Genomic DNA, 139427 nt, shown 5'->3' with positions numbered 1-139427 from the left:
GTGTGAGTCAAACAGCGTTTCAAAGGGGCGCGAGCCGGTCTGGAGGCTCTGAAGAGCCGGAGCTGCAGTCAGTCACCCTGGGGGGCTCCTCCACTGCCGCCCTCCGCACGCGCAGCCCGGTGGGCCTCCTGGCACCCGGCAGGCCGAGGGGAAGATCTGGCCGGAGCCCTCGCGGGTTTCCCCGTGAGCGGCGAGCACGCCCTGCACGCGATTCCGGGCCTTCCCCTCCACGGGCACTGGCCCGGGGCCTCTGCCTCCTCCTTAGGGACAGCAGGCCCGGGAGGGGCCAGGCACCAAGGGTCCCCCGCCCGGCCCTGCCCGGCGAGGTGCTGCGGAGACCCCGCAGCTCCGCCATGGGCCTGTTCGCTCTCTCTTCCCAGTTACTGATGATTTAGACGCTTGTTATGCAAACGACGTCTGGAGACCCATTCTGGAACCGCTTACTTGCCGCTTTTCAGGGTTTCTTCATCTTTAAAAATAAACCGGATCTTCCTCGTTATGCCTGACAGCTGGGGGGCGGGGCAGTGGGCAGGAACGGAGAAGATCCCTGAGACCCCTCCCCCCCATTCATCCTGGCTCACGACGTCCTCACCAGCCCCCTAGAGCCCACACGGGGGCCCCCCCGCCAGCCCAGCCAGCACTGCCCCTTCCCGGCATCCAGGGGCCGCCCCCCAGCCCTGGGGGCTCTGCGTCCTGTCTTCTGACCTGCCAGTTCGGCCCCGCTCAGTCTCCACCCGCACATCCCTCCGGCAGATGGTTCTCAGAGGGGAGTCGGGTCCGAAGCTGGACAGTGCTCCAGGGGCAGGGCACGTGCTGGCCATGCAGGAGGCCAGGTTCTAGTTCCCACACTACATGGTTCTGTGGCCACTGCCAGAGTGACCCAGCCATGCCCAGCACGAAGCCAGGAGCGGCCCCATGCACTAGGAGGAGCCGTCTTGAGCACTGAGCCAGGAGCCATCCTGAGGCAGAGCTGGGCCTGGGCACAGCCGGGTGTGGTCCCTTCCCAAACAAGCAGAGAAAGAAAGGCAGCAGAGGGGGCCAGGGAGGCGCACAGGGGCTGAGGTACCTGCCCGCCGTGCATCCAACCTGGGAGCACAGAGCCAGGAGTCAGCCCGAAGCACCTGAGGGGGTCCTTAAGTGCTGACAGATCTGGGGAGACCCAAGGGCCTGGGGGTCACCTGGCTTTCCCTTCCTGGGTCGATCTGCAGCTTGAAACAAAAGCCAACACCCGCTTCTGGGGCATGTGGCTGGGGTTCACCCAGCAGGGTGGGCAGGGCCCCCCCCTCTGTGCTGCGACCCCCCCCACTGGCCGCCGAGACCCTCCAGCCGGCTGCAGTCTCCACAGAGCAGATTCCAGCTGGACAAGGGTGACCGGGCCAGTCAGGGTCGCCGTCCCGTGCTGAACCCCCCCCCCACCCTCAGAAAGCAAAGAGGGGGAGCCCCCATCTCCTGCCACCCCTGCCCACCGCCCTCCCCCCCCTCCCCGTCACGGGACCTCTGCTCTCATCTTGCCCCCAAGGCCACCCTGCCTCGGGCCCTTTGCTCTTGCTGGGCCTTTCCCCAAGAACGTTCCAGATGTCGGCATCTTCCACCCAGCTCCGGCCTTTCCTCCCGCGCGAGGTCATTACTGCCCCGCCCCCCCGTCACTTTCCCCTGCCAGGCTCCCCGGGCTGGGGGACCCCCTGGACGTTGGTCAGAACGGTGGGCAGAGGGGAGAGAGTGAATCCTGGCTCTGCCCCTTGCCGGTGCTGTGACCGTCCTGCTGTCCCGGCCCACAAGGCCACTGCGGAGCCTGAGCTCAGACGGGCCAGCACGGCCGACGTCCAGTCAGGCGTCACCAGACCCCTCTGTCTTCTGGGCCCGATGACACTGAGGACAGCTCAGGCCGTGACCCGCAGGGATGAGGCAGGGCGTGCTCTGTGTGCCCTGGCGGTGGCCCGAAAACATCGCCACAGGCGAGGGACACTCGTGTCAGAGACGCGTGTGCTGCAGGGCCCAGGAGGGACACGCTGGCCGGCCCAGCCCTGCCGGTCTCACTCCCCGGGAAACCTCTGTGCCACGCGGGGAGGCCTGAAGCCGCCTCCATGCAGCTGTGCCACCGCCCCAACCCAGTGGAATGTTCCAGAAGGTGGCTGTGCCCCCGCCCCAACCCAGTGGAATGTTCCGGAAGGCGGCTGTACACAGCGTGCAGATACCCGGAGGCGGCTTTCCCAAGACTCTGACCCCACCAGGTTCTCCCCTGGCCCCAGGAATGTGCACTCGCCACCAAGACGACGGCAGCTTGACCCACGGGGCCCCAGAAATATGGGGGACCGGGGGGCGGGGGAAGGTGCCTTTTAGGCTCTCGGTCAGGTGCGAACTGCAAAAAAAGCAGGGTCCTGGAGCGGGGCCCGAGGGCAGAGAGGTTCCAGCCCAGCCACACTGGACAGGACATCTCTGGCCCAACACAAAAGAACCCAAACACGGTTCCGTCTGGGTCCGACGACGCGGAAGTTCTGGGAAGAGACAGCAGTGACAGGCACACGGCACCGGGCGTCAGGGTGTGTGGGTCATCGCTCAGGAAAGCGTGAGAAACTCAGCAGAGCTGGAACAACAACGGGACCCTGGAGGGGCAGCCGCGGCCACTGGGAGGCCGGGTCCAGCTCTGAGCACAGCAGTGGGCAGCGAGCAGGTCAGAGTGGCCTCTGAGCACGGAGCCTAGAGTGAGCCCTGAGCACAGAGCCGGGAGTGAGCCCTGAGCACCACTGGGTGTGCCCTCCCCCCAAGAAAAAGAGAAAAAGAAATAAAGAAAGATCATCAGCAAATGAATGATGCACACATGAGAAATTTCAGGCCCGGGCAAGCTAGGAGGAGAAGCAGGCGGTGCAAGGGAGGCCCCTCTGGGACTGGCCACCGGAAGACGGGACACACGTGACCGGGCCCTAATGAGGCAGGTGACACCTTGTCCACATGAGGCTCTGCTCCAGGTGCAGCCGAGGGGACAATGGACCGGGAAGAAAGATGGCTGGTGTCCACGTGAGACACGAGATACGCCCGTTACCAGACATCGGGGCCACACGTGTCCAGACGGAGGGACCAGTGACACCCACCAGGGCAATAGAAATCAGACTGACAGGGGGAGGAGCTCATGGAGCGAGGGGGATGCTACCACACCAGGAAGAGGGTCCGTGGTGAAACCTGGTACCGTGGAAGCGTCTCTGACTTCCTCCCTCTCCAAGAATGGGGCACAGCCGAGCAGGCTGCCGCCCCCGGACAGCAGGGCGGGAGGGAGGGCCCAGAGCCGTGGCAAAAGGTGCAAGACCAGCCACGGGCATGTAGCTCAACAGCCTCAGATGAGAGGAAGAAAGTTCTAGAAAGTGACATTAGTGAAATGCATTTCACAAAACAACAAGAATGAGAACTTCTGGGTTGGCGGTGGAGAACACTGCCAAAAGGACAATTCTCACCCCGAAAAGAACAACGATGACGAGTCAGAGGAAATGTGCAGTCACAACTTTTCCTTCAGCTCCTCACGGGGCTCAGGGTGCAGGCGATGATACACAGACAGACGAGGGACCGGGGGCAGGGAGGCCGGCCAGCCAGCGCCGCTTTGTCCAGACTGTTCGGAAAAGCAGGGATTCGCCTGTTTCCTGAGAAGTGGCCACGTTAGCCCAATCACAGCTCCGAGCAACTCTGGCCACACCAGGCAGACTGAACTCAAGACAGAAACAAAAAGCCAAGGCCCCAACGAACACTAGCCTGCCGTGCTCAGATTTATGCAGGCAGGAAGGCAGGCCCATGGGAAAGGCCCCTCCCAAGGCACTGTAGCACTGTGGCACTGTCGTCCCGTTGCTCATCGATTTACGAGCAGGCATCAGTCACGTCTCCATTGTGAGACTTGCCGTTACTGTTTTTGACATATCGAATACGCCACGGGGAGCTTGCCAGGCTCTGCCATGCGGGCGGGATACTCTCGGTAGCTTGCCGGATGGCAGTAAATTTTCTGGGAAGCAACTGTCCTGAACTCACGGAGACCTGGTGCCAGTCTGTAACAGAGCCTGAGGAGGCCGGACCCCCTGTGACAGAAGCTCCAACAGGAACTAAAAGGCCGGGAAAGGAATTTCAAAGAAGACCATCACCACTCCCAACCCTACCCCCTTGGCAACCTCCTTAGCAACGGACTTTGACCTAGGTAGAAGCCCCATGCGGGGCAGGTTGGAGAAACCCTATAAAGGCCACCTTGAACAAAGGAAGCGCCCACATGCTGCCCGAGCCCGTGTGTGGCTTGTGCCCATGTGACCGAGCACACGTGTCGCCCGCATCTCCCCTCGAGATGTGGACTTTCATGCTTTCCTGTGTAGGGCTGGGGTGTGTGTAGGGGCTCTCTCCGCCCTTGGAGAAACCCGGGTTCTCTCTTGAGCACATTACTCTCCACTCTCTCCCACTTTCTCTCCCTCCTTCCCTTCAAAACCTAAAAAAAATACCTGTGTGATTTTCACTGCCCATCTACTCCTGAAATCCTTTTCTGCGAGGCGAGACTAGAACCCAGTAACCCTGGGTCCTGGGTGGCAGAGGCCAATGGGGAGAAAGTGACCGTCTTCTCCCCACTTCACATGAGCCACGTGAGGACCACCAACAGCAAACCCACCGGCAGACGATGAGAATCCGATACTGAAAGCAGAGTGGGGGCCAGTTGGCTGGATCGGGGTGCCCCTTTACAGGTGCGGCTGGGGCCCATGACAGGCCCAGTGCCTGACGGTGACCCCGGACAGCCCAGGTGCACACAGGCATCGCCTGAGGGCCCATTCCCCAGAACCCATTCCTTCGTTACAAGAATTCCAGATTTCTCACCAAAGCGTGCGGTCCACAAGACTGTGGAGCAACTGTAGAGGGTCAAAACTTTCATGGGCCAGGGGGACAGTTCCAAGCATAAGCCTGGCAGGCAGAGGCCCCACGCTGGATCCCCAGTTCAGCGGGGCGCCACTCCAGGTGCTCCCAGGCGCTGCCCAGGTGGCCCTCAGCAGTGCCGGGCTGAGTTCTGAACCCAGAGCCAAGTCAAGGGTCGCCACGAGTAGCCCCAGGAGCCCCAGCACTTCTGGGGAGTCCTGATGTCCATTTTTCTGAAAAACACCCTCCAACCCAGAATTTTATACCCAGAGAATGTTACACCACGGAACACTGATAAAGCTGGGGAATGCTCCAAGGAGACCCAACCATCCTAGACGTGACCCACCGGACAGATGGCCAAGACACCTAGAATCCAAGGACAGAGACTTCCCAGACTTTGGTAATGCACAGGAGGAACAGGAGGAACATGAGAGGTGACAGAAAATGTGAACATGACCGGGGAGGTGACAACCGAGATTCACCAAGTGCGTCTCCCCCACCCCCCCAGGATATGTTGCTCCCCTGCTCCCCCCACCACCCGGGAATGCATAGGGGAGGTCTCAGTGCAGGCAGATGGATGCTGTGCTGTGCAGAGGAGCCCCAGGCGCCGGGAGACAGACGTGCAGCCGGTCTGGGGGACAGCCTGGCTGGGTCCCGAGCCAGAGGGCGCAGAGGGTGCAGTGGACCCAAGGGTGCAAAGCCACACCCCCAGCACCGCGCGCAGCCAAGGCCCCGGCAGAACGCTGATGAGTTTTATTGGGTTTTTATTCAGGGTGCTAAAGCTCAAACCCAGGAGCTCCCACGCTGCGGTGTGTCTGAGCACTGAGCTACACGGCCAGGTGTCCGGAGAGGCTCGGCTATCACACACGGCAAGGCCTGTCCCGGTGCTGACCCGGCCAGCTGCAGGCCCTTGGTCGAGGCGTCTGCACCTGGCTGGCGTACAGGGACACAGTGACCACTCCCGGGTCTGCTGTGGGCCTGGCCTGGCTGTCGCCCCTGCAGGGGGCTGCGTCAGGAGATGCTCCACCCCGCACCCCTGAGGTTCACATCTGGAGGGTCTGTTTCTGGCCCAGGGGTTTACTGGGGCCACACCCGCCAGAGCTCAGGGCTCACTCCCCGCTTGCGCAGATGCGCGAGGAGTAGGTCCGAAGGCGAGAAACTCCCCCGGGAGCCGCGCCCCCACGTGCTCAAACCTCGGCCAGTGGAAGAAACGGAACCGCAAAGGAGGCCCAGGGCTCCCAGGAGGAGAAAGGGGTCACCTGACCCCGCCTGGCCAAACCGCACAGCCTGCGCCACAGGCCCCTGTGATTGGCTCAGAGCTGGGCCCGGGCCCAATCAGGTGCCAGGGGTGGAGCCTGACAGTTGCGCCTGGCGTAGAAGCCGTGTTTCCGTTGGAGGCCTGGGGCGGGGGCGGGGCGCGTGTCCAGCCGGCCCGTTTGTGCGCGGAAACGGACAGCTCTCCCAGGACGGGCAGCAGGAAGGCCTGGAGCGTCCACGCCAGTAGGTCAGCAGGGGCAGTCCCGAGCCCCGCAGCCCCCGGGACAGCCCTGCCGCCGCTCAGCTCCAGTCTGGGGGCGTGCCCGCAGAGGGCTCTCTCCGTTGACCTGCCCCCGGGGTTTGTGCCCCGGGCATTCACATGCTCCTGCCAGCACTCACGGGAGCCCCGGAACTGGCATTCAGGGGGCGCTCCAGACGGAGGGTCACTACACGACCAAATCCCACCGCCCAAGCCTTGCCAGGTGGTGGCCGGTGTGGCCAGTTTAGAGCACAGGACAGGGGCTCCGGGAGAGGAAGGGAGCCGGGCCCCAGGAGGGAGAGTGGCCCCAGACAAGTCCCTGTTGGGCTGTGGGGTCCCCTGGGCTCATCTGGGGCGTGGTGTTTGGGCAGCAGCCCCTGGCCCAGCCTTCTATAGTGGGGTGGGGGTGGGTCCCACACTTGGTCACATGGTAAGCACCGTGTGACACTTATGAGCCTCATAAAGCAAATCACATTTCACTCTGCCTGGACAGTTAGTGCCACACTGGCGTGGCCACTCAGGCAGTCTCCCAGCCCTGGGGTTCGCCCAGAGCGGCCTCGAGAAGGCCCAGGGTACTCCCTGCTCTGAGCCAGGATGGACCCTTACTCCCCCCAGCCAGACCAGTGGTCACTGCTGGAAGGAACACGCAGGGTAGCCCACTGGGAGAGCGCCTGCAGGTCGTCTTGGGAGTGCCTGTGACTTCCTCCCTGTGACCCTCCCGTGTTCCCCTCCTGTGAGAGGCGGCAGCCGGCAGGTCACACCAAGGATACCTGTGGAGCTCCGGGGACAGGGGCCCTCCGTCTTCTCCCCGTAGAAGAGACTCGAGTCTCCAGGGTGCACAGAGAGGATGAGGCTGAGTTCTGGCCCAGACCCCAGATGGCGAAACAGGAGCAAGCCAGGGCCGCCACCAGGGCCCCAGGCTCCTTAGCGGTGTTCCTGGAAGGGGGGACAGGGAAGGGGCTACACCTAGTGGCTGCGTCCACTCCAGCCATCGTGCTGCATTGCGAGCACTCGTACCAGAGGCAAGGGGGGGGTCCTTCTTCACTGCCCATCTCTTTTCAGGAAGAAGCCCAGCCTCCATTTCTCCTTGGCCATGGGACCGTAGGTCATGGTCCACATCCTGATTGGTCACCAGCTCTGGACCTCCAGGGGTCGTCGGGACCAACACAGACATAGAGCATGTTGAGGACATGATGAGTGAGGGGCCAGGGGAGGGCGCCGGAGGCCTCTTGGCACTGTCCAGGAGAGACAGCTCAGTAACCATACTGGACCCCCAGGCCCGACCAGTGAAGGAAGCGCATGTTGCGGCGATTCCGAGCCCAGGTGAGACGGGCAGCAGCCCAGGAGCTGGGCAGAGCAGCATGGGAGGAAGGAGATGGTGCCCTGGGCAGCGTGAGCCCGGAGCCTCTGTCTCCAGGGGGCCGGTTTACCCAGAAGCACCTGGCGGGGACACGGGATCGGGGAGGCTTCGCTATCACCCCGTGGGGGGGGTGCTACCAGAGCGGACCGATGGGGTCCTGCGAGCAGCCATGGGAGCTCTGCGCCAGCCACAGGCCTGGCTAGCACCCTGGCTAGTGGGGGCGCCTGCACGGGCGTGACCAGCTCCTCTGCCCTGCAGGCCGGCCAGGCCGCTCCTCCCTCGGTGCTCCAGCGGCTGCTTCTCCCCCGACGCTGCCATCAGGCCAGTCAAGCTCACGGAACTGCAGGCCCGGTGGCTGCGCCTGCCACGAGAAGGGGAAGGCGGGAAGGAGGGCGTGCCTCCCTGCCCGCCGGAAGAGCCTTGGCACGAACAGTTTCTAACCCCCGGGGAGAGATGAGTCACGGGGAGCCAGCCTGCACGCAGAGGCGCAGAGGCGGTGACAGCAGTGGCCACCGCTTGGCACCCAGCACGTCCCTGCCCACCCCAGCCACTGCCCAGTGCTGCTAGTTCCTGAGATATTTCCGTCGGAGAGCTGGCATCAGCCACCGTACCAGGGGGAAGGGGTGCGGGGGGGGGGGAATCCCCTGAGATCCTGGCTTAGGGGTGTGTCTCCTGAGCGCCTTCACTGTGATGCCAGAGCCTGGGAAGACTCAGCCTGCGCACCCCCAGATTTGGGGGCAGGACCCCATGGGCCGAGCCCGGTGCAGAGACGGCAGTGCCAGGCCAGGCCTCACTCTCCACTATTACTGGTCACCTCCCACGAGCAGCTTCCTTCTGTCCTTGACAAGCCTCGGCTGGGCTCTCTCAGCCCGACGCCCAGTCCGAAGGGCACCAGGGCAGCACCCAAAGTCCCTGCGGGGCCCTGATCCTGCTATTGATGTGGGGTAGGACGGAGGCCCCCAGGCCCTGCTGGGGGTTCGGGGGTGGGGGTGGACAGTCTCTAGACTGGGCAGGGGAAACGAGGACTTCGCCCTGACCCCAGGGCTCCGCAGAGCTAGCAGGAAACTCAGCCACAAGCCTGGACCCCGCGTGCCTCGTGACTGAAGGCCACGGCATGTCCTCCTGTCTGTCCTCCTGTCTGTCCTGGCTGCAGCCGTCTCTCTACAGGAGTCGGGTTCCTCCCCCAGCCACCCCCACCTGGGCCTTTTTCCCGGCACCCACGGATGCCGCCAGCAGACCCATTAGACCCCTGAGTCCACGCAGACCCTCGGCCGAGCGCCCAGGCCAGGCGGGTCCCAGTGGCCAGGCGCAGGCCGTCTCGCATTCTGGTCCCTCAAGATTTCTGGTGCGTCCGGTGGGCGGCCCCTGGCTGTGCTCAGCCAAAGGCCTTGAAGATGAATTGAACCCAAATTCTGCTCCCAGGAGCACCTGCCTAGCTCCAGGCCTGCGTCCAGGGCCACTGTGGGGTCAGCGTGGACCTGGCCTTGGCCTCTGTTTCTGACACTTTACCCTCTGTCAATGACCCGGAACAAGCCGGTATTGTCTTAACCGCGTGGACTTGCGAGTTTCTGGAGCCCACAGCTCCCCACTTCATGAGTTTCACAGCCCCCCTGATCCCGGTTGGGGAGTCCTGGGGTGCTCCCAGGCTGCTGAAGGGCGGGGCCTTCCGGTGGGGCCCCTCGACGCTCCAGACCCACTGCAGGCCCCCGCCAGGGCTGGGCACATGGGGCGGAGCCACATTTCCTGGGGGTTCCCCAGACCCCGCCCTCCTCACACCCTGGGCTCCTGAGGCCACCAGGGCCGTCCCCAGCCGCGGGCACCGTCCCACACACCAGGTGTGCAGAGCTGCCTTCCCGGGCGGCCTCGGGTGGGAGATTCGAAGTGGTGACCTTTCTGGTTTAACTTAATGTCGAGCCCTGGCCAGGTCCTGCCTCTCCCTGGCCAGCATCTGCTGCTGGCTGCGGGGAACGGTGTTCAGTTCTCTTGGGGGGAGGGGGTGCGGACACACACATCCCCTTCAAGGGAGGCTGAGCCCACTTCCTTGCCAAAGGTGGGCACGTGACCTTGCTGGCCAGTCATCGCTGGTACTCGGGAGCTGTGACGGTGGGTCCAGCGAGCGGCGACACGGGGGGGGGGTGCGGGGTGTTGGAGCTCAGAGGGCTGAAGTGCAGACCCCCAAGTTTAACCCACAGCATCGTCATTCACCTCCCCTCCCTAGCAGTACTGGGGTGGCCCTGGTGGTCTCCAAGGCTGGGCCCAAGACCCCTGAGCCTTGCTCAGGAGACCAAAAAAGCAAATAAATTTTAAAAAGCAGTGTTAAAAGTAGAAATATTTATTCTAGGCTTGGTACTGTTCCAGAGGGTGGAAGGGTGGATCAGAAGAAAATGGTTAATAGAGGGGCTGGAGCGATAGCATAGCAGGTAGGGCATTTGTCTTGCACGCGGCCAATCCGGGTTCTATTCCCAGCATCCCATATGGTCTCCCGAGCACCGCCAGGAGTAATTCCTAAGTTCAGAGCCAGGAGTAACCCCTGAGTATCACTGGGAGTGACCCAAAAAGCAAAAAAAAGAAACTGGGTAATAGAAGATACCAAAGCACATGATTATCTGTGATTGGTCACACAGTGGGTGATCAATGGACAGAGGAGTTCATGGACAGATGACGGGGTGGACAAAAAGCCGAGTGGGTCAGTAAGGAATGGAGAGGTGAGTGGACGAGGGGACATAAGTACACAGGGACCGTTTGCCTCCAGGACCACTGTACCTGGACAGAAAACAAACCCTAATGATTCGAGATCACCACAGATCCACAAGTCCCAAGGAAAACCCCCAAAATATTTGAGAACAGTTCCCAGTCTGAGAGAGGCAGCTACAGCCGCGCTGAGGACAGGGGAGTAGGAGATGCGGGGACGGACTCCCCTCCCCGAGAAAGGCTTCTGGAACCCTTGGAAGCAGCCACAGTCAGCTGACCACTGCCCAGCGTGCAGCTGTCTAAACTTCCTGCCCGAGACCATTTTCTTTCACCCATGAAATGGCATCTAGCCGTGTAGCACCCAAAACCACTCTTCCTGACACGTCCGAGTTTCTGATCTTCGAAAACCTCCTGGGGCTGGAGCAATAGCACAGTGGGGAGGGCGTTTGCCTTGCACGCGGCCAACCGGGGTTCAAATCCCAGCATCCCATATGGTCCCGAGCACCGCCAGGAGTAACTCCTGAGTGCAGAGCCAGGAGTGGCCCCTGTGCATCGCCGGGTGTGACCCAAAAAGCAAAAAAAAAAAAAAAAAAGAAAGAAAGAAACCTCCTGCAGCACGATCAGCAACCCCCCATCCAGCCAGGAGACCCCCCACCCCCCAGTTGGTTGAAGCCTGTCTTCAGCGGGAAACGCTCTGAGGCTCCAGCCGGTGACCGAACGCCCGGCCTGTTCCTCTGAGCCCGCTGTCCCCGGTCACTGCAGAAACAGCTGCCCGCTCAGCCACACGGGATTCGGCCTCCACCAGGCACAGCCGCCTCCTCCCTCCCCCGGAGGCCAGCCAGGGCGTCAGACGGGCGAGAGGCGTCCAGGGGAAATGGCCCAGGGCTGGGATGCGCGCCCTCAGGCAACACCCTGCGTTAGAGCCCCCCGTACCACAGGGTCCCCCAGACATGGCCAGGGGTAACCCCTGAGCACCCGGCTGGGAGAAGTCCGCAGCATCATTGGGTGTGCCCCCCCGCCAGCCCGAAATCAAACCTCCACCACGGGAGTGGAGACGCCGCTTTCTGGCCACTTTCCTAGAGCCTGGTGATGAGTAACCGGAAGCGGAAATCTCAAGGCTCAGGCAGCACCCACACAGTCTAGTTTGGGGGCCCCAGGGTGACTGACAAGTCGGGCACCTGCAGAGAGGTCAGAGCGAGGTCACGGACACCAGCCTAGATCCCGTGCAGGGCAGGGGCTGGCAGGGCTCCGAGTTTGTGAGATGCAGGAGGAGAGCAGAGAGCCCTGGGCTAGGCGGGGGGGTGGGGGGGCAGTGGAGGAGGGTCCCACTCTGGGGCCGTGAATCCCGCTGCACCTGTCCTGTATGTGGCCTCTGCCCCCGTCAGACCCCTCACTCCCCTGCATCTCACTCTTGGCACAGATTCCCCCTGCCCGCACCTCTGCAGCATCCTGCCAGCCTGCCCAGCCCCGGCACCTGCCCTTGGAGGTGGCGACATGCCATGGTCACCGCAAGGCTGCCACGCACTGTTCACCAGGGCCCGCCCGGTCAGGCCACGCACTGTCCACCAGGGCCCAGCATGGTCAGGCCACGCACTGTCCACCAGGGCCCCCCCTGGTCAGGCCACACGCTGTCCACCAGGGCCCTGCATGGTCAGGCCACGCACTGTCCACCGGGGCCCCGCCCGGTCGGGCCATGCACTGTCCACCAGGGCCCTGCCCGGTCAGGCCACGCACTGTCCACTGGGGCCCCGCCTGGTCAGGGTCACAAGTGTACACACAAGCCCTTATACCTAATACACACATGTGCAACACACACCCTTATGCCTAACACAGACATACACATGTAATACACACATTTGTACCTAATACACACACACAGGTAAACACTACCTAATATACACAGAGACATAACACACACACCCATACTAACCCACAGGCATACCCTGTCTCTCTCTCTCTCTCTCTCTCTCTCTCTCTCTCTCTCTCTCTCTCTCTCTCTCTCTCTCTCTCTCTCTCACACACACACACACACACACACACACACTCACACACGCCCCTGTACCCAACACTCTAACACTCTCGGTCCTCTTGTTTGCTGGTGAACATGTTCTTCAGGACCGTGTGCCTCAGTGCTCGCCCGCTCGCCTGCCTTGGGGCCTCACCCCGTGCCCGGCTGGCCGATGCCTCCACAGCGCTTGGCTCTGGATGGACGAGCCAGGTCATGGCTCACTCCCAGCCTGGCCACCTCCTCAGCTGGGGAGATCATCCCCCCAGAGGTGATTTCAGGGGCCTTCTCTGAAAGCAAGGGCCAGAACTCGTGCCACCTGGGGTGGGGACTCTGAAATGGGGAAACCGAGGCTTGGAAGGGGCCGGGAACTGCCCAAGGCAGCAATGGCACTAGAGACCAGGGCTCGTGCCACCCATGCCCGTCATCTGCCCGCTCGCAGGCACCCGACGGGCTTCCTGAGGAGGGCCATCGCGGGCACCTGGAGGCCGGGCTGCGTGCTGGCCGTCTGGCCCATCTTAGGGCCGAGTTCCGGGATGTTTTTCTCCAGGGCCAACCGGCTGCCGCGGGCACTGTCCCCACAAGGTGCCCTTCAGGGGAAGTAACGGGCAACGAACTTGCAGCATAATCCACTCAGGCCGCTCTGACAGCCCCGCAGGGCCTGACCGAGGTGATCAGCAGCCTTGCTACGCTAATGGGAGAGCTTTATCGCCGCTCCCCGTCCTCCCCCGTGGCCCGGCGGGAGCCATCTCAGCAGGAGCACGGGGTGGGGGCGGGAGGCTGGGCAACGCTCAGGCCCCGGCCCGGGGGTGAACCGTGCCCAGATGAAGGGGCTGCTTCTGAAATGGGCATCGAGGCTCCGTCCCCACCTGCCCGGGTCCCCGCCTTCCCCTCCCCTCCCTCCTTGTCTTCTGCTCTGCACAGCAGCCTGAGATGTCCAGGAACGAGAAACTCTTTTGTCTGTCTGGGACCCTCTTTGCACTCAGGGGTAGTTCTGGAAACCCCCCCTCACACCTTTCCCTACACCGTCTCTCATTTACCCCCGCTTTCCAAAATGGCCATTTTAGATCAATGAAACCGACATGTATACAGAAGAAATTCTGCAGCTCAGTGTCCAACCCCAGCCACACATTCGGCTCATTAGAAAGACCTTCGCTCTCTGTCCTCAAGCTCCTGCCCCCTGTGTTCCGCTTCTGTATCTGAGAGGAAGATACATAGAAGCAACCTGACCTTCTGCTCCACTAGAATCTTTGTGTAAGGGCCGCCGAGCACATCCTTCCGCTTATTCATTGTATTACTTTGTAAAAGTTTTTTGGGTTAACCTGAAAATGTGGTGACTTTCTCAGCCGTGCATCCGCCCAAGAGTGTCTCTGATGAGAGGGCTGGCTGGCTTTGCCTGGGCCCGGCAGGGCCTGTCCACCTGCCCCGCTGGCCTGCCCTTGTCGCGTCCCCAGACTGCCCGGCTCAAACACGACAGCCACAGCCCACTGGCCGGGGCTCCCGCAGACCCCCTGCGCCCTGCTCACACACCGCCGGTCCAGAACTGGGAATGCGTGCCACGTGACAGACGCTCCAAGGGACCAGGGTGTCCACGGGGCAAGGCGGTGTGGCAGCGGCGGGCTCAGAGGGATGGGGGCGGGGCAGGCGCTCGCCTGAAACCTGCCCGTCCCGGCGCTGACACATAATGGCTCAAGCTGGTCCAAGCTTCTACCTCAACCTGGTTTCGACATGTGTATGTCTGTGTGTGTGTGTCTGTGTTTGTGTGTGTGTATGTATGTGTGTGTGTGTCTCTGTGTGTGCCTAGTCTGCTGTGTTCTGCTGGGGACGCTGGTTTCGACCTGTGTGTGTGTGTGTGTGTGTGTGAGTGTGTGTGTGTGCGCCCAGTCTGCTGTGTTCCACTGGGGACACTGGTTTCGAGGTGAGGTGTGTGTGTGTGTGTGTGTGTGTGTGTGTGTGTGTGCCCAGTCCTGTCTCCACCACACCATCCCCCGCAGACCCTCCACCCTGGGGAATCGGCCCTGTGCAATGCCGCCTGCAGGGGGTCCCTTCCCCTGCAGGGTGGGATCAGGGCCTGATGGCACGGGGCACCCCCGCCCCCCCATGGGCCCAGCTCCCGCCCGCCTTCCCCAGCTGCTCGTGAGTGTCCCTGTGGGTCAGCCTCCAGGCCTGGCCACCCCGTCTGCTGGGGTTCCTACCATCCCCCTCCCCCCATCCCGGAGGGCCTCGCAGTGGCCAGAACCCAACCTTCCCCACCCGCTCCTCTCCCCGGCACCGGGCTCTGCCCGACGCTGAGGCTGTTGGCCGTGGGTTGGGTGCCACCATCTGGGGGACCGCGGGGGCCCGTCCCCACTGGGCCAGCACCGTGCCCGGCTCTGCGCGGGAGCCATAAATACCCCGAGGCCGGCGCTGGGGAGAGCTTTTCTTAGCCCGGGAGCTGTGATCAGGAAGGCACAGGCGAAATCTGTATAAATACGATCATTACCAGCCACGGAGAGACGGCAAAAAGGGCGCTTACAGCTGCCGAAAATACCGCACACCTGGAAAGGAGTCGCCCGGGGGTGGGAGAAACAGGGAAATTGGGCTCATTCACGCTGGAAAGACTTTGCCGACTTGGCAGTTACTCTGATAAAAAGAACCAGGAGCGTGGGCTGGAGGCTCCCGGCTGGGGGCTCACGCGGGGCGCCCACATCCAGCCCTGCGGAAACAGCTCCCGCTGGCGGCCGGAGAGACGGCGGCTCCCCGGGGTCCCCCGAGGCTGCGGCGCGGAGGGGCCGGTCCCCCACGCTCGGGACCCGGAGTGAGATCCACCCCCGGCCCCAGCCCTGGCCTGGCCGTGGAGACAGGGCACGCGGGAGGAACCCGAGCCCGCGGCAGATGCACGTTTCAGCTAGACTCAAGTCATGACCCCCCGAGCAGGAACAGAAGAAGAGCCCCCCTGACGCAGCAGCTCGGGGTGGGTCCCGAGTGCTCCCCGAACCCCACCAAGGCCATGCGCGTGCTCGTCCCTAAACCTAAGGACGCGGGGCCAGAGATCCCATACAGCAGGGAAGGGGCCTGCACGCGGCTGACCTGGGTTCGATCCCCGGCACCACCTGTGGTCCCGGGAGCACCACCAGGAGTGATTCCTGAGCACAGAGCCCTATCTGCCCATTCCTCCCTCTCCCTGCCCCTCTGTCCACCCACCCACCCATCCGTCCGCCCACCCCTTCACTCCTCTGACCATAGCTTCCCCCGTCCCCTCCCCGCACGCCCACCCCCCCCCACTGAGGTCCCCATCCCCCAGCCACCCTCCAGCCACCCAGAGATGCACAGACGGAGCCTCAGGACAGCCCGGGGGACCCACGCCCCTCCAGGCGCCCCCAGTGCCAGGAGACAGACAGCCCGCCCGGGGTCCCGACACACGGGCACCACGGCCAGCACCGAGCGCAGTGAGGGTGTCCACAGATGCTGGTGGCCGAGCTCAGCTTGACTGGTCCAAACTGTCTTTGGGAGCCTACTGCGGCCCTAGAGGCCGAACCCGAGACGCTTGCGCCCACCGACTCACCCACCAGACAGCCCCTCCCCAGGGCAGAGCTTCAGGAGGGCAGTGCTGCTCAGTGGTTTGCCCAAGGAGGAAGGCCGAGGGGGGCCACGTGCTTTCGCCCACCCTCCGCTCCCTCTCCTTTTCCTGCACCTCGGGCTCAAACCGCTCAGGGTCCAGACTCGCCTCTCGGGGCACTGGCAGGGCTAGAACCCACGTCCCCCGTCTCAAAGGCAGGTCCCGACCCCGGGGATCTGCTCCGCTTCCTACCCCAGGCCTGTATCAGGCTGTTTACTCGGTTCTTCCTGGAGGTGGGCTGAGCACCCCCTCTGCTCCCGGGGTGACCGACGTCCCAGCCTCTCGGGACAGCAGCCTCACCATGGGTGTGGCCCGAGAAGAGCAAAACACACGGTCAGCCATTGTTTCCAGAACTTTCCTTTACTAACTGTTGTTCGTGTTTGTTTGGGGGCCACGCCCAGCAGCGCTCAGGGCTTACTCCTGCCTCTGAACTCGGGAGGCTCTCCTGGGGGGCTCGGGGATCCAGATGGGGTGCCGGGGATTGAACCTGAGTCTGCCCCATGCAAGGCAAGCACCCACCCGCTGTGCCCCCTCTCCAACCCCACCCTGTCCCCCCGGTACTAACCGGGATCCTCCCAGCATTGAAGCCCTATGAGGCTGGCGGGTGATTCTGATCTTCCTTTCTCATAGGCGGGACCAACACCAAGTTGCCAAATTCATAGTCAAACCTCCATGTCCTCTGAACAAAGGCCAGACCCATGCAGCTGGCCCGTCCCCGGGACCAGGCCCGTCTCCTGAACACAGGGTCCTCTCCTGAGGCCTGGGACTCTGCAGCTCAGACAAGGGAGCCGACAGAGGACAAAGGAACCGAAAGCAGGGAGAGAGACGGCCCAGCGGCCGTGCCTGGATCCAGCCATGCCTGCAGGCCATCTGCAGTTTCATTCTCGGGCTGCTTTCCCGCATTGGAATTGGAACAGGTCCCTCAAGTGCCTCTGAGTTCAGATTCTGCAGAGACAGAGAAGCTGGATTGATTCCCCGTGTAGATGTCACATGCTGGCTTCTGTCCGACCGACCCCTGTTCTCTCCCAGCTCTGAGAATCCCACCTGCCGGGGGTTCTCGGCCACCCACAGACTCTCTGACCCCAAACTGCCAAGTGACGATCCCTGGAGCCCACCAACATCCTATTCCGAATCTCCCTGCCTGCCATGGCCTGCCTGGCCTCCTGCCTCAGTTTCCCCTGCAGCCCAACTTCTGAGATGCCCTGGGGTCAGTCACCCTGTCCCCTCTGCTGACACCCTGGTCTGGAGCTGCCCAAGACCTCGTCTCCTGCCTCTGCCTCACTGGCCTGGACAGGACGCACCCTGTGGGCCCTGCACCCACCCTCGGGAGCCTCTGCACAGTTGGGGACACCCCTACGTCGGCCGCAGCCCTGTGGTCGCGCTCTGCTCACCCTCTAGGGGGAAGTCTGTCCCTGGGCGTGGAAAGGCGGGTGCCAGCCCCGCTGCTCAGGCCGCTCAGGCCCGGCCTCCTGGAGGGGCAGAGGTGGGCGAGTCCCGTCTGCCCGCCGCCTCGAACCCCGACGGGCCCGGCTCACACCTCAGGGCCCACTCGGCACCTCTGTGCAGTCTGGGTGCTGGAAGTTGCCATGGGAGAAAGAAGGACACGTGCTGGGTGCCCTCGGGAGTGGCCTCAGCGCCCCCCGCTCAGACAGGCCCCCAGCCGCCCACCTCGGTGTCCACTGCCCCACAGCTCGGACAGGTCCCCACAGCCCCCCAGCCGCCCACCTCCTCGGAGCCCAGGCTGTGCCTTCCAGTGAGGTGTGTGTGTGTGTGTGTGTGTGTGTGTGTGTGTGTGTGTGTGTGTATGCCCTCCATGAGGCCCAATGGACAGTCACACCCACCTGTACTGACCTTTTCTGTCCCATCAGTATAGATGGGGCAGAGTAGATGGGGCAGTATGGACAGGGCAGTGTACACGGGCAGTGTAGATGGACAGTGTAAGCATGTCAGTGTAGATGGGGAAGTGTGGACGGGTCAGCATGAATGGGCCAGTGTAGATGGGGCAACGTGGACGGGTCAGTGTGGATGGGTCAGCCTGGACGGGTCAGTGTGGACGGGTCAGCATGGACGGGTCAGTGTGGACGGGTCAGCATGGACGGGTCAGTGTGGATGGACCAGTGTAGATGGGTCAGCGTGGACAGGTCAGTGTAGATGGGTCAGAGTGGATGGACCAGTGTAGATGGGGCAGTGTCGACAGGTCAGTGTGGATGGGTCAGCCTGGACGGGTCAGCGTGGATGGGTCAGCGTGGACGGGTCAGTGTGGACGGGTCAGTGTGGACAGGTCAGTGTGGACGGGTCAGCGTGGACGGCTGGTGCAGATGACCAATGCTGACCCAGCCAGGACGCAGGCTGGCGACAGTGAAGCCCAGGGATGGTCCGAACAATCAGCCCCCAGAGTGCCAGGCGGGACACAGACAAGCAAGACGAGGGCCCAGCCCAAGGCTCTGGAGGTGACCACGACCGCCCACCCCAGGCAGGAGGCCCCGGACGGAGTGGGCCCAGGGGCTGCGGGCCGCACAGCGCACTGGCCTGCCCGTCCGCGCGGCCCCGCAGCCTCCACGCCTTCCTGCTCGTCCCTGTCCTGGGAGATGGGCCTCCCGGAAGCCACGGCCGGCAGGGCCCTGGGGTCGCCGCCGGGCCCACCTGCCCAGGGGCTTCGATATCCCCCCGGACTCCCCAAGGACAGAAGCCACCAGCGTCTCTGGGACAAAGGGAGCCTCTGGGACGGCCTTGGAGGTGGCCCGGCTGCCTTGGAGACACCTGCCCGAGGGCCGGTCACGCCCTTCCGCTGCGCCCCCCCAGCCCAGGGACCACTGCAGGCCCAGGGGAGGGGCCGGGCCCTGATCCCTGGGCCCCGAACCAAGCCGTCCCCACTCCCTCCACGGCCCCACTCCGCCCCGCGGGCCCTTGGAAGGGGCAGGAGCTGTGGGATGCCCCCCTGCCCCCCCCCCCGGTAGAGGATGCGGGAGCCACTTCACTCGCCCCTGCAGCAGGGGTGCAGCCGACGCTCCCGGCCTCAGGGACGCACCACCCGGGCCTCTGCTCGTCCCTCACAGCGGCACGTGCAAGTGCCCGGGAACGGGGTCTGCCGGCTGTGTGTGTGTGGGGGGGGGGGGGTGTACCTAGCCACCATCGGCGTGTCCTCTCCGCAGGAACTCGGAAACAGGCTGAGCCACAGGCCCCAGCCCCCGCTGGCCCGGGAGCGGTGCTCCAGGCACAGGCGACCCTCTGGACAGGCTGCCGCCGCCCCAAGGCCGCCCGGCCACCGCAGCCATCGACCATCGTCACTGTCCTCATTACAGCAGCCACGCGCGGCTCAGCAGCCCCTCAGGCTAGAAACAACCTCCGCAGACACTCAGCTCTGCCCTGCACGGAGAAGCGAGAACTCACAGACCGAAAGCCCTGCAAGTGGACCTACATTTGGAACAGAGAGCTAAAGCCTAACCCAGCCTGGGTAGTCAGGGAGGGCTGCTTGGAGGTGGCGGCCTCTCAGCCGAGTCCAGACAAATCGAGCATTTTCCAGGTGGAGCCAAAGGCAAGGGCTCCCCGGGTGCAAGTGGTCTCCGGGTAAATGTCCAGTGTGGCGGCGGCTCAGGGGGACTGGCCAGCGAGGTCGACACCAGGCAGGTGCCAGAGGGTCCTCCGGGCTGACCTGCCGCAGGGTCCAGACTGGGGCCCTGGGCTCCCCACCCACAGAGGGGGGGTTCTGAGAAGGTCACTCAGCCAGAGCGGCAGCACGAGAGGTCATCTTCCTGGGGGGTGGACTCCGGCCGCCAGGGATGCCGGCACTGACCCCTGCTCACTCGCACTCCCCAGCCCAATCTGAGTCTTGAGGGACAGGGGCGCCCCAGGACCACCACCTGAGTGGGCAGGGCCAGGCTCCCCCTCACTGGGCTTTGGGCGAGGCACGGACCCCTGCTGCTTGCTGAGGGGGTGGGGGGGTCCATGGTGGTGAGTCCCCCCCAGCCCCCAGTCCCAGAACGTCATGGCCGCAGAGGCCACTAGGTGGCGCCCCACCTACCTGCCAGGGTGGGGGTGGGGGTGGGGGACCAGGGCGCCCCTTTGGCAGGGCCGCACACCGGGGCGATGGGGCAGGGGCCACGTTGCGGGGACCGAGCTCAGGCAGCGCCCGGGACCCCTCCTGGCTCTGGCCCTGGCACAGCCACCTCCACCAGGAGTCAGGCAGAAGCCGGGGTGCAGGCTGGCCAGGGGCTCGGGGAGGGGCTGGGCCCACTCGCGGGGTCTCTGCTGGGAGGGGTCTTCCCCTGCAGGACCCCACCAGGGCCAGGGCAAGAGGCCCAGCGGCTTTCTCTAATTGGAACCATCGCCCCCCACCCCCCGGCCCGCTGTGGATCTCTGTAATTAAGTCCTGCGGTCAGCAAGCTTGTCCGGACATTAAAAGCTAATCTACTCTCTGCGCCTCCTGCCACTTACGGCCCATTTGTGGGCGTTTATGGCCCAAAAGCATAAGCCCCCATTCCTGTCAACAGCGGGCGCTCACTGGGCAATTCCACGGCTCACGGCGGCCACCCTGGGGGCCCCGGAGCTGTGGGAGGCTCCCATCAGGCCGAGGGACCCGCCCCAGCGCCTTCCCGCTGCTCAGACCCGTCCGGGGCCTGGGAAGTTCCGGCCCCCCATATCCACACACAGCACCAGCAGCCCAGAGCCCCGAAGTGACCTCCCAGGGGTCAGATGTCAGAGTCATGCATGCACTCACACAAACGCACACACTCAAACACACACCCCACTGCACACAAACACTTTCACACACATCCCACTGCACATAAATGCTCTCCCGCACACACCCCACTGCACACAAATGCTTTCACACATCCCACTGCACACAAATGCACTTTCTCATGCATACACACATAGACATACCCCACTGCACACAAAACGCCTCTCTCTCTCTCTCTCTCTCTCTCACACACACACACACACACACACACACAATCCACTGCGCACAAACACTTTCTCTCTCACTCTCTCTCTCTCACACAGACACACACACACATTCCACTGCGCACAAACACACTCTCACACATCCACTGAGTTGCCCCGTCTCACACCTTGCCCGTGTGCCACATTTCACACAGAAAGCTTCTCCCGCACAACAGGCCACCGCCCCAGGACAATCAGATCACGGCAGGGAGCCCATGTTTATCCGGGACGGAGTCGCCTGGACACCCGGGGCCTTCTGGCTCGTCCACACGGTGCTCCGCAGACCAAAGGGCTCCCGCCACTCCACTTTACCACCCCCCGAGACACAGGCCCCGGCCACGCAGCCCGGACACGCCAGTAAATCCTCCACGCTCCCCGGCCCCTGCCAGCCCGTCAGTCCGGCCACCCACCCACCCGTCCACCTCTCCGCCCACCACCCAACCGTCCACTCGTCTGTTCACCTGTCCAGCTACCTGTCTGTCCGTGCGACTACCCCGGCAGCGGCTCCGTCCCCACCACTGAGCACTTCCTGGCGACAGGCCGGGAGCGGTGAGCCCTGCAGGAGGGGCGCCTCCCCCTCCCCCCCCCGCCCCTCGTTCCCCACCCCCACCCCACCTCAGCCAGGAGAGGGGCGCCCTCCGCCTGCACACGCACCCCACAGTTGGGGGCGCCATCTCTGGGGACCCTTGTCCCGGGCCCTGGGACGTCTGCTCCACTTGAGCGGCCCACCTTCCTTCCCCGCCCCGCCGGGGCCCGGCTCGCTTCTCGGCTGCTCGTGAGACTGCGCTGGTCGTCCTCGTTTTATAAAACAGACTTTCAATCGCCCTTTTCATCTCATCCTGATTTTATTATTATTATTTTTTAATCTCCCAACGGTCGCGCCCTGCACCAGACTCCCCCTGAAGCTGCTTCAGAGCATGGAGCAGTTCCGAGGAAGGCGCCACGTTCCTCGACTCCGGATTTTATTTTTCTGAGACGGGACCTCCCTACCTCCGCCATCCCCCCCGCCACCACCCGCCACCCGCCCCAACAGCCTCTCACAAAGACTTGCAGAGAGAGGATTTGGAAAACAGCTTGACGTTGAATCAGATGGAATCGCTGAAGTGTGACCATTTTGAACCTATAAAAACAGCAATTTCATGGTCCGACCCAGCCCTGAACACCCAGTTAAATACTTATTTATACCCCCGTTGCTGTGGCCGCTTGGAGTCATGAGCAGAATCGGCTCCGTCTGCTCCTGATGAAGTGGGGTCCCGAGCCCCCGTCCCTGCCCCCCCCACGGGTACGTGACCCCATGCGGCAGGTTTGCTGGGCCCCTTCAGCTCACACAGGCTCAGCAGCTCTGGGGGCCGGGCTCCTCCGTGGGGGCTACTCTTCTGGGTGACAGTCACAACCCACAGGCCACCTCCTCCAGGCGGCCACCCAGGATCCTCCCCAAACTGGGCTGGCCTCTGCCTCGTGACCACCCATCACCACCCCTGCTCCCGGAGATTTCGGGGCTGGACCATGGAACCATCTCACCTGCCAGACAACGGGTGTCGGAGGCCCCTCCCGCCCTGCAACCCAGACCCCAAGGTGGGGCCTCATGGTTTGGTGCCGTGTGGTACTGTTTGGATCGAGCAGGGCCACTGGCGGGGGAGCCCATTGCACTGTCACTGCAGCCCCCCCCCCCCCGAGTGCCGATGGCGGCGACGCTGCACCACCACCACCACCACCCACTATCCGAGCCTGGTCCCCGGCCCACGTGCCAAAGCAGGAAGTCCCCAAAGGACCCGGGTCCCCACAGGGGTCACAGAGGGTCCCGGATGCCGCAGGAGCAGTGGGACTCCAGCAAGCTCGTGCCGGGCCCCGGACTCGCTCCCGGCACGCGTCCCTCCCCAGTACCTCCACCGGGACCCGGCCACCCCAGAGCTCCGGCCGGGCCCAGCACTGCGGGGTGTGGCCCCTCGACAATGACAGAAAGGATGTACGACTTCCCACGACTCAGTAGCAAAACAGCAAAAAGAAGGTTTTGTTTTCAAGCGAGCAAAGACCTGCACAGACAGTCTCGCAGGGAGCGCCAGGACGAGCCGCGCCACCCACTCACTCGCGAAACGAGACCCTCAGGGCAGCGCCAGGACGCGCCACAGCCGAGCAGGGCCACGCCGCCCGCAGGCTGGGGTCCCAGGGGAGCAGCCGCGCAGTCCGCACCCGGCACTCACACCCCCAAAGACGAGGTACCCTGGCGGGCAGGGAGCGCGGGGCCTTCATGCCCACGGCTGCCCAGCCCGTCTGTGGCCGAGGGCTGCTCCGGGCCACTGCCCCCTCACAACGTGGCGAGCCCAGGAGGAAAGCCGGCGTGAGCAAGTGCAGGAGAGAGCCGAGTGGGCATCGTGGCAGGGCCCCCCCACAGGGCAGGATGTGGCCGCCGGCAGTGTTCTGGGAGGTCTCTCTGCGGCCTGCCGGGAGCCACCCGCCGGCACCCCAGCGGGAGCCCCTGTGGGTGCCACAGCTCACTCCACACCCATGGTTAGGGCTGTGCTGTCAGCCTGCCGACGTCTGCTCCACCAGAACAGAGCCGCTCACCGCACACACACACACACACACACACACACACACACGTGCTGAGATCAATATGCAGAGCTTGAGCAAATGAATGAACCACTGTGTAGATCACATACAGGATCAATACACACATCGTGAATAAATGAATACACTAAGGACATCTTTTTCACCCACAAAACACAGCTCTGAAATTCTGGTTTCTAGAAACACTTGGGAAGCTGGCAAAGTCTGGGTGGGTGGGTGGGTGGGTGGGTGAGTGGACAAAGGAGCAGGGGCGGGGCTCTGACACTGATTTACATCAGGGGCGGGGCTATGACATTGATGGACAGCAGGGGCGAGGCTCTGCATTGATTGACAACAGGGGCGGGGCTCTGACACGGACTGACAGCAGGGGCGGGGCTCTGCATTGACTGACAGAGGGGGCGGGGCTCTGGCATTGACTGACAGCGGGGGCGGGGCTCTGACACTAACTGACAGCAGGGGCGGAGCTCTGGTTGACTGATAGCCGGGGCGGGGCCTGACGTTGACTGACAGCGGGGGCGGGGCCCTGATACTGAGTACTAGTGGAGGCAAACTGGTCAGCTGGGCAGGACCTTGGAGTGAAGGTCCCTGGAGGAAGTTCACACCTCCCCTGGCTGCCTGCGGGGCAAGGCCAGCAGAGGGGCAGACCTGTGTGCTCCGCCCCTCCTAGGAGTGCTCCCCTGCGGCGGCCTGGAGCACTCCTGCCCCCCCCCACCGCGCCCAGCCCAGGGGTCCTGAGGAGCTCCTCCAGCCCTCTCTGCACCAGGCCCCACCAGGCTCTGCGCGCCCGCCTCCAGCCCCCGGAAGATGCTCGTGGGTGACCTGGGGCTTTCCCCCAGGGTGTGGGTCCTGCTGCAGGCCGCCCACCCGGTGCCCTGAGGTCACGTGGGCCCGAGCCTGGGCAGGACGGTGGGGACGGGGACGGGGACCGGGAGGGATCCTTCCCCTGCGACGGCTCCCTAGTCCCCTCGTCTCGCTCAGTCCAGCTCCCCTGAAACACGCCCCGGGCACTGACGCCAGCCTGCAGTGGGGCACGCCTCGCCCCGACACAGAGCCCCCCGTGAGCCAGCGGCGACTACCTGGCCCTTGCCAGCCCCCGTGGATTGCCCCACGGGAAAACCAGGATGTCCTGCTCCACGTCCCGGCCCTCTCCCACGGTCCAGCTGACTACCCAGGACTGAGACTGCGCAGAGCTGCGTGGCCACACCGCAGGCCACGCGGGCACCCTACCCTGGGCCCCCCTGAGCCCCCGGGACCCACCTGCCCCCACTGCCGCCCCCCCCACCAACCCTGCCCCCAGCCCCACGGAGGGCAGAGCCAGGGACCCGCCTCGTCTTTACCATCACTCCTGGGCCGCGGCCCCACAGCTGTGCCCGTTTATATTCCCCCCGCGCCGCGCCGGGCTGCAGCTCCTCCCAGCCCCGGCACCAGCCTCGCTCGCGGTGGGCGTGAAGTGGCGCTTCACTGGGCCTGATTTGCATCTCCCTGATGATGAACATGTCAAGCGCTATCTGCTCACGCGCCTGGCCAGCCCTTCCTCCCGCTCTCACCCTCCCTCCCGCCCTCCCTCCCCCCCTCCCCCCCTCCCGCCCTCTCCTCACGGAGCCAGGCAGGTGCTCTCTCCGCTGAGCCACCTCCCCGGGCCCCTTCTAGAGTCGCAAGAGTCCTTCCTCTGTGCCAGCTCCGTCCTTCCCCGCGGTGGGTGGTTCTCTGCTTCCCTTCATGGTGCTCTCTGAAGCGCAGCCACCTCTTCTGGGGGGGACTCCCTTCAATAATTGATCTCTTTGCTGCCACAGCTGCTCTGCCTGGATGTGGCCGAGAAGCCCCTGGGAGGACCCCTGGCCCCGTCCAAGGTCACAGAGCCCGGCCCCTCCACAGCTCCAGGAGTGGAACCCTGGTCGCCCGGAGCCTTCAGGCTCTGATCCGTTTGGAGAGTCTGTCCCGGCCCCAGGAGTGCAGACAGAGCTTTGGAGGCTCACACCTGGGGCGGGGGGCTGGGGCTGGGGGTGGAGCCCCTCAACTGCGCGAGAGTGGCAGCTTCAGACTGTCCCTGGCCTCTCCCTAATAAACACGAATCGACGGGAAGGATTTATCGGGGGCTCCTGGGGTGTCGGCCCCTCTCACGGAGCCAAGTTCCCAGCCATAAAAGATCTTATTAAAGCTCATCCAATGCGATTCATCCACACATTTAGTAATTACGGGGCTGGAACACGGCAGGGCCGCCCCGGGGGCCCGCGCAGACGGGCAGCGGCAGGGGCATAACCTGAGCCAACTCCCCTACACCGCACCAGAGCGGCCGGCCCCGGGGTCACCCCCACCTGGCACAGACCCAGCCCCCAGGGTCACCCCCACCCGGCACAGACCCTTGCATGCCTACGCGCCCGTGCCCGTGCCCGCCCCAGCAAGACTAACCCCGTCAACTCTGACCTCAGCACCCCAGAGAGGCTCTCCCCGCCAAACCCTGCAGCCCCTCCCCCCGCCCATCCTAACCCGAGCTGCTGAGGTTGGTCTGCCCGCTGAGAATTCCAGAGTCCCCCCTCGCCCCCCCCACCCTGGGTGCGGTTGGAACCTGCACAAAACTAGCTGGTACTCTGGAACTGCCCCTTAAAGACCCCCATGATGGGGCTGGAGCGATAGCACAGCGGGTAGGGCGTCTGCCTTGCACGCGGCTGACCCGGCCATCCCACAGGGTCCCCTGAGCACTGCAGGAGTAATTCCTGAGTGGACAGCCAGGAGTAACCCCTGTGCGTCGCCGGGTGTGACCCAAAAAGCAAAAAAAAAAGCCCCCCATAACCCTGACCCTGGAGAGACGAGGTCCGGTGTGTGGGATTCTGGGGGTGCCAGGGGAGGGCGGGGCCTGGCTGACCTGGTGGTCCCTGAAGGCTGGACCCATTTCTGGTTTTTTTTGCAGGGGGAGGGTCTCATTTCTTACTCCTGTTCGTTGTTTCAAGTCGGGGGTCGAGGCTGGGTAGACCCTCATTGCCCACTGAGCGTGGAACGAACGGCGCCGGGCGCGTGAGAACTGGGGCCGGGGAAGACTGAGGGGCTCCAGCTGGGGGTCCTGAGCGCCAGGACCCCTGAAGCCCACCTGCCCCCACAGCACCGCTGGCTGTATCCCTGCGGGACCCCGAGCACCTCTGGGGCGGCCCTGGAGGGTCCCAGGCCCACAGGCCCGAGCAGACCCACATCCTCTGTCCTGGCAGTGACCACAGGGGACAGCGGGACCTCCCCGGGCTCCCCTGAGCACTGCGTGGGGACCCCTCCCCCAAACAAAGCCGTCTGCTGTAAGAAGGGGCTGTTCTCAGGACGAGCGGTCTCTGGCGGGTGGGGGGGGGGGACATCGCCTTGGCCCAGACGGCGCCAGGCCCCGCTCCTGAGCAGATGGCGGGAACACCTGGGAGGCTGGCGGGGAAAGGGAAGCAGGAAAAGGACACAGACGCGCCGACAGGAGCCGTGGGCTCAGGCACAGCCGGCGGGTGGGGAGGGGCAGGGGTGGGGAGAGGGAGGAGAGGAAGGAGAGGAGGAAGAGCAGGGAGAGGAGGGAGGGGTGGGAAGGGGGAGGGTTTGCAGGGGTGGGGAGGGAGGGGGAGGGAGAGGATGGAGGAGGAGAGGATGGGGAGGGGCGGAAGGGGTGGGGAGGGTGGGAGGGGAAGAGGGAAGGGAGGGTTTTGGAGGGGTGGGGAGAAGAGGGGGCCCCCCCACCTGTCACTCCTTTGCCTTCCTTTGAAGGTGCCACCCAGACTCCCAGGTCAACCCCAATGTCTCCACGGAAACCCCTCCCGACAGACCCCGACCACGGTCCTGCCCGCACCTCTCCACCCAGGGCCTCCCCCGGGGCTGCCCCCCTCCCTAGAACTGGGACCTGGCGCCTGCCCCCCCCCACGCACCGGGAAGCAGGGTCCCCGAGGAGGGACCCTGCCCTCCCAGAGACAGTCCCATCTGTGGTCCACTATTCACGGGCCCATCATTCTTCAACACTTTGCACCCAGAGGGGGCTCCCAGCCACGCGACCTCCCGAGGGGCCCCAGGGACTTGCTTTCGGGGGCCCAGGCTGGGCAGCCCACGGGGCTCTAAGTCCTACCCAGCCCGGAGGGGCCGGAGGGGACCGACTCTGACCGCTGCCTCATGAATATTCATCACCGCCTCGGCACTGCCCGGGCAGGGCCTGGGGGAGGCCGGGGAGGCCGTGACAAATGGACTCATTAAGATGTTAAATAATTCAGCCAGGAGCTGACCTGCCAAAGACAGATGCGGGCGTCCAGCGCAGCCCCTGCTGCCCCGGGACTGGCCACTCTGCCCGCCCTGGCCAGGGCACGGCCGCCCAGCGGGGCCCCCTCTGCCCAAGGCCGGGAACGGCTTCATTTCCATAACGCTGACGCTGGAGAGTGGCCGGACGTGGCCACGTGAATGCGAGTGGGGACGAGCAAGGGGGCGGGGGCCGGTCCTCCCGGAGACAACTGCCGCATCGCATGTCCCCAAGGTCAGCGTGGGAAGGGGGGGCAGAAGCCCCTGGGGTACCAGGCGGGCGCGCCCCACCCCTGCCCTGCCCCTAATGTCCTTCAGCCCAACACTCCCCAGACCCTGGCACCCCGGAACACACCTGCCCCTTCTGCTCTTGGCTCCTGGGGTCCGTCCCTGTGTGCCGGGTCCCCTGTTACCGCAGTCAACCTCCTGCTGACCTCGGGAGAGCCACTCTCCTCCCTCCCTCCGTGCCCAGCCCCTGGGGCGCCCCACAACCCGCCCGGGGCCCCCCAGCTATCCTCAGAGAGCCTGAGAGACTCAGAGGCAGAGCTGACCCCGGAGACAAAAACCCACACAGCTGGAGGACCCGCTCAGGGCCCGCACCTGCCCCTGTGAACCCCGAGACAGCCGCCCTGGCCGAGACAGCCACACTGGGCTGACACAGCCGCCCTGGGCCCCAGTACACCTGCCCTGGGCCCCGACACAGCCACACTGGGTTCAACACAATCACAAGGGGCCCTGACACAGCAGCCCTGGGCCCGACACAGCCGCCCTGGACCCGACACCGCCACTCTGCTCTCTGCAGTGGCATCAGACTCTTATGCCTGCATGCAGCCCCCACACCAGCCCTGGGGGTCCTGAGCCCCCGTCTGTGACCGTGGGTGCAGGTCCCGAGAGCCCGCAGCTGGCTGCCAGCCGGAAGCGTCCATCTCCTGAGCAGGCACGAGCCGGCGCTGCTCACGGCTCGGCGCGTTCCCTAGAAAGCAACACCTGCAAAGTCCCCGGGGCCCGACCCCTCAGAGAGCTGCAGCTCCCACCAGCGGGGGTCCCCGAACTGGAGCCCCCACACCCCACCTGGGGCGTGGGACTAGCCCGGGGAGGGGGCAGCAGGCGGGCGAACGCGTCGGGCAGATCCTAGGGCAGCTCCTGATTCTATTAATAGCCGCCGCCACAGCGGGCCCGGCAGGCGGCCGATTCCCGCCACGGCGGAGCTGCCGGAGCCGGAGCCGGAGGGAGCGAGCAGCGGCCGAGCCCAGGGCCTGTGGCCACGCTGCTGCCCACGGCGCCCCTCCCCGGGGAGGCTCCGGACAGACGGGAAAGAGCCTGTGAAGGCCCCACTTTCAGCCCCTGGCCAAGGAGGGTCTCCACGGGGGTCCCCACTCAGAAAAGGTCCCCCCACTTCTGGCCAGCCCCTCTAGGCCCCCCGGAAGGAAGTGAACCTGCAGAGGGGGCCTGAAAGAGGTCAGAGGTCAGAGAGGCACAGCAGAGCCCTCTGGGGGCATGGGAGGAATCTTCTAGGCTGTTGCCTGGAGGCCCCTCTGTGTAAGCCCCCCGGCAGGCATCCCCCTCCCCAGGGTCCCCGGGGCCTGGGCGGCCCCTGAGCCCACACTGCGGACTCCCAGGGCGGGGTGACAGGCCCCAGAACGTGCTCGGACCCCGCCCCCCTGGAGCCAGTTAACACCCAGAGTGGGAGCCAGCCCCCACGGCCGGCTGGAACCGCCCTCCAGGGACTGGGAAGCTCAGTTCGGGGAGCTGAGCCAGGGGAGGGTCCTGAGTCACGGGGGCCCGGCCCGGGGGGACCCGGGTGCATCCCTGACGGTCTGAGTCCTCCTGGGACCTCCAACGGGAGGGGGTGGGGGAGGCTGCAAAGAAGGTGCCGGTGACACTGTTGTGTCTGGGTGACGCCGGTCGTGCTCGGAGGAGGCGCTGTCTGTGCAGGCGGACCCCACTGCAGATGTGCACCGCCCCTCCTGTCTGGAGGGCAGGGCCCCAAGTGGACGCTGAGGAGCTCGGAGGGGCCAGGCTGGCCGGAGCTCAGCCTCGGAGCCCCTCGGAGGGGCGGGGGCACGGGCCGCCCGGGCCCCAGGGATCCTTCCCGGGACCCCGCTCTGGGAGCTGAGTGGCAGGCGCAGCCTGATCTCCTGCCCCATCTGGCTTTCTCCAAGGATCACAAACAAGTTCTAGAACCTTCTCTCAAAGGGAGAAAGGCGCTGCCTCACTGCACAGCTGGCCTTTTCCAGGGCGGCCCTGCGGTGCCAAGAGGGTCGGCAGCTGGGGGGCAGCAGGACCAGGGGGTCGGGGACCCCCAGGCACCCCGAGTGGTCGACAGGAGGGGGCAAGTACCCCCCAGAAGGGTGACCCCAGCCCCCCAACCTCTCTCGCCACCAGCCTCCCATCCCCCCAGAGCCGGGGTCCGCGTGCCTGCTGCCGGGAGCCGGTGCCGTCTGGGGGAAGCCGGCACAGCGGCGACAGGAAGAGGAAAAGCTTATTAATTCTCGGGCCCCGTTCCAGGCCTTCCACCTGTCCCCCGCAGCCTCCTCTGGATGGTCAGGCCCAAGGCAGGGGGAGGCAGGGGGCAGCGCGCCCCAGAAACTCACCGCCCAGAGCTGCCCACGCAGGCGGCGTGACCGCAGATCACAGGGCACTGATGAGCCCGGGAGGGAGCAAGGTCAGCGCGGGGCGACCTTGAGCGGCGCGTCCACCTCTCTGCCCCGTGGCCTCGGCCTGCAAAGCCCAGGGCAGGCGGCCAGCTGCCGGGGCTGAGGAACAGAGGCCGGGCAGGGCGAGGCAGGAGGCGGCTGGGCTGGGTGATGAGCCAATGGCCGGGGGTCTGCGGACCACCACGCTCACATCCTCCCACTGCGCCCCGCCAGAGGAGGGCAAGGACAGTGGCCACGCTGCTGCCGGGCCCTGGGGGGCAGTGGGCGCGCAGAGCACACGGCTCAGACAAGCAAGGCCCGGGGGGTGGGGCACGCCGTGGGGTCCGCAGGGCCTGGGTCCCGGGTACCCTCAGAGAGACCAGTACTGAACAACGCTCTGGCGCGTCCACTCTCGAGCCCAGACGGTGTGAGGGTGTCAGTCTCCTCCCGGCCCGCGGCTGCCCTGCAGACGCACTGGGCTGAGCCCGGTCTCCACAGCACTGAGGACCATGAGCGGTCACGTGTGTACACACACCCATGACATACATACACCCGCACCATCACACACATGTGCACCTTCTTGTATACTCATATGCCCGGTCTCACATACATGCACATGCGCCGTCTCTCACATACACACACATGCACAGTCTCACCTACGCAACACATGTCTGTCGCATGCACACATATGTGCTGTCTGTATACACGGTGTACTCACTCTCACATACATGCACGTGCACTCCCACATGCACACACATGTGCACTGTTTCACACACACGTGTGCACTGACTCTCTCATATACACATGTATACTTTCTCACATACACACGTGTGCAGTCTCTCACATATACATGTGGACACTGTTCCTCACACACATGTGTACTATCCGACACGTGTGCACTGCCTCACACACATGCAATCTCTCACATACACACGTGTGCAGTCTCCTCTCTCACGCACACCTGCCTGTCGTGTTCGGCCGAGGTGATGCTCAGGGCAGGGACAGCCACTCCACAGAAGGTCGGGCAGTGGGGGTCACTTCCTGGCCCAGCACACGGGCCCCGGGGAGAGGCCCCCTGAGCCCTGGCTCTGGGTGGGCAGCTGCCCAGAGCCCTGGCCCTCCAAACACCGTCACCTCCCTGAGGACAGTCGCCCCGAAAGCCTCACCGCCCAGCAGCGGAGCCACGCTGCGTGTCCAGGCCCCCTGGAGAGTGACCACATGGTGCAGCCACCAGGACCCTCGTCTCCTCTGCTCCTGGGCCAGAGACGCCGGGGTCAGGGCCCACTGGCGGCGGGAGCCCCGGTGCCGATGTGGATCCACAGCCCCCCCCCCACTGCTGACCACCTCCCCCCAGCAGAGCTCCCTGCCCTGAGGGGCCGAGCAGGGAGCTGCCAGGGGCTACTCAGCACGCGCCGAGCTGGGCCCGTTCCCCGCGCTGGAACATACGGGCAGTGTGAAGACAAACGTTCCTCCTAAATAGGATGCAACACGCAGACATCCACTTGGCAGGCGCCGAGCGCCAGAAACACTTCCAGTCACGCGTTCCACAAATATTTATTAAGTCCCCAACATGTGTTAGACGGGGAGAGGCAGGAAAATAAAACATGGTCCCTGCCACCGGGAGCCTCCGGGGGCGCAGGGACTCAGAGACACAGCCACGCACGCGGGCCGCGGGGCTCCAGCCAGGGAGACGGGAGGACGGGGAGGCCACCTCTGCCGGGTGGAGGCACACGGGAGGCGGGTTTTGGAGGATGCAGAGGAGCTCTCTGTGGGAAAGGGCGTCCCACTCAGAGGGGACGGCCCGGGCAGAGGAACAGAGGCAGCAGAGAGCGTGGGCAGCCGGGAAGGTCTGAGCCAGGATGTGGTTCGAGTGGCAGAGCACAAGCCCAGCACGCATGGGGCGTGGGGTCCCTTCGGGCGTGCCCCAGAGAGAACGGCTGAGAAGCCGGGCCCGGCCTGCTGACCTGGCGTGCGGGCCGTGAGCGGTCATGCGTGCACACACACCCGTGACATACATACACCCGCACCATCACACACATGTGCACCTTCTTGTATACTCATATGCCCGGTCTCACATACATGCACATGCGCCGTCTCTCACATACACACACATGCACTGTCTCACCTACGCAACACATGTCTGTCGAATGCACACATATGTGCTGTCTGTATACACGGTGTACTCACTCTCACATACATGCACGTGCACTCCCACATGCACACACATTCGGCTGCTGGAAGAGCCCTTGGATTTATCAATTCATGTTGGTTTTTTTAAACCAGTTTATTTGGGGCGCCACACTGGGCGGCGCTCAGGGCTGACTCCTGGCTCTGTGCTCAGGCATCACTCCTGGCGGTGCTCAGGGACCACCCAGGATGCCAGGGATCCAGCCCGGGTCCCCCATGCGCGAGGCAAGCACCCTCCCCCGACTGGACGATTGCTCCAGCCCCAAAGCCCTGGATTCTAACCAGACAGCAGAGACGAAGGACAGAGTCCGCAGCTGCGTCAGGGCTCCGTGGCCCCAAGCGCCCACTCAGGGCCTGTGTGGACCCCAGGAGAGCCCCGGGCTGGGTCCCACCCCACTCACCCGTGAGACGCAGACAGAGACCCACCTCAGAGCACTGTGCACTGGGCGGCCCCTGCTCAGCTCCAGGGAGGGTCTCAGCGGGGAAGCCAGCACAGGGGAGACCCCAGACCCCTGCTGTGGAGAAGGGCTGGCACAGGAAGCGAGCAGGGTGCGAGGTCCGTGCAGGAGGGGGGCGCACAGGAAGTGAGCGGGGTGCGAGGTCCGTGCAGGAGGGGGGCACACAGGAAGTGAGCGGGGTGCGAGGTCCATGCAGGAGGGGGGCGCACAGGAAGTGAGCGGGGTGCAGGGTCCGAGCAGGGGGGGACACACTCTCTCCGGCTGAGGGGGGGCTCTGGGAAGGTGCTGAGCAGACTGAGCCCAGGAAGCAGCAGTCTTGGGGGGCACTGGGGGGTGGGGCCAAGGGAGCACCCCAGGCCGGCTGGAGGATGTGTGAGGTGTGACCCGGGAAGGGCCGGTCCTGAGCACTGCGGGGAGAGGCCTCTCGGGCGGCGCCCCAGGCGGCTTGGAGGTGGCATTTCCCAGTCACAGGCGGGAGCCGTCCAGAGGGCGCGAGCATCAGGTGAGGCCCAGCCTCAGTTTCCCCACCAGGAGCCGGAGCCGGCAGTCCATCCCCGCCCCTTCCTCTCCACCCCCCTCACCTTCCTGCCGCGTCAACGGCGGGAGCTGATTTATGCACGCACGGCCCCCGGCGCCCGGCGCGCTAATGAATGAGCTGAGAAGTCAGTCTTCTTGCTCCCGGCCCTGCGTCCCAGACCTGTCACCAGGAACAGGGTGACGTGTGGATGGCATTTGCTAAGCAGCTCGGAACGGCGCTTTCTTCACCAGGCTCGCAGGAACACGGCGTTGTCAGAACTCGCCGGAAGCTCCGAGTGCGCCCGAAGCCCCACTGAGGCAGCGGGAGAGCAGGGAGCAAAGGCGGGCAGGGCCGCCGAGGGCTGGGGGGAGGGGCGCATGGCTGTGCAGCCCCCCCACGCCCCTCTGCACCTCGCCCTGGTACGTGCAAGACTGCGACTGTCCCGGACGGGGTCCAGGTGTGGTCGGGCCACGGGCCTGCGAGGCTCTGAGACGGCAACACCGCGCCCCGAGGTCTCGCCAAAGCCCTCGGCACCCTGCAAACACAGCCAAGCCCTGTGGCTGGCCAGTGAGGGGCCCCGCGTCCACCCAGAGGCGCCTTCCGGACCCTGCGCTCCCTCCACACGCCTCCCACCGCTCTGCTCTAAGGAAGCGTGCCCTGCTCACCCCAGGGCCGCCGTCCATGCAATTCCCTCTGCCAGGAACACTGATCCCTCCACTCGCACCTGACAGGCTCCTCCCCGTGCCCTTTCCTGGGGAAAGCTGCCGCCCAACAGGCCTCCTGTGGCCCAGCTGCCCCACACGGTCAATAGGAATAAACTCCCCAGTCCATGGGGCGAGGGGGCGTGGGGGCAGGCGGGTGCGAGGCTGAGGTCATAGACTCTCCACCACCAAGGCCCGTCTCGGGAAACAGGATCCTGATGCAGTTGCCACCAAACGCCTTTATTTTATTTTATTTTATTTTATTTTATTTTTGCTTTCTGGGTCACACCCGGAAATGCACAGGGGTCATTCCTGGCTCTGCACTCAGGAATTACCCCTGGCGGTGCTCAGGGGACCATATGGGATGCTGGGATTCGAACCCGGGTTGGCCGCGTGCAAGGCAAACGCCCTCCCCCCTGTGCTATCACTCCAGCCCCAGACAACAAACGCCTTTAAATATAAACGATCTTGACTAATGACAGCCGAGGACGCAGGATGATACTGTTGCCACGACAGATGCGGGATGATACTGTTGGGACTCAGGATGATACTGTTGCCATCAGGCCTGGCCTGACCCGGGCCAGCTGTGCTCCCACAGGGCAGGGCGGAGCTGTGCCCTCCTCGACCCCCACGCCTCACCTCCAGGACGCAGGTGTCCCGAAAGCAGCCCCAGAGGCTGCATCCCGACCCCTGCCCTGGGGCCGGGCCCCCTGAGTCCCCCAGGCCAGCACGGGCGTCCTCCGACTGGCTGAGACCCAAAGCCCCAGTGAATGTCCCCCTGTCCCTGAGCAGCCAGCAGGGGCTTCCCCTGAGGGCACGGGAACCGGCCAGGAACTCGTGTTCCCTGTTCCTGTATTCATTCATTCATTCATTCACTCACTCATTCACTCATTCAGCCTCTGCTCCTGCTGGAGCCCACCAGTAGCCAGTGGCAGGGCCCCAGGGCGGCTCGGCCTGTATCAGCTCTGGGAGGTGACCCCGGCCGGTCACCCCCACACTCTCCATGGCTGCGAAGAGAAAGAGCCAGTGTCCCCCCTGCACCTCCGCTCCAGCCCCCTCGGCTCCACCCCCACACCTTCCCCCTGCCCCCCTGCCCAGGGGCCTCCCCGGCTGCTTAGCCGGCGCCTCCTGCCACATCGGGGACACGGGCACACTCGGGTCTTGCTCTCATGGCAAGACCCTGGGGAGCAGGAGTGGATGGGGGCCTGGCCGCAGGGGCAGCTGGACCCCCTCCCCGCCCACAGAGGGGCCGGCAGAGAACCCCCAAGTGGGGGCACCCTCACATCTGAGCTTGTCCACCCAGCCTTGGGCCTCAGTTTCCCCTCTCCCTGAAGGGACAGAAGAGTCTGGCACAGGCCCAAGAAAATGGCCTCGGGGCAAACCCAAGACAGGGTTCAGCGGCCAGTGCGTGGGCAGTGGACAATCACAAGAGGCGCTTCTCTGACACTAGAGCGGGTGCGGTCGTGGCCGAGGTCAAGAGCCCAGGAAGGCACCCGGCCGGGGCGAGAGACGGGCCACGGGGAGGCGGCTCTCGGGCGGGAGCGGGGCTGGGCTCTGGAGATTAGGGCGGATTTCCCCGGGAGCAGGTCTAAGGCGGTAGGAGGCTGCAGGACACGTGTCCATGTCCAGGCCAGCAGCCGCCCAGGGCCTGGCGGGCAGGAGCACGTCCCCAAGGCAGGGCACCCGCAGCTGGTGTGGGGCAGGGCAGTGGGGGACCCCAGCCTTGGTGAGGGAGGGGCGAATGGTGCAGCTGATAAGGGGCGTCTGGGGTCCCTGGGTGGGGTCGGGGGTGCTGAGTCCTTGTAGCCCAGGGCACGTGGTTGGGGGGGTGAGACGGGGGGGGGCAGATCCCAGGTCCTGGCCGGGGGGAGCGGGGGTGGGGTGGGGGTGGGGAGCGGCTCCCATGCAGGGCTGGGGGACCAGGCATTTACACACGGGCCAAGACCGCCCCTCAGAGCCCGGGCACACGGCTGTGAAGTCGCCGTTCCCAGGGCAGTGCGGGGCAGGGGTCGGCGCTCAGAGCCGCCTCGCCCGAAGGGTGGGCCTGTGTCCGGAACAGTCCGTGCAGGGCCACTGGGCCGTGCTACCTGCACGCCGCCTAGAACCTCCCCAGGGACCAAGTACGGGGGCTATGGCAGAGCCCCTCCACGCCGCCACCCCGCCAGGGTTCCAGGGAACACGCTTTGAGAAGCATGACACGGCCAGGCCTGTCCCCTCCGGGCCCCAGAGCGTGGGCAGGTCCTGTCGCCTGCTCCGGGGGGCATCGCCGCCACCCCAGGCAGGAGAAGCAGCTGCCCCGTGGTGGGGCGACGGGGACACGTGTCCGGCTGGTGCAGCCGCGAGCCCGCCCGGCCCTGCGGGGCATGGAGCTGCCCGCTCAGACTCTGGGCCCAGGTGGTGCCGTCTGGAGGGAAAAGGGAGCTCGTGGACGGGCCCCAGGGTCGCGTGCCCACCTGCCCATGTGGGGGGTTCCTGTGTGGATGACCAAAGGGACTGGCCTGGCCCCCCACCACAGTGCCCAGGCATCCAGGGAGAGTGTCAGGGAGGGGGGAGTCCACGGGAGCTGCGGGCCCAGAGCACCCCCAGCCCCAGGCCCTGCCATCCAGCTCCCCGGGGGCTTCCCGAGGACCCAGGCAGCTCCTGGGCCTCCCAGAGGAGGAAGCCAGCTCGTGGCTACCAGGGAGAGAGGCCCAGCCCCGGCCACAGTGCTCGCAAGGGGGGCCCAGGGGCAGGCCCTCGGCCTCTCAGTGCTCCAGGGAAACGGGCAGGCGGAGAGGCAGGGGTGTGGCGAGCAGAGCCTGAGCACCTGCCGAGACAGATACCACCCGTGTCGCCTCTGGGACTTTGATGCGGTCCCGAAGACTCAGGCACCTCCCGCCTCGCCCCTGTACCAGGCACGAGGAGGCCCTGGAGACTGCTGAGTCCGAGTGACGCGAACCCCAGACCCAAGCCCCGGGGTCCGAGTGAGTCCCAGTCCCCGGGTCCGAGTGAGTCCCAGTCCCTGGGTCCGAGTGGGTCCCAGTCCCCGGGTCCAAGTGAGTCCCAGTGCCTGGTCTGAGTGAGTCCCAGTCCCCGGGTCCGAGTGAGTCCCAGCCCCGGGGTCCAAGTGAGTCCCAGTCCCCGGGTCTGGTGCCAGCCCAACAAACTGGACATCTCCCCCACTCGGGACACCGCTGGGCCCAAGGTCACCATAAGGAAGGGCGGGAACAAGGCCCCGTCCCTCGGGACAGACGCCCTCCCTCTGGCCTGGCACGGCTGGGCCCAGGGCACATTCCCGGGTGCCAGCATCCTGCCTGTGTGTTCCGACCCTGCGCCTCGCGCCCCCCAGGGTCTCACCGGGCCGTGGGGGCCGTGAGCGTGGGAGAGCCCCGTGCTAGCCACGGGCCAGGCTCTGGGGAGGCCGGGCCCCTGCGTCCCCACGTCCTCCCTCCTGTCCTCCTGCTGCAGCCACACAGCGGGGAGACAGGGCACCCCCGGATCACCCTTGGGGGCCGGGCTGGCCAGATCTGGGAGAAACCCCCCACCCCCCCACCCCCATCAGGCCCGCGGTGGCCGGGGCGGCAGGAGCAGGCCGGCGGGCCCCCCCTCCCCTCCCAACTCTCCCGCGCTTGATTACCGACGGAAAATATCAGCGCTCCTTAATTCTTCCCCGGCGTTTACAAGTAATAAGAAATGTATCCTATTATTCCGGGCCCCGCGCGCCGCCCCCAGGAAAGCTAATAAATCTCTGTGCCGGCCGCTGGCCGCGGTGCCCGAGAACGGACAGGCGTATTCGCCGGGGTGCCCGGGGGCGGCCCGGGGAGGGGCTCCGAGAGAGGCCCCCAGGAGGGGGTGTGGGAGCAGTGGGGGGGGGGCGGAGGAGGTGGGAGTGTGTCCCAGCTGGCTGAGGCGGAGAGAACCCTCTGGAAGCGTCTCTGCTCATGGGTGGAATCGGGGCACTGCACCCCAGAACTCCCCCATCACAACCCCCGGACGGGACAGTCCTCTCTGCCGCCTTCTCCGGGGCCCTGCTGAGCCCGGCTGCTCGTGGGGGCGGGGAGGTCCCCGAGGGGGCTCTGGAGGGGAGGGGGGACCTGGCCAGCCATGCCTCCTTTGTGATCCAGAGCCCCACTGTAACAGGGGACCCCACGTACTATAGCCGAGGGATCCCACTGTAACCGGAGACCAGGCACTGTAATCAGGAACCACATATTATAACATATTATAACCAGACCCCACTGTAACCGGGGACCCCAACGTACTAGGGGACCAGAGGGCGTGGCCACAAAGAGACGGGACAGGTGCTGTGAAGACGCCCAGCCCAGCCCACGTGTCTGTGAAATGCCTGTGGTGGGGGCCGGGGCAGCGGGACAAGCAGGCTCCCGCCCCTCACGGTGGAAAGAGCTAACGCCTGTACCTCTGGCCCCGCAGGGACCCCAGGTGCCAGCACCCCCCTGGCCCCTGCAGCCCAACCACCATTGCTGCAGGACCCGGGGGGCCCCGGCTGTCTCCCAAGGCCGGAGCCTGCAGTTCTGGGATGCACCCTGGGAGACAGCCGGGGGCAGCGAGGGGGGCATCCTGTGCCCCCAGCCCGCCTGACGCTTCCCAGAAAAGCCGCCAATGAAGGCAGTGGCCCTATCGGGTGGACACTGGGCCACTCTGCCACTGGACACTCTGCCACCAGGACAGAGCGGGGGCAGCTTTTCCAGGACCAGCTCAGCACCGTGTCCAGCTGCTGTGGGAGACACTGGACTCTGTGGGGTGGGCGGACGGGCAGCCGGGGCCAGCGGACGGTCAGCCAGAACCAGTGGACAGGAGCCGGGCCAGCGGACGGTCAGGTCCCACTGAGGCCGTGGGAAACTCCCAGGCCAGCAGGGGGAGGGCTGGGGAGTGTGGCAGGTGATCAAGCAGGTGGGCAGGGCCGGCAAAGGGGCTGAGCGGGCAGGTGGGCGGGGCAGGCACCAGGGCCCGGTGGGCGTGCAGGTGACCAGGTGACCCCCTATGCCTACACTGGCTGTGCTGTCACCATTGCTACCCCGTGTCCACGGCTCGGCCCTCCCCTCCCCTATCCCCTAGCAAGTCCAGCTACTGGCCGGCCACCCACCCACCCCCGGGCCCCCCTCGCCCATTGCCTGCCCCAAGCGGGTCCAACAGCCCAGCCCTGGGCTCCATGCCCGTCTGCTCGAGAATGCCCACGCGCCCGCGCCCGAGCCCTGCTGAGCCCGGGGGTCCCGAGGCCACAGCCCCGCCCCACGGCCCCTCCCGCAAGGCCTAGCACCGGGCGTCTCCCGGCTCCCCTCCACCACGCACCCCACAACAGGGAGCCCCCAGGGCCCCCGAGCTGGCAGGCCCCGAGTGGACACTCCCGCTTTCCTAACTGGTGACCACGCGCGTGGCCGCACGGTGGCCACCAAGGACACGGCCCCCCACTCCCCACAAGGGAAACCCATGACTGAAACCACCTCCACGGGGTGGAGGGGGGAGGCTGCTGATGGAGGCTGGAGGGACAGGCGGACCCCGGGCGGGCTGGGCGCTGGGCCCGCGGCGGAGGCGCGAGCCAGCAAGGTTTCTGCGCCGTCATTAACGACGTTATTTACATGCCAATATTGAGGCCTGCCGGCAATTAGGAAGCTCTGCTTTCAAAATATGACTAATGAGCGAGGCGCGGGCGGGGCCATGCGGCATGTCCCGGCGGGGCGGCAGGGCCCGGCCCGGACCCCCAGAGCCTCCCTCTGGGGGACGCTGGTGGACGCTGCTCCCTGGCATTTCCTGCCCCCGGGAACCGGCCAGAAGGTGGGGGGCCACCACCTGCGGGAGCCGGGAGCCCATGAAGCCCATGGCGGGCCCGGCCGAAAGCCTACAGGCCCATCCCAGCACCCCGTGGCTCCTCCGGGAGGGGACAGAGCGGCGTGGGGGGAAGTGGGGTCGCCCGTCCGCCCCCAGCTCAGGCCCCTCCAGCCGGCCTGGACTGAGCAGAGGCTGAGGAGGCGGCCAGCTGGACGCTGACCCTGACCCCAGGTGTCGGGGAGGCGTGAGGCAGAAACCACGGGGCGGGGGGCGGGGTCCTACGGCGGGGCAGAGGTGAGGGCCAGCCCTGACAGTCACCAAGCCCGGCTCCCCCAGGCCCAGCGCAGAGGCCTCTATAGGGCCCACCGGCCACTCCTGCACCCTCTGCCCCACCCCCCGTGACCTCCCACTGCGGTCCTGGCTGACCCCTGGGGCGCTGGAGCAAAGGGGGGTGGGGGCAGCTGCCTGGACACCGGGTGACCCAGAGCCTCCAGGGCGAGGGTCGGGCACCGGTCCCTGGCAGAGCCACTGGGCCCAGACTCTGGGCACGTGTCTGAACAGTGCTCATGACCTTGGGCTGCGAGGCAGGCTGCCCCCCCCCCTTCTGGGGAAGCCCAGGACTGTGGTGTCGGCAAAGACAGGGATGATGGTGGGAGGGCCCAGGGCCCCGCTCGGCACCAGGCCTATGCAGCTGTGACTTATGGATGGGGAAACTGAGTCAGGGGATTCTCTCCACCCTCTGGTCCCCCGAGGTGCTGCAGCTCCTCAGGCCACAGCAGAAGGATGCCTGGGGCCCAGCCCTCAGCATGGCTGCGTCCCTGTGGCATCAGAGCCTTCGGGAAGGCTTCCTGGAGGAGGTGTCATCACCAGGCGCCTCAAAGAGCACTTCAGGGAGGTCGCGGGAGCAGACCCCGGTTGGAGACCGGCGGAGCGACAGGCTGGTGCAGCTCCAGGGGAAACGGCCCCACCCGTGCCGGGCAGCCCCCCGAGGGCAGCTGCTCTGCGGGGCGCCCGCCGCAGCCCGTGCTCTCGGGGTGGGTCCGCTCACAGTGGACGGGGCCGCGGGGGTGCCAGTGCCGCGGGCGTGGGCCGGGGCGGTGGCCGCCCAGAGAGGGCAGCACGGTCAGGGGTCAGCTCAGGCCGGGGAGTTCCCATGCCCGGCTGGGAGCTGCTGGGGGACCCCCCGGGGACAGGCTGCAGGGTCACCCCGGGCCGGGGACATCCAGGTCACCCCGGGCCGGGGACATCCGGGTCACCCCGGGCCGGGGACATCCTGCCCGGGGCAGGAAGGGGTGACAGGGCTCTGGGCTGCCCGGGGCAGACACTGAGGGCCCCGGGAGCAGGGACAGGCCCCGGGGGCCTCTGCCTCGGGGCCAGGGAGAGGCAGCGGGGCCGCAGTCACCCTGCGCCGGGGGCCGGCGGGACACTCAGCAGCGCGGTCACAGTCACGGCCGCGCCCCTCGGAAGCCGAGTTAATAACTGCAGCGGGAGAGGGACATTTGTCACTGTCACTGGAGCACAGGGCCGTGGGGACCGACGGCGAGAGGCCACCAGCTCTGGGCCGCTGTGGGGAGCGGGGGGTGGGGAGGTGGGGGTGGCGGGGTGGGGAGAAGGCTCCGCCCCAGCTGGGGGGCAGGGGCCGGGAGGGGAGAAGGCCTGGGCACGGGAGCCCGCAAGGAGCCCTGTGCTTTCACCTCCGCCTCAGTTTCCCCCCCAGGAAGCATCAAACTGGTGGGGCCGAGAGACCCACGATGTGAGACCCCCCCCCAAAGCTTCCACGTGTCCCCGAGGAGTGAGGAGAAGCCGCGTGGCGGAGCACGGCCAGGCTGGGCTGGGTCAGAGGCCACAGTGCCTGGGACCCCCCAGCCCTGTCACCCCTCAGGCGGGGAGGAGGGGAAGGGAGGGAGCGGGGTCTGGGGAGAAGGTTCTGGAGGCCAGGCGGTGCCTGAGAGAGACCCAGGGCCACGGGAAAGCCTGTCTGGAAGGCGCAGGCCGAGGCGTGCTGGTCGCAGGGTCGCCTGGACAGAGGCTCCCTGACCCCGGCCAGGGCCACCCGCAGGCGGCCGCCAGGGCCCAGTCGGGACTGACCCAAGCTCTGGGCACCTGCGTGTGACCACGTGGCAGTGGCGAGTGGCAGTGCAGCTTCAAGGGAGCGTGTACCAGGGCCTGGCTTTCCTCTGCCCCTCGCCCCTCCTCCTGCCAGCCGAGGAAGTAGGCCTGATGGCAGGTGCTCAGGCAGCCACTTTGGGTTATGGGGACAAGGCCTAGGTCCCTGAACTGGGCTGACCCCAGGCTCTGACAAGAGAGAATGAAGCCACACGCTGCCGTCCATACCGGAGCCCTGGCCTTTGGCTGTCCAGGGGAATGAGGAAAGAGGGCAGGGTCGGCCCTTTGCTGACCCCAGCCACAGCTGTACGGAGGGAGGCCAGGCGTGCCGGCCACTGTCGGGGCACCTGAGCCCCTCACACGGCTCTGCAGGGGGGACTCGCCCTCCCAGCTCCCCCCAGACCCACACCCCGCTCTGCCCCTGCAGCTGTGCCACCCAGGGGGCCGGGGAGAGACAGCCCGATCCCCGCCCGGCCCGCAAGCACCTTGGCCCCGGGCTCCAGCATCCCGAAGCCCCTTCCTGACGCAGCTCTAGGACAGACACCAGCAGAGACTCAGGGACAGAAACTGTCCCAAAGCCGGGCAGCCCCACCCACAGGGCCCGCTTGCGCGTACACACACACACACACACACACACACACACACACACACACACACGGGCTCCCCTCCTATAGGACACACCCCCAAGGGGTGGGGCGGGGCAGGCGCCCTCAGGGCTACCCCACCCTCACAGGGGAGACACCAGGTCACACCTGCTCCCAGGGGCCGCCCCTCTGAGCCCCCTCAAAACCCCCTCACCGACACACACAGACACACCTGCTCACTCACACATACATATGCTCACACACACAACTCACAAACATATAAACTCACTCACATGTACACGCATACACACAGCTCACCAACCCAGACACGCTCACTCACACTCACATATACACATTACTCACATATACACACTCAACTCACACACCAGACCCACTCGCTCACACACTCACACTCACAGGCACACTCACACAGATTCTCATGCACATGCCGAGAGACACACAAACTCACACATGCTGACACACACTAACACGCACACCCACACTCAGACTCATAAATTCACACACATTCACACGCGTACACTCACATACACAGTCACACATCTGCACGTTCCCACACGCACCCTCTCCCTCACGCACACGCACAGACTCACACCCCCGCTCAGAGCCGGCCGCAGACACGCAGGGGGAGCCCAGCAGGGCTGATGCGGAGAGAGCGGCCGGAGGGAAGCCGGGCCCACAGGAGAGAGCAGACCGGGGCCCGGCGCCCCCAGACCCGGGCCTCTCCCCAGACGCCGTGTCTCCTGGCCGGGGTCTCCTCCGTGAGGAGGCCCAGAGCGCGGTTCTGCCTGGTCCCCGCCAGGTCCCCGCCTGGGCTGCAGCAGAGCCCGACTCTGAGCCTGTGTCCTCCCCGGGACGAGGGTGGCGCCGAGACCAGGCACACCTGGGGGCGCCGAGCTGCTGCCTCGGCTCCTGCAGCCACGCGAGGGCGCGGCCACCACCTGGCCCACCACAGCCAAGGCAGCCGCCCTCACGCGCAGGGCCGGGCGCCGCAGAGGGACCCCAAGCCCTCGCCGAGACCCTCTCCCCACCACCCCCAGCGTGTCTGTGCTGTAACTGCTCAGCCTGCAGGCCCAAGCCTTGGGGGCTGCGGCATGCTAGAAGGCTGATCTGGGGGGATCGGTGATGGCGTGGGATCTGGGGGGACCGCCCTGTGCTGGGAAAGGCACCCGAGGCGCACACCTGGCCTGAGTTGGCGGGTGGGCAACAGAGGGGGTGGGGCGGGAGGGGGCGGGGCACCAGCCTGATGGGGCGGCTGGCGGCTGCAGGCTCCGGGGACACAAGGGGGCTTTTCCCGAGGGTCCCCGTGGGTGGGGCAGGGCCATGGGGGCATGCTGTGCCCTGAGGGGAGGCCCCGAGGCGGGACCCCGGTGTGCCGCAGTGAACCAGGCTGTGGCCGCCAGCGCGGGCTGAGGGGGAGGAAGGCCGGGCCCCGCGCAGCGCCCACACCAGCCGCCCCCCCCCCCGCCCCTGCTGTCCAGAGCCCTCCGGAGCCCCCAGCACGTGCAAGGCCGGGGGCCGTGGGCGCCCCCCCAGGCAGGGGTGGTGCGGCTGGTCCTGCCGCCGCCGTGGGCTGTCCAGGCTGCAGCCCGCAGGCAGGCCCGAGCCGGCCCCTCTCCCGCCCGGCTTGTTGTGGCTGCTTCGCCATATGGCAGCAGTTAAAAATACAGCTCCGAGTGCGGGGGCCGAGGCGCACGCGGGGCCAGCCTCCCCGGGCGACGGCGCCGCTCCACGCCCACCCCAGGGCCCGGCTGGGCCCCGGCTGCTCCAGAAGGGGGGCCCGGCACACTCAGGACAGGGCACCCCGGGGCAGGAGGGCAGGCCCGGCGGGCGGAAGGCACCGATGCCCCGGGGCCCGCGCGGTGAGCAGCCCCACACGGGGACACTCAGCCCAGCCCGGGCCAGTCCCCTGCCACTGAGCGAGGCCCCTGGGGCCCTGGGCCAGCTCACCGCTGCCCGAATCCCGTCAGATGACATCAGTGGTGGAGGGGACAGAAGAGCCGGCCTGCAGAGCCCCGCCGGCCCCGCAGAGTCCCGGAGGCCAAGGGGGTGCTCCGGGGACACCGGTCAGCACAGGCCACCGGCTCCCTCCACATGGAGCCGAGCAGGAGGCGGGTCCCTTCCGGCCACCACAGAGCCAGCTCCCGAGGCCCGGCTGGGGGCGAGTCTGTGCCCAGTGGCCAGCACACGCTGGGCGGCTCCCTCCCGCCCAGGTCCTCCCGGCCTCACCCTCTCTGGCGGTGAGCAGGATGCCGGGATGTTTATTCTGATCGGAAAGAAAGAAGCGGGAAGGAAGATGCCTTGGGCACGTGTCCAGGGGCCAGAGTGGTCAGTGGCAGGAGCCACTGGGCTGAGTCCCTGGCACTGCACGCTCCTCCTAGCACCACTGGAAGCAAACCCAGAGCACTGAGCTGGGAGTACCCCAGACCACTGCCAGGTGTGACCCGAAAACTAGAAAAGAAAATATCTAACATGAGGGGGCTGGAGCGATAGCACAGCGGGGAGGGCGTTTGCCTTGCACACGGCTGACGTGGGTTCAATCCCCAGCATCCCATAGGTTCCCTGAGCACCGGCCAGGAGTGACTCCTGAGGGCAGAGCCAGGAGTCACTCCTGAGCATCGTCAGGGGTGGCCCAAAATAAAAAAAAAGTAAAGAGAAAGAAAATATCTAACACAAAAATAAAACAAATAAACAAAAAAGATCTAAGACACTGACAAGACCTCGTAAGCAACCCTAGACCGTTGGTAGTTACGTTGTATGTAAGTAGATCAAACACTCCCACCAAGGGGCGCAAACTGGGCTGAGGGGCCAGATCGCGGGGCTGGAACACACCCAGGTTCCACCCCCAGTGCTCGCCTGAACGCCTGTCACCGTGTGTGGCCCCCAAACAAAAACAGCACAGACTGACAGAATTTAAAAAACAAAACAAGATCCAATTCTACTCCATCTGCAGGAAACTCACTTTAGATTCAAAGATACAAGAACTTGAAAACTGCAAGAAAGGGGCGAGGCTGCCCGGAGAAGAGTAAGCGAAGGAGCGAGTGCCCGGCCCACCCCAGGGGCGGCTTCCGGACAGGAAGCGCCAGAGGTGGATACGTCAGCCGGACACGTCGGCGGGACACAGGGGTCGCACACAGACAGGAGCCTGGGCCCAGCAAGGCCCAGGTGGGACCCCTGGCACCTCTGCCCAGCACCGCGGGGAGTGATCCCAAACCCAAACCCAACACGGTCCGTCCACGGAGATGACGCCGCCCAACAGACACGCAGCCAAGGTCAGGAGCCCCCCCCCGGGCGGGTCCCACGGAACAGTCTGGCAGCCAGGCGGTGATGGAGAGGCCAGAGCACTGGGCAGGGGCGGCCGGCATGGGCGGCAGGGCAGCCCTCACGAGGACACAGTCCAGGGCTCCAGGATGCGCTGGCCACTCTGAAGTGCAGCCGCGGCCAGCATGTCCTTGGACGCCCTGGGCAAGGGACAATGGCCGGAAGCACCACTGTGAGGAGACAGTGTCCCTCACATCCTGAACTCGTCTCTTCACTCCTGCAGTGGGGAGACCCAGGGCACAGGGGTCCACGGGGGCCTCTGCCCAGCTTCCGGCACAGCAGGCAGGGTCCAGCTGGCCGGAAGTGGAGCTGACACAGCTTGGGTGACTAGAGAGAGCAGTGTGCAACAGGCTAGGGCAGATGGGTGGAACATTCTAGATGCCTCTGTTGTTCTTCTTTGGTTTGGGGTTCATACTCCTGAGTGCTTGGGGTCCCTCCCAGTGGTGCTGGGGCACCCGGCACAGCAAGAGAAGCTGCCTGAAGCTGCCTCCCGCACGCAGAGCCTGTGCTCTGCCCATTGGGCCACCTCCCTGGCCCCCGGTTCCTTTGTGAAGAACCATCCCTTTGGTTCTACAATATCATGTCTCCAATACAGAGAAGCAGCAGTAACGGGGGCAGAGAAAGGGATCGTGGTGATACCGTGCACAGGCCTGGCTTCAGAGTGAGTGACATTTGCAGACAGTGGACAGAGCGGAGAGAAGTGTCCACCCCCAGAGTCAGCCAGGGCATGAGCTCACGGGCGAGCAGCAGCTGTGCCGGCAGGAAGTCCTGATTCCATTCACAGCACCGAGATCCCTGAACACCGCCCCGAGGGACCCAGGGCACCCCAGCTGTGGCCCTAAACCCGTCAGCTGGTCCTAAACGCTGCGACTTTCCCTGACATCCTTGACATCAACTCCCCCTGCAATAGAAGCGAGGGGGGCCCAGCCGGCGGGGAGAGGGGGGCTCCACGGAGCAGCCACATGCTCCAGCCCACTCTGCAGGCGAGAGCACGGAGACCCCCGGGAGGAGGAACTGGGGGGAGGACGGGGGGAGAGGCCGCAGCACACCCACGGCCCCCACAGACCCCACCCAGCTGTCTAGGGACACACCTCGGACGGCACTCTGCAGGGACCCCTGACCCTCCCCACCAAGGCCTGGCGGGGGGCTCCCTGGAGTGAGCCCCGCCCCTCCAGGCTTCCAGAATCACATCAAAGGGGGCAAAAGGGGTCACCCGCTGCCGCCCCCGAAGCCTGGTGGGATCCGCACGGGGCCCCCAGCCCTGAGCTACTGTCCGGAAACTTCCCGGGACGCCTGGCACGGCTGCTCCCTCTTGACCCGGCGCAGCGGGGCCGCACTCTCTGGGACCCCCCACGCACAGCCGGCAGGAAATTCAGGCCCTCGTGGGGGCCAAGGGCGGGGACAGAAGTGAGGCCCAGATGCCACCCCCACCCCCTGCAACAACCAAGTGTCCCGGTGTGACCGATGACTGTGGGTAGAAGCCTGGGGCTGCCCCAAGAGCTTTCCGAGCGCGAGCAAATGCCCGTGTTCCAGCAGGGAGGCGGGGGGCTGGGGGGCTCCCTCCCCCCACTCGGACACACTGCTCCGAGGGCCCCGACAGCAAGCCCTCCCTCCGCCCAGCAGTGGCCGGGAGCACGGGATGAGGGTCAGACCAGATTTCCAGTCAGGAAGCTGGAAGCTGCCCCCAGACGCCCTGAACCATCACACACGCATTCTGATGCATGTGTGTGTGTGTGCGTGCGTGTGTGTGCACGTGTGTGTCACAAGGCACATGCACAGGGCCTGGAGCTGCACAGGCACTGCAAGCGGCTGTCTGGGGGCAAACCCCTCTCCCCTCCCAGAGTGGGCTTTTCATTCTGTAAAGTGGGAGACCCCGGGAGATCAGAGAGACCCCGCGAGAACTCCCTACACCTGCCATCCCACATCCCTAGAGACAGGATGGCCGGGTGGCAGCTAGAGGGGTGCTAACCACCACCACGGTCCCATCCTGTGGGGCCTGAGAGCACAGGCTGGCCTCAGCTGACTCCTTCAGACCGGCCCCGAAGCACCCGACCCCTGCCTTCAGACTCTCCTCCTCCCCTGTATCTTACTCAAGCGCAGCTGAAAATGTCACCTCCTCCAGGAAGCCTCCAAAGATGTACCCGAGGGAGGCCATCTGCTTCCTGCTCTGGTGCCACTCCCTGTGGGGTCCCACTTTCTGTCCCGGCAGGCGGGTCCTGCCCTCTCTTCCCTGGGAGGAGGGCGGGGAGGAGGGAGCGGAGTGAGTGGCCGGAAGAGTCAGTGAATCAAGGCCGGGAAACCAGCGCGCTCCATAAAGGCCAGCTCCTCCTCGCGGCTCCAGCCCCCACGGGCTGCCAAGGGCTGAACAAAGCAAATATTGCAAAACCTCCCTTGCCGCGCCTGGGGGGTGTTCCGCCCGTGCACTTCTCTCAACTTTCCTATTTGAAATTTTTTCTAAATGAAACGCTGGGGAAAAACAACCCTCCGAAGCGTTTTCAATACCAGAGCTAGTCCTCCCGCCAAGGGACGCCCAAATGGTTGGCTTCCTCCAATGCCAGGCGGGCCGGCAACGCCTACCTCTGCCCCTCCTGAACCCGGCACACGCGGCGAGCTCACACATGCGCGCACACACAGGCATCACATACACACACATGCACACGCGTGCACACACAAACGCACATGCACACACGCATACACATGCACACGCGCGCGCGCGCACACACACACACACACACACACACACACACACACACACACACAGAGCTCGGCCTTCCCCGGGCTAAGGCCCGCCCGGAATCTCGCACACACCCGGCTCTGCTGCCGGATGCCGGTCAGGGGCGGCCCGGGCAGGGCCGTGGGGGCTGCGGAAACACCCAGAAGCTCAAGGCTGCAGCTCTGATTAAACAGCCGCGCTCAGCGTTCGTCCCACGCGGACTGGCCCGGCAGGCTTGGGACTCGGGGTCTCCTTGTTCTCGCGGGGTGTCCATGTTCTCGCGGGGTCTCCTTGTTCACACAGGGTCTCCATGTTCTCGCGGGGTCTCCATGATCTCCCGGGGTCTCCATGTTCTCGCGGGGTCTCCACGATCTCCTGGGGTCTCCATGTTCTCGCGGGGCCTGCGTGTTCTCGCGAGTCTCTATCTTCTCGCGGGCTGGAGCCCAGACCGCGGGTGGAGCAGCTTCTGCGACCGCCTGGCCCGCGTCCACACCAGTTGTTGCTGCCCACGGAATTCCGGGCCTCGACGCGGCGCTGCAGCCTCCCGGCCTGCCCTTGCCGGCCTGTCCCTCCCGCCCGCTTGCCCACCCAGACCCTGCCGAGTCCTGGCCCGGCCCAGAGCGGCCCCCCAGGCTGAAAGCCCCCAGCCCGCACTCTGGGCCCCTCTCCTCGCTCTGCCGCTGCCCGTTTGCCTCCCGGTGGCCAGAGGCGTCCGCGATGGCGAGGGCGCCGGGCTGGTGGGGCCAGGAGAGCCGCAGACGCCCCTCTGCTCGCGCTCCCTGGGCGGTGACGCCTGCCCCGCGCCGCCCGCCCACCCACGCCCCTTATCTCGGCCGCAGGAACAGGACGGCCTTTCCCCGACGGCCGGAAGCCGCCCCCGGAGCACGGAGGCCTGAGCACCCCCCGACGCTGTCGGCGCGACAAGGGGGAGCCTGGTGTCTCGGGCAGGGCTGGGGGCACCGGGAGGGCCGTGCTCGCACCGCCCCCGCGCTGCGCCCTCGCCCCTTCCTGCTGCATCCCCGTCACGGAAGCGCTCCCGGAGTGAGTCACCGGCTCGCCAGGGACATGTCCACGCGAGCGGCGCCGCCTCGAGTTGGAGGGACGGGGAAGGCCCCTGCCCCCACCGGCTCTCCGAGCCCTGCGACTGACTGACCGACGGTGCCGTCTGCGGGCAGCCTGGCGGGCCCGGGTCCGAGGCTCCCGGGGGCGGCTCCTGCCTGGCCGGGGTGGGCCCAAGCTCGGGACCCCGTGGGTCAGCGCACGGCCGAGGCGCCCAGCTCTGGAGGCTCCCGGTCACGTGGGGCCCCGGGGTCATCTGAGGACAGCAGGGGGGGAGGGGCCTGGACACCGTCGCCCTGTTCCAGTTCTGCCCCAGCCCAGGCCGACCCGGCGGCAGACGGCAGAGACCCGTGCTGGGTGGGCACGAGGACTGCCCGGGGGGCGCAGGGCGGGGCTCCCCTTCAGTTCAGCTGCCTCCGAGACAAAGCGCAGGGGTCTCCTCACTCCCCAGCCTTCCCCCGCTCAACCAACGCCCACCTGACCCCTCTGGGGGCCCCGGCATCCCCGGAAGAGCGGGTTCTAGAGACACCAGGACTCGCCGGCGAGCCGTGGGATGTGAATTCTGATGTCAGAATTGAGAAAGAAGCAATTAAGTAGCCCGTCGTCACCAGAAGCAGCACCAGCCCCAACGCTGGGACTTGGGATGCTGCTACGCTGCGTTTCACAGGGCCGGGGCCCACCAGGCTGCAGGGGGGCACCCGAGGCCCTGGCCCGCCTGTCCTGGCTGCTCGCGTGGCTCAGCCCCGGCGGGGGGCAAATTCACCCACCTCCTGCCCCTGCTCACTGCCCCAGAGCAATGAGTCAGTCCGGCCAGAGAGACAGTGCAACGGGGCAGGGCGCTGGCCGTGCACACTGCCACCCTGGGTGGGATCCCAGGTACCGCATAGGGTCCCCCGAGCACTGCCCACGAGTGACCCTTGAGCACAGAGCCAGGGATAAGCCCTGAGCACTGCCAGATGAGATGACCCCCACCAAAAGGCGGGAGGGGGGATGAGAATGTGACTGGGAAGGAGAGAAGCCGGCATGCCTTAGGCGCCGACTGTATACTAGCTTCCTCCTCGGTGTGGCTCTCCCACAACCCTGGGCCAAGTGCAAAGGCCAAAAGCAAAGATCCTGAGGCAGAGAGGCCGGGCCACGCGCTCAGTGGCCGGCACAGCGCTGCTGACCCGCTCTCCCCTCGCTGCTTCCTCTGCTGCCCCCGCACCGCCAGCAGCCGCTGTGCCCACGGGGGCACTCGGTAAAAGTTGGCCGCGCTCAAGGTTATCAGCGAGCGGGGCTGGGCAAGGCGGGCCCTGCAGTCCTGGCCGAAGGAGGAGCGCCCCTCTCCTGCTGAGCCCCCGGGACCCCGCCCCGACACTGGGGTGCACGTCCCAGCTCCAGAGGCGCTCCCCTAGAACTTGGGCTGCACTGCGCTGGCACCACAGTCTCCAAAGGCCTCAGCCGCACCCCACGGAGCCAGTCAGTCCGGGCAGCGCGCTGGCCCTCCCCCAGGCGCCCCGGGGAGCCGCCACAGAGATTCCCCCGCGGGCAGGACAGCTCCGGCCTCTCTCGAGCTGTCCCCACGATGCTCATCAGGGGTGACTTTGAAGGCTAGACAGGAGCCCAACCCCCAGGGCGGTGGGGAGGTGCTAGCCACGGTGCCACAGTTCCCCTCGAAATAGGCGCAGAGCCCTGAGCGGCTGACATCCCACCGGGGCAGCCCCCCTTCTTCTTCCAGTCCTTGCCCTGGGGAAGGAGCACCAGGCACCCCACACCCACTCCTGGGTGAAGCACGAAGCGTCCGGGGACGCGGGTGAGCAGGAGAGGGGGGCACCGCAGGAGCTGGGGTACTGCCCCCACCCCCGCCTCCGGGAGCCTCCAGGGGTCCCCCTTCCCCTGCCTCGGGAGCCGGGAAACAGCGCAGAGCTCCGGCAGGATACAGGGACCGAGCCACCGCCACCACCTCACCCCCAGACACACACCTGGGAGCAGGGGCCTAGATTTGGGGGGGGGGGTCATGAGCCCCACCCCCTCACCGGAATTTGAAGCCCCTTCATTCCTCCCCCAGCATTTGGGGGGCGGGGGCAGCGTTCCCGGAGCTGCGGACACAGCCGCTCCCCCCGTCACAGTTATTCATGTTCGGCCCCAGCCCGCACCACGAAGTGACAGCTCGCACAACTTCACCCGGCGTCACCCGCACCCCGGGCGGAGCGCGGCTCGCGGGCGGCGGGCTGGGCGGCCGGGCGCGGGGCAGCGGGGCGGCCCCCTCGTAATCCCCGTCCGGAATAACCCCGCGTAATCCGCGGGCGCTCGCCCCGTCTCTCCCCGCGCGGCGCGGCACCCGCCGCGCCCCCTCCCCGCCTGCCCCGGGCGCGCGGTCGCGGCCCCGCGCCCCCACCCCCTCGTCCCCGGAGCGCGCCCCTCGGCGAGGCCGGTCCCCGAGCCCCCCGGGCCGGGCCGCGGGCGCCCACGTCGTGCCCGCCGCGCGCGGCAGCGCCCCCCCCCGCCGCCTCCCCCGGGGCGCGCGCCGGGGGTCCCGGCCGGCCGGCCGCCGCTTACTTGTCGGGGCCGGGGTCCGGGCGCCGCGCGCACGCGGCCAGGTGCCGGCGGTGGCGCTCCAGCAGGCCGGCGTTCTCCCGGCTCAGCCGCGCCACTTGGCGCTCCAGCTCCTCGATGCGCCGCCGCCGGCGCGCCAGCAGCTCCTGCTGCGCCGCCACGATCCGGGTGAGCTCCTGCAGGTACCCGGCGGCGCGCCCGGGGGGCTCGGCCGCGCTGGCCATGCTGCCCGCCGCCCGCCCCGGCCGGCCGCGCTCCGGCGAGCGGGCGGCGGCGCGGCCACGGCTGCGCGGCGCGGCGCGGGGCTCGGCCCGGGGGGCGCGGCGGCGGCGGCGGCGGCGGCGGCGCGGGGCGGGCGCGGCCCCGCCTCGGCTCGGGCTCCCGCCTCCCGCGCCCGCCCCCGGCGCCGCCGCCGCTGCCGCCGCCACCGCCGCCGCGCCCGCCCCGCGGGGCTGCGGCCGGGGGTCCCGCGCGCCGCCCGCCCCGGCACCCGCCCCGCGCGCCCCGGCCGCGGCCCCGCGCCGCCCCCGGCCCCCGCCGCGGCTTCCCGGCGCGCCCGCGTGTCCGGGCGAGAGTCTGTTTTTCCCTTCGGCGGAGCAGGTGCTCCCCGCGCCCCCCGCCGCCGCCGGTCCCGGGCGCGGCTGCAGACGCGGCGAGCGAACTCGCCCGAAGTTTGGCGGCTGCCCCGGCCACGCGCGCGCGGGACCCGGGCCCGGCCCACACCAGCCGCCGGCACCCGGGTTCGAGGTCCGGGAGCCGCCGACCGAGCGCCGCTGACCCACGTGCACACTTGCATGGAGACCTTGGCGGCGTTTGTTTAAGTGTGTCTCTGTCCACAGCCGGCAGTGCTCAGGGCTGACTCCTGATTCTGTGCTCAGGGAGCACTTCTGGCGGGACTCGGGGGAACTTCCCGCTGTACTGTCTCTCTGACCCGTTGGGGACTTATTTCGCTCTGTGATCATGTGCTCTATTTCTTGACCTTTTTTTTGTGGGGGTAGAGGCTCTTTTATGTGCAACGTGTTCTCTTTAAAAAAAGTGTTCTCTTTTTTCCTGCTGCTTGGGCGGGAGAGGGTTAAGGCACTTGCACGCAGAGAACCATCCAGCCAGTTCCATCCAGAAACCACATGGCCCCCAGAACGCCATGGACTGAGGTCCACCCACCACCTTCCAATTTAAAAAAGTAAAATTTCTACTCCAAATTTCAAGGGTGCTGAACTTTTACTATCTTTGTGACTTGAAGTTTATGGTTGTTTTTTTTTTCTGGTAAATGCACTTGAGACTATAAATTTACCTCAGGGCAAAGCTTTACCTAGATCTGGAGAGAGATCCCACAACTTCGTAATAATGTGCATTTTGGTGGTGGCCATTTTCCTAGTTTCCATCCTACGCTGGCCTCTTGTTGGCCAGGGCAGGGGCCAATGGAAGGGGAACCAATGGGCAACCTGAGTGGTCAGCTTTGCCAAGAACAGGTTCCTTAGAGCGGAATGCGTGCGTGCACACACACACACACACACACACACACACACACACTCCATAGCCAAAGAGAACTTTTTCTTGGCCCTCAGTGGCCCCCCACCCACATGGACCCCGCCCTTTGAGCCTTCTCCCGCCCTACATGAAAATTCAGCCATGAACTTGAAGCTTCTCTCTCATTACACAACCAGTAATAGTGCTCTGGAAATGAATGTTTACACAGCTTGGAGTTGTTTTGTGAAGAACACAATTATACCCTATCCTGCTTGTGTGAGTTTTTTTCTTTAAGTGTTTATTGTGTTGATTATACATTTAACCTACACCATCGTGGCTGTGGCGCTACTGTAACAGTCCCGGGCTTTTGAAGTACCCGGGAACCTTTCATCAGGGGATGAGGCCTGAGACCCTGGCTCTTGGGGGGAGTGCCACAGGGAGAGGGAAGACAGTTAACGCTAGTGGCTGGCCCAGATTAATGACAGCGTACGGAGCAGCTGATTGGGCGGTGGCAGGAAACCATCCATCCTGCGGTTCAGGCCCCAGGTACCTCCGGACACACCTGCCCAGACCACCCAAGATCCACTTTTGACCAATCAGGTGAAACTTCTGCAAACTTTCCACCAATCAGAACGGCATGGGCTGAAACCTCATTTGCATAAAGTGGGCTGGACTGGGGCCTCGCCCCCTTCTGTGCCTGTGCTCCCCGCCCCGGGACAACCAGGGCGCGCCCCCCGAATGTGCCTTCAGCTGTCTTCCAGGCTGCCGTCCCAGCTGCCACCAGCGTTTCCCCCTTTATTATAACTTCATTTTCACAGCTTTGGAAGATAAAACAGCTGAGCCTCCCCCCAACCGGGGCCCGCCCCCCTCATTCGCCTGCCGCTCGCCCCCTCCCCAGTGTTGTGAGTGGGAGCTCGCGCTTCCGCTCTGCCTCTGCTTCTTCCCACCCAGCAGGCAGAGGCCCGCCTGCATGCCAGGCCCAGGCTCCGAAGGTGGGTCTGTGCAGGTGAGAGCTGGCGCTAAGGCCCTGTTTCTGCCCCCCGGGAGCTGCCCGACCAGGCCAAGTCAAGGGCAGAAGGTGGCAACAGGCAGGCTGGGACCGTGCTGTGCCCTGGACCCCACCTGCTCCCAGCCCCGAGCCAAACAGCCAACGTCTGACGCCTGGGAGCAGGAGCGACCGGGAAATGTATGATCCGCTTCTCTGCTCCTTCCAAGTTCCTCCACCTTAGAGGGGAGAAGGGAGGGGAGCGAGCCACCGCGGACTTGCCATCTGCCGTCGGACTTACTCATGTTCCGACCTCCCTTCCTGACTCTTGGGGGTGCTCCAGTTATAGCCAGATCCCCAGAACCGCATGTTCCAGCACGTCAGCCGCCCACAGGTGATGAGACCACAGGCGGCCGTCTCCCGGTTCACACGCAGGGCTGGGCCCCGCAAAGAAACCCCCCTCGTGTCACAGATGTGACCAAGCGTGGCCCAGGGCCAGGCTCTGGGGACACCCTGCGTGTCCACGGCGGAGGGCCTGACTCTGGCGGAGTTCTGCCAGGGGGACAGATGCTGTTCTGGGCAGAGACTCCTGCCATCTGGGCAGTCGCGTGGCCTCCCACTCAGAGACCCACCAGGTGATTCTCTCAATGCTTGGATCCGTGACCCTCGCACGTTCTCGCTGCACGCTGGGTCCCCAGAATCACGAGCCCAGTGCTAGAAGAATGCCCCGGGGGTGCTGTGAGCACCGGCCCAGCAGAAAGGAAGCGTTTGGCGTGGCTCAGGCCCGACGTCACCACTCCCAGCACCATGAGATCGTGAGAAGGCAGGCAGGGGTGCCGGGAGCGGGCGGCAGTGCAGCGCCTGCGTGTACCCGCCTCGGCAATAACTTGGTGGCGGACAGAGTCTCACTCTGGGGCCAGAGAAGGGTGGGATCTGGGACCTGCTGAGATTCGGGGGAGTTTCAGCAGCCCTGAGGCTGGGTGCTCCAGCTTCACGGCCAGTGTGCCACGGCTTGGCGTTCAAAACTGCAGCCTGCGGTGTACAGACCCAGGCAGCACTTGAAACGGGGTGGTGGAACGCGCAGGAACAGGTCCGCTTAGACCCGCTAAGGGGCGGGGCGAGACTCCCTTCAGCTCCGCCCTATGTAAATGAGGCTTCAGCCAGTGCTGTGCGGATTGGTGGAAAGTTTATCCCACGGCGGTTGGTTGTGTTTCAGTCCTCGGCTGGTTGGTGGATGCACACACATCTGAGGATGAATCTGAGGGTACCAGGGACACAGCCTGCCGGCTCTGTGCGGGTTCCCAGCCCAGCTTGTCTTTATTCTTTACCAGAGAGCTTGAGAGTCTCTACTCAACACCCAGTCCCGCTCCAAACAGGGAAGCCCTGAATTCCTTCAGTGGTGGTGGTGGTGGGGGGGGGTTGCCACACCGGGATGAGGGTCTGGCACAGCCACCGTTCCCCAAACTTTGTTTACCCCAACTCTTGTCTCCCCAGCTTTGAACTTTAGCCAGACCCCAAGTATGGTGAGCAAACTGACCTCCTCTCCGGACAGGAGGCTGGACTGTGACTCAGTCACCTGCTGCCGTGTAGTTCATTCCGGGCCCTCCCTGGCACTGCTCAGGGACCAATCTCCTTTCTCGGCGGTGCTTGGCTGACCATCCCGTGCCAGGGGTGGAACCCAGGTCTCCCACGTGAAGAGCCTGCCCTTCAGTCCTTTGGGCACCTCCCAGCCCTGGCCTCACACCTCCTAGGTTTCCTAGTTCAAGAAAGGAAGGGTTAGGGCTGGAGTGATAGCACAGTGGGGAGGGCGGTTGCCTTGCACGCGGCCAACCCGGGTTCGATCCCCGGCATCCCATCGGGTCCCCTGAGTACTGCCAGGACTGATTCCTGAGTGCAGAGCCAGGAGGAACCCCTGAGTATCGCCAGGTGTGGCCCAAACCTGCCCCCAAATAATAAATAAAATTTTAAAAATCAAAAGAAGAAAGGAAGACTTGGCACAGGTGGACAGTTCGGGGTTAAAGCCAGGTGCTTCAAAGCTACGGGCAAAACATGGGGCTGGAGCGATAGCACAGTGGGTAGGGCGTTTGCCTTGCACGCGGCCGACCCGGGTTCAAATCCCAGCATCCCATATGGTCCCCTGAGCACGGCCAGGGGTAATTCCTGAGTGCAAAGCCAGGAGTAACCCCTGTGCATCGCCAGGTGTGACCCAAAAAGAAAAAAAAAAAAAAGCTACGGGCAAAACAAACGTCAGATGTGCATGTTCAGTGTCGACTCTCTTGTTTCAACTCCGGCTAAGGAGGGAGAATGAACAAAAAAACCCTCTGTGGTGTTCGGTGGGGAAACACGCGCGTGCGTGCACACACACACACACACACACACACACACATACACAGAGACCCAACTGCACCCCTTTAACCAAGGCTCTCTCGTCCCACTGGCCAGGCACTTTGGCAAGTGACAGCTCACATCAGGTCATTCTTGAGATACTGCCCTGCTGGGGACATCTGTCTCACCCAAACTTTTGTCCCCCTTCCCAGGACAGTGCTCCTCCATATGCCGCCTGGCCCCGCCCATGTGGGTGCTGGTCCCATAAGCTCCCAGTAACAACCTCCTCTTCCCTCCTTCCCGACTATCCCCAGAGTCTCCGCTTCCCCCGTGTTAGGGTTCACGGGACTTGAGCGCGACTCTGTAAATCAATCACTGACTTCCCCAACACTATCAGAACACAAACACGAGACCAACTCGCTTCAATTGAACCCTGGAGAATATGCACTCAGATGAGGAAAAAGGTGACACAAAATTGAGAAGGGGAAGGGGAAGCATATTAAGACCCTTTGTTAAATTTTTCTTTTATTAGCCGCATTCAGCCTCTTTTAAGATCATGTATCTTTTTTTTTTTTTTTGCAGGTTATTTATTTTTCCCCTTAAAAGCCTTCCTCCAGAACGATCTGACTCACTGTTGTAATTCGGGCTGGCTGCTTTCTCAGCCTGCTTTTTTGCCATTATCACAGATTTCTTGGCATTCTCCTCTGGACGGGGGCCACTGTTTCTTGGAGCCCGTGTACGTGAATTCTCTTTCTTGGATTCATTTTTAATGTATACATCCCTCAGCAGTTTTCCCAGAGACAGCCCGAGATCAGGCCTCCGAAGCCTGCCCCAAGTCTGAAGGTCTTTGCATCCCCCCAACCCCCTCCCCACAACCCAATGACTGACAGTTTAGCTGGGTATAGAAGTTCACATCAAAAATGGGTTTTCACAGAATCTGGAAGGAATTTTCTCCATTCTTTTCTTTGCATTTACGTGGTTGAGGGTCCTCTGATTTTTGTTTATTAGGAGAAGACATTCTTCTTGTGAGGAGAAGGGGTACACTCTGACACTGTGGTATACAGTAGGCAGAACCAGGAATAAAACTCACAGAGCATTCCATCCCATCAAAACACCCATTTCAAAGTGCCGTGAGGAGAAGCAAACCTGAAGAACTCTCATGCATTGGTTTCAGTATTTACTGTAAATCAGGAGAGATCAGAACAAGTGACATGGATGCAAAGGTGAAGGTCCATAGAGCAGAAGTGAGGACAGAAATGGACCCATACACAGAGGGTCGATTCACTTTTTTAACAGAGACTAAGGCATCACTGTAGAGGAAAGGATTTCAATAAATGTTGCTGAAACAATTGGAGGTCCATGGGGCTGGAGCAATAGTACAGCGGGTAGGCGTTTGCCTTGCATGTGGCCGACCCGGGTTCGATTCCCAGCATCCCATGTGGTCCCTGAGCACCACTAGGAGTAATTCCTGAGTGCAGAGCCAAGAATAACCCCTGTGCATCGCCAGGTGTGACCCAAAAAGAAAAAACAAAACAAAACAAACAATTGGAGGTCCACATGCAGAATGAACTCATTTTGTCCCTCAGAAAATCTTCAAAAATTGGAGCTGGAGCGATTGCACAGCAGGGAGGGCATTTGTCTTGCACTCGGCTGACCCGGGTTCGATCCCCAGCATCCCGTATGGTCCCCCGAACACTGCCAGGAGTAATTCCTGAGTGCAGAGCCAGGAGTAACCCCTGTGCATTGTTGGTTGTGACCCAAAAAGAAAAAAAAAGAAAATCTTCAAAAATTATCTTGGGGGACCCAGAGAGTTTACACAGAGGGTAAAGCACTTGCCTGGCATCCGACAGACCCCCGCTTGGGTCCCCAGCTCCAAACACGGCCCCACTCCCTGAGCACTGCCAGCTGTGATCCACACCCCCCAAAAGAAAGAACTTAACTTGAAATAGATTGTAGACACAAATGTAAAATGTAAGAAATATATAAAATCTTTAGGGACAAGGGGCTGGAGCGATAGCACAGCGGGTAAGGCGTTTGCCTTGCACGCGGCCGACCCGGGTTCTAATCCCAGCATCCCATATGGTCCCCTGAGTACCGCCAGGGGTAATTCCTGAGTGAAGAGCCAGGAGTAACCCCTGTGCATCGCCGGGTGTGACCCAAAAACCAAAAAAAAAAAAAAATCTTTAGGGACAAATAGGAGAAAATCTAAATGACTTTGAGACTTGGTAAGGATTTCTTCAGTACGACAACAAAGAGAGATGAACCATAAATAAAAATCAATAAATAGGATTTTATCATAATAAAAAAAACCTTTATATTCAAAAGACACTTAAAAACATGGGCTGGAGCAATAGCACAATGGGTTGGGAGCTTCGCTTCCCTTGTACGTGGCCAGCGTGGGTTTGATCTTCGGCACCACACACACATGTTCCCTGAGCCCCGCCAGGAGTGATCCCTGAGTGCAGAGCCAGAATTTAGCCCTGAATGTAGGATATCATTGGTTTGTCCTTTCTCCCTTGCCACAGAGTTTGGGCTTATCTGGTAATAATCTCTAAAGAATTCTAGACTACATTGGTATGTCCTGCTCCCCTTGCCACTAGGAGCTTAGGTATATCAGTCACACCCATCAAAGTGCTCCCGAGTCACTTCCATTCCTTTGTTTATCTGTAACCACTTCTACCAGTTTATCAGCTTTTCCCCTAATCAGATTCTGTTAAGTTGTAAGGTCAAACCTTTCTAGGACACTGAAATTACAACTTAAGATTGCTTTTCTCCTCTCCTTGTGTCTTTTGAATAGTTTACTTTAAAACAATGTCCTTTTTGTATGGACAAAGAAAGACAGTTGTTAATATGCTTTGGTAACATGGGATTTAATTGGCTTCAAATATTATTCACTCCCAGGCATCTGCTTTCTCGACTTAAGCCTCAGCTGCCCTTACTTCCTAGCACCCCCAAAATCAGGGTCCTGTCGAGGGACAGGACGGACCCAGGGCAAGCGGTGAGTTGTGTGCTACCCTGGCATCGAGATGGGCCTGGCCAAAGTGCCTAATGCTTAACTACAAGTTAAGAGCTTGGTCATGGACATGTCATGTCATGATCCAAAAGCAACGACGAGACTAGGACCCTGCTAGGGCTAGGAAAGACTAATCTGGCCTGAGCACTGTAGTCTGAGATCGAGATGACCCCAGGAGAGCAATTCTATATGCTTAATGCATCTCTTGCTATGTCCATACAAGATGATTAATATTGTGAATGCTTATATGTTAGTTGGACAAGGAGAGGAGAAACACACCCATGGGATTCCACTCTGAGGCGGGTGTCCTGCTGAAGGAGAATCTGTCCTAGAAGCAGCATCCCCTGAGGGAAAGAACTTTACCCTGTTGATTGTGACCACACCTATGTGTAAGCCTCAACCCCTCATGCTTGGGGATTGAACTAGGCTGAAAGAGTGGGCTGGGGGCCAGTCCCAGTGCCAGATCTGGAGAAGGCAGATCAAGATCCAGATCCAGAGGAGAAGGAGAATGAAGTAGCCTGGGGGAGGGAGAAGCAGGAGGAGAATCAGAGGAGAATGGAATGAACTGCAACTGAGACCATCCAGCCTGGCTCTGTTCCTTCCTTCGCCTGCCTCGTCATCGCCATCAACCTCCCTGGGTGGGGGAAGCGGCTGGAGACTACCGAACACGGGCGGCGGGAGAGACAGCGCCGCTGCCCTGTGCCCAGTGCCCACGGTGTGGTGCCCCGCGCGGCCCCCTTTCCCCCTCTCTTTTTCTTTTTTTGTGTTTTTACACACCTGAATGTTGTTTTTTTTCTGATTTTGGGTCACACCCGGCAATGCACAGGGGTCACTCCTAGCTCTGCACTCAGGAATTACCCCTGGCGGTGCTCAGGGGACCACATGGGATGCTGGGAATCGAACCCGGGTCAACCGCGTGCAAGGCAAGCGCCCTACCTGCTGTGCTGTCGCTCCAGCCCCTCGCCCTGAATGTTGCCAGGCCTGGCACAAAAGCTAAAGGCAGGCAGGAAGGAAGGAGAAATGGAAGAAAATATCTGCAGACTGTATATTGAGCAAAGAACATGTATTTAAACCATAACTGGAGCTCTTATAAGGTAACGAGCCCAATGAAACAATGAATAAGCAGTTACAGGACATTTTCTGAGAGCAGATATTCAAATGTAAATTTGCACATAAAAAGATGCCTGACACTTAATGGCTCCAGGGTGAGATACAACGATCTTCACACACTGTCTTCCAAGAAAAACTTTTTTGATCATTTTTAGTGAATTATTCATAATAAGTGATATAAGATAAATTAGGGCCTGCTATTAGGGCAGGCTTGGGTGGTGGTTGGGAAAATTGGAAATAATGGTGAAGGAAAGACGCAATGGCAGTGGGATTGGTGAGAATATTGAATGTAATAAACATCATGAGCAACTCTATAAAAACAAAAAAATAAAATAAAAATAAATAAAAAGGTGCCTGACATTAATAGTCATCAGAGAAATGAAAATTAAAACCACAGCGACTTACATATGCCACCCAAGCCATAAACGTCAAAGAAAAGCCAGACAAACTTATCATCTTGAAAATCAAAGTTTCCTGTTTCACTAGGAACTAAACTGGCAAACCCCAGGGAGAGAGAGAAAAGGTTTGTTAATCATATACGATAAGAGACTTGTTTCTATAGTATATAGAGAACTTCCCCAACTCAGTAATTAAAAAGGCAAGTACCTCAATGTAAAACAAGCCAAAGATCAGAACAGATACCGCTCCAACAGCAATATAATGATTTATAAAGGGAGGTTCTGTATCATTAGCCATCAGGGAAATGCAAATGCAAACCACAAAGAGTTATTACTTCAGCCCCACGGGGTTGGTGAAAATAAACAACACAGAAAATACCAGCGTTGGCAAGGCCATAGGAGCTTGGCCTGGTGCTGCGCCTGGTGGGGTGCAGGGAGTCGGCTGCCCGGGGAGAGGGCTGGCGTTTCTCCCAACGTGGCGGCCCCTAGACCATACGACCTAGACCTCCTACTCCCGAATCAGGAGAGTTGAAAACATGCGTCCCCGTGGAAACTCATATGTGCATGTCCACACTACGCATTTATCACAGCTACCAAGAGGAAACTGCACACAGCCACCCGTTGGTTAATGAATAAATGGAATGCGGAGATTCAATTCAACAAATATTATTTGGTAATTTTTTTTAAAAAGCATTTACTCATGAAACTGTACAGAGGAACCCGGAAGCCACGCCGCTCAGTGGGAGAAGTCAGTCGCGAAAGCCCGTGTGTCACTGTCTGATTGACCAGACATCGATCAGAAAGCCCTGAGGAGACAGATCTATACGGACAGGAAGCAGAGTTTTGCTTGCTTTGGGCTGAGCAGAGGCGGAGGGTGGGGCTGGGGCGTGCAGGGCGAGTATTTCCTTTCCACTTTCGGGTGGGAGATGACACCCGCAGGCTCAGGGCCTCTTCCCTGTGGGGACTGAAGCTGGGCCCCTTGTGAAGACCACTTGCTGCAGTGAATCATCCCCCGGTGCCTGTGAGTGTCTCTTTATGGGGCCAGGGGAAGCAGCGATGGAACCGCAGTGATGTTGTAAGACCGGGGCTGTGTGGGAAGCCACTGAACTGTACCCTTCTAGGGTGGGCCTGTTAGTGACACCTGTTTCACGTAGGGGCCTGTTAATGACACCCAAAACAACTCAGGTTCTTTTTGTGTGTTTGGACTTTCCTTGCGAGGGAACACAGCCACTGGTGCTCAGGGATCACTCCTGGCTCTGTGCTCAGGGATCACTCCTGGAGCATACGGAGTGCCAGGGCTCAGACTTGGGTCAGTTGCACGCAAGGCCAGTACCCTGCCTGCTGTCCCCTCTCTCTGGCCCCACACCACAAACCAGTAAAAGAAAAACTCAGTCCAAGCTCGGAGCCATAGTACTGTGGAGAGGGCGTTTGCCTCGTATGCAGATCACCCAGGTTCAACCCCTGACACCTCATACCGTTCCCCGAGCCCCACCAGGAGTGACCCCTGAGCACAGAGGCAGGAGTGAGCCCCGAGCATCCCACTGGGTGTGACCAAAAGACAAAATGGAAAAAAAAAGAAACACCCACAATACCAGTGAGGCTTCCATGAAGAAGTCTGACCTTCTCAGAGCCCGCCCGAGGTGGGCTGGGGGCGCTGAGCGCCCCACTGGGTCTGGTTTACAAGCAGGGCGTCCCCAGCCGGCTGCTTGGGAGCCTATATACTCCACCTCTAGGGGGCGCCCAGGAACCAGCTGGTGGAGGAACGAAGGATCCAGAAGAAACGTCTGTGCTCTCACTGCCCCGCTGTCTCTCAGCTTCAGACTGGGCAGCCCACGTGCCCTCCCAGTGCCCCTTCCAGAGCTCCGAGGGGCTCCAGGTGCCCGCAGAGGCAGGAGGCAGGGGTCTCTTCGCCCCCTGCACATCTCACCCATACCCCCACCTTCGGGCAAGTCCTCACCTGACCTGGCGGGAGAGCAGGGACGGACGGAAACAGAAGGCAGGACAGACAGACGGATGGGGGGGGCGGAGAGGGCACTCAAGGCTCCTGCCCAGCCACGTCCCACTGATGACAGAGCGAGTCAAGCCCGACGCACTCGAGTCACCCGCCGCAGCTTCTCCTTCCCCAGCTGTAAGTGGGGAGACTGATCCCCCTTTCCAGGCTGCTGAGGAGAGAAGGGAAAGACATGGAGAACGCCAGCACCTGGTCGGCGCAGATAACGGTCCTCGCGCAGCCCCGCTTCCTGCCTCGGGAATTTGGCTGTGGCTGCATGACGGTGCTGGAATACAGACGCGACGAAACGAGAAACATTGTTAGAAAAACGTGTGTCGAAAATGGAAAAGTCGCGGACCCGAGAGAGAGCACAGCGGGCGAGGTGCTCGCCTGGCATACGGGCTGACGTGGGTTCAATCCCTGGCACCCCCTAGGGTGTCCCGAGCACCGCCAGGAGCGATCCTTGAGCACAGAGAGAGGAATAAACCACATCGTCCACTGTGGCCATAAGCTGGGGAGTCCTCTCCCCACCAGCCCTCTGCCCTGCCCTCCGTCCGCATCTGTAAACTGGAGCGAAGAATACTTCCTGCCGTAGGGTGTAGGGGGCCATGAACTCCCCAGAGATAGCCTGGAAGTCAGCCAGCACAACTCCAAGGAGGGGCTGATCACTAGAACCCAAGTCACAGCGGATAACCCCCCGCCCCCGCCGTGAGTGTAACTCGGTCGGGAGCGGGGTTCTCAGCCAACTTTCCCCTCTGGCAGGCAGGAGCCCAGGGCCGTCAGTGCTCCGAGACAGTATCGAGGACCGTGCCTGCGGCTGGGAGCACCCTGCATGTTTGCTGGGGGAGGAGGGGGAGCGAGGAAACAGCACTGGGGTGTCAGAATGAGTAAATGTTTAATTAAATGTTCACAGCACATAATATTAGTCAACTAGTCAATTGCATCTCAACTCAGCCCTTGTGTAGTTATATATAAATTCTATTTAATGAGGCATGTGGGTGCCTGTTAATATGTTTGATGTGACTTGGGGTGGGTATGCCAAAATGGGACCTACAGATGTCTTAATATAGCCCTGCCCACGAAAAGGAAGGGGTTACCAGAGAGCCCACATCCACCATCCCGGCCCCCGGGCCCCTCCATCCATTCATCTTTCATCCTCCATTCATCCACACATCCATTCATCAAGTCACTCTTCAGCCATCCACCCATCCTCTGCCATCCGTCCTCCGTCTATCCCCCTCCATGCATCCATCATCTACTTTTTATCCATCCATCCTTCACCATCCATCCATTGTCTACACATCTACCCATACATTCATCAATCCATCCTCTATCCACTCATCCATCTTCAGTCCTCCATCTACTCTTCATCCTTCATCCATCTCTCTGTTCATCCATCCATCCATCAATCCACCCTCCTTCCATCCACCCATCCACCAACCCACCCATCCATCCACCTATCCACCCACCAAATCCATTCATTCATCCACCCATCCATCCACCCACCCATCCATCCACCCACCCTTCTTCCCTCCCTCCACCCGTGCTCCCTCCACCCGTGCCTATCTACCCATTCACCCTCCACCCACACTTGCACGCAGGCTTGATTCCACTGGGGAGTGGCCCAGAGTGACCCCTCCCGAACCCCCCCCCCCCATCTCCTCTCCGGAACTTGGTTCTTCTAGCGGCTCTGCCAGCAGGGCCCACCCATAGCAGGGAAGACTGGGCTGGGGGAGCAGGCAGGCCTGGGCACGCCGGAGACTCACCTGGTGAGCGGCCAAGCAGGGAGCACCGCACAAGCCTCCCCCCCTGTCTCGCAGCGGTGCAGCGGCAGCCCCCAGGGACCCTCTCCTGGCACCTCATGAATATTCACACGCTGACCCCAGCCTCCCCCTCGGAAGCCTGGAGGAGGCCCATTATGGATTCCTGTGGCACCGGCTGCATTTCTAATTACGAGAACCCCAACGCGGCTGTTCTAATTTTAACATCCCTGTGTACGCGCCGCCAGCCCCTCTGGAAGGATGTTTTCGTCTCTGAGGCGCAGCGCTCCTGTGCTTCTCCGCATGAGTCACCTCGCGGAGGGCTCCTCTTAACGTGGGTGACTTGAACCGCTTGTTCTGGGGTCTCCGGGAGACGATTCTCCCCAACACCCCCCTGGCTCCCGCCTGGCCCGGGCTGGGGGCTGGCAGCCAAGTCCCAGGGAAGCGGGACCCTCGCATGAAGCCTCAGCCCCACCAGCCCAGGCCGGGTCCGAAGGGGCTGATTCATCTCTCCACTCCCCCGCTCTCCCGCTCCCTCTCCCCATTCCAGTTGCCAGGGGGAGAGAAAGTGCAGATTGCCCCATTACGTGGGAATTCCAGAAAAAAACAAAGTGATCGGCTAGGGGAGGAAGATCCCTGGCAATGTTGCGTGTACTTGGACGCACACATTCCTCAGACCTGGAATGATGCTGAGCCCCAGAACCCAGCAGCCCTGCCCCTCACTTACCTCCTCCCATTGTTGCCCGAAAGCTGCACCTCGTGCAGTTCCTGTGCCTTCTGCAGTTCCTGCGCCTTGTGCAGTTCCTGCACCTCGGGCCTCCCAGCTCGTACCCTGCCCATGTTGGTATTTGATTGCTGCTGTGTGGGCCACTCCAACATGGCCCCAGTGGTGCAGACGGAGGGTAACCATGCTCTCTTCTTTCTGAGAGGTCTTTTCCAACTCCCCAAGGCATGGTGAGCACTGGAGAGGAGTCGAGTGTTTGAGCCCCGGGTCGGGCACATGCAGGGCTCGGGGACACTTGACTGATACCCCCGTATCAGAGGGCCTGTCCCCTCTGAGCTGGGGGAGTCTGTGAGGGTGAGAACCTGGTCCGAGGGAAGAGAGAGCACGGCCTGTCCGGGGTCACCCTGAGGCCCGGGGGATGATGGGACACGGGGAGCCCCATGGGTGGGGCAGCAGGAGCCCCCTCCGAGGTGGAGGTTTGGAGCGACCAGGGTTTCCCCGGAGTGGCCGTGGGCCCCTGCAAAGGCTCGGGGGCCCGGGATGCCGGCCCTCCCCAGCACACTGGTTGTGGGTCTGTCTCTAGTGCCAAGTTCAAACGGCCACACAGCCCACGGCAGCGACATCAGCCGTGGTACTACTGGAAGCTGCTGGGTCTCCCACACCGGCTCCCCGTTGCCCACAGCAGAGGTGGGGCATCTGGTCGGCTCCTGAAGGAAGCTTCCCGGGACTGCCTCGAGGCAGGCATCGTCCCATCCGACACAGTTCCTGACTCACAGGGGAGGGCCCAGAGTCGGCATTTCAGGGTCTGAAAGGGGATGAGGATGGGCCATTGCTGACACCTTGTAGGATACGACTCGGTGGACCGAACTTTCACCATCATGGTCAACAGCCCACTCGGAGCTGGGGCTGATGTGGGATTGCGGCGAGTGGGTTTTACGTCTGCTTTGGGATTCAAGACGGGAGAAGGTGTGAAAAGCGTCCCAGGCAAAGGGGTGAACCAGCCTCCTGGACTCAGACAAACGTGCTCAGCCCAACGGCTAGTGCCTGAGGGGGGACACAGGGGTCTCACATCACTGTCTCCCACCATCCCCGAGTTGGGGGACCCAGGGGCTTTTTAAACCCCAGCACTGGGGCAGAAGCGACAGCACAGTGGGGAGGGCGTTTGCCTTGCATGCGGCCAACATGGGTTCAATCCCCGGCATCCCATATGGTTCCCCGAGCACTGCCAGGAGTAGCAGGGAACTACTTGGGGGGGTCACACCTGAGCATCGCTGGGTGTGACCCCCCCCAAAAAAGGCAAAAAAAACCCCAAACCCAGTACTTCCTCCCCTGCACCTCGTCATCCCCGTAAGGCTGGGAGACTGCTGCAAAGCTGGCACCCCCCAAGGTACCCTGCAGAAGGTGCTGGGTGGGTTCGCTCTGCCCCTTCACGGCTCAGCGCCAGCCAGGCCGGGGGACGCTGCCAGAAGTTAACAGGCGCTAATAAGCCCCTGGCGGGTAAACAGATAAACACGGGGACAGGCAGGGCCTGCATTACAGCGAAGCGACTTTCCTGGCGTAGGGAACTGCGCTGTTCTCTTGGCAACCAACATGACCCTGCCTCCAGCAGCCGGGCCCCGGGCAGCAGCCCTGGCGAGGTCCTCCCACTGGCACCCCCGTCTCCGCACCCTCCCACGGGCGAGCAGGAGACGCCGAGTGGGTCACGTCTCCTCGCCACGTGCCGCCGCGCCCCTGCCCTGTTTCTGAGCTGCCCACAAAGCCCATCTCAGGGGGACTCACCCTTGCTTGGGCAGCAGCATGGAGCTGCCGCCCCGCCCTGCGCCTCCCCAGGTCCAACCCCAGTTGCCAAGGAGAGTGCGAGTTGACAGTTTCCCATCCTTGATTCTGGGTGAGCTAAAAGTGGCCCCTGCCATCTCTTCAAAGAGGAGGGGCTCAGCGAACCTGGGGGGCAACGGTGGGACTCAGCCGACCCGGCTGACTGGCGGGGGCTGCGGGAAGGCTGGGTCCTGCGTGGTGGAACCCGGACGGTGGGAGCGACTGGCCGCGTCTGCAGGGGCCCTGGGTTCGGGACAGCGGGCTGGGAGGCCCGGGCTCCCCCCCTCTCAGGTGGCGTGTTGTCAAACCATGTTGAAACATGAGTTTTGTTCCCACGGAAGGTCTTTAACTGCCCATGCAGGGTCTGGGGAGTCTCTAGGGAATCTGCAGTGACAGTGATGGTGGTGACATGTCGTTGCGGTCACGGCCAGGGCCTGGCTGCTGTGAGCAGGAGGCTCCCATGGGCTGTCACAGGACGGCTTCTGCGGAGACTGAGGGTGGCGGCCTAGAGCGCCGAGTAGGGAAAGGAAGAAATATGGATTGAGGGGCCAGAGGGACACTAAAGCGGGGAGGGCGTTTGCTTCGCACACAGCCGACCCGGGTTCAGTCCCCGGCATCCCATAGGGTCCCCTGAGCTCCGCCAGGAGTGATTCCCGACTACAGTTAGGACTAACCCCTGAGCATCGCCAGCGTGACCCAAAAGAGCAAAAAAAAAAAAAAAAAAAGAGATAGAAGAAAAAATATGTATTGAGCACCCCATACCTGCTCGCCCCGTGCAGCAGGCACCCCTGCAGCTCAGCACGCCTGTGACAGGGGCAGGCGCCAAGGCTCAGGGGGCGAAGGAGCACCCAAGGGCCCTGGGTGGTGAGTGGCCTCGGCACCGGGGCCTGTGTGCTGAGCTCCGTCGTGCCCCACGTCCACAGGGAGCACGGTGCCTGAGCGGGGAGCCCCCGGCCTTCAGACCCCACTTCCCGGCTGCTTGTAAATAGCCTTTATTTGCTTTCAGTAAATACTCCCCCACAGCAGGCAGTCACCTGATGAGGCCACTAATGAAATCCTCCACAGAATCGGATTCGCTAATTACACACCACATAAAACTGAACCAAGGAACAGACGATCCGGCCCTGCTCGGCGCTCTCTGGGCTTCCCTCTTCTCACCCTCTCGGCTGAGAGGATTCACTTTGCTCCGTGCTGCAATTGTGGCTCTTCTCTGGCTCCTGGAGAACGAATCAGCGCTGGACGCTCAGGGCCCCTTCCCGGTACCCTCGCAGCTGTCCCGGTCACGCTGGACAGCAGGGACATGGGGTATTATCAGGCCCAACCCTGGGCTGGTCCCTACCACCACTGGGCCTCAGTTTCCCCCGTTCTCAGTTCTGACTCACTCTGACAAGGTCTGTGAGAGCCTCTCGACATGAGAGCGGACACGGATCAAGAAGAGACAATCGGGGCAGACACAACCTCTTGGCCTCTATTCTCCAGCCCTCCCAGGAACCTTGCTGACCTTCAAAACCCCAAACTGCTCCCCCCCCCTTCCCAGGAGCAGGGCTCACGCACCTGACCCTGGTTACACACCTTGTCACGTGACGTGCAGGTGACACTCTGGGGTCCCAGCCCTGCCAGCCCTAGTTCCTGCACTGCCACTCTGAGAAAGACAAACGTCCCCAGACCATAGGGCCCAGGAGGAGACGGGAACCCCCCGCCTTCCCACTCACCTGTCTCGCATGCCATCACGCTGGCAGCCAGCGCTGTCCCCAGCGGGCCCCTCACAGGTCCCTGCCACTTAATAGCGACAGTGGCTGGCGTGGCACAGCACTGACCGTGGGAGGGCTCATGGCTTTCAGGTCCCTTCCTCGGAAAGGACCCCAGCCCATTTTCCAGGCTGGGGAAAGACCCGCTGGCAAGGGCCGTGCGGCCCACAGGGCAGGGGCCCGGGAGCACTGGGCATTGGCCCAGTCACAGTGGCGGCCGCCCCTGACTGTTCACTGGGACATCTCACTGCAGGCGCTGGGAGCCTCGGGGTGGCCTCTGCTGTTCAGGGCCAGTGCCACGTCCGGGACAAGGTGTGTCGAACAAGTGGGTACCCTGGGGGCCCCAAGTTTCTCTGACTTGTGATGGGAGCCTCCCAGAGTCTGGGCCTTTGCAGGGTGCCCTGGGATATGCCCGGGAAGGGGCAGCTGAGGGCCAGCCCAGAGGGCACGAACACCTGGACAGGTGGAGGCTTGGGGTGAGGGTGACCGGGCAAGGGAGCTGCCACTAGTGTGGGCCCAGGTGCCTGAGAGCGGGTGCCCCCGGGCAGGGACAGCCCACACCTGCAGCTGTGTGGCCGGCTGGTCAGTGCCGGGCAGGAGGCCTCGGAGGGTGGAGCAGACCAGACCTGCGTGGCCGGGAGCAATGCCGGGGGGAGGTCGAGGCTCCAGCAGCAACCACACGCCTCGTAAGAAATTAAACGGAGCTTTATTAAATAAACCCAGTAGAAACGCACCTATTTACATCCAAGGTGTCAGTCTGAGCTCAAGTAACACCCAAGGCACAATGCTTCCTGTCTGAGCTGCCAGAAGACACACACACGGCCCGGCCCGTGGCCCGGGCCCAGGAACTGACGGGGATTCACAGCTGAGGCTCAGGGTCCCACCACGCCCGGAGACGCTCGGGCTGCGCCTCCGGCTCTTCCTGAGAGCAGTGCCACTGGCCGTGGCCTCGGGGCGGGAGCCGGGAGGGGCCGGGGTGGGGGGAGGCTCAGATGTGCTGAGGTGGCACGGAGAGGAGGAGGAACGCGGGGGCTCCGGGCTCTGTGTGCGGACACGGCGGGAGGGAGGAGCTCAAGGCCATCTGTCCCCACACTGGACGCCTCGTGCTGACAGGAGGCGGGTGACCCAGGCCGGGGCCTGGCCTGGCGGAGCTACAATCAAGTCAGATGGAGCCACCGCTGTGACCCGCGTTACGTGGCGTGCCGTGTGCTGCTGGGCCGGGGGCACCCGGTGGCCTCCCTGAGACGCCCCCCATCTGTGCGCTCCCTTTGTTTTTTAAGCAGAAGCTAGGCTGGGGGAAAGAAACGTTTCCGTGGGGAAGAGAACCTCACAGAAATACTAAGCAAGGAAAAAGTCCTGTCCCTGAGATCACCGCAGCCCTCGGACCTGTCCAGTCGCCGTCTCCCCAGAGCTGCGGCGGGCTCTGAGCGGCCGGCAAGGGACACACATGCGCCTCTCGCCCAGACCCCCGGACCACCAGGCATGAGCCGGGGCGTCTCAGCTCGGGGCCCAAGTAAGGAGAAAGAAAAAGAGAAAGTACAAAACGGGCTTCGAGGCTTTTCTCCAAGCTCAAGCGAAGCGGCAGGTGAGCCGAGAGCTCCAGGCAGGCTGGGGAGCCAGGACAGGTTCCCCCCAGTGGGCGTGGCCCAGCCCCGATGGGCGTGGCCACCCAGGGGCATGGCTCCTGCCCCAGTGGGCGTGGCCCAGCCCTGTGGGCGTGGCTCCAGTGGGCGTGCCTCCGGCTGTGCCCGGCTGCATGGCCTAGTGGGAGGTATAGGCTGGGCTCCACAGCCCCGAGGGTGGGCTGGTTCTGCGCACCGGGGGCAGCGCGTTGAAAGAAGTCGGTGACAAGGCAGCTGCATCTGGATGGGGCAGGAGGAGGGTGCGTCAGAGTCCGCCGTGCCCACTGTAGCTATCAGTGGGGTGACCGGCTGGTACCCGCCGAGGGGAAGAGGGCTGGAGCGCACAGCTCACTGGTGAAATCCCTGACGAAACCGTGGCACAAAGGGGCCACTACTGTGGGGGCACAAAGGCTCTGAGGGGCCGGGCGTGCCCACGAGACCCCAGGGCCAGAGCCCAGGAAGGGGGGTGCCCACTGCAAGGCCAGGAAGGCAGTAAAACTAGTTGCCCAGAACACGGCTACTCTGTAAGAGTCCAGCCCCCAACCCGGGCCACAAAGCCAGATCCGCAGGGGGTGGGGCGATGGACCCGGAGAGAGCCCGGCAGGCCGCTACTCACAGTGGGGGCTGTGCTGCGGGCTGGAGCGGGGCGCCAGGGCCGCGGGCGAGGAGTGCTCCCGGGGTGCACAGATGGTGTGGTAGGCTGCGGGAAGTGGGGGCTCAGAGCGGGGCCGGAGGGCCTGGGAGGGGGCTCCCGGGGTGCCTGCTCACCTATGATCATGACGGCCGTCCCGGCCAGCAGGGCGAAGAGCGTGAAGAACATGACCTGGTAGGAGTCCAGGAAGTGCTGGAAGAGGCTGGATCCGTCTGTCCACACGGAACACCACCGTCACCCAGGGCCCAGCGCTGACCGCTCAGCAGCCCGAGCCCCCAAGAGGTGACCCAGCCACAGGGAAGAAACACGCGCAGGCAAAGGCTCCTCCTGCCCGGCCTGCCCCCAGCCCTTAGCAGGGCCCTTTCTGCACCCCCATTCGACAGGAAGGGGGGGCCCCTGGCGCACCCCAGACTTGCCTTAGGGGCCGGCCCCCTGTCAGCCCCTCCGCCTCCTCCTTCACCCGCTGAGCCACATTCCAGACCTGTCCCTTCACCCCTGTGTTAACTCCAGGCACTGTATTACAGGGAGGGGGTGGGGTCCTTGGTCCCTCTGCCCGCACGCGGATGCCAACTGGCCAGAGGGAGGCGCAGCAGGCCCAGGAGAGGTGTCTTGCATTGGTTTTCATCTCCCTGATCAATGGGGGACCCGTCTGAGGGTTCGGCAGGAGGGATGGTGACAGCCGACCAGCTCTCTGGGCAGTGGCGGTGGGCAGAGCCCGGGCAGGGACAGCGGCCTGAGGGCTGGGAGCCTTGAGGAGCAGGAGGACACACCTGGCCCCACTGCCCAGTCCCGACACCCCATGTCCCGACGCCCACACCTCCCTGTGCCCAGCTGTGGCCCTGCCCCACCACTCACGGGGCCCGGAGCCTCGGCGGTCCATCAGGAAGGCCACGGTGACCGGGATACTGATGGCCTGGTTCGTGGTGGGGCTGAAGAAGGTCAGGGCGGTGGACAGAGGCCCCTGGCTGCCGGCGGCCGGGTCCGAGACCCCGACGGTGTAGGTGATGAAGCTGGGCAGCCCCAGGGACTTCTCCTTCGCGAAGGCCAGCACAGCCGGTGACCCGGATTTCACCTAGGGCAGAGGCCGGGCCACTGGGTGAGCACCGCACTGCGCTCCACACGCCCTCCTCCCTCCGGAGCCTCTGAGCGCCACCTCCTGGGCAGAGGATGGCCCCTGGTGCCTGGAGAGAAGGGCAGAGCGCCAGGAGCCCGGAGAGCGGCCTGTGAAGCTGTGCCCAATGCCCCCAGGTGGCCGTGCACCCTCGCCACCCACAAGCCCCCGGCAGCCACGAGCTCCTTCACCCGACTCGACAGGCAGGGAACGCAGGGCCCCGACACGGCACTTGGAGGACCAAGTGGTCAGCAGGAGCGGGAGTGTCCCCGGCCTGCGTGGACAACCTGTGGCTTCTCCCCCTTCCGTGCGGGAGAGGCACAGACTGGGGGCTCTGGGGGGCTGCCCACGGCTGTGCTTAGACTGACCTTGCCAGGGACACGAGAGCAGAGGCCGGTCTGAATGCCAGTGGCTCCGACTTGGCAAGGGGCCCAGCCCCCAGCCCCCTCCACCGCCCCTGTCCCCCGCCTGCCCCCCAGGCCTTCCCGCAGCTCGCCTCCAGGCCCTCCAGGATCTCGGCGGCTCCGAAGACCTTGACCTCGGCGCTGCTGTAGTGGTTGCTCAGGAGGATCTCGGCCTGGTCGGCATAGAGGCCGGGGCTGAAGGGCACCTCAGCGCCCACCTGCTCTGCCTGCAGGTGGCGGCCCACGAGCGAGGCGGTGGCCACCAGTGCCGCCTTCTTCATGCTGAGCTGCTTCAGCTGCTTGTCCGTCAGCCTGCGCATGGTCACCGAGCACAGGTACTGGCCTGCGGGGACGGACGGGGTGTCTGCCTGGCCGCCCGCACTCACCCGGGCCCTGACCAGGCACCCCTCCTCCTCCACAGCCCCCAGGGGCCCTCCCCTGCTGGACTGAGGGCCCTGGGAGCCAAGCACACTCCAGCAAAGTGTCCCCCGAAGTCAAACACTCTTGGCCTCCCCCCCGGCACCTCCCACCACAAACTCACCCAGAGACGTGTCAAAGCTGGGCTCGGCCGTGACGACATCCTGAGCTGGGAAGTCGAAGTCGTCCTGCTGGAACTGGAGCTGGCAGCCAATGAGGGACTCGGGGTGCAGGGCCTCGACCACCTCCAGCTGGGCGGGGGAGCACTCACCTAGCGACAAGCCAGGGCCAAGGCACGGGCCCGAGTGAGAGGACAGCGGGGAGGGCCTGGCGCGCAGTTGGCTCAGGGTCGGTCCCCGGCATCCCCTAAGGTCGCCTGAGCCCACCGGGAGCGATTTGAGTGCGTAGCCAGGAGGTAGCCCTGAGCACTGTCAGGTGTGGCCCCCCCAAATATTTTTCAAGAGCAGCCAGCCGTCCCCATCCCCCGTCCCCATCCCCCCGGATGGTGGCCAGGTTCCATCAGAGCCAGCTGCTGTTTCTGACCATAAACTCAAGCTGTGCCTGAGTACCCCAGGGGGCCCCCGCCCACAGTGATCCACTGCCCCTTCCTGCCACAGGGGGGTGGCCAGGATAGGTGGGTCCAGCCCTCTAGGAGGGCAATGGTCCTCTCATTTCAGCCGCTGCAGGGAGGCTGGCAGAGGGGCCTGGGTCCCCAGGAGGTGCTAGCACTGTGCCCCCTGCTGCACGGGGATCTCAAGAACAGCCTGGGAGGCCACACCTGGCCCCTGAGCACTGCCTAGTGTGATCCCTGAGTGCAGAGCCAGGCGTCAGCCCCCAGCACTGTCGGGGTGGCGCCCAAACAAAAGCAAAACAGAAACAGCCCGAGGGGCTGGAGCCATAGCACAGCGGGGAGGGCATTTGCGTTGCATGCGGCTGACCTGGGTTCAATGCCCGGCACCCCATAGGGTTCCCTGAGCCCACCAGGAGTGATCCCTGAGCACAGAGCCAGGAGTAAGTCCTGAGCACCACTAGATGTGCCCCTTTCCCACCAAAACAAAAACAAAAAGAGCGTCTGGGTCAAAGAGTGGATGTTTGGCAGCTGCTACCCAAAGCTCTTGGGACAGTGCTGGAATGTGCCACCTCAGGAGAGGTGATTCCAGGCACCAGAGCCGCCGGTGTGGCCCGGAGCCTCCTTATGTTTCCCTGTGGCACCTGCCGTGGCATTTCTGGGTGCCAGGCTCCCCGGAGACCCAAATGCCCCAAGAACTGGAAGGAGCAGGTGAGCCCGGTGCTCTGGCGGGACTCGGGGGTGCAGCAGCCCCCTGGTCCCGGCCCTGGCTCCACACTGCTGCTCACTGTACCTCGCAGGTTGGAGCTCCTGTCGCCCAGGGTGACGGCCACTCTGGAGAACACCACATCCTGGGCACTGGGCTGGCCGGGGCGGGCGCGATGTGCCAGGATCCTCTGGGGGGCGCTAACCACAATCTGGGAGGGGGGAGACAGACGCCATCTCCACACTCGGCCTGGGGCCCACAGTGCCAAGGCCCACCTCCCTCCCGTCTCCCCCTGCTCCTTCCTGCCCTGTACCCCCAGGCCTGCCCCCACGTCGGTCACTGCCACACCCCCATACCCTGTCTTCCCCTCACGCCGCCCCATCCCACACCCAAACGGTGTCTGTGCTCTGATGACTCCTCCCCAGCCCACGCCTGGTCTCCGCCCACCCACGGGGGCCCACTGAGGGTGCACCCTGGGTCTCTTGGCTGAGCACCTGGACCCACACCCTGTCCTGGCTCCGACTGCACCAGGCACAGGGTCTCAAACCTGCCTAAGCAACTGGTGACAACTCTAAGGGCTCCCTTCAGACCGCCCTGTCACAGCCCGAGAACGGAGATGCCGAGTCTCAGCAGCCAAGCGGGGCTTGGAACCAGGCAGCCCCGCCCAGGCACTCAGTCTCAGCGGCACAGACCCCCCCCCCCCCCACCCCAGAGTCCAACACAGCCCAGGACCTGCGAGGATATGCAGCCCCTGCGCCCCTCGCGCCCTGCTGCCCAGGTCCTGCCCGGGCCGAGCAGCTTCCAGGGACACAGGCGTCCCTCTGTGCCACTGGCTGGCTGAGCTGCAGAACTAAGGGGCAGAGCTGCCGGGGCGCAAACAAGCGCTTAGCTGAGGCGTGTACGGCCAAACTGAACGCACTGACTCACTGCAGGGGCGAGGGGGGGAGCACAGTCTTGCTCGCCCCCAGAAAGACTGGAAGGTGATCGCCAGGGGAGGCTCAACTTGGCTGGTGACGTCACTTGGTGGCCTGGCCACCCACGGCTACCGCCCTGGGAAAGGCCCACCGGGCCCTTCCTGCCCACTGGCCTCGACAGCGTGGAGAGCCTGTGGGGACGCTGCGGGAGCCCCAAGGTGCAGGGAGGAGGGTCCCAGAGCAGAGAACTGGAGGGGCCCAGCCAGACGCCTCTTTCTCAAAGCTGAGGGACTTGCGACTGATACTGAAGTTCGGCCGTGCAGGGCCCCCCGAGTCCCAAAGCCTCACCTCCTTGTACGTCCTCAGGTGCCCGGCGACCTCGTAGTGCACGGTCACGGGTCCCATATCCCGGGCCACTGCCACGCCTGTCTTGGGGTCCACGTGGAGGATGTTGCTGGCAGAGGAGCTCCAGGTCCCGGGGAGGCCTGGCGGAGGGAGCCCCGTTGTCAGGTCAGCCTCCCGCCCAGGGCGGACACTCTTGCCCGCTGGGCATGGCCATGCTGCAGGCCTGGCCTCCAGTCCCGCAGAGGGCACCGAGGAGAGAAGCCAGCTCTGCAGCCACAGGTGCCCCAGCCCCTCCCGCACGTGGTACCCCTGAGGCCCCAACACACAGCCTCAGGGCCCCTCCCAGGGTCCCGAGATCCTTCCCCTGTCCTGGACCCTTGGCCCCAGGGCATCTGCCTGTCCATCCCCTTTAGCCAGGCAGCAGTCCCGCTCTGAGCTGTCAGTCGAGCATCTCTCTCCGCTGAGAGTCAAACACATCACACTTGTGCCATCAAAGAACTCGACAACCATTTCCTATTATGGCAGATGACATCTGCTCTTCTTCACAGTCAGCGCATAACCTCCTTTCAAAACGAATTTAACTATGTCAAAAAACAATTAAGAGGCCAATTTGGAAAAAAAAAATACAAAACCCAAAAACAAACCAAACACCCAAACAGTAATTGTAGACACTGCGTGGGAATAGCTGAACTCTGCTGACGCTTACCCCCACCTAAGCCTCCTTCTAAAGCAGGACAGGGTCCTTTCTCCTGCCCAGTGTGGCCCAGAAACCGAGAGAAATGAAAAGGAAACCTAACGCTCAGTTCCCCACAGCGCTACCGAGCCAGTCTAGACACAGGCAGAAAGTTCCAGAACTCTACCCAACGCAGGGCTGGTGAGCTCCTGTGTGAAGGGCGAGTGTGGCTGTGCCCTCAGCAGCAGCTCTCGGCCGACCAGTGCTGGGCACTCAGGGAGTGGCCGAGTGGTCAGTGGAGCTCGCCTGCCCAGAGAGGCAGCAGGAGGGGCTGGCATGGAGCTCACCTTCAGGACTGAGCAGGGTGGTGGACAGGCAGAGGACATCTCCCACCACCACCGTGCCGGACAGCTGTGGGGAGATGGCCTGGACGACGGGTAGCGGCACGAAGTCGGAGAGGCCGGCGTGCTCAGCGTCCCAGGCACTGAGCAGGGTAAGGCCCACGCTGACGGCCCGCACCACGCAGGTGTGGTTGGTCGAGCCCTTCCCAATCTGCACGAACTCATCCCTGCGGGCCAGGAGAGAGGGGCCCGGTGTCAGGGGAGCCAGGAGAGGGGGGGCCCGGTGTCAGGGGAGCCCCTGCTTCCAGGGACAGCTGCTGGCACCGTGGCCGCTGGATGAGCCTTTCTCAGAAGTCCCGGGGAAGCTGCTGTTGCCCAGGGTGCGGGGGGCATGTTGGCCCATGTGCTCAGCACAGATGCCCACCCCCTGGCTCGGCCTGTCTCAGCCGCCAAGCAGCCATGGCGCTCAGCGGGCCTCTGCCCTGCCGGCCGATCCTCTCTGCTCTTCAGTCTGATCCGTGCAGGGGCCACAGGGCCAGGACAATGTCTGAGCTCTCGCCTCCCCTGGTCCAGCTCCCACGAGTCACAAAAACCCTGACATAGACCGTCTAGCTGCCCACCAACCCCCAGCCTGGAGTCTCACTTCCCTGGTCCCACTTCCTGTCTGTGCCCTGGGACGCCTCTGGGTCCCATGAGGGCCCCGCTGAACCCCAGGGAGAAGGACGTGCCGCCCACCCCTACCTGTTGGTGGCGAAGTTGAGGACAGAGTTGTGGGCGTGGAAAACGTCTCCTGAGTTGTCGTGGAAGTGGACAGTGAAGGTCACGGTCATTCCCAAAGGCAGGGCCGTCAGGGCATCCTTGTTGGGGGTGTGCAGGGCAGGGCTCATGGAGATCCTCAGGTAAGACACGGGGGACACCTAGGGGGGCACAGTGACAGGGTGGTGACAGGTGTGTCCCTCCAAACCCTCCCGAGGAGGGGATGCTCTCAGGAAGCCCACGAGGCTGGCCTGGCTCAGGGGAGCTGGGAAGAGGAGGGGCTCACTCGTGCCCCTGGCCCGTGCCCAGTGCCTCGGGGGAGCAGAGTGCCACTCACGCACAGACACCTCCCTGCTGGGAGGCACGGGGGCAGCGGTGACAGGGAGGGAGGGCACGGTGGGCATCAGGGTGCAGGGACCCGAGTTCCAAAGATCAACCTTGGTGGCTGAGACGCTGAAAGGCCCTGAGTGCAGGTGCTCCCACATAGCCCCAGGCTCAATCCTCGATCCCCAGACCCTCATGGTTCCCTGAGCACTGCCCGGAAGGGCCTCCGAGCAGTGTGTAGGAGGTGCCCCAAGCACCCTTGGGTGCAGCCCCCTTATAAAGGGGATAGCCTTGGCTGACTCATATGCCCTTCCTGGATAGGAAGCTGGCGCCCCACAGCCCCCAGACATCGTGCCTGCTGTGGAGAGGAAGAGGGGCTGGTCTCCCATGCGGGTCCCTTGGACACAGAAGGCCACCTGCTCGGAGCTGGGAAACCCCTACGACATCTCCCTTTGAGAGAGTGGCTGTGAGGAGGGCTGGGAAGAAATTCTGTTCTGAACAAACCCGGGACCCGGGGCACACGAGGAGCAGAGAAAGGTGGAGGGTGGGCATGAGAGAGCTGCGGAACCCACGGGGGTCGGCGAGGAAGACTGGACCACAGTGCTGCCTGACGCCCTCCACGCTGGCCTTCACCGGTCACTTCCAGAACTAGGTCTTGTTCTCCGGGCGGCTGGGGCCTGGCCTATGCCTTCAGTGCCCCTGGTCTGGACTCTGAGGCGCCAGCCCAGGCACAGCTGGGGTCAGTGTCCCCATCCAAGAGACAAGAGGGTCACGACAGAGACGAGAGGAGCCTGAACTTTCCCCAGGACCCGTGGCTGCCTCGGGCGCTGCACCCACCCTCACCCACCACCTCCCCGGCCTGGCCTCGCCCCAGAGCGGGACTGGCAGGTCCTACCTTCACAGCGACGAGGATGGTTTGGTTGGTCCCAAAATGCTCCTGGGCGGTGATCTGGATGGTGGACATGCCCACGGCAGAGCCAGACACCAGGAAGCCTTTCTCGTCCATGTGCACGAGCGGAACCTTCTCGGGCCCGTCCAGGACGCGGTAGCTGAGGGCGGCGACACCGTCCCTGGGAGCGAGAGTGGGTCCGTGTGCAGCGGGATGGCCGCGCAGGGTTAACTGGGCTCTGGGAGGGGAAACGCCCGTCCCGGGCCCCAGGCCCCGGGAGCCTGCGCTGGCAGCCCCGGAGGAGAGCGGCTGCCGGGGAAGGGGGCGGTGGGGACTCGTGTGCGGAGGTGAGGGAGGGCCCCGGCCCAGGGGACACAGCTCCCAGCAGAGCCCACGGCCTGCAGACTGCCCAACCCGGGCCCAGCACAGGCCTTACTATGCACCCTGAGCACTAAAACGAGCTCAGGCTCCTGCTATTCTGTTCCCGCGGGGCCCGTGGGACCCCCAGAGCCACTCGGGCAGTCAGGAAGCAGGTCTGTCCCTGAGCCCAGCACTTAACAAAGGAGGGGCCCCCCACGGCACCCCAAACCCACCACCTCACACAGGGCAGGAAGGCAGAGCCCCTCTGTGCACCCCAAACCCACCAACTCACACCAGAGAGCTACACCCCCAATGTACCCCAGACCCTGAGGTGTATATGTGTCTATGTATATGAGTGCGTGTGCGCATGCATATGTGCATGTGTCTATGTGAATGCATGTGAGTGTATGTGTATACGAGCATATCTATAAGTACACATATGTGAAAGTATATTGTGTGTATGTAAAAGTATACACGAGTGTATGTGACAGTATATGTGGTGTATGTGTTTGAGTGTAAGTGCATGTACGTGAGTGTGTGCACATGAGGGTATGAGTGTATATGTGTGTACATGAGTGTACATGCATGTGATTGTGTGTGTATAAGTGCACATATGTGAAAGTGCTTTACGTGTACACATATGTTAAAGTGTTTTGCGTGAGTATATTTGAATGTGTGTGTACATGTGTTTATATGTGTGTGCATGTGAGTGTGTATGAGTGTGTATATGAGACTGCATATGTCTGAGGGATGTGGAAAGGGTCTGTGTGAGCATGTGTGCATGCCTGAGGGATGTGAAGCGGGTTTGTGTGTGCGTGTGTGTGCATGCCTGAGGCACAGGGATGGCCTGGGTGGTGCTCACAGCCCCAGGTCACGCTGCAGGGCATCCAAAGTCCCTTTCCCTGAGGCAAACCCCAGACCTGCCTTAAAGCTTGTTCTCAGGGCTGGGGAGACAACCCAGAGGCCTGAGTGTCGGCTCTACATGCAGAAGCTGGAGTGTGATCCCGGCCCTGCAGGCTCCCAGCACAGAGCTGGGCAAAGCTCTCAAGCACCACTGGGTGTGGCTCCCAACCCAGTGTACTAAGAGAGGAACGAGTGTGTGTATGTGTGTGTGTGCACGAGCATGTGTTAGCGTGTGTATGTTTGTGTGTGCACAAGCGTGTGTGAGGGTAGGATCAAGGTGTGCATGTCCCCCTGTGGTTCACCTTGGAGGGGTTGCATCACAGGGGCGAGAGTCCCGTACGGGGCCCCCTGCAGTGCGGCTGGGGGGAGAGGACCCCTTCCAGGATGCTCCTGCAGCCGCATGGGCCCAGGGCTCACCGGCGACACGCTGTGGGGGCTCTGCCGTGTGGGGAGTAAGCTTGGGCCTCAAGCAGGCCACTACGCGCTCCACCACCACAGCCACGTCCCTGGAACAGTGGGGTGGGGGGCTCGGAAGCCCACCCCTTGCTGCTCCTTCCTTCCCAGTGAGGGGCTGGGGCTCAGCAGCTCTCCCGGGTTTCCGGGTGTAGTGAGGAGCAGGCGCGGGAGATGGGGGGTGCGCTCGGGGCCACGGCTCACGGCTCCTGCCAACTTTGACAAATGAGGTGGCGCGGAGGGGCGGGAAGCGGCGCTGACTCACGTACCTGTTTGTCTGGAGCTTTATAAACGAGTTGGGTGACATTAGTATTTGTTCTGCTTCTATTCCAGGGCTCAGCAGCCGCAGCTTCTCAAATACCTGAGGGAGGCGACAGATACAGCGGCTTCCCGTGAGGCTGGGGCCTCTGGGCCTCGGCTGTGCCTGAGTGTGTGAGTGTTTACGTTTCCATCCTTTTGGGGCAGGGGGCGTCACCTTCCCTGGGTTGCAGGAGGGAGCCTGGTCGAGACACACATGGGGGGCAGATCTAGGGGTACACACAGGGCGGGGAGATAGGCCCAGCGGTGCACAAGGTTGGGGGGACAGACAGGCATGGTGGTGTACATGGGGTGGGGGGTCCGACAGGCCTGGGGGTGCACATGGGGTGGGGGGACAGACAGGCCTGGGGGTGCACAGGCTGGGTGGGGGCAGCAGACAGGCCAGGGCGGGACTTGCTGGGGCCGAGTCTGCAGAGAGCTGGGCTGCCCTTTCTTGTGATGACCCTGTCCATGGTCCACAGGGTCCTAACCTCAGTCCTTCCCATTCCAGTCCAGATGGAGCCAGAGCAGGCGACCCTGGTGATGTGGGGTCTTGCAAGTTCCCCTCATCCCTGGGGCCTGCAGAAAGTCATGGCCTGCAGCCCTGGGCAGCAATGCTCACCCCAGAACTCTGAACCCCGCCCTGTGCATGTCCTAAGGCAGCAGGGCTACACCCCAGTGGGATGAGCATCGACCCTAGGTCCTGCCATCTCCTTGGGCCAACCTCTCCTTTCCCAATGCTGGCAAAAATGGTCACTTCTAAGCACCCCAATGGACTCAACAGATTAATTTCAACGTTCTGAAGCATCTCCTGGACTCAATTCCCCTGTGCGGTCTAGAGAAACTGAGGCAGGGGCATTATTGTCCCAACTGAGAGCATAAGCTTAGGAAATTATGAGTCCCCGTCTTTAATTCCGTGATCAATGTCACAACTTGCTTTTGTTTTGGGGCCACAATGGGCAGTGCTCAGGGCCTACTCCTGGCTTTGCTCTCAGGAATCACTCCTGGTGGGGCTCAGGGGACCATAGTGGGTGCTGGAGATTGAACCTAGGTTGGCTGCATGCAAGGCAAGCGCCCACCCCACCGTTCCATTGCTCCAGCCCTAGAACCAATTTTTATTTTCCACTGGGAGAGTGCGTCTGTGCCTCTCTGTGTCTGTATGCACATGTGCAGGTGGGTCTGTCTCCCCGAGTCAGCATACACACGTGGGTACATGTCTCTCCGTCTCAACATGCACATGTGTGTCTATGTATGTTTACATGCGGAGACATGGGGGTGTGGAGATGCATGATGTCTGTGTGTATGTTGGGGTGCTGAGTCTGCATGAGAGAGTCGTGGGGCTCTGGGTCCTGACACAGGAACGATGGCAGGGACCCTGAGAACCTTTTTTGGGGGGAGGGGTCACGCCTTTTCCAAGGCACCCTCGAGGCCAGTCTGATGTGTAACCCTGGGTTTTGGCCTCTGATCGCAGCCGAGTTGAGAGGTGTGGGCAGTGGGGGTCAGGCTGCCTCTCTGAGGTCCTCAGAGTTTCCGGACAGCAAATGCCTGGCTGACCACTCCCAGCTGCTGTGCCCTCCCGAGAGGGGACCCCCAACTCCAAACAGCTGGACCTGCCGCTTGAGGAGCTTGCGGCCCTTCCCTCCTCTGCACGCTGACCCCTGGCCTTCCGCAGTAGCCAGGGTCCCCCGCTGCCAACCTCACCTGGATCTGGATCTCATCTGACAGCTCCGCGGCCCGGTCCTGCAGCTGCCCGGCAGCGGGGTCCAGGGCCCTGACCACCACTCGCAGCCCCGTGCGGCCTCGCCCCCGGCCGTGCACATTCATGGCGAAGTTGTGTTGTGAGGGGAGCCGGATGGACGCCTGCAGACACGGACGCGCTTCAGGGAGGGCCCGCGGGGCCCTGGCACTTAGAGAGCTAAGGGGAGCCTCCCGCTGTGTTCGCTCTCAGGGCCGCGAGCCCAGGTCTGGGTCAGCCACAGACACATGGGCGCTGAGCAGTACCCCGAGGTGACCCTGGCCAGCGTGAGGACACGGGGTTCCTCTGAGCCATCAGAGTGCATGTACAGGCTCTGACCACCGGGAGGGGGATGGCCTGGGGGTGCTGAGCTGGGCATGGACCCCCAGAGCCTCCTGCCAAGGGACCAATGGCAGGAGTGAGTGTTCACATTGGGGCCCCATCACCACCAGGTCAGGCGCCCACTGGAGGGCACCCGGGGGTCCGCATTGGTCTCCTCCCTGCTCTGCAGCAACCCCCACGGCCAGGGCGAGGGGTCAGACCCTCTATGGAGGACTCGGGGGTGGCCCAGGGGTAAGGCCGAGGGCGCCTCAGCTGCAAGTGGCATCTCCCCCCCGGGGTCCAGCGACAGCCTGGGACTCACTCCTGTTCTGGGGCTTGGCTGGCTTAATGGCTGGCACACTAGTCCCCAACACCCCTCTCAAGTGGTGACAGTAAGGGACTGAGATGAGAGGGCGCTGGAGTGCCTGTGAGATGGGGGGACAGCATGGTGGCAGCTGGGGACAGGTCTTGATGGGCCTCAGAGAGGAGTGGGGCTGGGAGCAGGCTAGGAGTGAAACTGGGATGGAGGGACTGCATGGACCCCCATGCTGGTGGGACTCAGGGTGCCTCGTGGGCGCCCCCTGCTGGCATGGACACAGGGCTCTCGTGGTGGCCCCACACTGGTCAGGATGGGGTTACCTCGTGGTGCCGACCCCGGACATCCAGAATATCCCGCTTGGTGACAGACCAGTGGAAGGTCAGGCCAGGCACGGCGTTGCCGAAGGAGAAAGGGTTCTGGTTGTTGGTGATCCCAGTGACATAGACGGGCATCTGTGGGGAGAAACCGGCTGCTGGGATACCCAGCCCAAATCCCAGATGCACCGCTGGTGCCTGGGGCGCAGTAAGCTGAGCCCAGAGCCTCCCGGTGGCCGGAAGCTGTGTGGACCGCAACAGGCAGAGGCCAACACAGACCGAACACAGAGCAGACCGGCATGAAACAGGCCAAACCCAGGAGTGGATGGTCCCAGGACAGAGCAAACATGGGACAGTCGGAACCCACGAGAGGCCGAACATAGGATAGAATGTGTGTGCTTTCTATCTAGGGCCTGGCCAAGAGCCCATTAACAATAATCATGCACACAGAGCCACACTCACTCACACACACACACACACACACACACACACACACACACACACACACACGCAAGCATGGTCTCGCCCCAAGTTTCTGCAGTGGCTCCTCTTTCTTGACAGAGCAGGACCTGAGGTGGAGGAGGTGTGGGGAGCTAGATCTCCCCATCCTGGACAGGAGGCAGCCCTTGTCCTCCTCCCCAGTGGCCAGAGCAGGTGAGCAGCAGTTCCCCCTCCTGAGCCCAGCGGGCAGTCAGACAGTGCTCCCGGAACCACAGTGCCACCTCACCTGGGTCCCTGTCCGCATGCGCGTGATGGGCGCACGGATCCTCACTGCCCGCAGGAGAAGAACCTCCACCTCCACGATGTCCTAGGAGAGAAGTGGGGGCTCCGGTGGGCTGGGGAAGGGCCACATGCCAGGGACAGGGGTTTCGAGAGGGATACCCCCCACCTGGGAGGTGGCATCTGCCACACTGAGGTCAAGTCCCAGGACATGGTACATCCTGGGGGTCCACACAGGCTCCCCTCCCTGGGGGACCAGCACTGTGGGGACCCACTCCCCTGACAGGGCCGGGGAGAGGGATGGTCTCCAGAGCAGAGCCCGAGCAGAGCCCCCGACCGCCCCCATAAGGGGCTGCCCCTCCCACCACCATGGTGCTTGGGCAGCAGGAGCCTCTCCCGACCACACCCTGTGAGCAGGGCAGATCCGGTCACCTGCGACACGATGACCAGCTTGCCGGTCTCTGCGTCCACAGCTTGCACCACCCCCGACACGGAGGCATTGCCCACGGCGAGGCCCTGCACCAGCCCGGCGCCAGTCACCAGCGCCACACTCGTGTTGCCGATGGAGAAGAGAATGTTGGACTGAGGCTGGGGGCCGCCCTCGGATGTGATCTGCAAGGGGAGACAGGGGGCCGTCACCCAGCTTGGCAGAGGCCGACACCCCACTCCTGCTCCCTGCTCAGCAGTGCAGGGGAGGGCGGGGAGCCAAGGCTGCACACGCCTCTGCCCTACCTGCATCGTGGCCCCGATGATCAACGTCACCTTCCGGGGTATCAGTCGGAACGGGGGAAAGACCTAGGCGTGGGGAACAGAAAAGGGGGCAAGGGGGGCTGTGTTCCATGCTCAGGTGCCCGGCACGAGGCACCCCCAGCAGTGCTGGGACAGGGACTCGATCAGAACCCCAACCCCATGGCCCTGGGGAGAGGGACCGCCAAGGCCTGGGATCGGGTCCCTTAAGGGGAGCACAAGCATCCCTGGGATCTCGCCCACAGCCCCTGAATCTGTGGTCTCAGGTCACCCGGGAGCTGCAGAATCACACACAGCCCCTGGAGCAGGGGCGGGTCCCGCACTCAGGGGGGACAGACAGGCCTCCAGGGCTGTCTGCTGTGTTCACGCTGATGTTTGCACCACCTGGCAAGGTAACTGCCCCCTTTCTCTGAGTCTCTCCAGATCTCATAACCCGACTGCCTAGGCTGCCCTCACACCTTTCCACATGGCCAGGCAGTGACAAGGGAGGCCTCGTCCCTCTCTCATTGGGGGGCCCCCCTTCCCCAGTCTGACAGGACCAACCAGCACAGCCACCAGAAATTCCCTGGTGGAGGGGCGGGGCTTGAGGTGGGTGGGGCTCCCGAGTGGCGGGACTATTGGGTGGGTGGGGCCTGGGAGGCGGGGTTCTGTGTGGGCGGGGCCTTGGGGCAGGCGGGGCACTGGCTGCACCCCAGGCCTGCATGCATAGAGACAACAAGGCGCCCCCGTGCAGAGGAACCAACCGAGGTCAAAGGAGCTGGTGCTGTGTGCACATTACCTGGGAACACAGTTCCACAGCCCAGGCAGCCAGGATCCCTGGCTTTTCCCTCGCACAACCTGGCAAGACGCGCACCCCAGCACAGCCCAGGTGCAGAAGGAGCTTACCCAGAGAGCTCCCCAAGGTACTTCCCTACATCAACCCACACGGTCCCCCTGGCTCCTCTCTGCACCGACGGAGTGGGTGCGGGCCCAGCACAAGGCTCGGGGTCCAACCAGTAGGGCGGGGGGTGGTCAGGGGAAGGAAACAAGGTAGGAAACACACGGGACTGGCCAGACTCCAGGGTGGCCTCCTGGCTGCTGCCTGGCCAGCCCTGAAGCCCCAGGCCAGTGACGAGCCGCCCCACCTCTGCCCTGGGCTGTCCCGAGGGCCAGGGCGACCAGCCTTACCTCGATCTGCTGCGGGGCCGAGTTGATTCTCTGTCCCGCTCTATCGGTCACCGTGGCTGTCAGACTCGTCTGGCCAATGGCCACGCCATGGACGCGGAACATGGCCGTGTAGTTGTCGAGGGCCTCGTCCAGGGCCCTGCAACGGGAGGAAGGACTCGGACCCCCCCTCAAACCAGACCGCGCCCCCCCAACCCCCTATGCTCCTCCCTGCCCGGACACTCACACCAAGGTGACAATCTGGGAGGCTGAGCGGAGCTGCAGGTCCATGAAGGCAAAGTACTTGGCCAGGAATGGCTTCTTGTGGAAGTCCAGCACGCGGACGTGGGCAGTGACCGCCTTCCCGATCTCCACCTGGCGGGGGACAGGGGCACACAGGCTCAGGTGGGTGTGCACCTCAACACCTCTGCCACCAGACTGCCCTGAAAAAGGGTCCCCACCTGCACCCCCGCCTGGGAGTAAAGGGGAACTGCCTGTCTCCAAACTGTCACCAAAGACCAAGGGTCACAAGGGGCTTTAGGCACAGGAAGCAGCGCTACATGGCGTTTACAGCTCAGGGTCAAAACATCAGGGACAGTCTAGCGGGCAGGGTGCTTGCTTGTACACGGCCAATCCAGGTCCGATCCCCAGAGGCCCCTATGGTCTCTGAGCCCCACCAGGAGTGATCCTTGAGTGCAGAGCCAGTAGCTGGCTCTGAGCACCACAGGTGTGTAGCCCCCAAACCAAAGAAAATGACACATATATGTTAAAAAAAGCCAGAGGCTTCATTTGTCTTGACAAAAGTAAGGATATTCCTTTTCTTCCTCCTTTGCAATTTAAAAAAAAAATAGATTTTGGGCCATACTCAGTGGTGCTCAGGGCTTACTCCTGGCTCTGTGCTCAGGAATCACCCCTGGTGGGGCTCTCAGGGGCCCCTATGGGATGCAGGGGATTGAATCCAGGTGGGCACATGCAAGGCGAGTGTGCTACCTGCTGTACTATCGCCCCATTACCCCACAGCCCACCCTCACCCCTCTTTCAAGAGCATTTTCCTTAGAAATCTCTGAACTAGAGGCATTCTCCCCTTTGCAGTGTACATCGGCCCCTTTCTGGGAGCCAGATCCTCCTTTTGCTGCTTACTGCGACCCAGGCATGTTCTCCTACGAGGTCCCCTGACACGCTGGCACAGACCCCACCCCACACAGACCCCCTCCAGCCAGAGAGGAGGACACTGGAGAGCCAATCCCGGAAGTTGCCCCTGTTGGCATTGACGGAGAGAGGACGGGATCGGGAGGCGCCGTCAGAGCCTGTGCTGCGTGGGGCTCACGTTCCTCTTGCCCAGCAGGCAAGTGGGCTGGGCTGGGTGCTCCCCACCTAGCCACAGAGCGGGCAGACTGCATGTCACACGGTCTGTTGCTTGACCAACACGCAGCTGCTCGCACGTGGCTCAGGCCTGGGGTCTCTTCACGGACTGTCCTGCAGTCCCGGTCAGGAACACAGACAGGACAGGAGAGGAACAGCCCTGCACACTCGGCGGTGGGTAGGACGTGTGGGACTCTACTCTGCCCGCCGCTGGGCTGCAGCCGCAGGACCGAGCCGGAGACGTTCTGGCCCTGCAAGCTGCCTGTGGTTGTACATTTGTCTCTTGACCCTGAATGTGTGCCTGTCCCACCCCCAGGGAACCTGGGAGAAAGGGAGCAGCCCTCTCCCCACCCCAACCCCCTCCTTGCACAACTGGATCTGGACTCTGTGGCCACCGCAGAGGTGCCCGGCCTTGCACCTGAAACCCCTGAGCATCACAAACCCACACAGTAGAGAACAGCCTTGTTAGCAAGGCGTGTGCTGGGCACTAGCGGGCGGGGATCCCCTTGGCGGGGCTGACCTGAAGTTGACCTCAGGTAAGTAGGTTTTGGCGGGGGCAGGGGCGGTGTGCAGTGCCTGAGACAGAACCGGGGTCAATGGGGCTGGAGCGATAGTACAACAGAGAGGACGCTGGTTTTGCCTGCGGCTGACCCAGGTCCAACCCCCGGCACCCCCTATGGCCCACTGAGCACTTCCAGAAGTGATCAGCACAGAGCCAGGAGTCAGCCCTGAGCACGGCCAGATGTGGCCTAGAAGCCCCCCACCCCTCCAGTAAAGCCTCGGGCAACTTGATGCCCTCACCTGCTGGGCTCTGGCCCCTGGGGCCAAGCATGTTGGCAGGGCTTTGCCATCAGCCAAGGAGGAGCCTGATCAGGTGTTGGTTTCCTTCAGCCCCAGATCTGAGCACACATGCTGAGTGTTTCCGGCCACTCAGGGGCTAATGGAGGGGTGGGCCCCGGAAAGTGGGCAGAGGAGCAACACGACATGCCTGGCCTTGTAGGCTCACACCGTGTCCCTGGTGTCCATGGGGCTGCAGAGGGGCCAGGGCAGGGCGTGGACACTGACCTTGTCCACCACGCGGACGTACAGCTCCTGAATGTCTGAGACGAAGACTTCGGCCTTCGCGGGCGCCGGGAAGGCGAGGCACAGGTCATGGACCATGACAGTGACCGAGCCCGGGAACAGAGGCAGCACCTGCGGGGCAGAGGGGGCAGGTGACACATGGCTGGATACCCTCCAGCACCCAGGACCCGTGTCCCACAGGAACCCAAGGTGGCCGCACGCCCTGGCAGGGACTCAGGGCACCCGTGCCACTGGCTATGTTTTAGAGGGGAAGAGAGTCTGGAGGAGGTATAAGGGTTCGAACACAGGCTCCCGAAGCTTTGGGCGCAGAGGGGTGTCAGGCCCATGGGGGTGTCTGTCGTGTGAGCAGTCAGGGCTGGGGAGAGTGAGGGGTCGGAGCTGCCCGGCCCTGACCTCAGCTCACAGAGCCCCAGTTCCAGGAGGGCCCTGAGGCCGCCTCTGTCTCGGGAAGCATCTGAGTCTTGTTTCTCGGTGCCACTGGCTGTCTGAAGCCAAGCGAAAGGACACACCTGGGCTCGCTGCCTGCCGCCCCCCGAAGCCTCTCCCCGTCCCGTCCAGACCTCCCTTCCCCAGAGACGCCTTCCCCAGGGTCTCTGCTGCTGTTGGCGCCCCCTGGGGACTGAGTCCACTGCACAGGGGCGGCGCAGGCGGGGGCCAATGCCAGGGCGGGTGGGTGTCGAGCCTGGAGGCCCCCCTGCCTGAGCCGGGCTCGACTGCCTGTGTGTCTCAGTCACCGGCAGGGACATGGGCTCAGCCTGTGCAGACAGGATCCGAACCAAGAACTTGGGGCCAGGTTCTGATCCGAGGGAGAGGAACAAGGGGGATCAGGTCCAGCTCAGCTCAGAGACTCTGTCCAAATGCTCAGTCCAGCCCCCTCCCCCATTTCCCTCTCTTCCAGCCCCCCAGCTGGAAGCTGGCTCTGCCTCGGGGCTGCGGTGCCTGTCAGAGTTAGGGACCCTGGCTCCGGTTCACAGCCTAGTCCGCGTGGCCTCTGGTGACCCCGCCGGCTAGATCCCCCCAGCTCCAACAACCAGGCTGCTTGGGACCTCACCTCGAGGTAGATGGCTGCTCAGAACCTGTCCCCCAGCCCCCCAGCTGCAGCCTCAGGATGGGCTGAGCCCCTGGCGTGGCTTGAGACCCCAATAAACCAGGAACAAATCCATTCCACTGAGAACCACGGTCCCTGGAGCCATTGCCATGGAAGCCTGGGGCCAGGCGGGGTTCAAGGAGGCCCAGCCTGAATTCTCTCTCTCTCTCTCTCTCTCTCTCTCTCTCTCTCACACACACACACACACACACACACACACACACACACACACACACACACCCCACCCCCAAACTGGCTGGACCGGTACTCTCTTTAAGAACAGAATTCAGGCTGCAGCGCCCTCAGGGGCTGAAGCCCAGCAGCAGGGACATGCCCGAGGGCTGTTATTTCTTCTTTAGACCTGTTCTGCAGGTTGAACAGACGCTGGATAGTGGGATGGAGGCCAGCAGGGGCCTTCCAGGCAGGGGCCTCTGGCATCTCTGCACACCCAGAGGCACACCTCACCCTGCTCCCCGAAGCCGGCGGGACCCCCTGCAAGGTGGGCCATGGGGGAGATGGAGAGAGTGCCAGGCAGGGGCGGCCTCCTGGTACTTCCCTGGGCGTAGGTCTGCTGCCTGTCCTGCGTCCCCCGGGTTCTAGTTCTCCGTGTCAGGGGTGCTGCCGACATGCATCTCCGCCCACAGACACTGGCACTGAGCCCCGGGGACACGCACACGCAGGGCCCACTGGGTCTGCGGGTCCCTTACCGGTGGCCTTTGTACAAGGAGCCGGCAGAAATGTCCAGCCCCACCGTCACATGGTGGGCCGGGCTCTGCAGAACAATACAGAGGAGGGGTGGGGGGTGGGGTTGTCCTGTCTCCCAACAGGTGCCCTTGGGGGGTCTTTGGGGAGGACACCAACCTCATCCAGGCTGGAGAGGGTCAGGGGCGGGGGGCTGGCACAGCCAAGATGGCCCATGGTGGGGGGCCAGGCATATCCTGCCCTGGTACTGGCCACCCCCTCAGCTACTGGGCCTCCTCGTGGACCCTGTGCCAGGGGACCAAGGGGACATGGAGAAAACCCAAGGTTTGTGCGGTCTGTCTGACAGCTCTGGGGTCCCCTGGGCAGGGAGGTGGCGGCGGCACGAACTGGGGCCCTGCCCAATTCCTGGAACCCCACCGGCAGCGTGGGTGGGGAAGACCGCTGAGGAGGCCTCTGCACCCCTCAGAGCACCCAGTGCCCGCCACCAGGGTGGAGATAAAGGCAGGAGTGTGGGCAGGAGGTGGCTGGCTGGGCTGGGTGGGCACCGGGGCCTCCCGCGCCAGCGGCCCCGTGTCCTGCGCTGCAGACAGGCAGGAGGCGGTGCCCGTCTGCGCTGATTGAGGGGCTGCTGTGGGCGCCTTGTCTCGGTGATGAAGGGAGATGAGAATGGTGCTAATTAGCAGCTGGAAATGCCAGAGTGACGTGCAAATGGCCTACTGGGGGCCGTGGGGGCCGCCAGACTGCCAGGTGTCCTGACAGCTCCTCCTGTGGTGTCAACCCAGGGCACAGGGACAGACCCCCACCTCCAACAGGCGCGGCCAGGCCATGGCTTGGCCCCCAGACCGGGCAACAGAGCCTGGTTACTGGGGCACCTCCAGGGTCCACTACTCCAGCTATTCTGGGGTGGGGGTGGGGGTGTCAGTGGTGCCTCTCTCCTGGGCCTGCTGAAGTGGTCAGGTAAGCCATGTGGACCCCATCCCATTCACCCAGGGCCATGGAGAGGAGATGCCTTGTGGGGGGGACTCACATGCAGGAGGGGGCTCGAGGCCGCCTTCAGCATCTGAGCCTGAGGTCCCCGGAGCTGCCCAGGAGGGTGCAGGTGGCCCCTCACCCCCGTCTTCCTGGAGGTCAGACGTGTCCTGCATCTGCCCGGCACCCGCGCACCTGGGCCACTCACAACGGGGTGCCCTGGCACGAGCCTGCCTTTGGGGATGCTCAGAGTCGAGGTGAGGAGGATGTGAGCCAAAGTGACCCCTGTCCCGGGCACCGCCCAGTGTGCCCTGGCCTGGCCTTTCCCTCTTCCTGACCCCGGGAAGCTTGTTTTCATCCCTAGAAATGAAGCCAATCGCTGCAGTTGGCATCACTGCCGCTTGGCGCCTTTCCTCCGCGCGTGAAGGCTGACAGGACGCTCAGTGGCCTGCAGGAGGTCGGCTGGGGACGAGTCTCGCTTTGTGAAGGGAATGAGAACACTGGAGGAGGCTCTCGGATGGCCCCGGGCTCCTCGCAAGGGCAGGCAGGGGTGAGGCTGAGAACAGACACCAGGGGCACCAGCCAGTAGGAGAAGGGAAAGGCGTCCACTCCACAGAGGGCCAAGAAGCGTCCAGGATGGGAGGAGGAAACCCACCAACAACCCCAATAAGTGCCCAGCCTCAGGCAATACCAAGTATCAGCAAGGAGTCCCGAGGCCCACCCAAGCCCAGGAGGGAGTCCTGAAGCCCACCCAAGCCCAGGAGGGAGTCCTGAGGCCCACCCAAGCCCAGGAAGGAGTCCTGAGGCCCGTCCAGGCCCAGAGCCTGGCAGGAGTGCCAGTCAAGTCTTCTGCCTGCATGAAGAACAGCTCTCGTCCAGTGAGACCGTGTCACAGGTCAGTGGCGATCCCCAGGCCTACACTGGCTCTCCCACCAGCACCTGGCAGAGGGGACATTTCTGAGCCATCCTGTGAGGTCAGTGGTACTGGGACGCGCAGACCAGACAAGGCACCACAAGTGCTTCGGGCACAAATGGGGACCCAGACTCTTCAGCAGACACCCACAAACTGAATCAAAAACACACGAAGAAGGAAATACAGGAGCCGGGATGTGGTTCAAGAGGCAGAGCTCTCGCTTGCCTGGGCGAGGCTGCCAGGGGGCCACCCCCGTTACAGAGCCACAGGTGCTCACATGGCCTCCCCGGGCACCAGTGGGAGGGTCTCACGGTGCCAACGCCACTGCCGCCACCAGCAGCAGCAACACTCAGTACCACGGCGGAGCATGGAACACCCTGGACAGTGAGTCTGGCCTAACACCCAACTGGCCATTAGTGCATCCGGGTGACAGAATGAAGCCCCCAACACAACCATCACCAGATTCCTCCCAGGGACGCAGAAAAGCGAGAGATCGGGGTGCAGGGTCCCGTCTCAGGGGACCTCAGCAGCAGCTGACACAGGTCAGTGTGTGCTAAAAGCCACTTAGAGATGCGACACGCAGCAAGGCTGCTGTTTACAGACGACAAAGGCCCTTGCTCTGCACGCCTGCACCCCTCCCTTGAACACGCATTCTCCCTTCCTCTCCCTCACGTCCAAGGGAGCTTCAGTAAGAGCCGTCTCGCATCACTAAAATAAAATGAAAGTGACGAAGCCAAGGGCAGGTGCGCGTGGCTGACCCTGGGTGAGCTTCTCTCGAACACACGAGGCTGGTGCTCTCACCCTTGCTTCCTTCACTAACTTCCCAATACGGGGGTGGGGCAGCCAGAGAAAAGGTCCTGCAGGGAAGGGGAGCCGGAAAGCAGCAAGGGGACCGCCCATGTTCAGCCCTGCACAGACTTACTCACCCCGGCTGTGTTTTAGGCACGACTGCTGGGAGCCAGGCCCCGGAAGACACACTCTGCTTTCAGACCTCCCTGAAACCCAGGGGGTGGTTTCGCACTGCCACCAGGGAGGAGACCCCTGAATGGCACCGGGTCTCACGACTGCATTCCTGTCCCCGCACTGCTGAACCTAGGGGGACCCAGCACACACTGCAGCTACGTGGTCTCCGTCTGCTCTGGCTGCGGCTCACCTGGGACTGACCCGCAGGCCTCCCGCCACCTGCCACAACCCTCAGCAATGCCCCTTAACAGAGACGAGGCAACCTCGGGTCCAGAGCTGTCACTTTGCCCTGTGGCCATGATTTCTGCCCCCCATGGTCTGACGCTAGGCGGTGGGCATTTCCTGTCAAGGGTCAGCATCTGTCAGCCTGAAAAGAATCCCCTGGGGAGGACACGCGGGCTCCTGGGTCTGTCTCTGCTCTCTGTGGTCACCACGAGGATATTCCAAAACCGCCAGAACAGTTACACAGAGGAGAAAAAGGGCGAGTGCAAGCTGTGACGACGGAGCACAGTGGCCCACTGGGCCAGCAGCACAGTGACAGGCTGGGGCACAGAATCCACCTGCTGAACGTGCAGCGCTGAGAGCCCGAGACCGGCCAGACGAGGGAGGGTCACGAAAAGCCGGTGGGAGGAGAAAGAGCAGAGCCGACTAACGGCCTCACCGGAACCCCAGGCCTGAGAGGACAGCGCTAAGGGCAGTGTGGGGCATTTGTGGGAGTGCGACGAGAAGCGCCAAGGCCGTGAGTGGGGCATCCCCTGGGGTCAGAGGCACACGACTGGCCAGGGGCGCGGGCACTCACCATAGCACTGCTCCGGGCCTCCTGGTACACCACCTGGACCACATCTGCGGTGCTGGTGTTGAGGAAGAAGTAGCCAGAACCTTCTCTGAGGAACAGCTCTGCCTGCAGGGGGGAATTGAGGGAGCCCGGATGTCGGGACAGCGGCCCCCTGACCCTGGGGCAGTGCCCGGGGGCGGGATGGGAGAGAGGGCCGTACCTGCACCCTGGGGTGGTTGTAGATGGTCAGCGCTTCCGGGCTCACCCGCACGTCCTCCACCAGGATGAGCTCGAGGGAGGCCGAGATGGGTCCCAAGGGGTCGTGCTGTGGAGGCAGGGCCGTCAGACCCAACGCCGCCCCCTAGGAGGGGCCTGGTGTCCCCAAGCTCCAGGGACACTGTGGTGGACAGCCTGGTCCAGAGGCCACGGAACACAGCTGTGACGCTCACAGAGGGTGGAGTGTACCACCCACAGGTCACCCCGGGGTCACAGCCTGGTTCACCCGCTGACATGGCTCTGCACAGGCCCCCGACATGCTGGGAAGCGGGGTACAGCAACGGTGCCCAGAGAGATCCCACGCCAGTGCGGGATCAATGAGGAAAAGCGGGGGTCCGGGCACAAGCCAGTGTGTGCAAGGGACAAGTGTGGTCCCTGACACTGCAGGGCTGCCTCCTAGTGTGGCTGGGTGTCACCACTGAACTGTCTGGCCTGGTTGGCCAACGTCACCTGGAGTAGCCACCAGTCCCTCCACCACGCTGCTTAAGAGGCTCCCCCGGGCTGGAGGAGCACAGCGGGAGGGCGTTTGCCTTGCATGCAGCGACTGGGGTTCAATCCCCAGCACCTCCTATGGTCCCCCAAGCACTACAGGAGTAGTGCTGAGTACTCCTGAGTGCAGAGCCAGGAGTAACCCCTGAGCATCGCTTGGTGTGACCCAAAAAGAAAAAAAAAAAAGAAAAAAAAAAAAAGGATTCCCCCACCTTGGGCCCCCCCAAAAAAGTCAGCTGAGGAGGAAAAGGGACAGAGCCCTATGGCTGTGAGGGCCCCGAGACGAGGATGGGCAGGGACAGCCTTTGGGGGCAGGAGCAGAAGTGTCCAAGGGGACACCTGCATGGGGTGTCCATGCTGGACACAGGGACCCACAAGCCACGACAGGCCAAAGGCTCCTGGTAGTTGGCACAGGGTCCACATCACGTGGCAGCCACTGACCCCAGCCCCCGGGGAAGTCAGGCCGAGTCCTCCTGCTGGCCTCGAGGGTCCCTTCCCAGCTACCATCTGTTGGACACAGGAGGAAGCACCCAGGCCAGGCCATTCTCGGGCACACCCCACTGCCACCCGGCCACAGAGGCTGGGTGAGGAAGTGGTCCACGGGGAAGGGGGTGCCATGTGCTTGCGAGTGTGTGGGGCAATATGTACCCCCAAAATGCTCCAACCTTAGGGCGTTAGCATCCCGTTTGTACAGAGGTCAGGGGCCACCTGACTGGATCCAGGGGCTCTGGCCCGGGGGCAGAGATGCCAGCATGGAGCAGGGGTGCGGAGGGCCGAGGAAAGGGCTCTGGGCAATAGGAATGGAGCCTGGAAGCCCCTGAACTCCCTCAGGTGGGCTCAGGGGAGGGGTTGGCAAGAGCAAGTGAGAAGGGGGCTGGGCATTACCAGCTGCTTCACTCGGGCGGCGCCCAGGTGTGCCTGCTGGTAGCCGGTTGCGGTGACAGTCACTGTCGTGGTGCCTGAAGTCTTGTGAACCGCGACGGCCTGCAAGCCTGGGCGTGACGAGAGGGGCCACGTTGGGCTGGGCCCCGCCACAGCCGGAGCACCCCTCCCCCCACCGAGACCCGCCACCCCCCAGGTCCCAAACTGCCGCCCGAGTGTATCAGGGCCTGGCAGCCTGACAAGCAGTGGGGAGGGAGAGAGCCACTGTGAACGGTCAGTGGGGGCAGCACAGCACGTCGGGGTCAGGCCCAAGAGACACGGACCCACAATGCAGGAGGTTCCTGCCGCCCGCCCTGATGCCATCTCGAGAGAGGGACCCCAGAGGGCCCAGGTGGGAGCAGAGGGGACGGCGGAGCTGAGCCCTGAGTCTCGGGCAGCCCCAGCCCCGCCTGCTGGGGCGCCCCCTCTTGGCCACGCCCTCTCACCGTGCAGCTTCCTTTGGCCACTCCCGTCATCCTTGGCCTCCAGCCGCAGGGGCAGTGCTGGCTCAATGCTGGCCAGGGTGGGCCGGCTGGACTCCCAGTGGAGGCTCAGCGAGCTGAAGTTGTCGAATCTGCGGCCCTGCTGGTCGTAGGCGGCCAGGTCCAGCAGGGGGTCACGGTGGCTGGACACAGGAACCTGCCGAGGAGAACGGGGAGGCATGAGGGGGACGTGGCCGACCTTTCCCGCCCCCGCAGGCGCCCAGTGGACTCGTGGGGTCCTGGTGAGTGCCACAGTGGGGGAGCACAGGCCCCAAGAACCCGCGGCTCTGGGTCCCCAGCTCAGGGGTGCCGAGGCCGAGAGACCGCTGGGCCCTGCAGGCCCCCTCTCCTTCTGTTGCCCCTCACTCCCACACCCTGCAGGCCCAAGTCTCCTGTTTCCCCCAACACACACCACACCGGGGCCTTCCTGGGCCCCGCAGCAGCTGCTGTGGCCAGAGCACCGTCTCCTCCTTACAAACCCAGGAGCATCTGCACGCAGCCACGCGCCCAAGGGCACGCATGGTGAGGGGCAGGTCTCCGCCAGGTGGCCCTGAAGCCCTGGAGCCCCCAGCCTCGGCCCCTGGTGCTCTGTTGGAGAAATGGGCTCTGACAGGGTGCTGGTCGCCCAGTTCTCCAGTGCCAGACGCATCCCGGCCTCTGGCCTTGGCGATAACTCACTCTGCCAAAGCTTCCCGGGCGACCTCCGGATTTGGAGAGGCGTAAAATTAGATTGATACAGCACCCAGGATGCCTCGCAGGGCTGGATCCTTCTCAAGGTCCCCTAATGAGACCATAAATCGCAGGGGCCATGCCTGGCGGCCCCCGGTCCTCCAGCCTGGGGCTGATGGATCACACGGCGCATCTGTTCGAGGTCATTATTTCCCCCGCACGCACGAGATCTACGACACGAGGGAGCCAACTCGGAGCCGCGTTCTGCTCTCGGCCGCTGCCCTTCCATCCAGAGCCTGACCCGGGGTGACAGATGACCAGACATGGTAGGCCCTACACATAAGGACAGGGCAGACACCTGGGGCCTGACGAAGCCCCCGGCCTGCGCCACCTCCCTCCCCGCTGGGCTGCTCTGGGCAAGGGGCTGATGACAACAGGGACACAGACCCCCACGGCACCGTGCCCTCGCTCACGCGCCCCATCTAGTGCTACCAGGAGCTGTCAGAGATCGCACAGAGGAAATCAACAGGCGCCCGCAGTACTTGGTGCCCTGAGGGGTGGGGAGCAGGGGCAGGAAGAGGAAATGTTGGGTCCAGCCCCCAAGACTCAAGGCTGGGGGCTGGCCAGGGAGGGGCTGAGGATACAGGAGAGAAGTTGGAGGGGGCGCCCAGTGGGAATCCACTGAGGGCACGATCTATGTGCTCAGGGCATGATGGGTGACAAAGCAGGGATTGAGTCGGGGGACTCACGGCCCTGGGCTCAGGGGGGCTCATTCTGTCAGTGGTGGGGAAAATGGCGCCCCCTGCTGGGCTTTCAAGGAACATTCAACAGCCGCAGCCCAGCAGCGTTTGCTGGTCCTGGGTAACAGCTATGGAAGAGGCGGTCACCCCACCATCCCTCAGGGGGTGGGCACGGGAGGGGGATGAGGGTCGATACAGACCCCCGCCCCTCTACCCCACCACCCCCAGGACCTGCTCCCGGCCAACCCAGGAGGAGACAAGGTTCTCGTCCCCACCAGTGTGCTGACGGTGGAGCGATGCGGGTGTTGGCGAGGTGTGGGGAGGCTTGCGGGAGGCAATCCCCAGGTGAGGACAGGCTCAGAACTCAGCCGCAGAGTGGCCGGGGCGAGAGCACAGCGGCAGGGTGCTGGCCTTGCACGCAGCCGCCCAGATTCCATCACTGGCACGCCACAGGGTTCCCTGAGCCCACCAGGAGCAAGCCCTGAGCAACACCGGGTGTGACCCCTCCCCCAAGAAAAACCCTTTGCTATGGAGTGTTTGTGACAGGACCCCCGGCTGAGCTTCTGCCCCTCTGTCTCCCGCTCGTGTCCGCCTCCTTGTGGGGGCTGTACCCACCGCCTTTCCGGGAGCTCCTGGCATCACCTTTGTGAGCGTGTCCTGAAGTGGCACCTTCACCCCATTTCCCCAGTGGAGGCTCCCTGCCTGGACACGCTCCAGCTTCGCTCTACCAGCCTCGCACCCCGTCAGCCCCACAGCTGGGTGGGGGTGGGGTGGGGGTCTTTTCCTGACCTGCCCAGGCAGACTTTCTGCCTGGGGAAGAGACAGAAACGTGGGGCCAGGGTGAACTCCGGCTCTCCAGGAGGGGATGAAGGCAGGGAGCCCCTGGTCCACGGTCCTAGAGCACACAAAAGCCCACCCACCCATCACCGGAGCGGGGGAAGCCCAGCAGCAAGGAGGCAGCCACCAGGGCCCGAGGGCCGACGGTTCCAGGGTCCCAAGTGGCCGGGTCCCACCTGGCCCAAGCACCCTCCTGGCCCAAGGGGGGATGGCCAGAGGTTCCTTGGGGGCACCTAGCACTGGGCCGACTCAGGCATGAGACAGAGGTGAAGACGGGGCACCAAGGTGGCGCTGGGCCAGGCCCACAGGTGCGATGGGACACTCCACCCCCACGACATTCACGGTCCCCAGGGCACTCACCCCTCTGACCCCAGGACACTCACTGTGTCCAGAGGACAATCTCCCCGCCCCCGCCTTAGGACTCTCACTGTCCCAAGGACCTCCCAGGCCACTCTCCCCCACCCCGGGGCACTCACTGTCCCCAGAGGATTCTCACAGCTCCCCAGCCCAGGTCACCCCCGCCCCCCGCCGGCCACTCCGCGCCGCCCCCCACCACCACTCACCGCCTGCTTGTTGTGCTGAAGCAGAGGGCAGGCCATGTCCAGGGGGGGGCTGGCGTAGACGGGCGTGAGGGTGAGCCGGGAGGGGGGGGCGCACACGAACTTCACCACCGAGGGCTCCAGCGCCGGGAAGGGGTTGGTGACGCTTGGCTTGTTCCCCACGGAGAGCGCGATGACCTGGGGAGCAGGGGCTGCCGTCACCCCCCACTGAGGCGGTGCTGCCCCCCCTCCAGGACGGGAATGGCCATGGCACTGCGTCCCGGGGCTGACAGGGTCCAGGGACAGGTGTGGAGGAAGCGCCTCTGCAGACACAGGGCTTCTGGGGGAGCCCCGCCCTGGGCAGAAGTCATTCTGCCGCCTGCACCCGTCCCTGCAAAGGGAGCCCATCAAGGCCGCATGAAGAGATGTGGCCTGGGTTGGTGGCTCTTTCCGGAGAATCGCAGTGACTGCGTGCACGAGCTGAGGGATGAGCGGGTGCAGAGGGGGCGCCGAGCAGGAACCCACCTTGGACGCAGCCCCCCAGCCCCTGCATTTGGCCCTCCCACTTCCCTGGGCCTCAGCTGGCCCATCTGTGAAATGGGTGGCAAGCTGAGTCACTCGAGGCTCAGAGGAACGTCGGGGAGGCCCCTCACCTGCTCCCCCAGTGCCTGGCACGTCACCAGGACCCGGTGCTGCTGCTGCGGATTCCGGGAGGCGGGGGGTCCAGAGAGAGCCACACGCACACTGCTGGGGTCCTCCGACGTCACATTCCGGGAGAACTTGGACGGCTCCAGGACCCAGGGCCTGGGACCTCCTTCAAACAGCATCTCCTTTGAGGAGCCCAGGGTCACCAGGGCCACCGAGGAGGGGTCCACGGCCTGTGGGAGACAGGAGACTCGGATGTGCTCCTGGGAGGCGGGAGGCCGGGCCGCGGGTGGTCACTCCTGCCACAAAAAGGCTCTCTAGGCTCAGGCCTGACCGTCAGCATGGCACTAACACGGCCTCTCTCGGCAGCTGGAGCTGTGCGTCAGAGGCACAGGAAGCAGCAGGGCCCAGCCAGGCTGGGGCATGTGCCAGGAAACGGGACAGGGACTGTGCTGGTACCCGCAAGGCCCCTCCTGGCACATGGGCCCCTCATTCTTCCCCAGCAGCCGCCTCACTGGACCTGAGTACTGAGCCACCCAGGTTGGCTGTGTATCACCAGGAACGGCCCCAACCCCCTGCCTGGGAGGCACCCACGCCCCCCCGGCCCCCGGGTTCTCCAGAAACTTAAACCTAGAACCACCCCAGGGCCCAGCAATCCCACTGCTGGGCAAACACCCAGAAGAGACAGAAAATCTGACTCTGGGAAATCTGCAGCCCACGGTCGCAGGTGCTCAGACATGGGCTGTCACGGCTAGACTGGTGGTGTGGTGGTATCACACGCATGCTGAGGGCATGATTCTGCCACCAGAGCAGCTGGCACCACGTCTGGACGGGTTTGAGGGCACCAAGGCTGAGGCTGGCATGTGGGGCCTAATGCTGCGGAGGGGGACAGGGACAAGAACAGCAGCAGAGCTCGGGCCTCACTCGGGGAGTCCCTGGGTCCGATCCCTGGCACCCCAGAGCCAGCCACAGTCCTGGGGTCCCCTGAACATTCAGTCTGCTGGGAAGAACCCATCCTAAGGACGCAAGGCCCAATTCACAGATGGTGGGGACACGCCGGAGACAGGCTGGTAGGTTCCACGGGTGGGACTACGTGTGGGCTGTGAAATGGGTACAGAGCTCAGTGAGTGTGGGGGTCCCCACAGCCCACAAAAATGGGCTGCATGTCTGAGAGGCATCTGCAGTGCTCGTGGGAGAAAAGACTCTGGGTCTCCACTCAGACATGGTGTGGACTTGAGTCCCACCTGCCGGGTCCCCAGGCACCCAGGGTCTGAGCTGCCCCAGGGCCACCGTCCCCACGTGAGGAGTCGGGCCTGCAGGCCCCGGTCCTGATCCCACAGGCTGGAGGCTCCTCCTCTTCTACCAAGTCCTGGAGACATCCGAAGCCCATGTGACACCGTCAGGGTCCAAAGGCAGAGCCGGGACCCTGGGCAGGCAGGGCAGGGGCTCACCCGCAGGGGCAGGTAGGCGGCGATGGTGATGCGGGCGCTCAGGTGAACGTGGCCATGCTGGTAGCTGACAAGAAGGGTGGTGTAGCCCTGGGTCTCGGCTTGCACCCGGATGCCGCTGCAGTGCTCCTTGCCCGGTGGCAGCCTCCCTACAAAAGGGCCCAGAGGGCTATGAGCACCGGAGAGCGAGCCTGGGTGTGAGCACTGCAGAGAGGGAGCCCTGGGGCTCAGCCCACATTCCTGCAGCCCAGAGCTCTTCCCCAGCCCCCAGTGAGTGCCACCCACAAGCCTCACTCATGACCTTCCGGGCTGAGCCCCACATCAGGAGCTGCCTTCACAGCTCAGCCCCGAATCCAGGGATCCCCGGGAAACGGAACTTCAGGCCGGGAGACAGGAAACAAGGCGGCCTGCATGGCAAGTCTCCTGCGGCCTCTGCCCGTGGCCACGGCTCACCAAAGCCGAAGAACGACCTCCAGTATTTTCTACGGCCTCAGCACCGCTGGGTGTAACCCCCACACAAAAACAGCCCAAACTCAGAGGGAAGGCTGAGCCCAAGCGCCTCTGAACCTGCCCCACCCCAACCCGCCCTGGCCCCCTCAAATCATTCTTTTCGTCCCTCACAGATTTTTTACCGTCCCACTTCCACGGCTGTCCACCCGGAGTCTCAGTTTAAGGACTCGGTCCTGCAAGCTGTTCCCTGCCCCCTACTCTGCACGTGAATCCCAGGCATCCTAGGCCTGGGGCGTCGGGGGCACTCCTGACCCCCGAGTCCCCTTGCTCCAGTCCAGCTACCCCCTGGGCTTCCCACCAGACTCCAAATCAGGGTCTCCAGGACCCTTCTTGTGTGTGAAGGATCACAGAACGCAGAAATGCTGGCCACTGGCTTGTTACGAAGGATGGAAGTGGGCCGCTGCCGGGGGCGGGGGGGGGGGGTGCTTGAGCTTCCAGCCCTCTCCTAGAGCCTTCCTGTGTCCACCAAGGCAGAGCCGCAGAGCCCCGAAACTGGGTCCTTCTGGGCCACATCTCATGACAGGCACAGGACCCGTAAAATCCATGGCACCTCCTCGTCTCCCTCCCCAGAGGTCCATGGGGGCGGGGGTGCTTCCCCCACTCTATCTGCCTGACCGGGGGCACTGTGGGGGCAGAGCAAGGGGCTCCTGTGGGGGTGGGTCCCAGCTTTGCTTCAGAGACCCCGAGTCTCCAGGCCCCAGCTGGGGAACCCGGGGCGGCCCATGCGGGCCCCGGGGCTGGCTTACCCGGGAGTGGCTGGAACACGCCCTGGTTCTCCACCTGCACCTCCAGGTCGAAGTGCGAGCAGTCGCTCAGGGTGACCAGCTCGCCGTCCCCGCCGGGCATGAGGCCGACGATCCACAGGGGCAGCTCCAGGCGCTGGCCCACGCGCGCCTCCACAGGGCAGGGGGCGAAGGCCATGCTGCTGGGCTCAATCACGTACACCTGGGGCCGGGGGCACAGACTGGGCACTGCTGGCCACAGGGGGAGGGCACGCTGCCCCACTCCACGGAGCAGCGGGCTCCCGAGGGAGGGCGGGCTGGGGAGCAGGGCACGGAGCCCCACGGAGGACTGAGAGTCTCGCCGGAGAAGCCTGACGTCTGGGGGGAACGTTCTGGGCGGGAGGGAAGGACGGGCTGGGCAAAGCCAGAGGCTGGAGCCCCCGCCTCCGGGAACGTGCAGTGGGAACAGTGACGGGAGGGAGCAGGAAGGAAGGGGCAGGGTGAGAGCTTCCGTCTCCACTGCAGCGCGGGGGCTCCTAGAAAACCCAGCGAGGCGTCCACTCTGCACTGACAGCCACAGGACCACACTGACCTCGCTCCAGGCTCCCCCTGAGAGCACTGAGAGCTCAGGGAGCCCTGTGGCCCCCTAGTCAAGAAGGCTCTAGCACCAGCCTCAGTGATAAAGAGCCAGGTGCGAGAGCTGGAGGGGTCAGGCTCTGCCCATCAGACCCGCCCGCCCTGGGATCCCTCTACTGGCCTCCAGCTGGGTCCCCAGTGAGGGGCTGTTTAGGAGATGGGACTGTGACACCGGTAGAGGGGCACGGTGACTCAGGGGTGTGTATGTGCACACATGTGTGTGAAGTGCATGCTGAAGCAAGTGTGGTGGGATGTTTGTGTTAAAGTTGTGTATGTGTGTGCACGTTAGGTGTGTACGCATTAGTTATGCATGTATGTGTTCATGTATGTATGTTAGGTGTTCACACACATTTATTAGGTGTGCATGTGTGTTAAGTGTATATGCATCTGTATCTTAGGAGGCATGTCTGCACATACAAGTATTAGGTGTGTGTATGTGTACGCATGTATACTAAGGGAGTATGTACATGTGTACATTAGGAGGTATGTGAGCACAAGCATGTATTAGGCATGTCTGTATGCAGGTGTGTTGCGTGTGTTAGGAGGTTGTGCATACATGTATGTTAGGGGTGTGTGTGGGGGGGTCACTGAAACCACACCCGCCCACCCATGACTGTCCTCACTCCAGAAGGGAAGGTCAGGACTGATGCACTGTGGAAACTGCTTTCTGCCCTGGAGTGGTCAGGAGGGCGGGCGTGGGGACAGCCCACTGCGGCGGGAGTCGTGCTGAGTGGACCTTCAGACAGGGCTGGCAGAGGCCCAGCTCTGGGTGGTGCTCCCAGGGAGTGAGGGGGAGGTGGACCAGGTTTCCCAGGCCCTGGGGGTCTCCATTCGACAGGATGCTGGACCCGCACCAGGACAGCCTCTGACCTGGAAATTCCCATCAGCCCATCCGAGCCCTGGTCATCTCACATCTCCCGGCTCTCTGGCCTCCCTCCCGCCACCTCCCCCAGTTCCTCGGACCCCAACCAGACGGGCAAGGGGAGGGCTGACCGACACCCCTGGGCCCAGGTCTCACCTTCATCTCCCCGAAATGCAGCGGGTTCTGCAGGTCATGTGCCTGGATCACACTGAGCCCAATGTCGCTGCCTGTGGTCATCACTCCCTTCACTGTCACAGTGGCCACCGTGTAGCTCGATGAAGACCAGCTGAAGTTCCCGCTCCCACCCTGCGCCTGGAGAGGACACGCTGCCCGTCAGTGCCTGTCTACACGCTCGCTCACCCACTCACGCCCACACATCCCACACACAACCGCCCATTCACGCTTCCACATACACAAGCACACTCCACATACTCACACGCTACACACTCACTCGTGCTTCCACAAGCACAAACACACCCATTAGCAGTTTCACACTCACTCATGCTCCATCACAGAACCTCGAACATGCATACTCCACACACACACACTCCACAACACACAATCCTACTCCTCAACACTCATTTTGTTCCTCACATACACACACATGCTCACACATATACTCCATACATCTCACATATTCCACATACAATCCCACTCCTCACGATCATACCCATTCATATGTTACACATACAATCCCCCCAGTCTCAAACTCACTCGTGCTCTCACACCCCCCTCATACTTACATATTCCATACATTCTCACATACTCCACAATATTCCATACACACAATCCCCACTCACACACACTCATTCATGGCCCCTCTAGCCCACACACCCCATACATGCATACTCCACACACACACACACACACACACACACACACACACACACACACACACACACACACACACACATTCTCCACAGAATGCCCCGCTCCTCGCAACTCACCCTCACACACACAATCTCCCCATTCTTCACACACCCATTTTTGCCCCCTCAAGTCCACACACCCTCACTGAACACACGAAACTCCACACTCTCATACTCCACGGAAGGTCCTACACACACAACCTCCCCACGCCTTACGCGCATCCCCGTGCTCCCTCACGCACCCTCCTACACGCACTCCACACACATAACCGCCCCACATCCACTTCCACGTTACACACAACTCCCCCTCCACAGGCTGCTCTCACGCGCCTCACGCCGCCTCGCGCACGCGCACTCCACACACACTCCCCCGCCTACAGCCACACTCACACCATCTCTCACGCCCCGCAGCCTCGTCTCCGGGCCTCACACCTGCCGGGCGGCCACGCTCGTGCCCAGGCGCCAGCGGGTGCCAGGGGAGCCTCGGGGTCATTCCCGCTCTTTCCTGGAGCGGGAGCCCCGGGCCAGACCCCGGGGAGGGGCCGCGAACGGGATGCACCGGGAAAGGCTGCGAAAATTCACTCAGGGATCCTAGCTTCCCCCCCCCCGCCCCCCGCGAGGGCGCGCGGCCCCGCAGCCTCGCACGCCCCAGGCAGGGCTCGGCGCCCAGGCAGAGACGGCTACGATGGCACCCGGCCTCAGGCAGCGAGAAGCCAGCTCATTGGCCGGAGGAAAAGCGGGACCCTTGCTTTCCTCCAATGGGCACGCTCCGTCCTCCTAGGCCCGCCCCTTCCTGCCCCGCCCACACCGAGAGGCCGTTCATTCCTCTGCCTGGAAAGTGTTTGAGAGCTGGTAGGGGAAAGAATGAACAGAACTCAGAGCAAACAGATAGTACAGCAGGTAGGGCGTGTGCCTTGCACACAGACAACCCAGGGACGATCCCCAGCATCCCATAAGGCCCGCCGAGCACTGGCAGGAGTAACCCCTGAGCATCGTTGGGTGTGACCCAAAAAGCAAAAAAAAAAAACCAGTAATTTGAATAAAAAGAAAATCCAGGGGCTGGAGCAATAGCACAGCGGGTAGGGCATTTGCGTTGCACACAGACGACCCAGGTTCTATTCCCAGCATCCCGTATGGTTCCCAGCGCACTGCCAGGGGTAACTCCTGAGTGCAGAGCCAGGAGTAATCCCTGTGCATCGCCAGGTATGACCCAAAAAGACAAAAAAAAAAGATAAAAAGAAAAAAGATAATCCAAAAGTTCGATTAAACCAAGAGCTGGTTCTTTGAAAAAAATAAACAAGATCGACAAACCATGAGAGAGAGAGAGAGAGTGAGAGAGAGGGAGGGAGGGAGAGAGAGAGTCGTAATAAACTGAATTAGAAACAAAAGGGGGACATCACAACAGACACCACAGAAATCCAAAGGCGCATCAGGGACTACTCTGAAAATCTCTATGACACAGAATGAGAGAGATGACAGACTTTTGGACTCCTATCACTAGAGGACAGCATGGAGGCTGCAGATGCTGAACCAGACCCGTCCCAGGGGGTCTCCAGGTACCTTTATGGAGTACTGATAGGAGCCTGTCTTTGGTTGCCACGGAAACGTCAAGATGCTGGGATAGAGGGTGATGGGGACGTGAATTTCCACCTCCTGCTGGTTCCACACAGGCACCCGGAGTGTATGGACACCTCCATCCTGCAAGGGTCACAGAGTGTCACCATGACAACTAGGTTGTGACAACTCCCCCTTTCCAGAACCCGCCCCTTCCTGGGGCTCAGGGTCTGGGTCAGGTTCCAAAGGTAGATTCTTTGAGACCGAGAGGCAGGGTGATGCTGGACCCGGGCACATGGCTTCCATGGCTCTGGAATCCTGCTCAAGTGAATGCCATTGAGCTTCCTCCTCGGAGCCCCCCACTTTACAGACAGGAAAACTGAGGCATGGGCACGAAGCAACCCTCCCAGAGACCCCAGGGCCAGGGCAGGCTGCTGTCAGGTCACCAGCTGCTTCTCAGTGACAGGGAATAGTGTTTGCCTTGGGGTGAGGAAACGCTGTGTACCCAGCTGCCAACAGCATGAGGGACCTTCATGCCCCTTGCTGGGGCACATCTGAGCCCCCGATTCTTCCCCACCCACAGAAGGGCCAGGGGTCAGCAGAGCACAGAGGAGGGGGTCCCAAAGTTAGGGCCATGGAGGGGGGAGCCCCGACCCCCACCCACACCCCCATAAGCCTAAGAACCAGACAGGCTCTCGCCAGCGGGGGTCACGTCGGCACCCGCCTGGTCTATCACAGAGGTGAGGGCGGCCTCGATGGTGGTCTGGCCCCTCTTCACAGCCTTGACGTGATGATACGAGCCGTTCTGCGAGGAGAAGAGGACCTCGAAGAACTCGGCGGGCAGTGATGTCTCCATGCGGATGTTCTGGAAGGCACGGGAACAGTGAGGGGCATGTCTGCACACACGGGGGGGGGCAGGGGTGCCCAGAGCAGACAGCCCGGGGGCCACCTCACCCACCAGGGGTGCCTGAGCCCTGGCGTCCACAGACTGTCCCAGGGCAGAGCAGGGGGCTGACGCCACAGCTACAGGGTATGAGATGTCCCCCAGTGCCAGCACCCCGCCTCAGGAGACCCCCCCTGCACCTGCCGGGCACTCACGTCGGACAGGAACACCTTGTTGCCGGCCTTGTCAAGCACCTCGACGGTGATTTCGTATAGGCGGCCCGTCTCCAGAACCCACCTGTCCCCAGGGTGCACCGTGAACCCTACAAAACAAGTAGGTGGCAGGTCTGACCCCTCAGGACGGGGTCTGCAGCCGAGGAAGGAGGGACCTGGCACCCACGACCCCCGACCTGAACCACACTGTGGAGGGGAGAAGCTCCAAGGACTGTAGCCCCGCGAGCCGCCGGCCGAGCCTCGGAACAGAACAGGGTGGCGGCAGTTCAGGGCCCCAGAACCCGGCCAGGCCATGGCCACCCCGATGGTCGAGGACTCAGGTCCTACCAGAGCACGTCACACGCGGAAGGTCCAGGGCCAGAATTCACAGAGCCCACTCTGAACCCACAGCAGGACTACACCCCGAACCCACAGTGGGTCTACACCCCAAACCCACAACGGGTCTATGCCCCGAATCCACATGGTCCCTACACCCCGAATCCACAGTGGGTCTACACCCTAGTGGGTCTACACCCTGAACCCACAGTGGGTCTACATCTTGAACCCACAGTGGGTCTACGCCCTGAATCCACAGTGGGTCTACATCTTGAACCCACAGTGGGTCTAGGCCCTGAACCCACAGTGGGTCTACACCCCGAACCCACAACGGGTCTATGCCCTGAATCCACATAGTCCCTACACCCTGAACCCACTGTGGGTCTACGCCCTGAACCCACAGTGGGTCTACACCCTGAACCCACAGTGGGTCTACGCCCTAAATCCACAGCGGGTCTACACCCCGAACCCACAGCGGGTCTACACCCCGAACCCACAGCGGGTTTATGTCCCGAACCCACAATGGGTCTATGCCCTGAATCCACATGGTCCCTACACCCCAATCCACAGTGGGTCTACACCCCGAACCCACAGCGGGTCTACACCCTGAACCCACAGTGGGTCTACGCCCTAAATCCACAGCGGGTCTACACCCCGAACCCACAGCGGGTCTACACCCTGAACCCACAGTGGGTTTACGTCCCGAACCCACAATGGGTCTATGCCCTGAATCCACATGGTCCCTACACCCCGAATCCACAGTGGGTCTATGCCCCAATCCACAGTGGGTTTACGCCCTAAATCCACAGTGGGTCTACATCTTGAACCCACAGTGGGTCTACGCCCTGAATCCACAGTGGGTCTACACCCTGAACCCACAGTGGTTTACACCCTAAATCCACAGTGGGTCTACACCCTGAACCCACAGTGGATCTACACCCTGAACCCACAGTGGGTCTACGCCCTGAACCCACAGTGGGTCTACGCCCTGAACCCACAGTGGGTCTACACCCTGAACCCATAGTGGGTCTACACCCTGAATCCACAGTGGGTCTACGCCCTGAACCCACAGTGGGTCTACACCCTGAATCCAAAGTGTTCTATGCTATGATGCTATGAACCCACTTGTTCTACATGTTGAATGCGTAGTGGGTCTCTGCCCACGTGCCAGCACTGAGCACACCTACCCCGCGTGTCTCCAGATGCCCTTCCCCCTGCCCTAGCAGCTCGCACCCTAGCATAGCTTCTCCCCTGCACACCGTGGCCCCAGCCCTCCCCTGCCAGAGCCACCTGCGGCCTTGGCAGTCTCTGTGCCACAGCCTGTCCTGCTGCCCCGCGCTCCCCCACACACGCGTGCCTGCCGTGTCCAGCAGAGCCCAGACACTCCCCCACATACATGTGCCCACCTCTTCCTCCTCTGAACCCCGAGGCATCCGGAGTGTTCCCGAGGGAAGGCCCCTCGTACCCTGTCCTACAGCACCCGGGACCTCACGGAGCACCAACAAGGCCCTCGGAGCCAGCCTCAGAGCTCAGAAGCTGGTGCCGGAACCGCCTCGGTGTCCTCACCCCCGCGTCCACTCTGCTGGAAGGTCGCATTTCTCAGTGACCAGGGTACCACGTGTCCCCCTCAGTGCCCTCCATGGTGCTGACCTGGCCCTCCCTCTCCTGCCCGGAGAACCGTCAGTGTCACAGGACCTCACAGGCACCTCTGTGAAGAGCTGACCGCCAGGCCCCGCCGTGGGCGTCCATCAGGAGAGTGAATCCCCCCCCACCCCACGTCTCCCTTCTCCTCCCGCTGCTGCTGGCTGGGCTGCCCTGCACTAGCCCCCCGGCCGCGCCCTGCACTGTTTCTTTTCTGCCCCCGCAGTGCTCAGGCCTGACCAGTGACTCTCAGCCCCCCGGGCCAGCATCAGGGCGAGGGCCTCGGGGACCACACTCGATGGTGCTCCGGAGACCACACGGTACCGAGATCCAGCCCGTGCCAGCATGTGCCCTAACCACTGCACCACCTCCTGGCCCCGATGGGCTTTTAAATTTGCTTGCTGGGTTTGGGGCTGGCAGTGCTCTCGGGGTTGGCACCTGGCAGGGGTTGGGGGACTCATGGGGCTGCCAGGGACTGAACCCCGTGTCAGCTGTGTGCAGGATGAGCCCCCAATCTATGGCCCTGGCTCCCTGGCGAGCCTGCCCCACTCACCCAGGTATCCGGGCTCCACCACGTAGATGGTGCTGTTCGGGAGCCGGGGCGCCTCCTGCATGCGCAGGCCTGAGAGCGGAGTTAAGGGGGAAAGCCCAGGTGGGGGCTGGAGCGATAGCACGGTGGGGAGGGCATTTGCCTTGTATGCGGCCGACCTGGGTTCGATTCCCAGCATCCCATAGGGTCCCCCGAGCACCGCCAGGAGTGATTCCTGAGTGCAGAGCCAGGAGTCACCCCTGTGCATCACCGGGTATGACCCAAAAAGGAAAAATAAAAGGGAAAGCCCAGGACAGCAACATGGCTCTGCGGGCGGGAAGGGGGGGCGCGGTCCCCGCAGGGCTCGGGAGAGGGATGAGCCGGGAAGGAGAGCCGTGGAGGCGAGCGGCCAGGCCCCCTCCCGCCCGGCGCCTCCCCACGGAGCCGCGGAGGTGAGCTGTGCCACTCCGCCAGGCTGCTATTTTGGTTCTTTCTGCGTTTCAGACCTGGAGGAGAAACGGGGCTATTTTTAGCCTCGCCGAGCTCTCAGGGAGGAAAGGAAAAAAAAAAAAAGCCTCCCAGACAGTGGCTCCTGCGGGGCGGCGGGAAGGATACTCTTGTGGCCCAGGACCAGGCTGCTCTGGCCCAGTTGCACCGCCGTGACCGTCGACGTGTCCTGGGCCAGCACCGCCACTGGCCGGCGCGGGTCTCCCTCGGGGTCCCAGATGTCATTCTGCAGCTGCAGCTCATACTGGTCGGAAGGCATGGTGAGCTCTGCCGGGGGGAGGGGTGGGGAGAGAGGGAGGGAGGGAGGGAGGGAGGGAGAGAGGAGAGGTAAGGACCCCGTGCCATCCCACCACCAGCCTCCCCCGGCACCGCAGACCGCCCTCTTCTGTGTCTTCCTCTCTCTCATCTCATTGTTTCTCGGGCTACACCTGGCAGTGCTCAGGGGCCGCATCAGTGGCCCCAAGCAGACTCACGCGAGGCAGGTGCCTTCCCTCCTGCCGCTCTCTGCAGCTCAATCTCCCTCCTGTCTTGACACTATGATTTTACTGGGCCCCCCCGACCCCCACCCCATGAGCAAGCCTGGGCGTGAGCTCTCGCTCCGTGCGTTTTGCAGTTTGCCACCAGCAGCCCGGCCACCTGGGCGGGGTTCATGGGTCCTTCACCCCTGCTTGGAGCTCGCCAGAGCGGGGTCTCCTGTGGGGGCTTCTAGAGAGGCCCAAGGTTGTGGGGTCCCACCCGGGGTGGGAAATTGGGCCCGTAACTTGCAGCCAACTTTCTGTGCATCTGTCCTGACGAAAATCAGTTGCCCCACTGCCCTCACAGAAGGGAAGTCGCCCTCTGAGCCTGGGGACAAGCCCATCTGTGGGGGGCCTCGTCCCTTCCCCAGGGAAGGAGCAGGCGGGCAGCACCCTCGCCCCGCCAGCTGACTCCTGCGGCCTGCAGGTGGCGACATCGAGCACGCCGTCAGGCACCCACTGGGCTGCTGCCCGCTGACCCCTCCCGCTGACCACTCCCACAAACAGCGGCCACAGCAGAGCTGTGCTATCCCTCGGTAGCTTCTGAAACAGGCACTGCGGATGTGCCCGCCCTGGAGAAGGGGCCCGTGGGAAGCTGCCGGAAGCGTCCCCACGGCTGTGTGCGGCAGAGGTGAAGTTCAAAGCCAGCCTGCCACGGCGACACTCTCTCTCCCGGGCCACGGGCTTCCAACACGGGAACACAGGGTGCCGGCACGCCTTTAGGGGCCTAGCTCAGCGGCCCCCACCACGGGGCCGCCCGGGGCGAGCATCCCGGGGAAGCTTCCAGTATACTACACAGAATTCAGGGGGAGACCGAGGAGGGGGGACAGTCTCCCTTCATCTCTATCCTCGGGGGTCTTTTGGGTGTCCCGAGAGTGCCCGAGAGAGGTGAGTGCGGTTTCTGGAGGGGTGGGGGTGTGGCTGACACCACACACACAGACACAATACACACACCCCATATATACGCACACACACCTTATATACCCCCCACCATACACATACATACCATACAAACACACTAGACACACCCTGCACATATCATACACATATATACACATAGTATATACCACACAAACACACCCACACACCATATACATCCCTCACATTTCACATATACGCACACACACACACACACACACACACACACACTGTCCAAAGAGCCAGCATGTGTGTGACCCGCACCCAGGTCAGCCACCCTCACAACTCACAAACTCTGGGCTGGGGCCGGGGGGCTGGGACCTAACAGACCCTGATCTGCGGCCTAGGAGAGGGAGTCAGGGACGGACACGCCATGAACACGGTCAGTGTCAGCAGCAGATGACATCACCTTCACGGTCCCTCTGTGCCGTGTGTGCTGTGCCTTGCGGCACAACCAACACGTGCCTTGGCAGGACCTGACGTTATGGGGCAGCACCACACAGTGACCCACGGGGGGCAGGACCCGACAGTGACCCCCAGGGCAGGACCCCACAGAAACCCCCAGGGCAGGACCCGATTTGACCCCCCCGGGGCAGGACCCACCGGTGATCTTCCCCTGCCTGATCTTCTGCACCCGGTAGCGGATGAAGGTGCCCACCAGTAGGTGGACGTCGGACGCCGGGGTCAGCAGGATGTTCTCCAGAATCAACAGCCTCACCTCCGCCGGCCGGACATTCTGGGCATGGAGGAGATGGGGATGTGGGGGCTGGTGAGGTGGGGGCGGGGCGGGGGCGGGTGAGGGGACAGGGGTGCGGGAGCAGGCGGTTCTAGGGTGCCTCAGCCTGCTCCTGTGGGTGCAGGAAAGCTGGGGGGCAGTAAGGCCACTCCCAGAGCCAGGTTCGAGACCCCAGAGCTCAGAGAATAGCAGACCCCCAACAGGAAGGAGATTTCAGCGAAAAGCAACCAGGAAGGGAAGTGGGGACAGCGTGAGGTGGCCTATGGGGCTCAGGGGTTCACCCCACAAAGCCCCAAAGGACCAGAGGTTAAAAAGCTGCAGAGAACTGAAGAGGAGGCGTGGGAGGGGACACAACTCCAGTCTGGGCCCCCCGGCCCTCCCTGCCCCTCTCCTGCCCATCTTTCACAGCCCCTAGGAAAAATCCTGGAAGAATCTTCAAGAAAACCCCCAAATCAAGCCTAGTCCACACCTCAGGCCAGTCCCTGGGGGGCCTACCCCTGTGCCCCACACCACCTTCCAGCCGGCTGTCCTGAGCTAAGTCCCCAGCACCCCGTAGGGTCCCCTGAGCCCCAGGAGTCAGTCCTGGATACCGCTGGGTGTGGCCCCCAAAATAAAAAACCAGAAGGAACCTGAACCTCGCCCAAACCTCATCAGCCCTCCCAGCCCCAAAGTGGGCGCTGACGGAGAAGTGGGCGTGGGGGAGGCGGACCAATGTCGGGGGCAGGGGTCCGAGATGGAGCGCCCCACCTGGGATTGAGCCCCACCCCAGAGCAGGGGCGACGGCAGAGGGCAACCCCTGGACCTCACAGACCCCAGTGCTCACTCGTCCCCGCAGAACCAGAGAACCTGCTGGAAATAAGCTGAGGGAAGCCCTGGGCCTGGGGCAACAGAACCAAGCAAGAGGGAGCTGCCTCCCCGGCCCCCCAGCCTGGTCTCACACCCCAGGCTGCCGTGGAGAGAGCACCCCTCACGCCGGGGGCACAGCTGCCCCCAGGAAGGGCCCTGGCTGCCCACCTGCCCAGCCAGCCCACCTTGTACACGGTCTCCTGGATCCGCGCTTTGAGCCGGGAGCTTCCGGTCTTCATCCCCGACACCAGGACGGTGTCCCCCTGCTTGGCGACTTTCTCCATCTCTGAGATGTAGGCCGGGGGGATGTAGGTCGACTCCGAGAAGGTGAGGATCCTGCAAAGGCGCAGGTCATCAGGGCCGAGGGGTGGGACCAGCGCACCCCCGCCAGTGTGTGGGCAGTGCCAGGCGCTCACACGGGCAGGACGGCCCCTGGCGGTGGCGCTCGGTGACATACTCCAGTGACAAGCCCTGGAACAGCCTCTAAGGTTGCAGCTCGGAGCAAACATGGGGGCCATGAAACATTGTAACACTGTAACAATGTGTTGCAAGATAGATTGGGGGGGGGATGCCAGGCAGTGCTCAGGGCTTACTCCTGGCTCTGTGCTCAGGGATCACTCCTGGCAAAGTTCCAGGGACCAGAGGGGGTGCTGGGGATCAAACCCAGCCCCGGTCACCTACAAAGCAAGTGTCCCACCCAGAGTACGACCTCTCCGACCCCTACAGGCAAGATAAACCGCTTTAGGGTTGGTTATCAGTAAGTCTCTGGGTTATGTGCCGATTCTTCTCAGTTAGAGATGAACATAAAATGCAAACGCATTTCTGAGCAAGGGGCCAGACACACACAGGGGCTAAGGCACTCACCTTGTATAAGCCTAACCCATCACATACGGTTTCCCTGAGCACTGCCGGGGTGAGCCCTAAGCAGGGCCAAGAGTAAGCCCTGGGGTACCACTAGGTGGTCCCCAAAGAAACTAAGCCCGCAGGAAAGAAGAGGTAGACCCTACAAAAAGCAGATGCTGCCCCGGCTCCAAGTGCTGAGGTTTTTGTGAAAATGCAGATTGCCCGGCCCAGCCTGGAGCCTGGGGGTCTGCCTGTTGCCTACAGCCCTGCAACCACGAGGAACCTGAAACCCGAGGTCGGCTGCTTAGTCAAAATGCTTCCGGGCAACAGGCGTGGGGCCCAGAACGGAAAGATGGCAGGGCCGCTGAGGCAGGAGGAAGCGAAAGGCCGAGGAGTCACTGTCTGACCACCAGGAAGAAGGCTGGAGCTGGAACCGGGGGCTCCTTCAGGCATCCCGAGCTTACCCAGGACAAAGTGCAGGTGGTCCCAGCCCACCGGGAGCCCTGACCCCTGGTTCGGGGGCGGGGCGGGGGGAGCGTAACCAGCTCACACAGTGTCTGTTGGGGTCTGTGCATGAAGCCCAGAATGCCCCAGGTCCAGAGTGCAACTGTGAAGCCACAAATGGACACCAAGCTCTTAGCGCCCTGCCAGTCCTGCAGAGACGTGACAGTGGGGAGGGCGTGTGCCCTGCTCGTAGCTGATCTGGTTCAATCCCAGGCTCCACACAGGGTCCCCAGCCCCACCAGGGGTGATCCCTGAGCACAGAGCCAGGAGCAATACAGCCAGATGTGGCTGAACCATCTGCGTTCCCCGAAACATAAAACAAAATTCCTTTTTTTTTCTTTTTGGGTCACACCCAGAGGTGCTCAGGGGTCACTCCTGGCTGGCTCTGCACTCAGGAATTACTCCAGGCAGTGCTCAGGGGGACCATATGGGATGCCAGGGATCGAACCCAGGTCGGCCACATGCAAGGCAAATGCCCTCCCCGCTGTGCTATCACTCCAGCCCCTAAAACAAGATTTCTTAGTTGCAGGGGCCACATGCAACTCTCCCTGCACCCCAGGAAAGTCTTCTCGGGAGTTTTCTCTTTTGCAGCGGAACAGGCTGGCTTCCCTGAAGGTGACCCACAGAAGGAGGTCCCCGCCCTCCCCCCACCCTCAAACCGGGCCCAGGAGCGTCCTCGCATCTGGCACCATCGTGGGTGCCTCAGGGGTGATGCAGAAAGCCCCAGACCCCACAGAGTCGGGGGACCACACCGCCTGCACCCCACCCCGTCCTGCTTCCCCTCCTCTTACCGCAGTGCATTGTGGGAGTCTGAGAAGCCATTGGCCTCCGTGTCCTTCACGATTGTCCAGTCAAAGACCAGTCCAGCCAGGGTGCTGAACGTGTTCCCTGTAAGGGCGGGCAGAGGGCAAGGGGCAGCGAGCTCACTCCCGGGGCCGAGGAAAGGGGCCAGGGGGGCCTCTCTGGGGCAGTGGCAGCCACAGGGGCCTGGCGGCCTGGTCCCCCCCGCGCAAACCCCCAGCCCAGAGATCTCACGGGCCGTGACCGGCGGGCAGGAGGGAGGCCACTCGCCCTGGCTCCCCCGTGTCCTCTCTGAGGCCCAAGAGGAGACCCAGGGCAGTCCCCGGGGAGACGTGACCCAGCGCCGGCCTCGCTGGAAGGAGCCGAACAGGGCGCAGAGGCAGCCAGGCAGGCCCCGGGGAACGGCTGCCGGGACCCGTGGTCCCCACAACACCGGCCTCAGGGCAGGCGGGGTCCTCCGGCGCTGTCCCACGCCCATGTGGTGAGGGGAACACCCGGCCACAGAGCGGGTAGGTGGCCAACAAAGGAGGATCCTGGCTTCTTGGGCCTGGAAGGCTGCCTAGGAGGGGTGACCCGTCTGTCACGCATTTGGTCCTTTCAGTACGAAGGTGGAAAACCCACAACACGGGGCACGCAGGTGCCGGCAAGGCTAGTGCAGTGACCTGCGTGACTCGGACCACGGGAAGTGAGCCTCTTGGAAGTGACTCGGTGTGACCTGAGTGGCCCTGGGTGAAGTGGCTCTGTGTAAAGTCACTCTGTGAAGTGATCCTCAGTGAAGTGGCCCTGTGAGAGAAGTGACTGTGGGAAGTGACCTATGGGAAGTGGGCCTGTGTGAAGGGACCCTGAGTGACGTAACCCTGTATGAAGTGACCCTAAGTGAAGTGGGCCTGTGTGAATTGGCCCTGAGTGAAGTGACCCCATGTGAAATGGCCCTGAGTGAAGTGGGCCTGTGTGAAGTGGCCCTGAGTGAAGTGACCCCGTGTGAAGTGAGCCTGTGTGAAGCATGCCTGAGTGAAGTGAGCCTGTGTGAAGTGACTCCACATATGTGAAGTGACCCTGAGTGAAGTGGGCCTGTGTGAAGTAACCCCGTGTGAAGTGGCCCTGAGTGAAGTGACCTCGTGTGAAGTGAGCCTGTGTGAAGTGACCCTGAGTGACGTGACCCTGTGTGAAGTGAACCCATGTGAAGTGACCCCGTGTGAAGTGACCCTGAGTGAAGTGAGCCTGTGTGAAGTGACCCTGAGTGAAGTAGGCCTGTGTGAAGTGACCCCATGTGAAGTGGTCCTGTGTGAAGTGACCCCGTGTGAAGTGACCCCGTGTGAAGTAGGCCTGTGTGAAGTGACCCTGAGTGAAGTAGGCCTGTGTGAAGTGACCCCATGTGAAGTGACCCCGTGTGAAGTGGGCCTGTGTGACGCGGCCCGCCATGAAGTGGCACTTCGTAGCCTAGCCTACAGCCAACCAGGCAAACTCGAGAGTCCCGCCTCGGGATGTGCCGGGGAACACTAAGCAACTCAAACGGACAAGCACTGGCCAGCTACCCACCGGGAGTCCAGAAGAATGCAGTGACCGCCATCCGCCCCTAAGGGCTACTGACAGGGCAGAGCCAGCGCCACCCGCCCCCGGCAGGCCTGGGCAGCTGCAGGCCTGGGGCGGGGCAGCGCTCCACAGTCACTGGGCTTTGAGGACAGTGACCCCCTGGCCCTGCCCTGCCCCACGATGGCCCGGGGCTCTCCTGAGAGGGGGGGGGCCCCTGCAGACCCCCCGATGCTCACCCTCCGAGTCCAGCGCCTGGATCTTGAGCTCCAGCGGCGAGTCCTCCAGGTAGAGCTCGCGGGTGGTGGAGACGATCTGGATGCCGTGGATGAGGTCCACGATGGCGTCACAGCGCAGGACCTGGCCGGTGGCTGCAGACCGGGGCAGGCTCACTCCCTCCACCCGTCCTGACCCCTCCTCGGGAAAAGCCAGCCGGGGTCCTCGGGCAGCCGGGCTAAGGGACAAGGGCCACCGCGGGACAGCGGCTGCCGGGCGGGGGCCGGGGCGAGTATGCAGAGCTAACACCCCGTGGGCAACACGCCCGCCCCCCACTGCCCTCAGGAAGCTGCTTCTCAGGGCCTGAAAGGCCTCACAGGGGTGACTGGGAGCGGCCGGGGTGCTTTTGGTTTTATTCTGTTATTTGTGATTTTGCTTGGGGCCCCTCCTGATGGTGCGCGGGGGTTCCTCCTGGCTCCGCACTCAGGATTCACTCCTGGCGGCGCGCAGGGGGCCGTATGAGATGTCAGGGATCAAACCCGGGTTCGGAGTTCGCAAGCAAGGCCTTGCCTGCTGCGCTACCACTCCAGCCCCTCATCTATTATTTCTGGTCTGGGGGTTGCATCTGGGCTCTAGGGCCCCACCGGGTAGCGCTGGAGGGACCCTCTGAGGTGCCACGATTTGGACCAGGGTCACGGCTGAGCCTCTCGGTGGGGGAGGGGGGAAGCGCCTTGACCTTTACCCCCTCCCTCTGCTGCTGGGGCGCTGTCGGGCTGGAAGCCTTGCCCAGAGCCCCACAGTCTTCTCTGGTGGAAGTGCTGGTTTCCTGAGTAACCGGCCAGCACCCGAAAACCAGGTGCCGTCTGGGGAAATCTCTCTCTCCTGGGGGGAGCATTCGAACCCAGCCTGAGCAAACGGGCAAAGAGCGTGGCTTCGTTTCCTCTGAGCACTCAGCGGCCCTGGGGCGGACGGAGCCTGGAACGTGGACACTACGACCACACGCCGCTCTGAAGTGGAGGCTGGGGCCGGAGCGACAGCACAGCGGGGAGGGCGTTTGCCTGGCATGTGGTCAACCCGGGTTCGATCCCCAGTATCCCAAAGGGTCCCCCGAGCACCACCAGGAGTAACCCCTGTGCATCGCCGAATATGACCCAAAAAGCAAAAAAAAAAAAAAAAAAAAAAAAAAAGAAGTGGAGCCTGGCGAGGCTAATGGTGCCGCGGGACAGAGGCCCTGGCCCCCCAGAGGGACAGGCCCGAGGCGGGAGAGCCCCGGGAGGGGCGTGGCACTCACTGGTGTCCTCGGCGAGGATGATGCTGGTGAGGCGGGCGGGCTGTGCGGGGCGGGCGTGCACCACGGCCCGCTGGGAGCACTGCGTGGCGTCCACGCCCATCGGCTCAATGCTGGCCACCTCTGGCCGCGTGGATGACCTGGGCGAGAGGACAAGAGTTTAGTCTGGGGCCTCCCGAGTGGCACAGCAGGGACAAAGTCGGGGTCACCTTTGGGGAGGTGGGGGGACTGTCCCGGACTCAACAGAACAGAGCGGGGCCGGCGTCTCCAGCGTCAAGCCTAGAGGAGAAACGGGGCCTTGCTCAGGGCCCCCACGGTGGCAGGGCCCCCACACCAGCAGCCCGGCCCTTGAAGTCCCCTAGTGCTCAGGCCCTGCAGACGCCCCGCTGAGCTGGGCCCGGCGCCCCCAGATGTCCACATTCATGGCCAGAAGGTGCCACAGGATCTGGGCACCAGCAGACCTGACGTCCCAAACGCACTGAGCCTGACCGTGGGGAGGCGGCCACAGCCCTCACGGTGGCCGCACGGGGCGGACACGAGCCTGGACGGGGACAGACGGGCACGGTGAGCAGGGGGTCCCCAGGGCCGGCACCCCACTTCTCACCCGCCACAGCAGTATCAGCGGTATCCTGGCTGGCGGGGGGGGGCTGTGGCAGGTAAAGGCAGAGGCTCTGCTGGGCCCGAACCTGCTACCTGCAGACAGGAGCCGGGTGGCGTTGGACAACACAAGCTGGGCCAGCCAGGGGCCAGAGCAACGCCCCACTGGGAAGGTGCCCCCAAAGCAGAACAGCTGGGGCTCAGGGAGAGGCGGTGTGAGGGCACGTGTGAGGTCAGGGATGGGGTGTGAGGTCAGGGAAGGCATGTGAGGTCAGGGAAGGGGGTGTGAAGTCAGGGATGGGGGTGTGAGGTCAGGGAAGGGGGTGTGAGGTCAGGGATGGGGGTGTGAGATCAGGGAAGGGGGTGTGAGGTCAGGGAAGGGGGTGTGAGGTCAGGGATGGGGGTGTGAGGTCAGGGATGGGGGTGTGAAGTCAGGGATGGGGGGTGTGAGGTCAGGGATGAGGTGTGAGGTCAGGGATGGGGGTGTGAGGTCAGGGAAGGGGGTGTGAGGTCAGGGAAGGGGGTGTGAGGTCAGGAATAAGGGTGTGAGGTCAGGGATGGGGGTGTGAAGTCAGGAATGGGGTGTGAGGTCAGGGAAGGGGTGTGAGGTCAGGGACAGGCAGGTGTGAGGGCAGATGTAAGGTGAGGGATGGGTGGGTGTGAACTCAGGAATAGGAGGGTGTGAGGGTGGGTGTGAGGTCAGGGTGGGCGGTGAGGTCAGGGTGGGCAGTGAGGTCAGAGGTGGGTGTGAGGTCAGGGTGGGTGGTGAGGTCAGAGATGGGCGGTGAGGTCAGGGTGGGCAGTGAGGTCAGAGTGGGCAGTGAGGTCAGGGTGGGCGGTGAGGTCAGGGTGGGCAGTGAGGTCAGGGTGGGCAGTGAGGTCAGAGGTGGGTGTGAGGTCAGGGTGGGCAGTGAGGTCAGAGGTGGGTGTGAGGTCAGGGTGGGCAGTGAGGTCAGAGGTCGGCGGTGAGGTCAGGGTGGGCAGGAGTCGGGTCTGCTGCTGCCAGGCACGGGTGCGTCCCACCGCTGGGAGCTCGTCCGGCCAGTGCACGGGGGTCGGAGGCGCAACGCAGTTATCCTGTGGCAATTCACCGCACTCGCCCCGCGGGGAGCCACCGCCCCCCAGGAGCTCTGGGTGTTTACACGGACCTGCAGAAACTGGCCCGTGCCAAAGGGACCTGACCACGCGGCTGGCCTGGCGCCAAGCCTCGCTGCCAAGGCCCGGCGAGCACGTGCCAAGGGAGCCTCACTTCAGCTCAGCCTTGTGAGCCAAAACCTCCTCTGGAGAGCAAACCCGCGAGGAACGGAAAGACCACCCACACGCCACGGCAGGGCAGCCGGGACCCCCCTCGGCCAGTGCCAACCACCAGCGGTGCGTGAGGGCTGGGACCGGCCTTGCCCGCGGCCGACCCAGTTCAACCCCAGCACCCCAAAGGGCCTTCTGAGCCCCTGCAGAGCTGAGCCCGAGCTCAGAGCCGGGAGCAGCGCCTGCACACCACCCCAGCACCCCGAACAGACCCCGAATCAAAGTACAAAGTGCATGAACGAGGCAGACACCTCACCGCTTCCTTCTGAGGAATGGCACCGAGAGACAGTGCTCAGGGGACGCGGGAGCCAGAGCGCGGGGCTCGCTGGGGCCGCTGCAAGCCTCAGTCTCCCCAAGACTGGGCCCCTGCTCCCCTCCCTTGCTTCCCCCAGCAGGGCCCCCGTGAGGCAAACCTGAGTCCAGAAACCAGCTCCCGAAATGTCTGAGTCAGCAGTGACGCAGCCCTTCAGACCCCGCCACAAGAGGGGCCGGGGCGAAGCACAGCAGGAAGACGCTTGCCTCCCACGTGGCTGCCCCGGTTCAAACCCCGGCAGCCCACACGGCTCCCCAAGCCCTGCCAGGAGTGATCCCTGAGCACAGAGCCAGGGTCGAGCTCTGAGCACCGCCGGGTGTGGCCCAGAAGCCCCCCACCACCCCACCCACCAAGAAGAGCCAGGTCAAGAAGCAGACCAGGGGGGCTGGAGCGACAGCACAGCGGGGAGGGCGTTTGCCTTGCACGCGGCCCACCTGGGTTCGATTCCCAGTATCCCATATGGTCTCCCAAGCACCGCTAGGAATAATTCCTGAGTGCAGAGCCAGGAGTGACCCCTGTGCATCGCCGGGTGTGACCCAAAAAGCAAAAAAAAAGAAAAAAAAAAAGCAGACCAGGGGGACTGGAACGACAGCACAGTGGGGAGGGCGTTTGCCTTGCACGCAGCCCACCTGGGTTAATTCCCAGCATCCCATACGGTCCCTGAGCACCGCCAGGAGTAATTCCTGAGTGCAGAGCCAGGAGTAACCCCCGAGCAAGGCTCGGCTCTGGTGCTGTCCAGTCGACGGGGCTGGGCCAAGCGCCCTCCGGTGCACTCCCAGCCCCAGTGTGACTCCGCGTCCTACTGGGTCACCCCATCTGTAAGTCCCACCGAAACCCTGGTTGGGTGCCACAGAGAGACGGCGCCACCCGCCGGGCACACCTCACAGGAAGGTCTGGGCACGGCCCCTCACCACCGCACACCTGCCACCAGGCACCGGGCCAGGAAGGGTCCCCAGGCACCGTCAGCGGGGGACCCAGACGTTTGGTTTGGGGGCGGGGTAGTGGCTCGAGATGCCTGTTCAAGCCCGAAGCTGTGAGTTGCACCCCCAGAACTGCCCACATACAGATGGGACCCCGGCACCACAGCGCCCCCTGGCGAGCACGACCCCCAGGACAGGCTCAGGCACCAAGACTGAAGAAAGCTGAAGTCCCTTCGCGCTGAGGCTAGGCGCCTGCCCACAGCCAGAGGGGCAGCCTGGGGCACCCACTAAAAAAAAAAATACAGGGGCTGGAGTGATAGCACAGCGGGTAGAGCGTTTGCCTTGCACGTGGCCGACCCAGGTTCGAATCCCAGCATCCCATACGGTCCCTTGAGCACCGCCAGGGATAATTCCTGAGTGCATGAGCCAGGAATGACTCCTGTGCATTGCCAGGTGTGACCCCCCCCAAAAAAAAATACAGAAGGGGAAGAAGCATTTGGGGTCACGAGGATTTAATTCGGGGGCGGTTTCTCAGGCAGTGCTCAGTGCCCCCTTCCCCATCCCGGCCACCCCTGCAGGGCCTGGAGCCTGGACCCAAGGGCTCAGGGCCTGGGCCCAGTGGCACCCCAGGCTCAGGGTCAGCAGTTCAGGGTGAGAGGGGAGGGCCTGCTCCGGCCCTGAGCCACCTCCCTGCCCCCAGATGCAGTTACTTCTCAGGGTACACGTCACTGAGTCCAACATACCCCAGACGTCCAGCACTCGGAGCTGGGCCGGGCGAGGGGCTGAGGCCGGGCCCGCAGAGCAAGCTGGACAGCCAACACCGTCCTTACCCAGAGTGGAACGGCCAGAGCTAAATCCAGCCCCAGGCGGGCGGCCTGCGGGTGGCAGGTGCCTTGTCACCTCCCGAGATAAGCCCTTCCTCCTGCGCAGAAGGGCAGTAAACCAGCCGGAGACAGGACCGGCGAGGCCGGAGCTCCCCCCGCACCCCCCCCCAGTCACCGTGGTGGTCCCCACAGCCCGGCCCAGCCTGCAAGGCATTTCCCAGAAGTGACCCCAGGCTCCTGGGGCAGCTGGGCCCAGCCTGGAGATGGGCCAGCAGGGGCCGAGGGCCGGGCAGCCAGGCCCTGAACACTTCCTGCCCGTTCCCCAGCGCCGAGGCTGGACAGGTGTTAGCTTACGCCCGGCTTGCTTTCCAGTCACCTGACCCCTTCTGGCACCTTCGGCCCGGCTGGGCCGCACTGTGAAAGGTATCCGTGTGTCCTTGGGCCCCACAGCCCGGGGCAGAGAGCGTGTTCGCAGGAGAGCCGGGCAGCAGGCAGGAGAGGGGCGCACTGGACACCGCCCCGGCACAGAGACGGGGGCCGGGGGTGGCAAGAGGGGTGTCGGCTCTAAGCTTCGTTTCTTCCTCCAACTCACTCCAATGCCCGCCTTGTCCCCAAACGCCCATCACAGTGAGGCCCCGGGGCCCTGGGGGTGGCACCCAGGGTTAAGCATCAGCGTCCCACTCGCTTTCAGCCTCGAGTACGGGGCCCTCAGGACCGAGAGACTGGACAGGGGTCAGGTGGGTGCCTGGAGCGTGGCCATAGGGTGCCTCGAGCACTACTGGGAGTGAGCCCAGAGGTGGGAGTAAGCACCAAGCCCCGCTGGGTGTGGGCCTCACCCCAGAAGAGGGCCCCTGGCTCCCAGACCGGGGGCCCTGCCCTCCGGGGCCCCTATCGCCTGCTAGCAGTCTTGGGGCCTGACTCACCCTGATGAAGCCAGGAGCCTGCCTGGGGGAGGTGAGCCCAGAGGCAGTGATGCCCACGGGGGTGTCCGAGGGCTGCGGGCAGGGGCGTGGCTGGTCTACCCGAGAGTCTGAGTCCACCACGAGAGCCCCCGGGGGGCTGGGAGGCAGCAGGAGCAGGCGAGGACAGCTGCCTTGGGCGGGCCCCCACGCCCCCTTCCCCATCAGCCCTTCGTCCCGCAGAAGACGCTGGGGGGGTTGGGGGGTTCGGGGTTCGGGTTCCGCAGCTTGTGGTCAGTGGAATTTGGCTTCAGAAATGCGAGCCCGCAGGAGCTGTGGATGGCGCACGTGGTGGTGCCCAGGCCACCCCAGGTGATCCCAGCACTGTATGTCCCACCCGCCATCATCTGACGCGGCCCTGGACCCCTTGGACCCCCAGTCAGGCCCCTGTGAGGCCTGTCACGGCCTCTCTCCGCGCTGGACAGGCCTGTGGGGCTCAGGCTCGGGGCCTCTCCGGGGCCGGCGGGCTGGACTCTGACGGTCTTTAGAGCCACCACAGCCCAGCAGAGGGGCCAGTGCCCACCGGACTCGGGGGCGCTAGGGTCAGTGTGGCCAGAAAGCCACATTGCTTCCCTCCCTCTCGCCCACATCCCAGCCTGACCGCCCCCCTCCAAAGGCACACAGCTCCCCCCAAGGAGCCTGGGTCAGCCCAGAGACACAGAGACACAGAGACACAGACAGCAGATACGGACACAGACACACAGACACGCACACAAACACACAGATACTCACAAACACATACAGATACACACATACATGCACAGACACACAGACATATATACAGACACAGAGAAACACAGAGACACACAGACATGCACAAACACACACAAAGACACACACACAGACATGCACAAAGAAACACAGAAACACAGACAGACACGCACACAGACACACAGAAACACACAGACGCGCACAGACACACAAAGACACTTACAAGCACATACAGATACACATATACATGCACAGACACACACAGACATACAGACACACAGAGAAACACACACAGAAACACAGAGACATGCAAAGACACACACAAACACACAAAGAGACACACACAAAGCCACACGCACACACACACCAGTGGGCAGTGCTGACACACACGAGAAAGTCACACTCGGAGGTGACCCCGCCTCTGCCACTCCCAGCCAGTATTTCTGGGGGTGCCACCTCTTCACGCTCAGCCCAGGGACCCCGAGCACTCAGAGCCCGCGGACACGGCGAGGCAGGTGGCAGGGCCGGGCCATCGCTCTGTGTCGCCTGGCCGAGAGGGGCTCAGATTCACACCTGTGAGGCTCTGGGCCTGCCTCAGTGCTGCAGGCCTGGAAGTGCTGCTGGAGACCCCTGGGACCCCACAGGGGCAGCCAGTGCCACCCCAGCACAGCCAGGCGAGGCCTGTGGGCAGCGGCCTCGTGTCCACTACTCAGTTTGCACTTCCTGCCACAGTCAGGGAGCCACTGGCGACTCGGGCCGAGCGCGTCACTGCGGGAACCTCTCCCGGCCGGGAGGGAGGCCCGGGTGGGGGCGAGGAGAGCAGGGCTCTCGCCTGGCATGGGCCCACCCGCCCCAATCCCCGGCTCCGCACAGTTCCGAGAGCATCACTCACTCTGGGCCCACTCACTGCCCCGAGAGGAAAGCGCAGATCAGAACCGGCCTCCTGCCCTCTCGGGGCTGCCCAGGCCCTTTGGGGAGGGTCCCCGGGGCTGCCACTGACCACTGGTTCTTCCCCTGGGCCAGCCTGGGCAGGGGGACGCAGGCAGCGCTGGAACTTGGCTTTGCTCTGACTCGGCCGGGGTGGCTGGTCTCCGGCCCCCCAAGGGGTGGGCGCTCGTTCCCACCAGGGGGTTGAGGCAGGTGCTGGCCCCAGGCGGCTGCTGTGAGGGGCCCCTGGGGTGCCCCCAGACCGCCTGCAGCAGGCACCCCAAGGATAGGGGTGGAGTGTGGGAGGTGCGGGAATACCCCTGCTGGGAGAGCGGCCCGGCGGCCACGGCCACAGAGGGGGGCGGGAAGGGCCAAGGTGGCCCACTGGGAGGCGCGTTCAGACCCTTCATTGGAAAGAGCAGAAAGGGGGCCGGAGCGATAGGAAAAAGAGAGTATTGCCGTGCACGCGGCCCATCTGGGTTTGATCCTCGGCCTCCCCACACGGTCCCCAGCACCACCCGGAGTGACCCCTGAGTGCAGAGCCGGGACTCAGCCCTGAGCACCACCAGGTGTGGCCCCCAAATCGAGAAAACAAAAATAAATAAGTTAAAAAGTGAAGAAAAGCCCACAGGTTAGGTGCGAGCAGAGCTCTGGCCTGACGCAGTGGAGGGGGCGGGTCCCGCCAGTGGACACACGGCCAGTCGGCCAGCTGTGTCTGAGCTCCAGGACAGAGCAGGAGGGGCGGGGGAGGGGGCCCGGGGAGGAGGGAGTGAATAGCGGGTCAGAGAGCGAGAGTGGACAAAGGGGAGTGAGAATGGTGCAGGGGTGGGGGCGGGGAGAGCAGCCCGGGGAGGGGAGCAGCGGGGCACAGGGGAGGGGTCCGCCAAGGGTGCCGGGAGGAGCAGCAGCAGCACCGGATCCGCCCAGCCTCCACTCCGGGGCCCCACCGGGTGAGAGCGAACCCCGGGAACCGGTGACTGGCACATCCTGGCCCACGCCTGACCCAGCACGGCCTTCCTGTCCCCTGACCACAGGCCGCCGAGCTCCCTGGAGCCCCACCCTGCCTGCTCCCCTGCGGGCGCCCTGCCAGCCCGGCCACCCCAGTGCAGCGGAAAAAGGTGCCTCCGAGGACTATTTCCCTCCCCCACCCCCGGGGCCCCCACCCAGCACTGGGCCCCCACCCCGGGAGTGCTCGGGGCTCACTCCTGACAATGCTGGGGGGACCAGGTGTGGTGCAGGGGGTCAGACCTGATCTCTACCCCTGGTCCAGTCTCTGCCCGCCCCACCCCTGCACACAGCCCCTGTAGGGGGCTCGGCCTCCCCCCACCCCACTCCCGGGACAGCCCCCAGGTCCCGAAGGGAGGTCCAGCGTGACTTGCCCGCATCAGCGCCAGGCGCCCCCTCAAGAAACACACTGCCCCCCAGGAAGTGGGCTGCCCTCTGTGACCCCGACCCCGTGAGCACCCACAGGGGAGACGAGGGTGCCGGTGTCCCTGGTCCAGGAGCGTCAAATGCAGCGGGCAGCTGTGGGGTATAACACACCTGGGGACACAGGGCCAGGCCCGGGGACGCCCACCCCACTCTCACCCCGGCAGGCAGGTCTGCACCTCACCTGCCGCCACAGCTCAAAGGCCCCCCACACCCGCCCTCAGGGCCCGCATCACCCCGGTACGCCGGGCAGTTTCGGCTGATGCCTGGAGTCCGGTTCCCCTGCCAGGAGACAGCCCCGCGGCCACAAGGGACCATCTGAGGGTCCTAGCCCTGCTCCCCACCAGAAGCCTGCTCCACGGACCCCCAGCCGCAAGGGCGCTGCCAGGCTCTGAGGAAACCACCCATAAGCCCCCTCTCCAGGCAGGGGAGCCCACTGGGGAGCCGGTGGCCCCTGGCACCAGTGACCCCTGGTACCCGGTGACCCTCGGTACTCAATGACCCCAGGCACCCGGTGACCCCTGGCACCGGGCCCCAGGGAGATGCCAAGGCTCTCGGCACTAAAATCACGCAGGCTAGTGCAGACAAGCGCGGACAAGCGTGGGCAGGCACATGTGCCCGGACCCCAGGCTCAGAGCAGGCAGGGGAGGCGCTGGGAAGGGAGTGAGGGGGACCCCAGGAAGCCCTGGGGTGTGGGGGCTTCTCTTTCCTCCCCATTCTCAGCACGTCATTTGCATATGGAAGAAGGCCTTCAAGGGGGCCAAAGAAACCCACATTTTGGAGCATTTTTTGTATTTTTATTTTAGTTTTTGGACGACACCACCTGGACACCACCTGGCTTTGCACCCGCTCTGCCTTCAGGGATCATCCTGGCTGGACTGGGGGCGTTGGGGGGATCATAAGAGATGCCAGCGGTCAAACCCAGGTCCAAACCCAGGTCGGACACAAGCAAAGCAAGCGCCCTCCCAGCCCCCGGAGTACTGTCAACAGCCAGCCAGTGACAGAATCCCTCGGTGGGGAGGGTCAGTCGGGGCCTCCGGACACCTGCCAGCTCGGCCCCCCCAGGGCCCTGCCCAGCCCTGCCCTCCCAGGGCCCGTCACACTCCTGTAAGTCTAGGCGTCCACTGGCCTAGGATGGCCCGTTGCTGCTATGAAATCAACACGTCCATCCCTGGCCCCCGATGGCCACAGGAGCACCCCTGGGGGCAGCCCCGAGGCCCCAGAGCACCACCGGGCCTGACCCGGTGGGCCCCAGCAGGGCAGGACCCGGGCAGCCCCACCTCCGAGGGGACGAGCACTCACGGGCCGCAGGGATCACTACCAGGAAGGGACCCCTGAGCACTGTAAGCATCATGTGGGAGGCAGCCCCTCCCAGACCAAGGCACAGGGGCTCGGGATGAGGCTCAGTGGTAAAGCACGTGCCCCAACCGTGGGAGACCCTGAGCTGACCCCCAGCACCCCACAGCCCCCCTCCAGCACCAGAGGCGGTGACCCCCACAACCGCAACAAGTATTTTTTATTGGTGATGCCTGGGACCACGGGTGCCAAGCACACGTTCTGCACGGAAGCACATCCCTGGCTCAATATGTCATTTTAACCCAGTCGCAGGAAAAATGGGCCTGGGTGGTAGCTAGGAGAGTCAGAGAGCTTCTCGTCTTGCTCCAGGCCCCGAGTTCAATTCCCAGGGCCTCTCACATACTGCTGGTACGGCCCGAGCGCCCCACGTACCGCAGGGCCTGAGCACGTACCATCTGCTACTCTAACAAGTGCCTGGCACCAGCCCTCAGTTCCCCAGCACTGCTGGGGCATGGGGATTTAAAATTAAAAAACAAAAAACAAAACAAACAAACAAAAAAACAGGAAAAATCCATGTAAAGTCACCGGCTCAGGAAGGAATGACACAATTTCTTTTTTTTTTTTTTTTTTTGCTTTTTGGGTCACACCTGGCAATGCTCAGGGGACCATATGGGATGCTGGGAATTGAACCCGGGTCGGCGGAGTGCAAGGCAAACACCCTACCCACTGTGCTATGGCTCCAGCCCCGGAATGACACAATTTCTAATCAATCTGGAACTTGGCCACCACAACTTCAAAGGATTAAAAAAAAAAAAAAAGTCCCTGAAGTTCAGGAGAATTTTGCTTTTCTGTCTTCTGTCTTAAAAACTTCACAGTGAGGGGGCTGGAGCGCTAGCACAGCGGGTAGGGCGTTTGCCTTGCACGTGGCCGACCTGGGTTCGATTTCCAGCATCCCATATGATCCCCTTAGCACAGCCAGGGGTAATTCTTGAGTGCAGAGCCAGGAGTAACCTCTGAGCATCGCTGGGTGTGACCCAAAAAGCAAAACAACAACAACAACAACAACAACAAACCTTCACAGTGAACTCCTTGGAGGGAGAGATCGTGGACTCCAGACTGGGCTGAGTCCAGATCTGTGGCTTGTCCACACGCCCACTCTAAGTCTCCAGCAAGTCTTCAAACTTAAAGCCACACAGGTAGAGGGCTGGGGGCTGGAGAAAGCGGGCGGCGGGGAGGGCGCTGGCCTTGCATGAAGAAGCAAACGAGCATGCTGTGTGCACACAGACACAAAGCAACAGACACACCTATATGTGTGCATGCAGACACAGAGAGAGGCCCAGACACGCTCTTCCGGTGGAAAACTAAAGTAAGTTTGGTGGTGGTGGTGGTGGTGGTGGTAGGGCTGGGTAGGGCATTTGCCTTGCACGCAGTCAACCCGGGTTCAATCCCCGGCATCCCACATGGTCCCCCAAGCACTGCCAGGAGTGAGTCCTGAGTGCAGAGCCAGGAGTAACCCCTGTGCATCACACACACACACACACACACACACAAAGCAAGTTCTGGGGCTGGCGGACAGTGGGTCGGGCATTTCCTTGCCTTGCACGCAGCCGACCCAGGTTCAATCCCCAGCAGCCGCTCTAGTCCCCCGAGTCCACCAGGAGGAATTCTAGAGTGCAGAGCCAGGATGATGCTCAGGGTCATCATCCCTGACCCCAAAACAAAGCCAGAGAGGGCCAGAGTAGAAACAGCTGCTGGAAGTACAGCAAACCTTCTCCACGCTCTGCTGATAGGGGGGCTCACAGGCAGCTGGGGGGATCACAATCCAACATCCCCGAGAAGACCCTCGATAAAGGCCCTCACCTGCTGGCAGCAGGAACCATGGGCACAAAGCTCAGCCGGGCCCCCAAGGCGCTCGGCCCTCTGCCTGAAGCCCTCACACAGATGGAAACCCCCCGTGCATCAGCTTCTCTCAGAAAGGAAAATGTGATTTAGGAAGCGGGAGGGGGTTTAAAGAGAATATGGGGGGAAGGGGACTAGGGCCTTAAAGGAAGTGGCGGATAAATACAGCCAACCCCCCCCCCTGCTGTTTTCAATATCAAACTTCCTCTTTCTCACCCATAACGCCAAGAGCCAGAAAGTGTGCAGGGCGTGTGGCCAGCCCAGGTTCAATCCTCAGCATCCCACATGGTCCCCCAAGTACAGCCAGGAGTGATCCCTGAGCACAGAGCCAGGAGTAAGCCCTGAGCACCGCTGGGTGTGGCCCCCAAACAGACAACAACAACAACAGCAACAAAAAGTAAAGAAAAAAATGTGCAGGTACCAGCAGCAAAGTTCCAGCCCGCAAAGGGCCCTAAAAAAAAAAAAGTCAACAACTCAAGATCAGCTTCAGAATCAAGAGGCTGCAAAGCGCCTCTGGGCACAGGAGGCTGAGAACCCAAACTGGCGGGAGGCAGCGTTTGCGAAATGTGATTGGGGGGAAGTCAAGTCGTGCAGAGAACCCCGCTGGGCTCGGGGCAGGCATGCACACAGCTGGGCTCTGGTCCGGGGAATCCCAGTGAAGACTCAACTCGAACCCGGGAGACAGGAAGGGAGGAGCAAAGCATCTGCAGGGGTGGGGGTGCCGGGCCCCAAGATCAGAGGTGAGAGGGTGGTGCACACCCTGGACGCCGCCACCACATCAAAAGTGGGTTCTGTGAACCATCCGAGTCGGGCCCACGGGCCCCCTTGAACCTTGGCACAGCCACGGACCACACCTGTCTGCAGCTGGAGGGAAGTGACAACCAAGGCGGTGACCCTCCCGCGGCTGGAGCGAGGGCGCAGGGGGAGGGCCCTGGCCCCGCCTGCACACACAGCCCACCCGGTCAGACCCCTGCACCCCATCGGGTCCTCCCAGGCCGCCCAAGAGTGACCGCTGGGCATCGCCGGGTGTAGGAAGAGAACCAACCACCCCCGGGAGCCCGGGAGCCCGGCGCGGGGTCTGTCCGGTGGGGGCCACCCCCAGTCTGCGGCCCCCCGGCGACTCCTCTCCCGCCTCTCAAACGCACCCCCACTCGGGCTCCTCCCGGGGCCGTCCCCCCCAGCCCCCGAGGCCGAGCCCCTGCCCGGTGGGCGACAGGGCGCTGCCCTCCGGGTCGGCGGGAAAACGCGGCCACGCGGGGGGCGGGCGGGGCGCGCGCGGCGCCGGGCCGGGCCGGGCGAGCCCCGGGAAGCGGCGCACGTGGCCGGCGCCCGGGAGCGGCGGGTCCCGCCCCCCGCGCCCCCCGGCCCGCGCCCCCCGCGCGCCTCACCAGCGGTAGCAGCCGTCGGAGGCCTCCAGGGTGAAGTTCACGCGCGTGGCCCGCGTGAAGGGCAACAGCACCTTGGGGATGTTGAGCTTGGCCGCCGCGGCCGCGGGCCCCAGCGCCAGCAGCGCGGGCAGCGCGGGCAGCGCCAGCAGCAGCAGCAGCGGCAGCGGCGGCCGCGGCCACCGCCGCCGTCGCCGCCGCCGCCAGCCCAGCGCCGTCATCCTCGCGCCGCTTCACCTCCAGCGACCCGGCGCGCCGCGGCCCCGCGCGCGCCCCCGCCGGCGGCCCCGTGCCCGCGCGCGCGCCCGGCGGCAGGTGGCGCGCGGCGGGCGGGCGGGGCGGGCACGCGGGGCGCGCGGGGCGGGGCGGGGCGGGGCGGGCGGCGCTTCCTGGGCCCCGGGCGGGCGCGGGCGCGGGCGCGCGGCCAGGCGGGCCCGGGGTGCGCGCCCCGCTCCTCGCGCGCTTCGCGGGCGTCACGGCCCGAGCCCGCCTTGCAGCCGCGCGGGCGCTTCTCGCTCCGGGGCGGGGACGGGAACGGGCGCCCGGGTCCGGGGCCCAGGAAACGGGGGGACGCAGGTCCCCCGGGGCGCCCCCCGCTACCCGAGCCCGGCCCGGAACGGACGGTGACGCACAGAGGGTTCTGGGCGCTTCACACAGCCCTGGGGGGCCCGGGGGGAGCCGAAGGTGCGGGGAGCGCTCGCTCTCCAGGAGGAAACAGGTGGGGCGGCCCCAAGACCCCTCGGTCGAGAGGGGCAGCGGCCGGCGTCTCCGGGAGCCCAAGGGGAAGTGACCCCAAGGGGCAGAATTGGGGCGCCGCGGCCGCGCCCCACCCCGGCGCATCTGCCCGCGGGCACTCGCGCGGTCTTTGTGGGACCTGCGAGCGTGGGCGGGCACCCGAGCCTCCCAACGGCCTGGGGGCGGGGCAGGGGCGGGGGCACCGCCGAGGCCCGCGGGGTGACGGCCCCCACCCCCGGAAGAGGCGCCGGGTTGCAGAGTGGGAACCCCGCGGCTGCTGGCTGCGCGCCCAGGGGAGCGGTACCCGCCTCCCCCCCTACCCCAGGGATGCAGACGCGGCCCCGCGACGCCCACCCCAGACTGACCCTTAGGACTCGGGAACGTGATGGGGCCTTTGGGGGGTCACCCTCACAGCCTAAAGGCCCCAGACCAGGAAATGCCTGTGATTGGGGAGACCCCTAACAGCCAGAGGTGGAGCTGGTGGAGCTAGGGGCGGGGGTTCCACGGGGCAGGAGTGGGGGGCGCTGGGTCAGGTAGGGGTGTCCTGTCTGGGAGCAGAGGAGCGTATGGAGCACGGGACGGGAGACAGGTGAGCCTGTCCCATCGCACTTTCCTTTCTGTGGGCCTGCCTAGCTTTCAGTGACCCTGAGCTCCCTGGCCGGCCCACCCCCAGAGACCCTTCCCTCGTTTCTCGCTGAGTATTCAGCCAGAGAAATGGTGTGCATTTCAAGAGCATTGATGTAGGAGCCCAGAATGGAGGTATAATCCATCTTGTTCCACTTCCATCCGCTCGGACCTTGCCAGGCAGGTAAATAAATGCCAGGGAACCCTCAAGTCTATTAGGATCATGCGTCCCCGGGGCCTCGTCTTTCCAGATTTTTGGATTACTGAGAAATCGGGAACAGCTGGGGTTTGGGTGGTGGTTTCTCACAGCTGGGAGCAAGCCAGGGCCCTGTGAGAGCCAGGCACGCGTTCTGCGTTCTGAGCCCAGTAACAAGATTTTTAGGTGAAACATTATTATAAATGATATTCGTGTGTGTGTGTGTGTGTGTGTGTGTGTGTTTAATCCCACTCACAACATTCTTGAGAAAGTAGATTTATAGAAAGGACAGAGGCTGGAGCAATAGCACAGCAGGGAGGGCGTTTGCCTTACACATGGCCAGCCCGGGTTTGATCCCCAAGACCCCATAGGGCCCCAGCAGCACCGTCAGGAGTGGCCCCTGAGTACCACCGGATATAGCCCCAAATCCCAAAAAAAAAGACCCCAAGAATTACAGAAAGGGTAGAAGGAGTGATTGCCACCAGCAGCGCTGCGCCAGGAGAGGGAGAGGGTGGGGGGTCAGCGTCTCTGAAAGGAGCAGTGGACTGTCCCACCTTGCTGGGTTGTGCTGGGACTCTCCATGTGCTCACATCCATTTCCGGGGTGCAATATTGTGCCAGGATTTTGCCAGATGTGGCCACCAGGGGAAATGGGAAAACTGCATGGGACCCTCTGTTTTACCTCATGTCTATTTGCCAAGACATGTGAGTCGTAATTATCTCTCCAAAAAGGTTTAATTATACAATTAAATAAACTGCACCCTTGCAAACAGGCCTGACGAGACACCTCAGTGAGGCCGGAGAGAGCCAGCAGGTACATGCCTGTGGCAACCGTTTTCAGTTCCCGGCACCACACGGTCCCCTGGGCATCACCGGGTGCATCCCTGGGACCCCCAAAGACCCACTGGGGGCCTGAGTGTCCCCAGCACCACCTCCTCAGTCCCTCGCCTTGGCTGAGAGAGAGACAGGCTTGCAACCAACCATGCGCTCAGTGTAGGCAAATTCCCCTGCTGTAAACCGGCAGCGAAAAACAGTGGGGCCGAAGCAACAGTGCAGCCGGGTAGGTGTCTGCCTCGCATGCAGCAACTCGGAGTTTGATCTCCGACATCCCATACGGTCCCCGAGCACCACCAGGAGTAATCCCTGAGTACCACTGAATGTGCCGTCACCCCCCAAAATAACCAAACAATGGACAAACGATTTCCTTCTTTGCCATGTTCCTCTACGTTATCCTTAAGCTTGTTCCTCCCTCCTTTCTCTCCCCACTTGAGGAGCCCTGAAGCTGCCAGGAGACGATGGTTCTTCTGCTGGGGCGCCACAGAGGGGCGTCCACCTGCCCCCCCATTCCCTGTGGGGTGTATTTCCCCTCCCTGCCATGGGGTCCCTTCCCTGGATGGCAAGAACTTAAACCTAAAATTCAGTGGACAGTGGCCTGGACAAGCGGCTTTCGTAAGCCGAGCCCCCGCGGGGTGGCAGGGACCCTTCTCCGTGTGAAAGATGCTCTACCTGAGAAATGAAACGAGCCAACAGAGCGTTTCCGGGGACTCCTGTCAGCGCTTCTCAAACTCAAACCATTTCCTGCTGCCCTGAAGAAACCTCCTAGCCCGGGCGGGCGGGCGTACCACACGGCATACCGCGCGCGGCACGTCTGCACGTTTCCTCCTCGTCTTTGAATTCGAGTGTTTACATTTGTTGAAGAAGAAAGTGTGGCCAGGGCTGCAAATAGAAACCAACATCAGTTGCCAAAATAGAAATTCCGTAAAGTAAATACCGTGAAACAAAGGGACGCCCTGGTGGTAGGGCCGGCAAGCGCCTTCGAGTCTAGATGCCTGGTCGGCACCTTCTCTTAGGGCCTATGAGGATTGTCAGATTCACACTCAACTCACTTTCCCCCCAGTGTCCGTTCCAGTGTCTAACTGCCTCTTTTTGGTCACCAATATTAGAAAAACATTTGACAGTCATTGCCACAGAGTAGCTTGACCGCCTGGTGGCAGTTATCCAGGCCTCTGACCAAGGTCCACAGTCCGTCCTCCCGAACAGCCGCCACAGCCCAATGCCATTTTGGTTTATTGTCTGCTTTTGGGGGGTGGGGCTGAGCCACATCCAACCGCGTAGGCCTCACTCCTGGCAGTGTTCGAAGATCAGATGCAGTGCCAGAATTTGGACGGGGATTGGCTGCCTGCCTTACCCCCGTGCTATCTCCCAGGCCCCAGGCTCAGTGTCATTTGTGAAGAGCCTGAGACACCCTATCAGTTCATCTGTATTTTTAGTGTGTGTATTGCTGAAAGATAAGAGCGCAGTCATACGGCCGCTGTAACCGCGGCAGCGTGCCGTCCCTCAGAACGGGACGATGATTTCTCAACCAGAGTTCAAATGTCCAGCTGCTGGCAGATGGTGTCAAAAGTGAGGCTCGCAGATGTTTTAGTTCTCTGGGAGCTGCCAGTCCGTCCTCCGTCTCTTCCTCCCCAGCCGTCCCCTCTCAGTAGAAGTCAGAGCACCCCTGGGACCCCTGGCATCATCTGTGGGCTGGAAGCCGAGGCTTGGGAAAGTGAAAGCTCAGAACAGGACCGGACACGCTGGGATGGCGTGCGCCTTTGCAAAATGCTCTCCCGAGCATCAGCCCGTGAATACAGTGAATAGGAGTCGACAGCGATCACTTGTTTTGTGTGAGCGTGCATGTGTGTGTGTGTGTGTGTGTGTGTGTGTGTGTGTGTGTGTGTGTGTGTATGTGTGTGGAGAGTGGCAGGCAGGGGGGTACTCCTGGCAGTGCTCAGGGGTTAGTCCTGGCTCTCAGTTCAGCAGTGACTCCTGACGCTGTGCAGAGAACTGTGTGGGTGCTGGGGATCAGCCGAGGTCAGCAGGATGCAGGCCGCTGTCCCTACTGTCTGCCCCGCCCAGCACTCAGGCCTCTGCACACCTGCAGTTGGCTGAAGTGCCTTTCTGGGAGGTCCGGGCGTGCTGTCTGCTTTCAGGCTCCCCTCGGCAGCTGCACGCTCACACGGAGTGCTCTCTGTGCTGGCCCTGTCCGTTCCCTGCCAGGGTCAGAGAGTGTGTGTATGTAAATATGCGTATGTATATGTGTGTACCTGTATGTATGTGTGTATCTGTATGCATGTACATGCATGTATATGTGTGGATGTGTATATATGTGTGTACGTGCTTATGTGCGTATGTGTATGTGTATACGTGTACATATGTGTATGTATATATGTATGTGTATATGTGCATATGCGTGCATATTCATACGTATGTAGATGTGTATGTGCATATGTGTGTATGTTCATAGGTGTGTATATATGTGTATGTGTGGATGAATGTCGATGTGGCTGTATATATGTATATGTGTGTATATATGTGTGTATACGTGCATATGTGTGTGCATATGTGTGTAGATGTGTATATATGTGTGTGTGTATGTATATGTGTGTATATGTGTGTTTGTTAGCCACATGTCCTCCATGTACTTTGGGAACTGCTCCATCCACCCCAGGTCCTGCTAAGGGACAGTTGTTGGCAGCCTCACCCGAGAGGCCCCCTTAGAAGATCAGACACATGTGTGGTCCACGCTGACCCCAGCAACCCAAGCTGGACACACCAGGGCGGCCTCAACCAGCACCAGCAGGAAGGGGGGAGTCCTGCTCCTGGTTTCCCCGCCCCTCCTCTCCAGGGCCTGAGTCATCTGTGTCACCCCTCCGGCCTGTCCTCCAGAGCCCCTGGAGCTCTGACTCTGTCTCAGGGTCCCCCGTGTCATATAAGGCATCTTATCGATTCCTCTGTCCCTCTCGGAGAGCCCGGCAAGCTACCGAGAGTATCCCGCCCGCACGGCAGAGCCTGGCAAGCTCCCTGTGGCGTATTCAACATGCCAAAAACAGTAACAAACAAGTCTCAGAATGGAGACGCTACTGGTGCCCGCTCGAGCAAATCAATGAGCAACAGGATGACAGTGACAGTGACAGTGACCTGCGTGTGACCTGCATGCACTCTGCTCCAGCCGGACAGGCCTGGACACCCCCAGCCCTAGCAGGCCCCGGCCTGGCTGGCCCCTCACCCTCTCCCAGGGGATCATTTCTTAACTTTCTTTTTTTTTTTTTGCGGGAGGGGGAGCTGTGGGGTGCCACACCCGGCTGTGCCCAGGACTTACTCCTGGCTCTGCACTCAGGGATCACTCCTGGTGGTGCTCAGGGCCCATATGTGATGCCGGGGTCAAACCTGGGTCGACCAGGAGCAAGGCAAGTGTTTTTACCAGGTGTTCCTCCCTCTTAGCACACTTTTCTCTGAAACAGGTTATTTTCGGTCACGAACACTGAGTGCAACCAGATCGCGGCCGGGGGCTAACCATTTTGTGTTATCTAATTGAGCTTTGTGTAAACCAGCAAGCTGCAAAAACAAGCTTCTAATAAAAAGATAAATGTCAGAAGCAGAATAAAAGATCTTGGCAGCAGAGAAAAGCCCAGGGTCACATCTCCACAAAACCCTGCTGCAGCCCAATCCTCAGGTACGCCGGGCTGGGCTGAGAACTCTGGGGCGCTCTCGGAATGGGGACGGGCAGATTCCCCTTTCTGCCTGAAGGCCTGGCAGCCCGCAGTCACATCTGACACCGTGTGACATAGAAACGGCCCAGCTCCACATCTAATCTAAAATAATCATCATCATCATCATCATCATCATCATCATCATCCAAGAGAGTCTCTTGCCCACACGCCTGGCTGGCTGTCTTCCCTGGGGCCCCTCGGAGGGGATGGGCTCCAACTTCCCTCCCCACCCCGAGCAGAGCTCCCGGCAGCCGAGGACCACCGGAACCTAGCTACAGCCATGCTGGAGGCCCCTCTCCACACGTTCGGACAGGCCTCATGCATGAAGGTACGGGCAGAGGAACCCAGGTGTGTGTGATCCCATCAACGGCCAACATCCAGAGAGAGACTTAAAAGCAAGCTCTAAGAAGCTAGATATCTCTAGCCTACTTCTCCCTCTGGGAGAAACTGGCAATCTTCTGAGAGTTTCCTGCCCACATGGGACAGCCTTGCAAGCTTCCCATGGTGTATTCATATGCTAAATCCAGTAACAAGCTGGATCTCATTCCCCTGACCCTGAAAGAGCCTCCAGTGTGACATCCTTGGGAGGGCCGAGTCGAGAGAGACTTCTAAGATCTCAGGGAAAGGATGAAATGAGAGGTTACTGAGCCCGCCCGAGAAATCAGTGATTAACGGGATTTTCATGATTTTGTGAATAAAAAGCCAAGCAGAAATAGAGTGAAGGAGAAGGAAGAAGAGATGGGTGAGAAGGGGGCTGGAGCGATAGCATAGCGGGTAGGGCATTTGCCTTGCACGTGGCTGACCCGGGTTTGATTCCCACCGGACCCTATGGGATGCCGGTGGTTGAACCCGGGGTTGGCCGAGTGCAAAGCATGTGCCCTACCTGCTGTGCCATCGCTCTGGCCCAATGAGACCCAAACTTAAAAAGGGGCCTGTCGAGATGGCAGGCTGTGGGGCTGGGGCCGGGGTAGGAGAGGGAACCTGGGGGGACAGGTGGCAGGAAGTTGACACTGGCGGTGGTGATGGAACATGACTTCATTACACACAGTGCTTTAAAAAAGATTAAATTGGGGGGAAAAATAAAGAATGACATGCAGCTGAATCTTTCCAGGTGGGATCAGTCTATGGGCTGAAGACTCTGGGGTCTTCTCAGAATGGGGGTGGGCCTAACCCTGCCACATATACACCCCACCCCAGAAAACTCAGGAGCCCTCACCCCCACCCGCCATCTGGCCTTCAGAGAAAAGGCCCAGGTAAGTCTCCAAAAGAACATGAGACTGGGCGGGAGAGATAGCTCAGCAGGGAAGACACTTGCCTTGCATATGGCTGACCCAGGTTCAATCCCCGGCATCCCATATGGTCCCCCAAACTCCTCCAGGAGTGATTCCTGAGTGCAGCAGAGCCAGGAGTAACGCCTGAGCATCCCTGGGTGTGGCCCCAAAACCAAACATTGTGATACCGTCAAATCTTCCCAGGTAGACTGATCCGAACTGAGAACTCTGGGGCTTCTCAGAATGGGGGTGGACGGAATCCCCCCCACCCCGCCCACTCTGCCTGAAGGCCCAGCAGCCCCCAGCCACACCTGACATGCTCCAACGTAGAAACGCCCCAGCGCCACAACTGAACTTGATCGAACAGCCAAGCCACCAAATGCTCGCAGCT

General features: G+C 63.1%; 2 protein-coding genes and 1 long non-coding RNA gene across 7 annotated transcripts in view; all 3 read right to left on the bottom strand.

Moving 5' to 3' along the window:
• IQSEC1 (IQ motif and Sec7 domain ArfGEF 1) overlaps positions 1–52628 on the bottom strand; it is a 201654-nt gene extending 149026 nt beyond the window's left edge. For 2 of the 5 annotated variants that reach the window (XM_055137200.1, XM_055137201.1), the window contains exon 1: positions 52392–52628. In XM_055137200.1, coding sequence (XP_054993175.1) covers positions 52392–52612 — 221 coding nt within the window. In that variant the 5' untranslated portion in view covers positions 52613–52628. The remainder of the gene's footprint in view (positions 1–52391) is intronic. The other 3 variants (XM_055137208.1, XM_055137209.1, XM_055137207.1) reach the window with 2 other exon arrangements.
• A 9674-nt stretch (positions 52629–62302) lies between these two features.
• Positions 62303–65798, bottom strand: LOC129404300 (uncharacterized). The gene is made up of 3 exons (XR_008629820.1): positions 65443–65798; positions 63644–63962; positions 62303–62844 (listed from the first exon to the last, which is right to left on the bottom strand). It is a non-coding gene; the product is annotated as an uncharacterized LOC129404300 (long non-coding RNA).
• A 4612-nt stretch (positions 65799–70410) lies between these two features.
• On the bottom strand, positions 70411–131900 carry NUP210 (nucleoporin 210). Its single transcript, XM_055134966.1, has 40 exons — positions 131683–131900; positions 119119–119255; positions 117851–117982; positions 116072–116168; positions 114119–114269; positions 112955–113087; positions 111027–111185; positions 110436–110504; positions 107909–108015; positions 107535–107675; positions 106817–106954; positions 104544–104699; positions 102914–103112; positions 101661–101806; positions 100218–100442; positions 99589–99762; positions 96744–96936; positions 96262–96368; positions 94832–94936; positions 94636–94737; positions 89185–89313; positions 87005–87132; positions 86782–86917; positions 85600–85662; positions 85300–85479; positions 84875–84955; positions 84154–84285; positions 83160–83318; positions 81431–81522; positions 79452–79626; positions 78218–78393; positions 77483–77703; positions 76466–76602; positions 75291–75414; positions 74054–74200; positions 73605–73855; positions 72853–73069; positions 72114–72209; positions 71962–72045; positions 70411–71585 (listed from the first exon to the last, which is right to left on the bottom strand). Exons 1-40 carry the CDS (start codon positions 131898–131900, stop codon positions 71485–71487), a joined length of 5718 nt encoding a protein of 1905 aa, XP_054990941.1. The 3' UTR covers positions 70411–71484.
• Positions 131901–139427: the final 7527 nt, after the last annotated feature.

The sequence above is a fragment of the Sorex araneus genome, chromosome 4 (assembly GCF_027595985.1).
Source record: "Sorex araneus isolate mSorAra2 chromosome 4, mSorAra2.pri, whole genome shotgun sequence".
NCBI lineage: Eukaryota > Metazoa > Chordata > Mammalia > Eulipotyphla > Soricidae > Sorex > Sorex araneus.
Note: the sequence above shows the minus strand (reverse complement) of the source record. Positions and strands in the feature narration are given on the sequence as shown.

Coding starts and splice junctions, on each gene's coding strand:
- NUP210 (XM_055134966.1), bottom strand. CDS start 131,900: ATGACGGCGCTGGGCTGGCGGCGGCGGCGACGGCGGCGGTGGCCGCGG. Junction 101,807..102,913: donor CGTGTTCCAGCCACTCCCGG/GTAAGCCAGCCC, acceptor GCCCTTTTGTAG/GGAGGCTGCCACCGGGCAAG. Junction 87,133..89,184: donor ACGTCCGCGTGGTGGACAAG/GTCAGTGTCCAC, acceptor GTCCCCCGCCAG/GTGGAGATCGGGAAGGCGGT.